General features: G+C 55.5%; 7 protein-coding genes across 21 annotated transcripts; 5 read left to right on the forward strand and 2 right to left on the reverse strand.

Moving 5' to 3' along the window:
- The first annotated feature begins 616 nt into the window (after nt 1-616).
- On the forward strand, nt 617-23,558 carry PHLDB1 (pleckstrin homology like domain family B member 1). 11 transcript variants are annotated; one of them, XM_090123617.1, is made up of 26 exons: nt 617-747; nt 2,588-2,686; nt 3,438-3,561; nt 3,675-3,845; nt 6,561-6,686; nt 8,397-9,640; nt 11,281-11,514; nt 11,583-11,720; nt 11,804-11,941; nt 14,323-14,451; nt 15,768-15,923; nt 16,070-16,180; nt 16,444-16,533; nt 17,070-17,192; nt 17,912-18,049; nt 18,644-18,799; nt 19,220-19,384; nt 19,719-19,835; nt 19,939-20,041; nt 20,365-20,409; nt 21,472-21,763; nt 22,300-22,390; nt 22,493-22,639; nt 22,790-23,009; nt 23,112-23,197; nt 23,300-23,558. In XM_090123617.1, the coding sequence occupies exons 2-26, from the start codon at nt 2,627-2,629 to the stop codon at nt 23,438-23,440; spliced, it is 4,545 nt and encodes a 1,514-aa protein (XP_089979743.1). In that variant the 5' UTR covers nt 617-747; nt 2,588-2,626; the 3' UTR covers nt 23,441-23,558. The 11 variants fall into 11 exon arrangements, with proteins under 11 accessions (XP_089979743.1, XP_089979744.1, XP_089979742.1 ...); XM_090123618.1 differs by having other exon boundaries at nt 654-795; XM_090123616.1 differs by lacking the exon at nt 617-747 and adding an exon at nt 997-1,260.
- A 316-nt stretch (nt 23,559-23,874) lies between these two features.
- Nucleotides 23,875-38,293, forward strand: HYOU1 (hypoxia up-regulated 1). The gene is made up of 24 exons (XM_090123621.1): nt 23,875-24,033; nt 24,269-24,362; nt 25,597-25,675; nt 25,811-25,965; nt 26,047-26,123; nt 26,252-26,433; nt 27,043-27,158; nt 27,906-28,089; nt 28,568-28,702; nt 29,581-29,663; nt 29,763-29,895; nt 30,230-30,417; nt 30,623-30,761; nt 30,854-30,914; nt 31,645-31,727; nt 32,351-32,545; nt 32,990-33,189; nt 33,819-33,906; nt 34,480-34,602; nt 34,911-35,044; nt 35,405-35,489; nt 35,912-36,164; nt 36,831-36,914; nt 37,418-38,293. The coding sequence occupies exons 1-24, from the start codon at nt 23,958-23,960 to the stop codon at nt 37,477-37,479; spliced, it is 3,009 nt and encodes a 1,002-aa protein (XP_089979747.1). The 5' UTR covers nt 23,875-23,957; the 3' UTR covers nt 37,480-38,293.
- Nucleotides 38,294-38,555: 262 nt separating this feature from the next.
- SLC37A4 (solute carrier family 37 member 4) lies at nt 38,556-46,293 on the forward strand. Of its 2 annotated transcripts, XM_031599948.2 has the most exons (9): nt 38,556-38,782; nt 38,852-39,084; nt 39,965-40,208; nt 41,300-41,458; nt 41,787-41,872; nt 42,613-42,726; nt 43,304-43,369; nt 44,382-44,520; nt 44,803-46,293. In XM_031599948.2, the coding sequence occupies exons 1-9, from the start codon at nt 38,635-38,637 to the stop codon at nt 44,967-44,969; spliced, it is 1,356 nt and encodes a 451-aa protein (XP_031455808.1). In that variant the 5' UTR covers nt 38,556-38,634; the 3' UTR covers nt 44,970-46,293. The 2 variants fall into 2 exon arrangements, with proteins under 2 accessions (XP_031455808.1, XP_031455807.1); XM_031599947.2 differs by lacking the exon at nt 43,304-43,369.
- An 89-nt stretch (nt 46,294-46,382) lies between these two features.
- Nucleotides 46,383-48,149, reverse strand: TRAPPC4 (trafficking protein particle complex subunit 4). Its single transcript, XM_031599950.2, has 5 exons — nt 47,975-48,149; nt 47,734-47,908; nt 47,549-47,652; nt 47,352-47,478; nt 46,383-46,873 (listed from the first exon to the last, which is right to left on the reverse strand). The coding sequence occupies exons 1-5, from the start codon at nt 48,147-48,149 to the stop codon at nt 46,795-46,797; spliced, it is 660 nt and encodes a 219-aa protein (XP_031455810.1). The 3' UTR covers nt 46,383-46,794.
- Nucleotides 48,150-48,154: 5 nt separating this feature from the next.
- On the forward strand, nt 48,155-49,967 carry RPS25 (ribosomal protein S25). Of its 3 annotated transcripts, none has more exons than XR_016459611.1 (5): nt 48,155-48,325; nt 48,423-48,518; nt 48,829-49,012; nt 49,441-49,605; nt 49,681-49,967. XR_016459611.1 is itself a non-coding variant. In XM_031599952.2 (5 exons), the coding sequence occupies exons 1-4, from the start codon at nt 48,170-48,172 to the stop codon at nt 49,533-49,535; spliced, it is 531 nt and encodes a 176-aa protein (XP_031455812.2). In that variant the 5' UTR covers nt 48,155-48,169; the 3' UTR covers nt 49,536-49,539; nt 49,681-49,967. The 3 variants fall into 3 exon arrangements, 2 of the variants coding, with proteins under 2 accessions (XP_031455812.2, XP_031455811.2); XM_031599952.2 differs by having other exon boundaries at nt 49,441-49,539; XM_031599951.2 differs by having other exon boundaries at nt 49,441-49,539; nt 49,905-49,967.
- A 471-nt stretch (nt 49,968-50,438) lies between these two features.
- CENATAC (centrosomal AT-AC splicing factor) lies at nt 50,439-54,246 on the reverse strand. The gene is made up of 9 exons (XM_031599949.2): nt 53,937-54,246; nt 53,687-53,852; nt 53,542-53,604; nt 53,338-53,402; nt 52,646-52,751; nt 52,261-52,291; nt 51,753-51,842; nt 51,520-51,652; nt 50,439-50,903 (listed from the first exon to the last, which is right to left on the reverse strand). The coding sequence occupies exons 1-9, from the start codon at nt 54,218-54,220 to the stop codon at nt 50,858-50,860; spliced, it is 984 nt and encodes a 327-aa protein (XP_031455809.1). The 5' UTR covers nt 54,221-54,246; the 3' UTR covers nt 50,439-50,857.
- A 12,778-nt stretch (nt 54,247-67,024) lies between these two features.
- On the forward strand, nt 67,025-109,107 carry BCL9L (BCL9 like). 2 transcript variants are annotated; one of them, XM_031599946.2, is made up of 8 exons: nt 67,025-67,123; nt 94,861-95,224; nt 97,526-97,648; nt 98,885-99,095; nt 99,597-99,681; nt 100,088-102,476; nt 103,264-103,530; nt 104,583-109,107. In XM_031599946.2, the coding sequence occupies exons 2-8, from the start codon at nt 94,924-94,926 to the stop codon at nt 105,740-105,742; spliced, it is 4,536 nt and encodes a 1,511-aa protein (XP_031455806.1). In that variant the 5' UTR covers nt 67,025-67,123; nt 94,861-94,923; the 3' UTR covers nt 105,743-109,107. The 2 variants fall into 2 exon arrangements, with proteins under 2 accessions (XP_031455806.1, XP_089979664.1); XM_090123538.1 differs by lacking the exon at nt 67,025-67,123 and adding an exon at nt 76,896-86,880.
- The last annotated feature ends 1,875 nt before the right edge of the window (nt 109,108-110,982 follow it).

Raw genomic sequence — 110,982 nt, forward strand, 5'->3', positions numbered from 1 at the left:
TGCAGGAGGGCTGCTCCGGGTTTCCCCAGGGTGGGGCAGAGCTGCCCGGTGCCTGTCCCCACGCTCAGAGCCCTCGGGCACCGCAGGAAGGAGACGGGGACCCGCAGGGTCGGTACTGCGGTGGACGGGGACAACGCGGAGTCCCCCGCTGTGCCCCATCCCGCAGCCGTCGGACCCCCGACGGCTGGCACCCTTCTGCGGCCGGGCCCTGCGTGCCCCCGGCCCCGTTTTCGTGCAGGCAGGGCTCGGCTCTGCTGTGCCTCCTCCCGTGCAGCCGTGGGCCGAGCTCCCCTGTAAGCAGCTGCGGTAGTGGGGTCACCCCGCAGCCCGCTGGGTGGGGACGGGCGGGAGGGGCCGCGGGGATCGGCGTCCTCCCAGGTGAGGCCCCGGCCCTGCACGGGGAAGAAAGGGACTTTTGTCTTCGTGCCGGGAGCCGCCAGCCCGAGGGCAGCCCTGCACGCAGGGGGCACGGGGACTGCTTGCTATTTGACGGTAACTGAGCCCGACCCTTTGGCATTTGCTGCCTCTGCCTCTTCCCACGGCGGGAACAAGCGGCGTGTTTAGCAGGCTGCGGCGGGAGAAGAAAGGCCGCCTTGTCCGCGCCAGAGGTGGGGCGCCGGCCGGGGCGGTCGCACTCCCGCCCCGCATTCCTCTGCCTGAGGCTGCGTGTGCGGGGCTGCGCGGGACGGGGGGCTGCGCTGCAGGCGGAGGGCCGGGGGCCGGCGGGCATCTCCTCTACGGGAACCGGTGAGGAGCGGGCAGAACTGCTGGGAGGAAGGAGCCGTCCTAAGCACGGTGGGCGACGGGGAGAGCTGGAGCCCATGATGGGGTCCAACAGGGGTGATGGAGTGGAGGGCAGCGGGGTCGAGTAGGGTCGTGAGGCACGTGACGGGCGGGAGTGGGGGCAGATCCTAACGGGGGCGGGGGGGCCGGGGCTGCCCCAGTCCTCCCCCGTGGAGCTGCACGCCGGTGCGGCGGGTCCCTCCTTGCTGGGAAGGGGTTAACACCCGCACAGGATCCCACCCTGGCTCCGCTCCCTTCCTATGCCGGAGCCCAGCCCCTCGCTGGCTTTTCCTCCGGACGTCGTACCGGGGCCTCGGCGCTGGCGAAGCTGCGGGCGGGCTGTGGGGTCTCACGATGTTGGGGAGCGTGGCTCCCCTGCCCATGGGCAGCGGTAGACAGACCCGCCAGCATGTCGGGGCCGTAGGGACTCTGCCGCAGAGACTCCCGCTCAGCGCCCGCACCAGGACCGGCTGGCAGGTAAGAGAAAGCGGAGGCTCTGTGTCTGCGTCCGACGGGGACCATGGAGCTGCTCCCGGGTACTGCCTGTCAGCTGGCACAGCCGTCCTGCGTGGTGCTATTGCAGCCCTGCTGAGCCCTCGCGTCGAGCGGAGAAGTCTGGGCTCCGTCCCAGCCCTGAATCTGACGCCTGCTGTTTTCCAATATTTCATTTTTTCCGTGGTGTGTAATAGCTGCCCGCTCGCCCCCGCAGCTGCGTTCAGGGCCAGCCGGGCTGGGAGTGCTGTCCCTCTCCTCGTGGGACACTGTGAGCGATGCCGGTGCTGCGGGAGCCGAGCCTGGGGCTCACACTGCACCCCACGTGCCTCAGCTGCTCTGCACAAGTCGTGGGGCCAGGAGGGAGAGGACCCTGTCACCGTGAACAGCAGCTGGCCCCGGGTTCCCCAGCAGAGTGAGCCCACTCCCATGGTGGGGCCAGCCTGCCCAGGAAGGGTTAAGCTGCGTGCAGCCAGGCTTGGGCGGAAGGGAGGGACGTGAGGAGCAGACCGTAAATTTAGTAACCCCAGAACGTCCCGGCACAACAAGCGGTGTGAGCGCCGGCTGAGGGAAATCGCTGCTCATGGGCCGGGTTCCTCCCGATGCAAGGGGAGGCCGTGGGTGGCTGCTGGCCTCGTGCCGTGTTTGTGCGTCATGTGGGCCAGGCCTGCTGCTGGGGGCTGCCCTTGGGGGACAGGAACGGGTCAGGGTTAGGGTGGGAGGCAGAGTGTGCGGCCAGAAAGCCCTGGGCTGCACGGAGGGGTGGGCAGTGACAGCCGTGTCCCTGCTGCCCCTCTGGCTCTGGGTGCTGGCGGTGGGAGGGGACGCGGCGCTGAGTTCATGCCCCCCCAAATCTGTCTGCTGCCGGCCTGTGCAGAGATGGGGATGAAGGCATGCAGCTGGGTGCTGGAGTCAGGTGTGTGTGGGTGTGCTGGGCTGCACTCTGAGCCGCTGCGCACGGAGGCAGATGTTGCTGCGAACAGCTGGATGCTGTTCTGCTGTGTCTGCCTGTGGCCATAAGGGCCCAGCTGCCGACCACTCCCAGTGTGTAGTGGGGTCTGTTTTCTGCAGCATATGTGGAGTTGTGCCAGCGTGGTGGCTGCTTCCTATGATTAGCATGCATGCAGGTATTCCAAGGTGCTGGAGCCTGTGCTTGCTGGGCAGGGATGTGCACCAGCTTTGGGCAGCTGCTGCAGGGCTGGAAACGGGATTTGAGCACCAGTTCTGCAGCACAGCCAGAGCCCTGCACAGTCGTGCAGCCATGCAGTCGTGCCCACACAGGCACTCATACCAACACTTCTGTCTCTCCCAGCCCGTGCCCGACATCACCAGGCGCCTCCGTGCAAACACAATGGAGGCTCCCAGCAGGACCACCACCAGTCCGATCCGCAGGGTGCAGACCATCATCCAGGTGAGGCTCAGGGCTGTGGCAGGCAGGGCGAGTCGTGCCCACCAGCACTGCCCACCAGCACTGTGTGGCAGGGTCCTGCCTTGGTGGTAGAGAATGCAAGGGAAGGGTGAAGAGTCCTGGCTGCAGCAGCAGTACTGAACCTCTGTGGGAGCATGGAAATGCAGCGAGGAGCCCTTCTCCTCTGCACCAGCCCTGCTGCAATGCTCTCCTCACCCACTCCTCACCCCGATCCTATTACAGGATCGGCAGTAAAGCCAATTGAGCTAAGTGGCTGCTGCCTCGGATCCTCTTAGAAAAAGCCCAAGCTTTGTGGATCTTCCCTGCAGGACCTGACCTGGGCACACTACTGCTGCAACTCCCCAGGGCTGGCAGCATGGGAGGGAAGGAGCTGTCTGCATCCTCCTGTTTGTCCTGCCTGGCCTCACCCCTCTGCATGGCCATCCAAACACAGGCAGGTTAGGGGGCACATAGGTGCTGGCAGGAGAGGTGTTGCAGAGAGCAGCCCAGAGCAGGCAGCACAAAGGAGCAGGCTGCTGCCACAGGTGCTATGTGCACCCCTCCCTTCTCATCCTTTGCCGTGGAAAGATAAGGAACCTGTAAATATTTATGACCTGTTACTGTAGGGCACGGCAGGAACAGAGGTGGCTTCTGTCATTGTTTGCTTCAGGAGAGGCCCAGCAGGACATGGGTGAGGGCTGCCCCTGCTCACAGTGCTGCACAGCCCTGACCCATCCTGCTCTGACCCTTGCAGAACAGCCCCCTGGACCTGATAGACACAGGCAAAGGGCTGAAGGTGCAGACAGAGAAGCCGCACTTGGTGAGCCTGGGCAGCGGCCGCCTCAGCACTGCTATCACACTGCTGCCACTGGAGGAAGGTGAGTGCTGGCTGCTGGAGCATCCCCACCTTCGGGTGCACCCCAACCCAGGTAGCTGCTTCTTGCCCATCTCACCGCAGGACAGCGGGGATGCTCAGCCTCTCTTTCTGCAGGGAGGACCACAATTGGCACAGCTGCGAAGGACATTGTCCTGCAGGGCCCTGGGCTGGCACCCGAGCACTGCTACATCGAGAACATGCGAGGGACGCTCACCCTGCACCCCTGCAACAATGCCTGCACCATCGACGGTGTGACGATCCAGCGGCCCACGCGCCTCACTCAAGGTAAGGCTGTGGATAGATCACTATTAGCAGCTCCTGGGCAGGATCCGGCCGTCCTGGGCACGGCCGTCAGATAGCACACATGTCTCCGGAGCCATTCTGCCACTGCCTGTCCCGCGTCCGCAGCTCCTGGCTGGAGGTGTGGCTCATTTCGGAGGTTGTCTTTACTCCGAAGAAAACCATCTCAAGACCTGTTGCTGATGTCTGCGAGGAGCAGAGGGCCCGGGTACCCAGACGGCCCTGTATGACTGGAGGGGCTCGGACCCCATCGTCCCACACATCGTCCCCCCACATCACCCCCATAAGAGTGGGGGGAGCTCAGGGCGGTCCCTGGGAGAGGAGCGGGGACCCCAAGCGGCCACGACCGCGGGCAGCGCCGAGACGCACAGCGCAGCGGGTGGCTTCCTCACGGCCGCTCTCACATTTTCCGTGCCTGCCCATTTTGTCCGTGAATCACTCTTTCTGGTCCCGGGGTCCCCACGCTGCCGCGCCGGGAGCGCCGTCCGTGCCCCGCGGAGCCGCCCCGCCCGTGCGGCTCCTCCCCGGGGCGGTCCGGTGCGCGGCTCCCGCTGCCCGGGCGGCGGCTGCGGCCAGCGGGCGGATCGGGCTCGGTGAGTGCGGCGCGGCGCGGCGGTGGGGGGGGGACGGCCACCCGTGTCCGTGCCCGGAGGGCTGGGGTTGCAGCGAGGAGGGCGCCGGGAGGGGCGGAGGGCACCACGCCGGTTCTGGGCTTTGTTTGGCGGCCCCGGGCTGCCGGCGCCCCGCGGAGCTGCTGTCCGTCGCCTCGCCGCCAGCGTCGTCGCGCTCGTTTATCGTCCTCCATCTGTCTGCACCGGTCTGTCGGGACCGGGCCGTGGGGCGGGGGCGATGCCGAGCTGTCACCGGGTCGGGCTTCGGGCACCGCGCCTCCGCGGGCAGCCGGGGCGGGGGCTCCGGATGGGGGTCGGCTCCGGGCAGCCCGGCCCCTCCGACAGCGGTGGCTGCTTTCAGCCTTTCTCCATCCGCCATTTCATTCATCGCCCGCGGTGTCGGGTTGCGCCGGAGTTAGAAATCCGGATCCTGCGCTCCTTTGACAGCCTCTCATTAGCGACGGTGATTTATCCGAGGCGCTCCCGGGGCGGGGAAGCCGCACAAAGGCCTGGGAGCCGCGGGCCGGGGGGCTCCCGCACTGCCGGGCGGGGAGGGGCGGCTGGCGGCGGGGCTCGGCCGGTGCGGAGCCCCCCGGAGCCGGGCCGGGGGCCGTTCGGTCCCGCTGCTGGTGCAGACAGAACGTGTTCCTCGCACCTTGCCTCGCTCCCCCCCGCAGGAGGCGGCTGGGTGGGGGGACAGGGTGCTGCAGCGGGTCACCCCAAGGGAACAATGAGAGCCACGTGAGTGAAGGAGAAAAGGACCCGATGGGTGATGGGTGCAGGCGCTGTTGGCATCCCCATGTCCACATTGTTTGGACAGCACACACAGCTCCTTCGGGATGGGCACAGGGGGGTCACGGAGCAGGAAGTTCCCACTGCTCTGGGAGGAGCAGCTCCTGGAAAAGCATGGGTGAGTTGGACCCATCTGCACGGGGACACATCGGTGTGCTGAGTGGCTCTGCCAGCTGAACCCAACACGTGCAGGACTTCTCTTAGCATGGTGCAATCTGTGTTGCTTGGAGCTGATCTGCGTGTTGGTGTCACACGGGGCACCGGGCTGCCCTTTGCCAGCTCCCTGGTGGGACCTGGTGTCAGCACGTGTTCTCCTGTTATTTCTGCTCCCCCATACCTGGCATAGGGTGATCTCTGTACATCACCCCCACTTCCCGCTGCCTGACTGGGGATTTCCCGGCCCAGCTCCCTCCATCCGGACCCACCTGCTCTGCTGGGGCTGAGGCTGGGGCTGCACTTGGACTGCACGCTGCCAGCTCAGCTGCTCCAAAAAATGCATCCCCTCCAGCAAGGGATTTTCAGCTGCGGCTGACAGCGAGCAGTGAGCCTCTCCCTGGGGCCCTGGAGGCGCTTCAAAGCGGGGTGTGTCGGCAGCACGGTTGCCAGGCAGGAGCCTCGCACCGCCGGCATGGTGCTGGCTGGCAGCAGCCCCAAGGGGAAGGCGGCTGGCTGTGTGCTGCCCGCTCCCAGCACCCTGCGCTTGCTGCACGTGTGGGACTTTGGCACCGTGGCTTCCGGATGCTGTTGTCTTCACACACCGGTGTGTGCCTCTGAGTCGCCTTTTACAGCCCTTCCAGGGCGGGTGCGGGCAGCACTTCCCACTGCTGCACATTGAGCTGCATCCAGGTGGTGACAGAGCAGTGAATGCAGCTCTCAATAGGGCTGCTGCCCTCTCTGTGCCACCCGGCCCTGCTGCCCTGCCAGTCCCCCAGCGTGCAGCCGTGCAGGGAGCGATGCACAGCGTCTGAGCCGCCTGCGCTCAGCAGGGACCATCTGCAGCCTCTGCTGCTGTTCCCTGGGGCTGGCGCAGCCTGGCTCCCGGCCCTGCATTCCTCCCCGATGGCGAATCGGCAGCCTTCCCTGCGAAGGCTCCGGGTTTGGGCCAAGAAGCAGCATTCTCCTACAGCGGACAGGAGCTGTCTTGTCTGCAGCTGGCGGCGGCACTGGAGTGCTGCCAGCCCTGCTCTGTGCGTGGCCCCAGCTGTGCGGGATGCACCCAGCTGTGGGGATGGCAGGCAGTGACCTGAATTCCAGCCGTGCCCCCCCCACCCCGGAGCTGAACCCTCTCTCTCCACAGGGTGCACCATCTGCCTGGGCCAGGCGACCTTCCTCCGCTTCAACCACCCTGCTGAAGCCAAGTGGATGAAGAGCATGATCCCGGCAGGAGGAAGGAGCCCCGCGGCTCTCTATGGATTGCCAGCAAGTAGGTGGCCCTTCTTCATCCTGGTGGGGCTGTGGGGATGTTAGGAGTCTCCAGAGTCCCACTAAAAGGCACCTGCAGCAAGCATCCCCCCAACCTTGTTTGGAGTTCTCCTGGGTACGAGTGGGAGTACAGGGCTGTGCAAGGTCATCACAGAGGGATCTGGATTCCTGTGATGCCCATCCATGGATGTTCCGTGGTGCCTTCATTGGCTGATGACTCAGCCTGGTGGCTGTGCTGATGTCTGTTAATAATTAATGGTGCCTGGGAAGAGTGTAACAGGTTTCTGCCCAATCCGAGCCCCCTACTGTGTGTGGATCTGGGGGCTGTGCTGCTGCTGGGCAGAGCTCTCAGTCCTCACTCAGCCCAGGAGCGTAGGGCTGTTGGGTGCACGCAGGCCCCCCTGCTGCCTGAAAGCTGCTGTTTACATGTAGGGCTGGCTACAAGGAGGCTGTGAAGGCCGTTTCCCTGGCTGCAGCACTTAATTGAAGCAGCTGCTTATCTCGCTGTGTCTGTCTGTGAGGCACGAGGTCCCTGCCTCCAGCCTGGCTCCAGGGAGGGGGATGAGACAGGCCCTGTGCTGATCCAGACTGGAAGCTCCCACGTGCCATCCCCACGCTGTCTCCATGGCTGTGCATCCCTGAGCAGGACACAGCTGGAGCTTTCAGCAGCACTGTTTGTTGCTGGCTGGCTCCCAGTGTGATCCCTCCCCACTAAGGAGGTGGCAGGGACCTGCTTGGTGCTGGGACAGCCCCCTGCCCTTCCCCAGTGGCAGCTGGTGCCAGGCACGGGATGCTGTGGGTGCTGGAAGTCACCAGGCACTGGTGCTTGTTGGGTCTGTGCAGCTGTGCCCTGCTTATTATCACTAGGGCAGGATGCTGTGAACTCGGTGTGATTTGTGCCATGTGCACAGTGCTGAGGGCTGGGAAGACATCAGGTCCTACAGCTGGGAACAGGGAGTAAGAACCTGAGGAGGCGCTGTGTCCCCTGAGCAACCTGCAGCTGCCTACAGCTGCTGCCCTCCTGGTCCCTGGTTGTATCTTTGTCCCCGTGACACCAGGCAGAACTGCATGTGCAGAGATGATGCCTGCTGCTCTGGGTCCCATCTGGGCCATGGGGCTGATGGTGTCCCTCTCAGCAGGGATGCACTCCTGGTGTGCATGAAGCAGGGGTCAGGTCAGTGTCAGGCCTTATGCTGGTGTTTGCCTGCTGCCTATCTGTTTTGCTGTGGCAGCTCAAGATCTACCAGTGTGGTGCTGCTCCATGCCAGCATGGTGAGGCTGTCCTGGCCAGGAGCAGCCACTGCTGTTATTAGCGTGTCCTTTGAGTGACAGGCACATCGGTGGCACGCAGAGCTGTGTCCAGATACACCACGGCCTCAGGCTGGGCTCAGGCAGGGAGGCTGCATGCCAGCATGCCTGTGCCCTCCTGGCTGGCTGTGCACAGTATGATTTTGCAGGAAGGAGCCTTGCACTGTGGGGAGGGAGAGTTTAAATGGAAGTGAACTGAGCTTTGGTCTGCCAGCTGGGTGCCAGCCTCCGTCGCCTGCCCCATCAGTGTGCCCTCTGCAAGCCCTGCAAGGCAGCGTGGAGCGGAGCTGGGCTGGGTGAGGGGCTGTCTGCAGGGCTGTGCTGCTCTGTGCTGAAGAGCTGCGGGAGCAGGGCTGCACGGTGCCTCTGCCCGCTCTGACTCCCGCTCCACATCTGCCCGCAGAGCCCGAGGCCCTGGTGAATGGCAGCCGCCAGCTGCCGGCACGGGAGCCCAGCCACAGCTCCCTGGTGAGCTCCATCGAGAAGGACTTGCAGGACATCATGGACTCGCTGGTGCTGGAGGATCCGGTGTCCCCCAGCAAGAAGCCGCCGTCCCGCGGGCAATCCCCGCTCTGCCCCATGGTGAACGGGGGTGGGCGCTGCCTCCTGTCCCCCCCGCTGAGCCCCGGTGCCGCCTCGGGAGGCTCCAGCTACGAGAACGCCTCGCCGCCCTTCTCCCCGCTCTCCTCGCCCGCCAGCAGCGGCGGCTACACCAGCCACTCGCCCAGCAGCCAGGAGCAGGGCCCGGCCGTGCCCCCCGTCGTGCCGCTCCGCTCCTCCAGCTACAACCACGCCGTGCAGCCCCCCCAGCAGCGCCCGCCGCCGCCACCCTACGGGGGCCCCAATGACACTCGGTCGGCGGAGAGCCCCCGCGCCTGGCGGGGTGCCCTGGACGGCCCGGCGGTTCCGCACCCCCTCCAGGAGCACAGGGCGGGCAGTCCCCGCGCCCAGCCGCCCGGCAGCCCCCGGCCAGCCCCCCGGACATTGGGTTCCTCGGTGCCGCGGGTTCGGGCAGCCCTGCAGGAGCGGCCGCCCAGCCCCTTCCGAGAGCCGAGGGACTCTCCCGCTCCCGGCCGGCAGCCCGCACCCAGGCTTCTCCCGGACGCCGTGGGACCGGCGCACGGCAGCCAGAGCGGCCGCGGGCTGCAGCCCCCCGAGAGCCCGCGGGCGGCCCGGAGGAACGTGGAGAGCATGCGAGAGCTGCCGCCCCTCAGCCCGTCCTTATCACGCCGAGCTGCCAGCCCTCGGGCGGCCCCGGATGCCCCGTCCCCGCAGCCCCGGCTGGGCAGGGAGGTCCCTGGAAGCCCCCGGACCAGGCGCAAGGGCCACGAGGAGCCGAGCCCCGCGGGCGGGAGGAGCAGCAGGGCCGGGAGCCCCTCGTCCCCGCTGTCGACGGAGCCGTCCACACGCCGGCCCAGCTTCGGCTCCTGCCTGAGCCCCGCACACAGCCTGGGCTCCCTGGCCGTGCCTTCGCCCCGGCAGAGCCCCCGCGCCCAGAGGAAGCTGTCGGGGGACGTGCGGCTGCAGGCGGGCGTGCGAGAGCGTAAGAACAGCATCACCGAGATCAGCGACAACGAGGACGATCTGCTGGAGTACCACCGGCGGCAGCGCGAGGAGCGGATGCGGGAGCAGGAGATGGAGCGCCTGGTGAGCCGAGGGGCGCGGGGGGCTGCTGGCTGTGGGAGGGGGTCCTGACCCGGATTTGGCAGCTGGAGCCGAGGGTTGGAGGGGCCGGGGGCTGCCCCGGCGAGTGCGAGGTGGCCTCTTTGCAAATGGCTTTGAGCTTCTGTTGTTTTCAAAATGTAGGCCTTTTCTCTCGGGGATTTTGCTGACGGCAGCTTATGAATGATGTGAACAGGCTCCTAGGCTCGAGCTTATCTGGGGAGATTATGGCCAGGAGTGGCAGTTGGTGCCCCCAGTGTGTGGGGAACTGCTGCCTCACATCAAGCCCCTCTGCTCGCAGCAGCCAGAGAAATCTACAGGCTCAGCCTGGGGCAGTGCTGTTCTGGTGTGCATGGCTGCCTTCGGTTGTGGACGTGTAATTTTTAGTGCCTCTGGGTTTGCAAAGTGAGGCGTGCCTTGCCAGGGCTGCGGCTCGGCAGGGACACGGCGGCTGCCTGTGCGTGGTGTGCAGATGCTGTTCCCGGCTGGCGACTGCTGGGAGGCTCTGTGGGCATTGCATCTCTATATTTAGGGATGGGGATAGAGTTTTTATAGAGCGAGCAGCTGCCTGGGTGGGGCTTGCCCTGTGCATCTGTCTCTCCCTGCTGCCCAGTGGATTGCTGGGAGCAGCCGGGGACTGCGGGGGCAGCGGGGCCAGGGGAATGCTCCTTGGGGCCAGAGCAGCACAGCTTGGCCCTGGCTCACCCAGATGGGCTGTGCAGTGCAGGTGATACGTGTGTGTCCCCACCAGCATTGCACCCAGTGCCGCCCATGGCTGGTGTGGGTTACCACCTGTGTTTCCCCAGGGAGGGCCCTGGGCTGATGGTTTGGCACGGCCCGCAGCCTCGAGGACTTGAGATGCCCTGCAGATGCCCCAGGTGCCATCCAGGACCCCGCTGGGAGCTTCCTGCGCTCTGCCCATCCCCATGTTGTGGCACGGGCAGCAGGAGCCCTGTTTACTCAGTCCTGAGTCACGGCAGGCACAGACAGCCTGAATCACCACCTACAAATAGCCCCTTGCAGAAGCAGCGCGGCGTTCAGCCGGGGCTGCTGTCTGTAATTAGCCTGTCTCCAGCCCTGGACACGCCACACACACTGCAGGCCGATGCTCTGATTGCTGCCCAGGGCTGGTTGAGTGCACTGGACTGCGGCATGGAGCAGCACAGCCCCCAGTGTGCAGAGTGCTGGAAGTCCATCAGGGCAGCTGGGACCTTCCAGACATGGGCGATGTGCCCAGAGCTGGAGGAAGCGCTTCCTGTGTGCAGAGGTGGTGATGACCCGGGGTGCGTGGGAGTGGGACACGCGGGGCAGGGTGACACACAGGGGATGCTGCTGGGAAACAGGGAAGTGCCCCGAGTCCTGCTGCTGTGACTGTGGTGAGCTGCTGGCAGCCAACGCTTCCCAAGAAACAGTTTTCCTTCCTCAATGTGGGGATGTTGGCCCTGGCACCGTCACGCTGTGGTCTGTGTGTATGTGCCCTGCTGCCAGATGGTCACTGTGTCCCCTCCCTGTGCACAGCAGTGAGCCCTGTGCCCCGCAGCAATGCAGGCAGCTGTGCTGGTGAGGGACATCGGTGGGCACTGGGATGGGTGCTGCAGGTCTGCACTGACCAAACCTCCCTGCAGGAGCGGCAACGCCTGGAGACCATCCTGAACCTCTGTGCTGAGTACACCAAGACAGACGGCTCTGAGCTGCTGCCTGGCCATACGGATGCCGGCCGGCGGGCACCAAGGGGCACAGCAGGGCTGGGCCGTGCTGCAGAGGAGCTGGGTGTGCTGCGGCAGAGAGAGAGCCTGGAGAGGTCGGATGAAGAGAACCTGAAGGAAGAGTGCAGCAGCACCGAGAGCACACACCACGAGGTGAGGGGATGGGGATGTCCGGGCTGAGCCGTTCCGTGCTGCGCTGTGCTGACCTGCTCCCTCTGCAGCATGAGGAGCTGGCGGGCCCACGTGCCAAGGAGGCACACCGGCTGGAAGAGGAGCGAGCCTGCGTGTTCAGCCGCCTGGATGAGCTGAAGGGCCGCGTCAAGGAGCTGGAGCAGCAGCTGCAGGAGACATCACGAGAGGTGAGGGTCTGGGCAGCACACAAGGTGCACTGGGTAGCGGGTTGGGCCGGAGCGGCCGTGCTGACACAGCTGTGTCACCCCAGGCAGAGATGGAGAGGGCACTGCTGCAGGGCGAGCGGGAGTCAGAGGTGGCACGGCTGCAGCAGGAGCAGGAGGTGGTGCAGCAGCTGCAGGAGAAGCTCTCCAGCCTGGACGCCAGCATCCAGAAGGAGCGGGACAAGGTGAGCCCCGAGGCAGGGCTGTCCCCTTGGGGCTGTGACATGCTGTCCCCTGCACTGGTGCCCACATGCAGGGCTGACGCTGGTGGGGTTCTCCCATGCTGGAACACGTGGCTGGATTCTGCAGAGGCATTCGGTGACAGCGGCTGTGTCAGCTCCAATGGGTCTTCCCTGGTGTCTTCATGTGCAGTGGGAGCACCAGTGTTTGTGCAGAGAGGGAGGAAGAAGAATGGGCAAGCGAGCTGGGCAGTGCCTTTCTCTCTCCTCACTCTGTGTTCACATTGTGCCGGGCTCTGTCTGTCTGTCTGCTTGGTATTGGCATGGTGTCCCCCAGCCCTGCTGGAGGAGGGCAGATGCAGATGCTGGGGGTGTGCTGTTGGTCTCGCTGTCAGGCTCGGTGCTGCAGGGCTGCCCCAGCACTGACCATGAGGCCTCAGCACTTCCCAGCTCACTGCCTTCCTGCAGGCTGATGTTTGCAGCAGGCCCACCGGCTCTGCTGCCCATGGGATGCTTTGATCACACACAGCGGTGATGACTGCTTGAGCATCTGTCTTGCTAGAGGTGGCCGGGTCGCTCTCTTCTGAGCATTTTGCAGCTTTGGCCAGGAACTCCCTGCAGGGTGCTGAGCAGCAGCTCGGGGCTGCAGGGTGCACTCCTGCTGTAAGCCTTGCTGGGCCTGGATTCTTTTTGCAGTCCTGGTGGGAGGGCAGGCCACGTCTCGCCTCCCTGCAATGGTCTCAGGCTGTGAGACCCCAACGTGCATTGCTTGGTGCCTGTGTGCAACCGGGGCCGTGTGGGGCTGAGCTGCCACCAGCACATCCCAGCAGCACTGCTGCAGCACTGGGGATTTGTGGTTTGTTTTTGATTTTCTGACCGTTTGCAGGCGTTTTCTCTAGTGAAAGACTGTGTTGTGCAGCGCTAGGAGAGGAGCAAAAAGAAACCCCATTCCCAGAGTCTCAGTTGACTTAACCACCTGCTTTCCTATTCAGTCTGCACTAACTGGCTCTAACAGTGGCTGCTCTGAGCGCTGTCACTAACCTCTGACACCAACCTCTGACACCTCTGCTCTCCCCACTCACAGCCAGGCCCGGAGCGTGGGGCACAGCACGTCCCATCCACCTCTGCATCCTCTGTCTGCTTTGCCCCACATCTGTGCTCAGGAGGGAGGGATGCCCTCGGCTCACCGTGCTCCTGTGCTGGAGGGAGCAGGAAGCAGCTCCCCGAGGGGGTGGGGGGATCCTGCACCACTCCAGGGATGTGTCTTCAGTGCATGGTGGGAGAAGGGCAGGGGCAGCTGTGGGACACATTGGTGCCACCTGAGCCATTGCCACTGAGGTGTGGCTGCTGTGGTGTGCGAGGACAGCCCTCAGAAGGGGATGGGGTAGGCACATACACAGACAACACAGTGCTCTTACCTGAGTGCTGAGCAGCAGTAGAAGCCAAGACAGCAAAGGCGCTTGTGAGACAAGACCTTGAGGCAAAATACTCATGGACAGGATTCCTTCCCAGGACTGCGGGAATTTTCAGGATTTCTAAGCAATGTCCCAGCAGGGATGGGGCTTTCCTTGTTTGAGCAATGCACAAAAATGCAGCAGTGCACAGTCTGATGTGCCAGGGGGTTGTCCTGGCAGAGAGCCTGCAGGCGGAGAGCTGGGACTCCCAATCCTTTTTGTGCTCTCTGCTCTCAGCAGCTCAAACTGGGGTTACGTGTTGTGCCCTGCCAGCCGGGTGTCTCTGGCTGCACGGACTGTGGACAGAAACAAGCATTTGTTGTGCATCTGCCCTGCCACTAACGTGCTGAAGAACAGCCCAAGCAGCTCCGCAAGGACAGCACGGACTTTGGTCTCCTGTTGTCCAGCAGGCTGCTGCAGAGATGCACAGCAGCCACATTGCCGGCGCATTGGAGCTGCTCTGGCTGTTAGCAGCACCCTGGGTTCTGGGCACGATAACAGAAGGCTCTGGTGGTGGTTGTGAAGATGGCTGTGTGGTAAAACAGGGGCTTCTGGCAGCTCCTGGAGCCCTTTGATAGCAGTGTGCAGGATTAGGATGACTTAACCCAAGTTGCAAAGCCAGGTCGACATTGATCTTTCCGCTACCCTTAAGTCTTTGGCACGGAAACATGAGACAGAGGTCCAGGGCTGGTCATAACCTCTGTAACGCTGCCCAGCCCAGGGTTCTCATGGCTTTTGCTCTCTCAGTCTCTCGGTAAATGCCCCCCTCTGGCTGACCCCTGTCTAATCCTGCAGCTTCTGCATGGCGCGGATTTGAGAAGTGTGTTTTCTCTCTTTTTTTTTTTTTTGTTTTGTTTCCCTTTTTTGTTTGTTTTTTTGTTTGTTTGTTTTGTTTTGTTTGTTTTTGTTCTGTTTTGTTCTCCCCTAATTCAGGAAAGGGCAAAGATTGATGCTGAAAGGAAGGAGCTAGAGAAACTCCGGGCGCTTTACAATGAGTCGAAGAGCCACCTTGATAACTGCCCTGAGTCAATGCGGGAGCAGTTGCGGGAGCAGATGCGAAGGGTCAGTGTCTCACCCCCACCCCTCCTGGACCATGGCCCACCTCCCTCCGCTCCAGCTTAGGCCAGCTCTTCCCTGGCAGCTGGGGCCGCACTGAGAGCATCGCAGCCGGGCCGGAGGAGGCTGGCACCGTGTTGGTAAGCTTGCTGCTCACCCGGCCCCATGGCACGGTGCTGGCTCCGGACCGGGCAGGGCACGAGCACGGATCTGCCCCAAGCATGCTGAGGAGGAGCCGTGTGCCCCGCAGCACAGCCCCATGTTGAGCGTGGTGTCCTCTCCTGGGGTCCTTCTTGACCCCGTGCAATGGGATCTGCCCCACACGTGGGCTCGGAGAGCCGGGCTGTGCCCTGCCCGCCTGCCCACGAGCTGCAGTGCTCTGCGTCCAGATGCTGAGCATCTCTGCGGTGTGGAAGTGTTGCTGTGTCCGTGTGTCCGGCTGGGCATTGCCTGTGGTGGTTGGACCCTGTCCTCCCAGGGTGCCGTCCCCAGGCTGCCTCTCGAGAGGGGAGACCCAGGGAGCTCCGTGTCCCTGTGTGTGTGTGCTTCCAGCTATTTCCTGCAAGCGTTTATTTACACAGCGCTGTCAGTTTATGTTAGCATCGGTCTGCAGCATTTTTTCCCATTATCTGGTATTTTCTGGTAGCTGCTGGCTCTTCCCAGTCTGTGGCCAGAGCAGCTCTCGCTGCACAACTCTAGCACACAGCTTCTTGTGTCCTCTTTCCAGGCTGGTGGTGGATGCTCCTGCATTTGACATGGGTCTGGGTGACAGCAGGTGCTGGCCGCAGAGCGCGATGGGATGCTCAGGGATGCTCAGTGGTCCTGGTGTGCAGGAGCCCTGGCAGTTGCCCTGCGTGCACTGCACTCTGTGTGCCATGGAATGGTGGTGGTCCCATTCCTGGGGCATGGGAAGTGTGGTCTTGCAGTGAGAGCACTGCCAGGATGGTGTTTGCAGACCCTGAGCTGAGTGCCAGCATCCCAGGATGCCACCGTTATTTAAAGGCTGCGGGGCCAAGGGCATTTGTCTGTTGTAGTTCTGGTCTGTGATGGATCTGCCATAAGCTCGGTGACGTGGGTGCTTGCCATGCTCCCTTCGTGCTGCTTGGCAATGGTGATGTTGCTAGCATGGGGCATTTTCTGGCTCTGCAGCCTGGGGCAGAGCGTGGCCCTGGGCTGGATGGGATCAGGTGGGAGCAGCTGATCTGGATGCAGCTCCCAGACATTGCGAGAAGCTCATTCCATGGGATCTGTGCCCAGTGCCTCCTTCACCACCTTTGCATTGAGGCAAGGGAGTGAGTGGCCACCCCATTGTGTGTCTGAAGGAAGCAGAGGCCCTGGAGACAGAAACAAAGCTCTTTGAGGACCTGGAGTTCCAGCAGCTGGAAAGGGAGAGCCGGCTGGAAGAGGAGCGCGAGACGCGGAGCCAGCAGCTCCTGCAGAGCAGGGCTGAGTACCACCGCAGCATCGCCCGCAGGAAGGTAGGGACACGGGGCAGCAGTCCCATGTGAGTTGCTCCTCAGCACCCCTTGTTCTCAGCACCCCGTGTCCCCAGCACCCCATGTCACCAGCCCAGCCACCTTGCTGAGCTTCCCCTGCGGCCAGCTCAGCCCTTGCCCATCCCCAGGAGCGGGTGGCTGCACTGGATGCTCAGGCTGCCCAGATCCGGCTGCAGAGCGCCCAGGAGGCTGAGCGCCTGGCCCAGGAGAGGAACGACGTCCTGCGGCTCCTTCAGAAGGTAAGGCTTACATCTAGGGCCAGAGGGTTGTCACACACTCCCTGGTCTTGCATGCTTGCACCACGCATGCAGGAGTGTGCAAAGTGCTCCCAAGGGGTCACAGGTCACTGCAGCATCCCAGCTTGCAGATGTTTGTGACTGGGCTGAGAGGGGATCTTGCCTCCTCTTGCAGCAGGGGTTGGCTGTTAGGATGTGAGATGGGGCCTGGCCACCATGTGATGATAACCTTCCTCCTCTCTTCACTCTTGTTGTTGTGTGCTCAGGAGAAGGAGAAGCTTGCATCTCTGGAGAGACGATACCAGCTTGTCACAGGTGGCAGGAGCTTCCCCAAGATGTCCTCAGCTCTCAAAGAGGTAACTGGGGAGATGGGGCACTATCCTGAAAGCTGCTCTCCTGCGTGCTGAGCTGCTCCCATCCCCAGGGACAAGCCTGGGGCACTGCGGTTTATGTCTGCAGCAGTTCCTCTGCTTCCCAGTGCCATCTGTCTGAAGCTGGGCACTCACACTACTCCAGGCTTGTCCGTGGGCTGCATGGACTGTCATCAAGTTGGGAGGGAGGGAAATGCAACAGAACCGGGCTTGGAAGCAGTAGCATCTCTCCTGTCAGACTGCTGGGATGCTGCAGGAGCCCTGTGCCAGCCCGTGTTGTTAGTGGGTGGCATGGTGGGGACAGAGTGCCTTCAGGAGAGGGGATAGCACAGCTGCAGAGCACCTCCCAGTCTGGCTCTGACCAAGTTGGGGCTGCAGCCTGCTGCTGCTGGGAAGGAGTACAGATGGCGGGGTGCCCTCGTGCCTCAACGTCCTGCTGCCCACCTGGGCATGTGGGCTGCTGCTGCTCTGACCCTTCTGCCTCTGCGTGCCTCGCCTATGTGACCTTTGCCTTCCCACAGGAAACCCTCCATATTTCAGAGCCTTATGAGCTGCTGGAGGGAACTAAGCCCCTGAGTCCCCCACTAGGAGCAGCTGCCTCCTTAGCTTCTCCTTCTGCCCACTCCTACCCCAAGATGCAAGAGGTAATGGCACTAACTGCATGTGCTTGCGTGCTTGCCCTGTGCAGGGTGGGCTGAGCCTGTGTATGGATATCCTTGCTGGCAGTGGGGTGGGTGCCAGACCCCTAATGATGCCTTGGGGCAGCATGTCACATCCTGTATCAGCAAGCTGAGGCGGTGCAGACAGGTTCTTCCCCATTTAGCTATCTGACACTTGAGCTTGGTAACACCAGCTGCCTGTCCCTGCCATGTTCCTCCTGCTCTGGGTTGTACCCAGCTCGGCTGGTGCTGAGCTGCTGCCATCTGCTTTAATCCTGGTGCAGTGTGGATGCCCTGCGTTTCGCCTTTGCTTAGCACTGCCTGAGGAACCGCCTTCCTGCAGTGGTGCTGGGGCAGCTTGAGGAGCTTCCTATTGCCATGGTGACATCTTGCCATGGATGGCTTGTGCCTGGGGGCCTTGGGGACTCCTGGCTGAGGCTGAGAGCTGTGGCAGTACAGGCTGGAGTCTTCTGTCCCTAGCACGTGGTGATGCTGCATGTAAAGCAGCAGAAAGGCATCGTGCTGGGACTCCCAGCCCTGCTTTCAGGTAGCTGCAGAAGGGGACAGGTAGCAGGCAGGGAAAGGTTTGACTGGCCGTGGTGGGTCACGTGTGTGCATGGGGAGGTTTGCTCCTGTTTTGAGGTCAATGCCATGAGACCAGCACATGGGTCTAACTCTCCTCCTTCTCCGCCGTGGATTTCTAGGAGTACATGAGGCTGTCTGACGTTTTCAGGTTCTACAGCAATGCATACGGCTCCAGCCTGGACACTAAAGCTTCTGCTGCTGCTCCCGCTGCTGCTCAACACTCTTTCTTGCTTGCTGTGCCCCCTGCAGCCAACGAGGTACCTGCCCCAGAGCATGCTCGGGTTGCCTGCCTGGGGCTGTGGTGGGCTGGCGATGTGGCCGCCTCCTGCACCCAGTGCTCAGAGCTCACCTCTTCCCTAGGCTGGGCAATTTCTCGTGCTGCATTTGAGCAGGGAGGAGCGGTGGGAGCAACCCAGCCTTGCTAGGGAGTGCTTCTTGTCTGCTCCGTGCAGGGTTCGCCCTCTGAGTGCTGGAGCAGGGCTCAGGAGCAGAGCAAGGAGCAGGTAGATCAGTGTGGCAGCCCTTTGCCTTTTGGCCCTGGGGATCTCTCAGGCTGTGCCACCGCTCCTATGCAGGGAGGATGTGGAGCGGGGGGGAGCAGAGCTTTGTCCATGCTGCATGCTGCCTGAGCTGGGGGCATGATGAGGGAATGGAGAAGGGACGTCTGAGGTCGATGCTCTGCGCTCTGCAGCATCAGCGTCACCACCTGCTGCCCTTTCTCCAGGGGATGCTGAGACCTTTTCTGAGGTCTTGTCCCCATTGCTGTTCGCTTGCTCCTCTGTACCTATCTCTGCCTGGCTGTCCTGGCCCACAGCCCTTCTTCACAGCTCACTTTGCTTCTCTCTGCCCAGTACGTGACCATTGAGCAGCTCTCGGGGATCCTGGGCAGTGTCAGTGCCCCTGCTGGTTCCCCACTGGGCCGTGCCCCTCCAGCTTCTTCATCCTCAGGCTGCACTCCTCTTCCTCCTTCTCTGCCGGCTCTCTCTTCTCCCTCCATCCCCCCAGAGGTTTGTGTCCCATTTTCCTCCCTATATCCCCAAGCATTCCCTGGGTAGAGAGGGGTGCTGGCAGGCTGAGGGGGACATACAGAAAAGGATGAGGTGCCCAGGGTGCTGCTGAAACAGCCCAAACAACGCCATAAGCTGCAGCCCCACTGCTGCCTTTGCTGTTCTGCTACCTGTGTGGCAGCAACCCGAGCTCTGCCTGGCACGTGCTGGGCTGCTGATGAGCAGGGGTGTCCTGGAGCTTCTAGGGCTCATCCAGTGGTCACCAGGGTCCCTGGGGTCTGCACCTCACCTGCCATGCCCCTGCTACCTGGGGCCAAGCACCACACAGGGCAGTGATGCTCTGACCTCTCACTCTCTTTATGTCTGTGTCTCTGTCTGTGTTTCTGTTTGTCCCTCCCATCTCATGCGGTGTCTCTTCAGATGGAGAAGCAGCTTCCAGGGGGCCCAGTATGGCTCCCGGCTCTTGATTTAGAGAAATGGTACCAGGAGGTCATGGCTGGCTTTGAGACCTCCTCCCCTGTCTCTCCTCCTTCTTCCCCTCCTCCACTTCCAGCTAAAGCTCACTCTTCTCAAAAGCCTCTCCAGGTAATGCCCTGCTCCCCCTGCAGCTGCATGGGGCTACAACTCAGGCCTTGGGGACCGCATGGTGCCACTGTGTTGGGAAGGCTTATAGGCCAGGGGAGCTGGCAGGTGCTCAGCTGAATACTGGAGCCTGCAGCAGTGTGGGACCACTCCCTCCAGCACCACTCTGTGCTGGTGCCTCAGCTGTCACCGTGGCAAGGGCATTGTCAGGGTGTGCAGCGTGCACAGGGCAGGAGTGGTGTGGGAGCTGGTACCGATGTTGGAGCTGAAGCTCTCAGCCCAGTGTGGGAATTTGCAGCCTCCCTTTCCTTTCTCACCTCTGCATCTTTGTGCCCAGGTCTATCGTGCCAAAATGGAGGGTGACACTGGTGCCCTCACCCCTCGGATGAAGAGCGGCACCCCGTCATCCTCACAGCTCAACATCTCCGTGCTGGGCCGCAGCCCCTCACCCAAGGTACGGCCATGGTGGGAGCTGTGCCCCATGCAGGGCTGCTGCTGCCCGACACCAGCCCCATGAGCGCACAGGGTGGTGCTCAACACACGCTGTATTGCCCCAGGGTCCCCTGCATGCCCCGAGCCACGCAGGCAGCCTGCCACGCAACCTGGCAGCCACACTGCAGGACATCGAGACCAAGCGCCAGCTGGCCCTGCAGCAGAAGGGTGAGTGCCAGCTCCACACTGCCGCAGCTCCACGGGGCTGTGCTCCCACTGGGCATGCCTTTCTTCCCAGACACACAGAGCAGCCCGGGCTGTTGTGCTGGTCCAGCTTCTCTGCACAGCTTGGCAGAGAGGGGAATCTGGCTATGTCCCTACCCACCCAGCCAAGGGCAGCAGGATCAGCCAGGGCTATGGCAGCCCTGCGGGCAGCATGGTTGGAGGCAGCAGCCAGGCTCCAGCAGGACACAGCGCCTTGCTCACGGTCTCTTGCTTTTCCCCTCTCTCTCCCCTTCCCTCAATCCCTCCGCCTGACGGTGCATCTCCAGCCGACCCGCTCCCAGCAGAGCCCTTGCAGCCAGGCGATGTACCAGGTAGAGACGTGGAGCGGCTCGGATTGCCTAGAGTAGCCCCAAGGCAGAAGCATGGCTGTTTGCTGATACCTTCTGCGTGGATGGGGAGGGGGCATGGCTAGCCAGGACCCCAGGGTGCCTGTCAGTGTCTGCTTATGGACAAACCCCGCAACCCCTGCAGGCATTCTGCACGACACAGGAGCTAAGAGAAGCTCAGTGCTCCCACATCCCCCAGGGACGTGGGAGCCCAGGTCCTGCCTCATCCTCCTGAATGCTGTGCTGCACGGACAGACAGCGCCTCTGGGACAAGAGGCAGAGCAGGCACGCTGCAGGGCTGCACCATGACCAGCACCTCTCTGCAGCGTTCTTTAGGCCAGAGCTGCTGCTCCCCGAGGCGGGGCTTTGGGCTTGGCAGGCACGATCCCAGGCTGTTCCCCTGCCAACGCTTTGCCAGCCTGCTCCCGCCAGCCTGACGCATGCGCCCCTTGGCTGCCACCACCGCGTGTGTCGGAGCGCAGGCAGGGCCCTGTGCCAACTGCTGACCTGAAACAGCGGCTGCTGCACGTCCGGGGAGGGCTGTGCTGCATGTCAGCCCTGCGCCTGGAGAGAGGCACCGGGGAGCTGCCGCAGCTCTGGCAGCTGTGAGCACAGCAGGGCCTGGCTGCTGGGCTGAACTTCCCAGCCCTTCCGTGGAGCCAGGGCCAGCATCAGGGCACTGTCTCTCACTGAGCCCTGGGCCCAGCACCTCCTGGGTGTTACTACTCACAAACCAGAGCCACAGCTGCAGCCCACCTCCAACTCCACCTGCCCCACCTCAACCCCTTTTGCTCCCAGGGATGCTGAGCCAGGAGTGCAGCTCCCACTGGGTACAGCCTGCACACCTGTTGCATGTGGGCTCAGCAAGGCATGGTGCTGCTGCAGAGCCAGGGCCGGGCTCTTGAGGACAGCCCTGAGCCGGGCTGTGGCAAATTCTGAGTGCAGCATTCCATTGCAGCAGCTCTGTGCCCTTCCACACCCAGGCAGCAGAGCCTGCAGGCCCACAGCTGCCTGCCAACCTGCTCTCTCCTTCTTCCCGGGGTGCAGGTCAGCAGGTGATTGAGGAGCAGAAGCGGCGCCTGGCAGAGCTGAAGCAGAAAGCAGCGGCCGAGGCTCAGTCGCAGTGGGAAGCCTTGCACGGGCAATCTCCCTTTCCCCCCTCCTACCCTCCGCTCATGCATCACTCCATCCTCCATCACCACCACTCCCACGGTGTGGGCCCGCGGGCCGAGGAGCTGGACCACGCATATGACACCCTCAGCCTGGAGAGCTCGGACAGCATGGAGACCAGCATCTCCACAGGCAACAACTCAGCCTGCTCACCTGATAACATGTCCAGGTAATCCTGGGGCTGGCTCTAGGCCCTAGGCTGAGCAGTGCAGAGTGCAGGCTGTGTGTCTTCTTTGGCCCAGAGTCCTTGCCGTAGGCATTGTAGCTACCTGCTGAGCTAGGATTCCCTTCCCACCTGAGGGGCACAGCCTGACTGCAGAGACAGCGGGGTGTAGAAGGGCTCTTTGTCACTGCTGCACTGTGCAAGGAGGGGCTTGAGTGCTGCATGAGAGCTGCCTGCTGCAAGCTGTCTGTTGTGACACCTTCATGGCACCATCCTCCATCCCATGCTCACCTGCAGCTTCTGCCAGCACCAGTTCTGCAGGCTGACCCTTGGGGCATCTGTTGGAGGGATGGGGCCCGGCCTTGTCCTTGCCCCAGCCAAGCACTGGGGCTTTGCTGCTGCATTCTGAGAACCTCCAGCAGCGTTGAGTTGTGCTGAGCCAAACCCTGGCACAGGCAGGGCAGCAGGAGTTATACTGTGGGTGTGTGTTGACCCAGTGGTGCTCAGTCGTCTGCAGGATGGCAGCTGTGCTTGTCTTACAGTGCAAGCGGGATGGACGCAGGGAAGATAGAGGAGATGGAAAAGATGCTGAAGGAGGCACATGCCGAGAAGTCCCGGCTCATGGAGTCCCGGGTGAGCATGTACCCCTGGGAGCGGGCTGGGAGCGGGACCGGGGCTGCGTCCCCGATCCATTGGGTCCCCAAGCCACTGGCCTGAGCACCTCTGCACCTGCAGGAGCGGGAGATGGAGCTGCGCCGGCAGGCACTGGAGGACGAGCGGCGGCGCCGGGAGCAGTTGGAGCGCCGGCTGCAGGATGAGACGGCCCGCCGGCAGAAGCTGGTCGAGAAGGAGGTCAAGCTGCGGGAGAAACATTTCTCGCAGGTGTGGGGCTTCGGACAGAGCTCTCAGCTCCTCCCGGGATGCCGGAGCTCCCTCCCCAGGCAGGGACCTGCCGCTGGGCTCGGTGGTGCCGATGGCTGCGCAGCGCCGTGCCCGCACAGCGGGGTTTGCAGCACGGTGTTCCTTTCCCAGGCTCGGCCTCTGACGCGGTACCTCCCCATCCGCAAGGAGGATTTTGACCTGCGGCTGCACATCGAGTCCTCGGGGCACAGCGTGGACACGTGCTATCACGTCATTCTGACGGAGAAGATGTGCAAGGGCTACCTGGTCAAGATGGGGGGCAAGATCAAGTCTTGGAAGAAGCGCTGGTTCGTCTTTGACCGCATGAAGCGCACCGTCTCCTACTACGTGGGTGAGTCCCCGCGCGTGCCAGGCTGCGCTCGGCCCCAGCACCGCGGCCAGGCGGCTGTCCCCCAGCCCGTCCCCGCTAACACTGCTTCCCTCCGCGGGGCAGATAAGCACGAGACGAAGCTGAAGGGCGTCATCTACTTCCAAGCCATCGAGGAGGTGTACTACGACCACCTCCGCAGCGCCGCTAAGGTGAGCCCGGGCTGCGGCTCCGCGTTGTGTCCCCGGGCTGCGGGTGGCTTGGAGGGGCCGGCGGAGCCCGCGGCCGCGCTGACCCTGCGCTCTCCTCCGCAGAGCCCCAACCCCGCGCTGACGTTCTGCGTGAAGACCCACGACCGCCTTTACTTCATGGTGGCCCCGTCGGCCGAGGCCATGCGCATCTGGATGGACGTCATCGTCACGGGGGCCGAGGGCTACACGCAGTTCATGAACTGAGGGCCGGGCTGGGCAAAGCCGGGCGGCACGGAGCTCTGCGGGCGCGGCCACGGGCGGGTTTTTTGTTTGTTTGTTTTTTTTATGTTAACTTTTTAAAAACAATTTACTGGAAACGCGTCAGAGCACTGAGATGTGAAACCGGGCAGCGCGGGGCCGGGGGGGGGCGGGGTCCTCCGGCCGCCAGGGGGCGCTCGCGGGCAACGGGCGGCCCGCGCCTGTGTCACGCGGAGGTGCTCCCGCACGCACGCGCGTCGCGCCGTCACGGTGCGTTTCTGCCCACCGCGGCGTGCCGGCCAATGGCGGCGCGGCTCCCGCCGTGCCGGCTTCCGGCTTTCCCCGACGTGGCCCAATGGGGGCGCGCGGGCCGGCCGGATTGGGCGTGTGGCGCCCGGCGTCGCCGTCCGCGCCAATGGGCTCGTGCCGCGTCCGGGCCGGGGGTTGCGCGAGCCGCGGAGCCGCGGACGCAGCGGCGGGCGGGAGGGGGGCGGCGCGGCGCCGCAGCGGGCCGGGAGCCGCGATGGCCGGGAGGATGGAGCGGGCGCCCCGCTGGATGCTGGGCTGGATGCTGCTCGCCTGCTGCGTGCCGCACGCGGGTACTCGGCCGGGCCGCCGCGGGGGCGGGGGGGACGCCGGGGGCTGCCGGGATGCCGGGGCTGCCGCTCCTCCGCGTGCCGCCGGGCCCGGCTCGGGAGGTGGCGGCCCCGAGGCCGCGTTGGGGCCGGCGCAGCCCTGGCCGCTCGGGGGCGGCTGGTGGCCGTGCGGTGCCGCGCGCCGAGCCGCCCCCGCCCTCGGGACGAGCGCTCACGTCTGTTTCCTGCCGTGCCGCAGAGCCGCTGGCTGTGATGTCCGTGGACATGGGCAGCGAGTCCATGAAGATTGCCATTGTGAAGCCTGGCGTGCCGATGGAAATTGTCCTGAACAAGTAAGCTGCCGTCCTCAGGGCTCGCCTACGTGCTGCTGTCGGCTGTGGAGGCGGTGGGCTGCTGCTCACGTGGGGGTTTTTAGGGGCTGGAACTTCGGGATCGTGGGGGGAGCCCGAATAATTCTGTTTCTGTGTCACGAGAGGAACATCCTCTCCCATCTAACATAGAGGTCTGACTGCAGCACTTGTGCTTCCTGACGCGGCTGTGGAGCACACAGCTGAGCAGCAGGGCAGCAGCTTGGCCTTTACCCTTATCTCGGGGTGCTCAGTCCCTCTTCGTGAGGGGGGGAGGTGTTAAAAGCAAGCAGCCCACAGTCTGAATAATATCTTGTGCTACAAGCACGAGAGGATGCGGTATCGTGTTTCTGCGTGTAGAGTTAAGGAGCTGGATTATCACTTCTCCATAAGGGAGCACGAAGGCTGGTTCATTTTCCAGCACCTGCCACAACCCGCAGCCACTTGTGAAGTGAATAAAACCCTCCTCTCCCTCGGGTGCTCTCACAACCTCCAGTCCTCAAGACAATGAATGGAGAAACTGCAGCTTGGAGAGGATGTGCGCTCAGGACCATCTTTGCTTCGTAGGAGTCTAGGCTCAGACAGAGAGCAAGTGCATGTTTTACTCTGAAACTTGACAGGCATTGGCAGAAGCTGGCTTGCTTTGCTCACCAATGGAAGAAAGCAAAAATAAAGCAAGTTTTGTCTAATTATGAAGTAGCACGTTCCAGAAAATGGCTTGCGAGTCTTTGCTCTTCAGAACAAGTTGTTCTCTTGTAGCTTTGTTAGAGGACTGCTGTTACGTTAGAAGGCATTCAGAAAGGGGTGGCATGCAGAGGTATTTGTGAGCTTAGCGGACAACTTTGAGCCGTTTGGTAGTTGTTGTAGTGAAACTCTTCCTAGAGCCTTTGTGCTGGATTTGTAGCAGAAAGGATGCATCGATTCTTAAGTTCTCTAGTGCTATGGGGAAAAAAAGTGGTCTGCTCCACAGCTTCAGTTATTAATTTGAAAGATTTCTGTCCATGTTTCAGTCAAGCTGGTCGTAAAAAACATTAGAAAGTATGAAAGTTTTCTAGAGAGGTGTTATTGCAGCGCTTCCAATTAACGGAGTTTGTCTTCCTCTCAGTAGGTGGTATCTGAGCATCTTGCTGTAGTCTTTCTGAACTGAAAACGCTGCCATCTGTCACAAGGATTTCTGTTTTGAATGTTGACATGCATTGCTTTTTTCCTTCTTGTACAGGGAATCACGGAGGAAAACACCTGTGGCTGTTGCTTTGAAGGAGAATGAGCGTCTCTTTGGTGATAGTGCACTAGGAATGGTAAGAATTCTTGTTACTTATTGTGCCAGCTGCAATTCACATACACAGAGTGTGTGTTCCTGCTCTTGAGAGAGGTTTGTTTGACAATAACAAGGCCAAAGTGATGCAGTTGGGTGATTTTCTTTCTTTCTGTAGTCTATAAAGACCCCCAAGGTGGCCTTCAGATATTTTCAAGACCTGCTGGGTAAACAAATGGATAACCCTCAAGTGGCACTGTACCAGTCCCGATTCCCAGAGCATGAGCTGGTGAAGGATGAGCAGAGACAGACAGTTATCTTCAAGCTGTCACAGTAAGTGACTGCTTCTGGGTTCCTGGTGGGTAGGACTTGCATAGCTGACTGTATTTGCAAACTTCTCTTTCTTTCTTCTAGAGCATTACAGTACTCTCCAGAGGAGATGCTTGGTATGGTCCTGAACTATTCACGTGGTCTGGCTGAGGAATTTGCAGGTTGGAAGGATTTATCTATTTCTTACAGTATCTGCATATGTTTACGTATTATAGGACTTAAATAGCCATTATTGTTTTCTAATGTATTTGCATGTGGTTGCTCTAATGGAACAACATGTCTGTTTCAGAGCAGCCCATCAAGGATGCAGTGATCACTGTTCCTGCCTACTTCAACCAGGCAGAGAGGAGAGCAGTGCTGCACGCTGCTCGCATGGCTGACTTGAAGGTTCTGCAGTTGATCAATGACAACACTGCTGTAGCTTTGAACTATGGAGTTTTCAGGAGGAAAGACATCAATGCCACTGCACAGGTAGGTGTAGCTGGAGATGCAGTGTGCCACACAAGTGCATGCATGCAGGGGGGAGAGTGCTACAGAGTGAAAAGTAAAAATACCATAACAGTGAGGAAATAGACCTGCTGTCCAGCTAGTTTCCTCAGTTTTCATGTGTTCATCAATGAGATGAAGAGATTAAACTCTCCGTGAATGGGGTAGAGCCTTAGAGGCCACAGAGCTTCTGTGGTGAAGGCCAAGTGGATAGGAGTTCACATCTTGTAAACCTGTTTGTTCCTTGCCCATCAGATGGTGGGGAATAACATCAGCAATTTTTTAAGGTTTTGGAGGGCTGACTCTGAACTAGTTGATCTTGCTGAGGTTTAAGAAACTTTGAAAGAGCAGAGCTTTATTTTCTGATCTGTAGAATGAGTGAAAAGGCTTTCTTGTCTGCTTGTGTCGGATATGCCAGATCCTGAACGTTTCCTTAGTTTGACTGAAGCACAAGTCCTGCATCGCTGTCATAAAGCCAGTAAAGGGAATGGATAAACTTAGTGTTATTTCAAGCTTGGAAAGCCATGGGTTCTTTCCTTGTTCATGGGGGCTATCGAGGTGTTTCTGCTTCACCGTCCCAGCTTCTCTTTTCAGAATATCATGTTTTACGACATGGGAGCAGGAAGCACCGTTTGTACTATTGTTACCTATCAGACAGTGAAAACTAAGGACTCGGGAACCCAACCTCAGTTGCAGATCCAGGGCATTGGGTAAGAATTCAACATGAGTCTCACAAAACCTGCAGGTCTCAGGAAAGAAATCTTCTGTTTCACAGTCTCTTCTACACAGAATTTCTCAGTGAGACTTCAGGATGATCATTTGGATAACAAAGCAAAAACACTTAGAGTGAGGTGGTTATGGTTATTAATAATTTTGACATCACTGTCTTGTGCAGAAGGTAGCTGAGAACTCTTGTCCAAGAGGTAACATTGATACTTAGTCTATTTCAGACTGCTGCTTTTTATTTTTCCTGTTTTTTACACAGCTTCAATCCATTTTTGTTCAGTTCCATTTCATACAACCTTACAGAAGTAGAACGTGTCAGTTTGGAGAAAGTGGAATATCCTTCTGGAGAGGAGTGAAAATGCACTGCAATTAAAAGTTGGGAGAGTTGCTTTACATGTTCAGCTCAGCAATTTGAACACAGTACTGTTTCTGAGAAGATACCTAGGACCTGACATAGTCATCGCTTGGCTTCTCAGCTGTTTGATGTGCTTAGCAATAAGGCCTTTACCATAAACATCATGATGCTTCTTGTTCAGTGGGTATTGTGGTGGTGAATCTTTATTTTTTTTGACATAGAATATGTTTTTGGGGGGTAGTTGTTACTCTTTTGCAGTCACAGCTGGTAGTACATCAGCTATCTTTGTCCGCTTTCTGCTCTGAAATTGTACATGAGGTTCCTTTGCTTTCAACCCGCCTTAGCTTATTATACCTTGGTTCTTTCTTTTGCTCAGGTTTGACCGTACTCTAGGAGGTTTAGAGATGGAGCTTCGTCTCCGAGATTATTTGGCAAAACTTTTTAATGATCAGCACCCCTCGAAAGATGTCCGAAAGAATCCCCGGGCCATGGCCAAACTGCTGAAGGAGGCCAACCGCCTGAAAACTGTGCTGAGTGCAAATGCTGACCACATGGCACAGGTAGGACAGGTTGCAGGATTCCAAGAGTTCTTAGGGCTGAGGGTGGGATAACGTTATTTAGATTAATATAGACAGAATTAACTAGTTATAGCGTAGATAATAATACAAGTTATTAGCTACCAGCTGTCCCTCTGCAGTGTCAGTATACTGAAAAGAGTCACCTGTAGTATTTCAGGGGTGGTGGCACTGGCAGTTCCTTTAGACCTGTGCCCACTTAATAGCTGTACTGATCAAATGAGTGCATTGGTTGTGTGGAGCTTGGTAACTAAACTTCCTTGGGGTTTGAGAGAAGCTGTCTGTTGTGCCTGTGTTACATCCTTTCGTAACAGTAATCACAGGGTTCAGGTGGGATGCTGTAAGGTCCCAGGTGCAACAACAACAGCGGAACTTTTTTGCATGTTAGGCAAATTAGGCAGAGATTCTGGTTGTAGAATGCTCTGTGAAAATTTAATATTTTTTTTTTTTTTTTACTGGGCAGATTGAGGGGCTGCTGGATGACATTGACTTCAAAGCCAAAGTCTCAAGGCAAGAATTTGAGGATTTGTGCTCTGACTTGTTCCAGCGAGTCCCAGGACCTGTGCAGCAGGCTTTGAGCAGCGCGGCGATGAACCTGGTACGTTTAGGAATGCATTAGGAAGTCAGAAGGTGTCTGTTGATAGAGCTGTTGTCTCATGATCAAAGCATCAGTGGCTGTGGCAAGGCATTAGCACTGCTGAGAGGTACAGATGCCTGCTGTTGTAAAAAGGAGTGGCGTTGGTGCTGCAGAAGTTACTTCTTGCACTGTCAAGCAGAAGTCTGTCATGGCTGTCTGCACTTTCCACCTGAAACAACTTTCTGTTACTCAATCTGTACTCTTAGGGTGTAGATTTTAAAGACTGCTCTTTCACTGTTTTGTCTGGGATGAGAGTTCTGGTCTCTCTTCTTCAATTTTATCTTAAAATTGCATGGAAGCTGAGTTTCTGCTGTCCAGGCTTCTCCTTTGGGCGCTCCCGTTAGAAGCTCTTTTGCTGACTGTTGAACCAAATGTGATGCAATCCTTTGGACAAACTTATGCTATTAAGTGTTCACATTTCAGCCAGGATGCTCTCAAGCATCATTTGGCTCTGATACTCAGAGCAACACACTGATTCCCCTCTTGAGAGGCTGTATATTCATCTCTTCTGATCCAGCTTGCCCTCTGAGTCATTGGTCCTCTGGTGTAAACTGTAGTCTGTTTAACTGATTCTGATCAAAGTCCCGTGTTTCAGGTGACTGAGCAGAGTCTGTATCAAACCTTTTTGATAGACCTGATTCCTGTTGCTGGCATGGCTTGTGTCAGTCTGTCTGGGACCTCTCAGGCACTGATCTGCACTGGGACTGCAGCATGTAGCGTGGTTACTCTCAAAGCACCACATTGCTGTGTGGTGTCTAGGGAAGGAGCGTAAGGAAACCCTGAACTTAGCTCTCCAAAATTGCTTTCTCAAAGACAAGGTGACTGTTTCCAATCCCTAGGATGGAATTGACCAGGTGATTCTAGTTGGCGGTGCCACACGGGTCCCCAAAGTGCAGGAAGTTTTGCTGAAAGCTGTGGGCAAGTGAGTATGTGAGGCCCCCTTCTAGTATGTCTCCTATTGACAAACTGCTGCACGTGGCAGTGGCTGCAAAGCTCATGTCTCTTGCTTTTCACTTCATAGAGAGGAACTGGGCAAGAATATCAATGCTGATGAGGCTGCTGCCATGGGTGCAGTCTACCAGGCAGCTGCTCTGAGCAAAGCCTTTAAGGTGAAGCCTTTCATGGTTCGAGATGCAGCCATGTTTCCTATCCAGGTAATCCTTTGTTCACCTTTTGTGCATGGGATAGGTAAATGGGCTGTGTTGGGAGGAACGTTTCGGGTGACCCACTGGATTTTTTAAGGGGTAAAGAAGTTAAGCAGATCTTTCTACCAATCATAAAAAGAAAACAGAAGAGGGTATTCAGGAATATAGAAAGGATTTATCCAGTAAGTCGAACATGCAAAAATGTTGAACATGGAAAATGTTGAAAAATGCTTATGTGTCCCCCAACATCTACATGAGGTAGAACATCCAAATGCTGTTGTAACGTAAGATGCTGTAAAGAAAGTTTGTAGTTGTGGTGTCTTACTTTATATTTGTGATGCAGGTGGAGTTTACTCGTGAAGTTGAGGAAGATGATAAATCCAAGAGTTTAAAGCACAACAAGAGGATTTTGTTCCAGCGCATGGCTCCTTATCCACAGCGTAAAGTGATCACCTTCAACCGCTACACAGATGACTTTGAGTTCTACGTCAACTATGGAGATCTGTCCTTCCTGAACCAGGAGGACTTGCGGTGAGTCCAGGCAGCTGAGCAGACAGCTCTGTGATGGTGCAGTGTGCACAGCCTGTGGATGGGACTGGCCACCAGTACGTACTTAGCACACCAGGCAGTGGTAGTTCCTTACTCTGTGCAGTTGTCCATCGCCGTGAGTGTGAGAAGTGATTGGCTGTTCTGCAGCTGATGTTCAATCATTTTCTCCTTTTGTCTCTATCATCAGAATTTTTGGATCTCTGAATCTCACTACCGTGAGGCTAAAAGGAGTCGGGGAGAGTTTTAAGAAGCACTCAGATTATGAGTCCAAAGGCATCAAAGCTCACTTCAATATGGATGAGAGTGGAGTGCTAAGCCTTGACCGGGTAAGCACTGCCTGTGTGTTTCCCCAGTTCTGTCCCTGTCTATGGCAGTGAAGGTCCCTGCTTAAAACTAATTCTCTGCTCGCTTCTCCAAGGTGGAATCTGTGTTTGAGACCTTGGTGGAAGACAAGCTGGAGGAGGAGTCAACATTGACAAGTAAATGCTGAACTTCGATATTCATGCTGTTGTTTTACCAGCAGTAGCTGGGTTTACTACAAGCATGCTGTTTATCTGAGCACAACAAGCACCATGTGTGGGAGGGGAAGGAGATTAAGGAGTTAACCATAGCCTCGGATTGTATGTACAGCTCCAGAAAACTTAAAAGCCCTTTGCAGGTGTCTTCTGCAAGGAAGTTTGAGATGTCATCTGCTCCTATGGTGACTGGCATGCGTTGCAACTTGAAAAATAGGTGTTCTCTCCTTATTCATCCACAGTTGATCATTTCAGAAAGCCTGTCCAGAAAGCAAGTCCTGCATTCACAGCCCTGCGTTGTTCTCCCTTCCATTTGTGATATTCTGATCTTTGCTTTGCACTGTTTGGATTTTAGAGCAAGCACATAAACTACCACGTAGAGAGAAGTTGGAAATGTGGATGTTTGGTGGTGAAGGAGAGATGCAGGGAGGGCTGATGCAGGCACAGGCTGAAACTTGGAGCTTTTTAGCTGAAGTTACAAATTTCAGGTCACATTCCTGCAGAGGTGGAGGCCAAACTTCTGTGAGCACACAAAATTAAGTCAGGAAAGAATGAGTTTCTGTAGTGTATGTAGCAAAGTAGTTAGGAAGCTCCATGGTGGTTATCACAACTGGAAGGAGAACTGAGTGCTGAAGATGGCTGTCATCCTCCTTTGGAATTACTATATTCTGCAATTTTTGTCTCCTATTGACAGAACTTGGTAACACCATCTCAAGCCTGTTTGGGGGTGGTGGCCATGCACCAGAGGCTGGAGAGAACCTGACAGATTCAGTTCAGGTGAGTCACCTGGGTTAAGTGCCCTGATGCTTAGGGGCTGGGGAGCCCCTAGGTCTTGCTGCAGCTGCTAAAGAGGCAGCAGCTCATGTGAGCAGGATTAAGGATGACTGGCAGAGCATCAGGACTTTAAATCTGTGTTTTTCAGGAAGTGCAGTACTCTTCCAAGTTTGACATGGTATGCATTTAAAGAAATTTGAGAGGTTTTTTTTTTTGCTGGCAAGTCTAGCAATGGTGGACTAACTTCAAATAATTTGTTTCTGAAGAAGTCTGTCATTTCTAAGTTGTTCTGGTGGCATACAAATAGGTTTCTGCCCGTGCATTGTTAGTGCAGGTCTACCAGGCTCCTTGCATCCTTGTGGGTAACATAGGCACAACTGCAGTTACTCTGGCAGTACTGATCCAATTTCCTTCCAGTGAAATGAAAGTTCTATGCCATGGATGCATGTCCTGCACTGAATTATCACTTAATCAATTATCTGGCTCTAGCCTTCCTAGAGCATTTCTTCACCAATGACTACAGTCACTGTGAATGCTTTGTTTATGCAGAGAATTTTCTGTTCTGTGAAAAATTTGCATGGAATTTCTACTTAAAAAATACTCTCTTGTTTTCCCATGCTGACCAGGAAGAAGAAGAAAGCCTAGCAGAAGCAGCTAAAGAAGAGCAGGGGGTGAAACAAGGCCAGAAGAGTAGTGCAGAAGATGCTGGTGAAGAGCAGGGAGAGGAGAAACAGCAGTCATCACCTCCAGATCAGGCAGAAGCTGTCCATCCTAAGGAAGAGTCTCAGAAAAACGAAGAAGGTGAAAAATCAGAGGCTCAGGTAAGCACTCTGTTGAAGGAATGGGACGGAGATTTTGGTGTTTGAGTAGTATGTAAAGTAGCAAATACAGTTCTTATAGTCTTGAAATGTTCAGTGGCATTCTTCTTTCTCTATAAATGCTCTGCCTTGGAAAAAGTTGTTTAGTTGGTCTTCAGTTGCAGTAAATGCACTTTCTTTCTTCTACGCAAGCATCTCTTAGAACACTCAGAAAGGATGAAGGACAGTGTCTTCTCTGCATACAGAATTCCACAACATTCCTGTAGAAATGTCAGTGCACTCTTCCAGTTTTGTCCTGCAGACGTGCCCAAGTTTTATTCTTGCTTCCTTGACCAATCTTGGGTTACCAGGTCCTTCAAATTCAGCTGCATTAAGATGTCCTTCAGACTATTTGGAATACAAAGCAAATCTGTCCCCTTGCCTGAAAATTCATTCTGTCTGTTATAGGATCCTAAAGAAGATAGAGAAACTGTGAAAGAGGAAGAACTTTCCAAAAGTTCTGGTGCAGGCACTGCTGCCAAAGCAGAGGAAGAGAAAAAAATCAAAGCACCCAAGAAGCAGAAGCTCGTCCATGAGATCACGATGGAACTGGATGTAAATGATGTGCCTGACCTGTTGGAGGATGAACTGAAGAGCTCAGTGAAAAAGTACGTTTTAAATGGCTCTCTTTGGTTAAAGTTCTAGAGGAAGGAAATGAGTTGCTTTGGGACCAAACAAAGAGAAGGCTTAAAAAAAATAGATTTTCCTGAATTCTGTTCCCTGTGCAAGAGTGATACCTTTTCTACTCCCTTAAACTGATGTGCTTTGAGTGAAAATTGAGCTTTGTTGCCTGAAGCAGCTGTCTGGTCTTGGATTAGCTTCCTGTCTTTGGCAACTGCTTGAAGTGAACCAGAGGAAAATATCTCTAAAGTAGATGTTGGCAACTTTGTTGTGTCAGTGTTCTGAGACTGCAGCAATCTGCCTAGAGGTGGCTCTCAATCTAACAGAAATCTGTTAGAGGTAGAAGAGGTAGCAGAAGCCAGAGAAGTGTTATGCAAATAGTAATACTTTCTGCTGTTTCAGATTTTAAATAGTCAATGCTCTGAGTTTGGTAAAAAATTGAACTTAGAGTTCTTTGCTCTTTATTTTTATTTTTCCGCCTGTCACCTTCTTAAAATGGAGGATTGAAGGAATGGTAATTGCTCACATGGTGCAGCTGTGCACAGGCACATGTGTATGATTTGGTACTCAGCTAAAGGCACTTCTGCCTTCAATTTCTATTCTGTTCACTTGCTAGGCTCCAAGATTTGACAATCAGAGATCTGGAGAAACAGGAAAGAGAAAAATCAGCCAACAGCTTGGAGTCATTCATCTTTGAGACCCAGGTAAGAGGAATATGTAGGAATAAGAATTCCTGGAATGTTGGTAGAAGTGACTTGTGTAGCTTGGCTGATTTTAATGTTCTCTGAACTGATTGGAAGAGCTCAGGTCTCTTCCTTTAGTCACTTTTTCTACTAACATTAGGCCTACGTGGATCTGAGAGGTTTCTTCAGCACAGAACAACTGCTTCACTTGAGTGTTTCCAACATGTTAAACTTGTGTTTCCAGTATTCCATATGTATGCCTGTAGGTGTGTTTTGGATCAGTTGCACTCAGGCTGGAAAGAAGCTACAGCTTCTCAAGGATTGTTGTACAGAAGAGGCAATTAGCAACAACCTTATTATCATTGTGTATCTGATGACTCCCACTGCCTGCCCACCTGTCCTGTACGTCCATCATGCACCTTGTAATGCTGTGAGCAGGAGCTCAGATTTGGGAGACTTGAAAGAGAATCTCTAGTCAGTGAATGTAGCACCCTTGGAGATCAGGGTCCAGTCCAATTAGAAGCAGGTGAACTGGCTGTTTTTCCTTACACATTCAGTGGTATTTGAAGGAAGTCCTTGCTTTGTTCTTTACAGGACAAGCTTTACCAAGAAGAGTACCTGTTTGTCTCAACAGAGGAGGAGAGAGAAGAAATTTCCAAAAAGCTTAGTGAAGCTTCAAACTGGATGGAGGAGGAGGGCTATGCAGCTGCAACTAAGGTATTGCAGTCAAGATGCCAGTCTGCTACAATTGACATGGACATAACCACATGGGCTGATAGATCCAACTTGGTCCTTTCTAATGTAGTTCTTGAGAATGTCTTGCTTCCTCACTGCATTTTGCGCAGACATAATGTGTATTAGTTCTCCCAGTCACAGCTTCATGAATGATCTTGAACAGCCTCATCAGTAACCTGTTGATTTTACTACATGGAAATAGTGTACTTGATAGAGAGCTACACAGCTGTAGTTATAACTTCTGGAGTTGGCACTGGGCAAGCTAATTTTCTGCTCTCCTCCATTTACAGGAGCTGAAAGACAAGCTTGCAGAGCTGAAGAAGCTTTGTAGGAACCTCTTCTTCCGTGTCGAGGAAAGGAGGAAATGGCCAGAACGGCTGGCTGCCCTAGAGAGTCTGCTTAACCACTCAAACATCTTCCTCAAGTAAGACAAGCTGCTAGGAAGAAGGGTTGTGCAGCTGATACTGTAAGAGATGCATACAAAACATGACCACATTAAATATTTTCTGAAAGTCACTAATGCCTGTGAGGAGAGGTGGCCAAAATTCAGCTTCCCTAGAGCTTAGTTCTGCAGAAGCTTGCAGACCCTGTTTAAAATGGAAGGAAGAGAAGCATCCAAAGCTATATGTACCATTTCCAAGCAGAGTTTTTTTTTTTTTTTCTTTGTCCTATGGCCTCACACTGTTGTGATGGCTCTGTCTGTTGGCCTTGCTTCCCATTCCTAGCACAGTCTGCACGTGGTCTGTTTGGCTAAACAAAATTAAACTTTCTTTTTAACTTTAAGGGGAGCCCGAATGATCCCGGAGTCTGACCAGATATTCACAGAAGTGGAACTGGGTACACTGGAAAAAGCAATCAATGAAACAATGGTAATGAGGGATGCAGTGCTGGGGCAGGTTGGGTTGTGCTGCTTGTTCTAAGTAACAGCGTGCTTTCACTCCGGGTCGGGGAATAGAGAGTGCATGTCTTGTTTCAGTGGCACCAGAAACCTTTTGTGTGTTCAGTGTCTTCTAATCCCCACTGTGACCTCAGAAAGCACTGGGGGATAACAGTTCTTGTCTTGCATGCAGACAGTTATCTCATAGCCCATCATCTGCCTGCGTGTAGTTCTCCGCTGGGTTTTGAGAGTTCTGTTTCTTTTCTGGGTAACTAAGAAACTAGGTGAAAGGAGCAGTGTTATCCTGAGCAGTATTAGAAGGCTCAGGAGCAGTGACTTTGAGATGGTTTGATGTAGAGTGATTCCTGGAACTAAGAAGTGTCCAAAAAGTATTTTTTCCCACCCATCCTACAGGCATGGAAAAATGAGACCCTGGCAGAACAGAATAAGCTGTCTCCTGCTGAGAAACCTGTCCTGCTGTCCAAAGATATAGAGCTGAAGATAGCAGGCCTGGACAGGGAAGTGCAATATCTTCTGAACAAGGCCAAGTTTGCAAAACCAAAACCCAAAAAGGAGAAGAATGCCACAAAAACTGATTCAGGCAAGAATGCTACAGCAACCTCTGAGAGTGAGAACACTATCCCTCCCACGGAGGGGAAGCAAGAAGGTAAGGAGCAGTTGGAGAGTATGGCCTTACTATTATACAATTACCATACAGTCACACTCATTAAAGGCAGCTAAATAATGTGAAAATGAGCTAGGTGAAGGATCAAATGATCCTCCTAGTTCCCCTCTGAAACCCTGTGTTTCCTAAGGTGTGTTGGCTGTATCCTTTATAAGAAAGGTAAGCTGTCAGTTGCCTTCTGGATGTCTAGAACAAGTATTCACAGTTGTGTTCTGTGTCAAGGATAGATGAGAGAAGTTTGTAGCTTAGGGGATACTCATTTAAAAAATGATGATCATCATCATTAAGACTTGGTGTTTTCCTAAGTTTTTTAAGATCCTCAAATTCTGAGTGCCATGTTACTCTTCAGTCTAGACTGCTGTTTGTCAGCACAGTTCCTCTTGCCTAAGACATTCTTGTAGTCACAGCCCCTAAGGCAGCTGGTGGGTGCAGTAAGTGAATCTCCAGGGCTTCTAGGGACTGAAAGCCCAGCAGACAGAGGCAGTGAGAAGATGCAGTTCTCTTTTCTTTTGAGTGTTGTAAAGAGATCCACTGTCAGAGTGAAGTACTGCAGTGTGCTGCTGAGATACCACTGCTGCTCACCTGATCTCCTTGCACCTAATCTCCATAATTTCATTTCTGTGCTGTTTCTTTCTGCTTGAAATACAGAGAAACCTGAGGATATCAGTCCAGCCAAGGAACCCCCTACGAATGAGAAAGTAGTGATAGATGATGAGCCTGGATCAGAGTCCAGTGAGTATGTTTGAATAATGGTGTGAAACTTGGGGGCTGTGAGTGCAGGCTTTTTGTCTTCATGTTTCAGATGTAGGAGGTGGTAATGTGGTAGAACTGCAGATTATGGAGTATTTCTTAGGATGAAAATCTTTGGTTTCTTACTGCTCCACGTTTTCAGTGTTCAGCACAAAGCTGATTTATGCCTTTGTGACAGTGGTTTATAGCAGTTTATAGCCAGACCCTTTGCTGTAAGCCTGTCTTTGTCAAAGCACTTAAGGAACTGATGTACAGATGTGTGTTTTTCTGCCATCTGTTTTGAAGACATCCAGTTTTCAACAGGTGGGGGGGGACCATGTGTTGAGCACTCTGCAGCTGAGTGAAAGTTCCGGGAGCATTCCCTTGCCTTATGTACCATAGATCAAAAGTTTAATTGAATAGTTAATGAATGTCAGTGACTTTTGATTCTGCAGTGTGCTGTTGAAGCTGTTACAGCGTGTCACAGTGTTTACTTCATTGCACAGGGTCCAAAAAAGAGAAGAAAGCAGAAGCTGGAGGAGAAAGCAGGAAAAACGATGAGTTGTAACAGCCCCTGAAACCCCTCTAGTGTCAACATCTATTTATTTCATCGTTACCTTCTTGTTTTTATAATGGACTGGGTTAGTTATGTAAATGGAACACGACAAACAGTCTGAAAACACAATGGGATAGAGATGTACATTTTCTTCTTTCCGGGGATTTTGCCGCTACTAACTTAGTGAATTTGGGATGTTTTTTGTTTTTCTTTCGTGTCTGAAGGTGGCAGGAAGGTGCCCAGCAGGAGGTGTTTCAGTACAGAAATCACCACCGTGACTCTGCTGTAGGGAGAAAGCGATTTAAGAAATGTTAGAAGCGAGTTGGAAGGTGGGCTGCGTGCCACGGCTCAGCTGGAGGGGAGCAGTGGGGTTCAGGGACGGATGATGCTGGGATGGTTGGTGTCTGCGCAGCCCAGACCTTAACTTACAGAGTGTGGGTTCAGCGAGGGGAGCTGTGTTCTCCTTTGGGTCTGTGGGAAAGGGGAACAGGAGCGGGGAGGCAGATGAGCACGAGCTGTGTCTATTTCCACAGACTGCAATTAAAACCATTTCTATCCACGCTCTGTAGCAGAGTCTGAAAGCTATTAATTGAGCATTTAGTTTCCTGAAGCCAGAAGTTCAGAGACTGCAAGCATGAATGACAGCAGCACGAAAGCATCTGTGCAGCAGGTTGTCAGACCGCCCCCTGCGACGGCTGCGGGCCGAACCCGGCGGTGTGAGCTCTGCTCCCGCGCTGCTCGCCGTGCCCCGCGTGTCGCTGTGCATCCCGTCTTGTCCTCCGTTGGCCTCCGCCCAAACAAATTAAAACGACGCTTCCTGCCCGTCTCTTTGAGGAGAAAAATAAGTTCTGTTTGCTTGGAGCGTTACAAGTTGGCGGCGGTTCCGTGCGCCGGAGCGGAGCCGCACCGCGACCTTCGGCAGCGCGGGCTGCCGCGCGCGGCGGAGCGGAACGGAGCGGGGGCGGGGCGTGGGGAGCGGCGCCCAATGGGAAAGGCGGAGGAGGGCGGGACGCGAGGAGCGGAGCCCAATGAGGAGGGCGGGGCGCAGGGCGCCGCGTCCAATGGGAAAGGCGCAAGGGGGCGGGACTTCCGCGCCGGGCGGGGCGGCTGGGGTCGCTCGCGGCCGCCGGTTGTCGGCCGGGCTCGGCGCTGCTGGAGCGCGGCGCGATGGCGGTCGGCGGGTACGGGCGGTACCGGGCGGTCATCTTCACGGCCATGTTCGTCGGGTACACGCTGTACTACTTCAACCGCAAAACCTTCTCGTTCGTCATGCCCGCCGTCATGGCCGAGGTGCCGCTGGACAAAGACGACCTGGGTGAGTGCGGCGGGCGGGGAGCCGCGGGCCGGGCTGGGGAAGCGCCGCGCTGACGCCGTGCCGCCGCAGGTCTGATCACCAGCAGCCAGTCCGCCGCGTACGCCGTCAGCAAGTTCGTGAGCGGCGTGCTGTCCGACCGCCTGTCCGCACGCTGGCTGTTCGCCGCCGGGCTGCTGCTCGTCGGGATCGTCAACGTGCTGTTCTCCTGGAGCGGCTCCGTCGGCGCCTTCGCCGCGCTGTGGTTCCTGAACGGGCTGGCGCAGGGGCTGGGCTGGCCGCCGTGCGGGAAGGTGCTGCGGAAGGTGAGCGTTCGGGATCCAGAAGCGCTGTGGGAAATGGGGCGAGCGGCCGCGGCGTCCGACTCCGAGCGGAGCAGCTTGGAGAGGAGCCGTCAGAGCGGGCTGTGCGCTGCTGAGCGCTGCCGTGAGCGCTGCCGTGAGCGCTGCCGTGAGCGCTAGCGCTGCAAGCCATCCGCGCCGTGCGCTCTGAAGGCGTTCGCGAGCGGAGCTTGCAGCCGTTCTTGCGTCGCCGGCAACCGAACGGCTCTGAGCGCAACTTTGGGTGAGAAGCTGACGGCGCCCAGTGCTTAATCACAGAATTGCTGGGGTTGGAGGAGATCGCCAAGCCCACCCCCTTGGCCAGCAGGTGCCCAGGTGAGCTTCCGGACAGGTCTTCAGGATCTCGGGAGTAGGAGACTCCCCCAGCTCTCTGGGCAGCCTGTTCCAGGGCTCTGTCGCTCTGACAGTAAAGTTCTTCCTCGTGTTAGCGTGGATCTTAATGCGGCAGCGAGTCCTAACGATCCCCCCAGCTCTCCCCTTACTGCTCACAGCGCAGTGCCAGCAGAGGAGGACGCTGCTCCTACCCAGTGAGTACACAGAACTGCACGCTCACAGATTTGCCTTTCCCATCCCATGGCTCAGTTTCATCGTCTGTAAATGGAAATAGTCCTGAGCTGGCTCACGGTACAAACACCTGTCAAGCTCCTGTGACTGACACTGGCGTAACATTTGGAGCTTCCTACATGACCAGGGTCGAGAGGAGAGGCTCCCACTTCGTTTGGGCTTGTAGAGCTGTGCTCGGGTTGCCCAGAACACTCAGACTGGACTTATATTGAGGTTTTTCAGGTACAACGTTGCATTCTTCTTTCACAGCCCTTACGCCATTTTTCTTGTTGTTGCACAGTGGTTTGAGCCTTCCCAGTTTGGGACTTGGTGGGCAATCCTGTCTACAAGCATGAACTTGGCTGGAGGCTTAGGCCCCATTGTCGCTGCTCTCGTGTCTCTGAACTACGATTGGCGCATGACTTTGTCCTTCTCTGGCTTCATCTGCGTGATTGTCTCTTTTGTCTGCCTTGTCCTCATTAAAAATGAGCCAGCGGATGTTGGGCTGCCCAACATTGACCAAGGAACCAAGAAGGGGAAGAAAGGTGAGCCACAGATTCAGCTGTAAGTGAGCAGCACGTGAGATGCTGCCGTGCCTTTTGTGTGTTCTGGTACACGTGTGTCAACCTCAGTGGACAGAGCTCTCAGTCCTTTCTTCTTCCTGAAACTGCTGCTCAGGAGGATACATTTAAAGGAATGCTTCCAGCAGCTTTCTAAGTGCCAAGCTGTTGTGTTTTACTTTAAAATCATACATATATGTGTATATATGTGTGTGTGCTTTATTTTATATGTATGTATATGAAATAATATAACTTATAGCTGAAATACACACACATATATATCATACACCAAGCTACATGCAAGTGGGGGCTGGTATTTCTCAGGCTGTGGAACCAACATGCAGAAGGAGGGCCTGGTCACCACTGCAGTTCTGTTCCTCAGTCCATCAGTCCATGCATGTTGTTGTTTCATCTCCCAGTCTGTATTATTTCCTCATACTGAGTACCACCCTGCTTTCACGGGACCTTGGTTTTTATAGACTGTGAGCTGAGCCTTCCAGGGGGTAATGAAGAGGAAATATGCAGCAGCAGGAAACGGCTCCTTAAGCTTTTCTCCCCTAGTGCAGAGGACAGGCAGCTCTCCCCTCACCCCTCCACAGTTCTCCTGACCCCTGCCTTGTGGTGGACTCTGCTCAGTGTTTTCTGTCCTAACTAGGACATCTGGTTAGTCAATGTTTGTTCAAACCACTGAGTGTGATGCTTCTCTGAAAGCAGGAGAGGTAGAGGAAAATTGCAACATAGGTTTGCTTCCGAATGTTAAAGGCTGGTGGAAACTCATCCATCACCTGCACTTTCCTGTAATGCACGTGCTGCTCGACTGCCTCTCAGTGCAACAAAGCAGTGTTGCTTCCCTGGGTTGTTCTTTGGGGAGAATAGGTCTGCAGGGTGTGTCTGTAAGATTGATGCAAAGACCAAGGTACAACCTGACAGTCAGCATCTCTGGATGAATATCTTCCCTCTGATGGTATCCTTGTGCACAAATCCTCCTCTGACAGCTTTTCGTGCTGCCCCTGAGTTGCTGTGGTTCTGTAGCAGTGCTCAAGCAGGAGTAACACTGGTCCTGATCTTTCTTACAGGTTCCCCCAGTGACAACAGCACTTTGGCAGAGCTGCTCCTCTCGCCGTACCTTTGGGTGCTCTCTACAGGCTACCTGGTGGTATTTGGTGTGAAAACCTGCTGTACTGACTGGGGACAGCTCTTCCTGATCCAGGAGAGGGGACAATCCATGCTTGTGGGTAAGATGCAAAGCTGCACTTTTAGATGTTGTGGCTGTAGTTTGAGAGGTGTTCAGAGAGCTCAGCTGGGAACAGCAAGAGAACTCAGGCACACCTGGCCGCTTTGATGCACACAGGTATTGAAATAAGTTGCTGATACAGTTACTGCATGTGCTGAGTGCCTCAGTGCTGTCCTGCGCCCTCCTGGCAGACTGTGGTGGTCCTGCACAGCTGGAGGATCTCATCCAGCAGTGCTGCTCAAAGCTCACACTAAGCTGGCAGTGCTGAGCTTTGTCTAAAGCACATCAACCACAGCTGATGGACTGTTGTTTGCTTGGCTCTGTTCTAGGTAGTTCCTACATGAGTGCCTTGGAGATCGGGGGCCTGGTGGGAAGCATTGCTGCTGGATACCTTTCTGACAGAGCAGTGGCAAAAGTAAGTATGCAGGTGTGCTGGGCAGCAAGCATAGCTTCAGTGTGAGCTGCTTCTGAATTTTGTTTTTGGCTTCTTTGGGGAGTGCTTAAAGATATATTTTTTTCCTCCTGTAATACCTGCATCAGTGCACACAGACCTGCACTTTCCTTATGCACACATTTATGTTCTGGAGATTCAAGATGCCCAGAATGCATAGGCAGAGCTGCTTTGTGCCAGAAAATGCTCAGTTTCACGTCTCCTTCTTCTGCCTTCCCAAGCTCTTCTGGATGCAGCTGTGTCTAAATGACCCTGCTTTGAAATGGGATTCCTAAAAACCAGACCATTCCTGGTTTAACCGCTCTCTTTCCCTTCACACAGAGGTAATTTGGAGGCACACAGCCCATCTCAACAGCATAACAGAGGTGCTAAATGGGTGCAGTCAGGCTGGTGTTGCCTCTGCAGGACACAGCTGCAAGAAATAGGCCTGTTCCCAGTTCTGCTTTGCACTTTCCAAATTTCCATGTTGAAAGAGATGTGATATGGTTGTCGATAATTATTATTTTTTCCAGCCAGAAGACAAATAAAACTCAGCTCACTGGGTTCTTCTTCAAACGAAGCCAGAAGTCTTGCTAAAAGATGTGCTTCTGATGCGCCACTCATGTTTCTGACAGGGCTGTGAGGATGGCATTCATCACTATGAATATAAACTGGAAGGAATCCTTGCAGGCTCTCACCCTTGTTTTTTCCTGGCTGTGTCACAGGTCGGTCTGTCGAACTACGGGAACCCTCGGCACGGGCTGCTCCTTTCCATGATGGCAGGGATGTGTGTCTCCATGTTCCTTTTCCGGGTAACGGTCACAGGCAACTCTCCCAAGGTAATCCATGCTCAAGCAGTTGGGCACAGGTTATGTTCAGGGTGTAGGTGTGGGAGTGGTGCCTCCGTGGCTTGAGGGGAACCATGCAAATGCAGTGGGATGGCAGGGTCAGATGGTGTGTGTTTGAAGGCTGACCAAGTGAAAATGTTCCCATTGGTGGTGGTAGAGGAGAGGTGTAAACCAAGAGAAAAGATAAAAATTCGTTTTGGCAGAGAGTAACTTTAAGCAATTTTTGTCAGTGTAATGTCATTATGTTATGCTATGAGAAGAACTGCCCGTGCAGAGAAATGTAGGGCACTTCTGCTGACAGTTGATCAGCAAGGAGTTTGGTACAGCCTTTGGTAAATGCAGCTCTGAAGATTCAGGTGAAAACTGACCTGAGCGTGTAGTCCTAGATGCAGGATTCTGCCTAGCAATGATGAATGTGTTGATGTTTTGCAATAGGTGTCTGTTCAGACATTCTCAGCATTAAAGATAGCTGGCAGTTTTTTCTAAGCATAGACCTGACTTGAATCTGACACTATGATTGCTAAATAACTGAAATGTATTTTCTCCATCTTACTCTTTTCTTCTTCAGGAAAATCACTTCTGGACTGTAGCCTTCCAACCTCTAGCTGAGCTTACAGGCCTAAAAGAACACGAGGTTTCTGCCTTGCATTTCTTTCTCCCTCTGCCTGTTTCTGCTTTCACTTATCTGCTTTTTTCCAATCCTGCAAGGTTGGTTAGCACTACAGACCTTAGAACCAGGGCATTGAGAAGATTACTGTAAGTTTTGTAACAGAAACCTTTTCTTATAACCATTTGATAACACTGACTGACTGTAAAAAGTCTGAATTCAAAACTCTCAAGTTTCATATAAGAAGTTCTGAGGATATTTGCTCATTGGGTGAAATTTAGTTACTTAAGGGGGTTTGAGTGTGCTCAGAAGGAATGATCCTTCTCCTGCAGGCGTTTTTCTGTGTAACTTTGGCAAGTTCTTTCCTAACTCTGTTTCTATTCCCCACCTGGAAAATACGATGGTACTTACTCCCTCCTGAGCATCTTGAAACAGCGTTTATTGTTCAGAAAGCATGCTGCAGTCTGGAGACTGGACAGTTACTTACCCTCAGTTGTCTTTCCATAAGCGATTAGAAAGAACTACCTGGTTCAGAATTTTTCAGAGTGTATGCTAACACTGAACTGAAAATGTTGAGCTTTTGTTGTTGTTTTGCTTCTGTTGTTTCTGTTTAGTGACAGCGAAGTGAGCAGATAGATTTTATCGCTATCTGATCCATTGCTTGCATCTGAACTGAGAATGGCTTTTTAAGTCAGGTGTCCCCGGAATCATTTTTAGAGATGATCTGAGTTGCAGCTCTCTGTCATTTCACAGATCTGTTGCCCATGCCCATCTGTGTTCTGGTTCTTCCTTACAGAATGGGGCATGTCATGTGCACACAGCTTAGGGGCTCACCTGCAGGACAGTGGGAAGCTCACTGTTGCTAACTGGTGTGTTGGAGATGCAGCTGGGTTGTGTGTCTCAGGCTTGAGCTCTTCTGTCTGCAGATTAAGGAATCAGTGTCAGCCAGAAAATGTTACAGCCTCTTCCTCATACAGTGCACCTATGTATCTGCTGACTTGGCAGTGGCAAAACAGAAAGATCTTGTTTGTTTTGACAGCTGTGGATCCTGACTTTGGGAGCTGTGTTTGGGTTTTCCTCGTATGGGCCCATCGCCCTGTTTGGGGTTATAGCCAACGAAAGTGCCCCTGCCAACCTGTGTGGCACCTCCCATGCTATTGTGGCTCTGATGGCCAATGGTGAGTAATGTCCATTTCCCCCTTCCCAGCAACTGACTGCTACTTGTGTTATTGGTGGGGTATGGCATGACCCCTCAGTGCCAAGTTAATGATCGTAGGAAGACATCTAACAGGCAGACATATGAGCTGGAAGTCCCAGAGACATTTTCGGGTGTATGTGACAGGTTTTTGTCATGTGCTTTAAGCTCAAACAACACCTAAAACAAAAAGTTAAAAAGCAGTATCAGCAAGTGAAAGTGAGAAGTTCGAGTGTTGCTAGCTTTCTGTTTGTTTTCATTACAGTTGGGGGATTTCTGGCTGGACTGCCCTTCAGTACCATTGCCAAGCACTACAGCTGGGCCACAGCCTTCTGGGTGGCTGAAATCACCTGTGCTGTTAGCACTGTGGCTTTCTTCTTACTGAGGAACATCCGCACCAAGATGGGGCGGATTCCCAAGAAAGCTGACTGAGGATAAACTGCTTGGTGAAAAGGATGCTCCTGCACTGACACGAATGAATGATACTTGTTTTTTATTTAACTGGCCTAAGAGTGAATTTACCTGTTGCTGCAACCTAGATAAAAATCTCAATTTCTCATTCATTTTCACGTGTCTGAAGACACAAGTTTCCTGCTACCAATGGCTTTGTCCCTTGAGATGTGATAATTCAGCTAGTTTACACGTGCAGTGATTTTACTGTACCTCCTTTTTACAGCACTACTGGTAAAGCAAGCAGGTCTCACAGCCTGAGGTACTGAGCTGAAAGTGCTGTAAAATAACTGGCTTCAGGTGCTGTCACATTTCGTTTTGTCCTCGTTGTTGTTCTCAGCCATTAACTGTCATTTTAGCCTCGTTGTTAGGAGCGCTGATTTGCACCTTTGCTGCATTCATTCATCTCTTGCAGCTGCTGTAAATGCAGCTGTCTTAGTTGACTTAGGCCAGAGCTCTCTGCTATCTCTGCCCTTGAACTGTGACAGAACAGTGAATAATGATTATTACAGTACAGCTCCACAACTGATTTGGGAGCGGTGTTGCTTTAGCTTTACCCTGGATTTGTTTTTATAAAGTAGCATTATGTTCTGGACAAGTGGAACACTGATGTAGTGCTGTGATGTGGCTCTCCACAGCCACTTAGAAATAGGCAGGTTTCCAAGAAAACTCTCAGTACTTCAGGGAAAAGCATTTAGAGGAGCTCCTTCTGTTAACTGATTGTGCCCAGTGTGATTCCTGTTTACGATGTTAATGATTTGCAAGGTAGGCAGCTGCTGCCAGCTCAGCTTGCAGTGCACACTCTGCAGATCAGCTAGGATAACTGAGCAGCAGGTATTGCAGCAGCAGTTGCCACGGGCACACATCTTCTGCAGCTAGGTTTTATGTAAGCTAGTATTTCTAGCATTGGGTTGCATTTTGTCATTAAAGGATGTATAATCTAGAATGTTTTCAGCCCCAAACTGCATTTCTTACAGCTCTGGTCTATCTCACAGAAAACCTGAGCGGGGCTACTGCTGACTGTGGGCAGCACTGATCACTCTAACCCAACACTCTTGGCAATAACTAGACTCAGGTTTTTGGTCATGATTTTGTTGAATATCCTCACACTGTCCCCAGAGGGATTTATTGCTTTTGGGTCCTGGAAGAGGAGAGTTCAACTCATGAAGAATCACAGGTACTTAACTGAGCAGCTTGGTTGCAAGAGCAGATGGTCAGCCTTAATTAAAATAATGGAAGTAAATGACATTTTGTACTTAATTATATCTTGTACTATCTGTGAAATAAAAATGGAGCAGTGTCTTTAGGGTTCTGGTTGTCTTGAGGAGAATGGTGAAAGCAGAACTGTCCAAAGCCCTTATCCTCGTGAGGTGGTATTGGTGTAAACAGACCTTTCCAACAGAAAACAAGAGGCCATCCACCTCTCTAAGGAATGTTTATTATTTCTATATAGAAACCCTTTGTAAAATTATAAATTAGAGCTATACAGAAACAAATCATATATACAGCTGTGAAAGGAAACAATTGCAGTAGAGCTACGCTGTGTCTTCCACTGTTCACTCACAAGGTCTAGGAGCTGCAAAACCAGAAAAAGCTTCTGTGGCCCAGAAGTAAAGAGCAGTAATAAATCTGTTTAAGGTCAGTTTTACATGAGAGGAGCAGAACACGGTATCCTAGGAGATAGGAAGCATGTTTTCAGATTGTGAAGTCTCTGCTGTGGTGAAGAGAGCTCTGGGCCACAGCTGCCAGGGAAGAAAAAGGCCCTGTTCTTCATGGAGAGGAGTCCACGCAACAGGCAATTCATTTTTTATGATCCAGGTCCAAATGGTCCAGCTTTCTCAGCCACCTCCAAAGCAAGCTTCAAGTTCTGATCAAACAATTCACATCTGAAATTGAGAAAATCAGAAGAGGATGAATAGCTTTAGTTATAGAAAGGCCAAGGCAGTCAGCATCTCTACAACGCCTGGCTGTGCATCCTTCAAGGAGAGATTCTGTAACTTAAGAGACAGCAATCTGACTGCTGTCAACCTTGGGCTGGCTGTCAGCTAAGAAGAAAGCTTCTCAGATGGGCTTTAACACTATCTTAGGACTGCAGGGATCATACCAAGGAGAAGCAACTCCCATTTCTTTAGTAGTGCAGCACTGCCATTGTCATATAGAATCAGAAATGTTATGAGTTGGAAGGGACTTCTAAAGGTCACGTGGTCCAACTCCCCTGCATACATGCAGCAGTCACTGTTTTCCCTCTTCTGTCATCTCTGTATCTGCTTTGTGGCTTCAGGGCTGCGCCAGCATTTGTTACTGCACAGGCACAAAGCAAAGCAGGGCTGAGGCCGCTTTATTAGCAGTAGGCTAATACCTTACCTGATGGGCATCTCCAGTGAGTAGAAAGGATTCTTCAGAGCAAAGTCAGAGTAAATCTCATAGATCTTGCGGAGCAGGGCATCTATCCCTGCCTGCCTGGGGTCAGCGAGCACCACAAATTTAATCCCTGGAACCACAAAGAGGAGCGTGAGGAGGGCCGAGCCCAGAGCAGCCCTGCAGAGCAGGCCGGGCAGTACCTGTCAGCGTCTGGAAGCAGTGCAGCTTGAAGGTGTCGGTCTCCAGCATCTCGATGCCCGAGCTGCCCACCTCCGGGGAGAGCTGCGAGCCGATAGCAAACAGCCTGCAAGGAAACGGCCCTGAGCCCCCGGCCCCGCCGCCCCCATCGCCCCTGAAGCCCCGCTGCCCGCCGCCCCCGGCTCACGAGTGGAACATGGAGGCCAACATCAGCTTCTCGTTGGAGGAGAGGCGGTGGCGGCCGAAGCGGATGGACACGGGGTAGTTGGCGGGGTTGCTCAGGAACTCCAGCACATCCTTGCCGTCGGCCGTCAGACGCCCGTTGACCTCGGCGCCGTTGATGGCGAGCACGGCGTGGCCGACTGCGGGGACAGCGCGGCGTCAGCGGGGCCCGGCGCGGCCCGGCGCCCCCCCCGCCCGGCGCGCACCGCGGATGCCGTCGCGCTGCCCGAAGGCCACAACGACGCGTTCGTCGCGCGGGCGCAGGACCAGGTCCAGCGGGAAGCTGAACGTCTTCTCGGTGTCGCTGCGCGGCGCGTAGTGATCCAGCTGGTAGATGAGGCCGCCCGCCTTGTTCACCACGTACACGCTGAAGATCGCCATGGCGCCGCCCGCCCGCGGAAATGACGTCGTGGCGTCTGACGGCGGAAGTGACGTCGTCGCGCCTGGCGGCGGAAGTGACGTCACGGCGCCCGCCCTCCCCCGCGGGGTCTTCCGGCTGCCGCGCGTGCGGAGCTTCCTTTCTCGGCGGACATCTTGGGAGCAGCAGCCGCAGCATGGTGAGCGCGGGGCCGGGTACGGGCGGCAGGGGGTTGGAGCGAGCAGTGGGGCACCGCCGCCTTCCCTCATCGTCCCGTTCCTTCTCCCGTCTCGCAGCCGCCCAAAGACGATAAGAAGAAGAAGGACGCGGGCAAGTCCGCCAAGAAGGACAAGGATCCGGTCAACAAGTCGGGCGGCAAGGCCAAGAAAAAGGTGGGAGCCCGCGGGGGGTGCGGGGCCGCCGGCCTTATGCACACACACGGCCCGAGCCGGGCTCTGGCTGCGGGGTGCGGGTGCCGTCGGGCTGCGGGAGCCGCTGTACGGGGGGTGAATCGCAGAACGCAGCGTTCGGTCCGAGTAACGCCGCGCCGTGCTCCTATTTGTGGGCCTTGTTTGTTCTGTTTGAGGGGCGAGACGGAGCCAGCTGAGGGCGTGGTGCATAGGACCTGCCGAAAGACCAAAGCTGGTCTTGACAGATTGGTTAAAAGATGGATTAATGGTTGGTTTCTTTCTTTTTGAGTAGAAGTGGTCCAAGGGAAAAGTGAGAGACAAGTTGAACAACCTTGTCCTGTTTGACAAGGCCACCTACGACAAGCTGTGCAAAGAGGTGCCCAACTACAAGCTCATCACACCAGCAGTGGTCTCAGAGAGACTGAAGATTCGAGGCTCTCTGGCCAGGGCTGCTCTGCAGGAACTGCTCGGTAAAGGTAAGCCTGCAGAACTCTGGAAGAACACCAGGCTGCTGGAATTGGGGATTTTCATCACTGTTTTACACCATTTCATGCTGCACCTGAAGTACACAATCTGGCATGTTTTCAAAATCTGCTGCCTTCGTCTATATTTCAAACGCTTTGCATTTAGTGGTAATGCTGTGCTAAGAAAATAGTGTTAAAATAGGCTGTAACGCAGCCATACCTGGTCTTGAACAAAAGCCTACACATGTATGTGTGCTCAGTCATTATCCCTCTTAACACTGATTCCATTCTTTCTGTGGAAACAGTCTTTAATCTGTAATGTTAAGCATCGTGAACCTTAGGGTATTTTCTATTAGACATCTTTTGGCTGGCATTAAAATGACAGCACAACATCCCTGGTATCGTGCAGTAGGCATGCACTCAAACCACCTCTTTTACAGGTTTGATCAAACTGGTTTCTAAGCACCGAGCCCAGGTGATCTACACCAGAAACACAAAAGGTGGAGATGCTCCTGCTGCAGGGGAGGACGCGTAGGAAGGTGAGACAGCAGAATGTTTATATACTGGGTTTTTCCACGTCCAAGGCTAGCAAACAGCTGCACACGGTACGTGGTGTGTGACGCTATGCTGCTTAGGGTTGGTCACTTCTCCAATCTGTTCAGAGAGAGAGACTTTTTAAGGTGGAATTTCTGGGAACATCAGCCCTCAGGATTAGAAGAATTTGCTGTTTTGTCTGCATTGCCCTTTGGATGGGGAAAGCAGCATGATCTTTCCCACCATTGTGGACTGTAGATCATAGATCCTTGCTGCCAAAGCATGCCATGACTGATGCTGCTCTTTAAGGAGAGACTCTCAGTAATTTTCTGTGAACTGCTGGTCTGATTTGGGACTTCTTGCTTTGCAGGTTTTCCAGCAACCTCCTCAGCAATGTCTTATACAGATGCATACAATAAAATTATTGAAATAATTACTTTGCTTCTTTTCCAAAAATGTGTATGTTTCATTATTTGTGCATCACTCAGCGTAGATTCTGGTATAGATCGGGGTTTATCTTGTCAGCATAACAGATTTTGTGTGTTTATAAAGCATTGCAAATGCATCATAAAAAAGTTTCTTTTCTAGTGGGAATGTTTAACATCACTAGCTGCTCTAGTGATGTGAGACACATTCAGTTTTAGTAAGTGGAAAAGAGAAGCTTGTTTCTTGCATAGGGTAGGATATTTTGATTATTTGTTTCAACTGCTTCTAACCAGCCATGGCCCTTCATTTCTTTACAAGGAAACAAGATTGATCAGGGCAGGGTAAAGGGAGATAAAAGATCTGAGTGTTCTTCTGCTTTATTCTGAGGGATAACTAACTGTCCATACAAAAAAAAAAATCTGAGCTTTCCCTTGCTCCTGCTAAAGGTTAATTAGTTACCCTTCAGGTGAGGCAGAACTGGATTTTTTAACAAGTTTAATTTATTTAAGGAGATACTTTGCTAAAATACAACGTAGGACACTGGCACGACCTGCTGTGTAAGGTGGAATTTCTGTCTGTGAAGGCACTGCCTAGGCACTGGGCTATTCCTGCTGGCAGGATCTGTCTTTGTATTGTCTATGACTTCAGAAATTAATGCTTAGATGGTACACATCCTTTAGAGGGAGAGTGAATCTGCTGCAGCATCCCCTTGCCACATAGCTTTCAATAATAATAGTGCTCAACTCATCACTTCTGTACTAATATGACCTTTCAAGAGACTGAATGCATCTAGATGTGTACATATATACACGAGTACTGAAAACCCTGGCCCTAATAGAAGGTACAACTATCTCTAGTCCACCTTTTCAGAGCCTGGTTTGTTCTGTGTTCTTCTGATCACCTTTTTTTCTTCTTTCCTCCTGATTCGGCTCTAAACTGATGCCTGAAAAAGAGTACAGATGTCAGCATTCAACAACCTTTATAAAGAGGTAATGAAAACTGCCTCATCTCATAAAATAGTGCTATGTGTGATAATTTAAAACAGGAGCTCCCCTCAGTTTGTTCAGTTATTTCTGTGAACCAATGCTTCAGCTACTTAGCCATCACAGAAGGGGTTATAGGGCACAGCACTGCAGGTGGGGCCTTCCAGGGGCAGAGCAGAGGGGCACAACCCCCTCCCTCTCCTCTCCCTGCTGCCACCCCTCTGTTGCTGCAGCCCAGGGGACTGTCGGCCTTCCGGGCTGCAGGCGCACACTGCTGCCTCATGTCCCCTTCTGTCCAGCAGGACCCCAAGTCCTTCTCCGCAGGGCTGCTCTCAGCGAGTTCTTCTCCAGTCTGGGCTCATGTCTGGCACTGCCCCGACCCAACAGCAGCACCTGGCCTTGTTAAACCTCATCAGGTTCTCATGTGCCCCCTTTCTGAGCCCGTCCAGCTCACTCTGGATGACGTCCCTTCCTGCTGCTGTCTCAGTTTCCACTGCACATTTCTTCCACTGCACCACTCAGTTTGTTCTCTGCTCACCCTCAATTCAGCATCAGTCCTGTGCTATTCAGGCTCACCTGGACTGCCACCTCCTGCCATGATTCCAAACCCGGCCAAAGGAAGGAAGCCAGCTGTCCCCTGTCTGGGAGGTATGGTCAAAATTGGCACCAACACGCTCTGCTGGGAGCTTTTTGAGCTTCTGCTTCTCCACTAAAAGGCAATTTGGGGAGAATTTTTCAATCAAATTCCTTTTGATTCTGAAGTGCAGTACTGGAGCGTATTTAAAGGTAAAGGTATACAAGCTGCTTACTTTGCTTGAGAAATTCCTCATACGAAGGTCCAATTTGTTGTTTGCTTCCATCCTCCTCTTCTTCATCTGTTAGCCAGGGAGGTTTTGCTCCTGGAAGGCACAGAGAAAATGCATTCAATCTCTGCAGCGAAATTAATGGCTCAGCTGAGGGAGAGAATATTTCCTCTTCCCCTGTACCAACACCTTGTAAGCAGTAAAGAAAAAGTGAACTTTATGTTCTGTAAATAAGGTTTGTAAAAAAAAAAAAGGCCTCTGGCCTGCCTTGGTTAAGGCCATGACAGATCACACCTAAAGCCTTTGCAGAGCAGTAGCACAGAGGTTTGTAGCACTGTCACATTTCTCACAATATGAAAGTGTTCTATGTTAGCATATCAATATTGCAGCAAAGAGAGAGAGAACCTTTGGGTATGCTGTAACCATTCCAAAACTACTTTAAGTTACCGCTGTTGCAACCCTTGTGTTTTTCCAGGGGTAGCTGGAAAAGGAGCTGAGAAGCAAGCAAGATTACCTGTATGAACGTTTCCTTTCCCTTCTGTTTCCTGTTAAGCAGAAGATAAAACATTAATTAGCAAGTGATGCTTTTAAGTGCCTCTGTGAGCAGGGGGTGGCACTGTGTGTGCTGTACACAAGGAACACCTGAGAAATTCCCTTCCAGTTCTGCTACAGAAAGGGCATCTATTCCCCTGTCCCTAAGGAGAGCTCTCTTAAAGTGCATTTTAAAAACAGTTTGCTTCAATGTAAGTGTGACCCAGTGGTACATCTCAGCTTGTTGTCTGCATGACTGCAAAGATGCCTTTTTCAGCATGAGGTTCACTGGGGTGACTGTAACTTGTTTTGTAACACGTAATTTGTAGCTACTTAAATTGAATTCATTAGCAACACTGTGCTCCCACCTGGTGGCCAATGAAGGTCAAAGCCTGGCCTGATTCCATCCAGCTTAAATCTGGTCCTGCCTGCATCACGCTTGGGCCGGGCAGCTCAGCACAACCAGAGGTGTCCCTGGAACACAGGAACCACAAAGCAGGCTGAGAGATGAGTCTGAAACAGCACTGAAGTGGTGTCCAGTGAGTTTTGCAATAAGAAGAAAAGGAGAATTGCTCTTGGGGTATCATAGAGTGGCCTGGGCTGAAAAGGACCACAGTGCTCATCTGGTTCCAACCCCCTGCTGTGTGCAGGTCGCCAGCCAGCAGCCCAGGCTGCCCAGAGCCACATCCAGCCTGGCCTTGAATGCCTGCAGGGATGGGGCATCCACAGCCTCCTTGGGCAACCTGTTCCAGTGCCTCACCACCCTCTGGGTGAAAAACTTCCTCCTAATATCCAACCTAAACCTCCCCATCTCAGTTTAAAACCATTCCTGTGTAAATAGTCGTTCCCCCTCCTGTTTACACACTGCCTTAAGGTACTGGAAGGCCATGATGAGTACACAGTGCGTTTATGAGGGTTACTGATCACATGCTTCTTTGTGGAGGGGAGAATAATTTGCCTGGGCATTTGTTGCCCGCTGTACTTCAGGTAAAAGTTGGTTAAGGACTTGCATGAACAGAGGGTGCTGAGGGCCGGGACTGGGGTGGGGAAACGCTCTTACCGGGCGGATCCCACAGCGGAGCTGCAGCCGGGAGGTCCAACACAACGCTCTGTCTCTGCTGGAGGCTGAGTTCGATTCAGGAAAAAGCAACGACATTTCTGGTACTCAGCGGTGCCCGCCAACCCCCCCCACCCCCCCCGTCGCGTCCAACCCCCGTCGCTCGGCGCAGCAGCGCTGGATACGGCTCAGCTCCGCGGCACCAACCTCCAGGGCCGCCCGCACGGTGTCCCGCTGCCTCCGTTCCGCCTCCCGGATGCGGGCCGCCATCTGCGGGGACGGAGCGGCGTGAGGGGCTGCCCGTTAACGAGCAGAGGGCGGAGGGCTGCTCGTGGGGTTCCACATCCCTCACCTGCCGGATGTTTTCCTCCTCGCGCTCCTCGTGCGCTCCCACCGCCTTCCGCAACGCCGCGGCGAACCGCTCGTATTCCTCAGCCGGCACCACGAACCGCTCCCGCAGCGCCGCATCCGCGCGGTTCTCCCTCCAGAACCGCACCGTCTCCCGTCGGTGTTCAGCCCTGGGACGGGAGGAGCGCGGAGGGGCGGCGGTCACGGCCGGCACCGCTGTCGCGGCCGGCACCGCGCCCAGCGCCCGCTCCTACCCGGCCAGGTGCTGCAGGAGCCCGGCGTGGGGCAGAGCCAACGCTCCGCTCCTCCCGTCCCTCCGCACGCCTCGCCCGCAGCACAGGCACCACACGCGCCGCTCGTGCTCCGCCGGGTCGTAGCGCCGCACCGCAGCGCCGTCCAGCGCCGCCCGCGCCGCCGCCACCTCCTCCTCCAAGCGGCCCAGCGCCTCTTGCAGCCGCCGCCGGTGCGCGGTGCTGTACAGATGGCGGCGGCCGGTGAAGAACGTGCGGCGGCACAGCGAGCAGCGGTACACCGCCATGGCCGCCGGGCGCCGCGGGGAGGAGCCTCGGTTAAGCCGCGAACGCGGCTGTGGGCGGGGTTTAACCGAGGCTCCTCCCGCCGCTTTCGGGCTCCCCCTGGCGGCAGAGAGTTGTACAACCATGGGAATGGAAGGGAGCTCGAAGGCCGCCTGGTGCCTCCCTGCAGTGCACAGGGACACCCACAGCTCCAGCAGTGCTCACAGCCCCTCCAGCCTGACCTTGGCTGTCTGCAGGGACGGGGCACCACCGCCTCTCTGGGCAAGCTGTTCCTAATTTCAGTCTTCCTAACGGAAAATAGCCTTGCATGTGGACGCAGCGTGCTGCCCTTCAGCCTGCGTGGCCCTACAGCACAGCATGTGGGGCTGAACTGTGAGAAAAAGAAGGGGCTGCGAAGGAGGTTTGGCTGCTCAGCATCGCTCCTGCTCACATCACGCTCCGGCTCTGTGCTCTGCCTGCACAGAGGTGTTTTTTCTGGCACGGGCAGGGCTCGCTCATACCCCCCGCATCTCTCAGTTCTGTGAAGCTGCAGTGAAAGAGCAGAACTCGGATCCCTGCCCCTCCTCTCAGATTTCTGCTCCGCTTCAAAGCAGGGCTGGGGCCGATTGAAGCAGTGCCGGGCTGTGCTGCTGCTCACCTCCATCTCCGCTCCCCCACGGAACAAAGCGCAGCGCTCCGCTTTGATTTCCTCGTTTGAAAGCGATAGGGGACGGAGTTTGAAATGTTCTGTGGCTGTTTCGGTGCGTGCCGGGCCTCAGATCAGGGCGGTGGGGGGCAGGCTGGCCCTGGGGACACCTGGGCTGTGGGCAGTGGGGAGCGGAGCGGTTCCAGTGGTTGTCACAGCCTTCATGGCTGGAGCTGGACACTGCCAGGCCTCTGGAAACCATTGAGCCCAATCCCCTGCTAAAACATTTCCCTATAGCAGGTTGCTCAGGTGGGCGTCCAGATGGGTCTTCAGTATCTCCAGAGGAGACTCTTCCACCTCTCTGGGCAGCCTCTTGCAGTTCTGTCACTCCCACAGTAAAGAAATCCCTCCTTGTGTTCATATGCAACTCTCTGGGTTCCAGTTTCTGCCTGTTGCCCCATGTCCTATTACTAAACACCAGCAAAAAAAGCCCAGTCCCAGCGACTTGACTCCCTGTATATATCTACAAAGTGCTGAGATGCCCTCTCAGCCCTCTCTTCCCCAGACTGAACAACCCCAGGGCTCTCAGCCTTCCCTTGAACAGGAGATGCTCCAGGCCCTTTGTCACCTTTGGCCCTCTGCTCCACTCTTTCTAGGAAAACTCTGTCTTCTTTGAACTGGGGAGCCCAGAACTGGACACAATGCTCCAGATGTGGCCTCAAAGAGGCAGAGCAGAGGGGAGGATCACCTTCCTCACCCTGCTGGCTATGCTCTGTGCAATGCACCCCAGGGTACCACTGGCCCTCTTGGCCACCAGGGCACACTGCTGCTCATAGCCAACCTGTTGGCCACCAAGACACACAGGTCCTCCTTTGTGCTGCTGGTCACAGCCCTCTGAGCTCTGCCAGTCACCAGTCCCCAGCTCACCTCACTGTCCACTCATCTATTTTCTAAGTTTTATTACAAAGAGACAATGTCAGAGGCCTTGCTGAAGTCAACAATGTGCACTGCAGGCAGGGACAGAGGACAGAGAAACAGTTCTTTACCCAGCAAAGAATGCACTTGTCCAAGCCACAGGCTGCAGCTTCTCCAGAAGAATGCTACTGGAGACAGTGTCAAAAGCTTTGCTGAAATGTAGGCTACATCTACAGCCCTTCCCTCATCCACCAGGTGGTTGACTCACTCACAGAAGATGAGGTTGGTCATGCAGGATCTGGCTTTCATGAAGCCATTCTGGCTGTGCCCGATCCCCTGGTTGTCCCGCACACGCCATGTGATCGCACTGAAGATGATCTGTCACTGTGCTGGTGTGCTGCCTGTGGTACCACTGGGACTTGAGGTGTTTGGAAATCTGCAGCCATAAGAATGTCCCTGCAAGCAGGCAGCAATGTGGTCCCTCCCACACTGTGCGTTTGTTATGCTTAGTGATGCCAACGTACAGGTCTGGCCACATGCTACGGGATTCTGGGCTCAGGGAAGACTACCTGGTGCTGAACCAAAAGCTCCACCATGCTCTGCCCAGAGATCTCATCAGAACGCAGACAGAGGTTGAATCACAGAATCACAGAATGGCTCAGCTCGGAGGGGAGCTCAGAGCCCACCCAGAGCCACCCCCAGCCGTGGGCAGGGCTGCCCCCCACCAGCTCAGGCTGCCCAGGGCCCCATCCCACTGGCCTTGAGTGCCTGCAGGGATGGGGCACCCACAGCTCTGGGCAGCAGTGCCAGCGCCTCGCCGCCCTCTGACAAAGGATTGCTTCCTCACAGCTAACCCACATCTCCCCTCTTGTCGTTTCAAGCCATTCTCCTTATCCTGTCACTACTGGACTGTGTAAGAAATTGCTCCTCCTCCTGCTTGTAAGCTTTCAAGTCCTGGAAGGCTGCAATGAGGTCTCCCCACAGAGAGGAGGAGGTAGATGACATCAGTTGTCCTTCCTTTGCCCACCAGTGCCATCACTCCAGCACAGAAGGCCACTGGATGGATCAGGCACGCTCTGCCCTTGGTGAAGCCGTGCTGGCTGACTCAGATCACCCCCTCATCTCAGTGTGCCTTAACATCTCTTCCAGGAGAATCTGCTCCATGATCTTCCCAGGCACAGAGGTGAGGCTCCCTGGCCTGTAGTTCCCAGGTCTTCCTTTCTCCCTTTCTTAGAAACAGGAGAGATGTTTCCCCTTTTCCCATCACCAGGGACTTTGACAGCCATGACTTTTCAAATATGATGGAGAGCAGCTTGGCAGCCAAGGTTGTCTCTGCTCAGCTGAAGCTGTGGCCATGCCACTGCACAGCAGTGAGCCGTGCTGCCAACACGTGCAGTGCTGGGTTGGAAGAGATGCAGCCCATGGCTGTCGTGCCTGACAGCAGTGGGATGCTGACAGTCTGTGTGTTTGGGCACAAGGCAGTGCTGTGTAATTCAGCCTCACTGTTCATGTCAGTTCAGAGTCAGGAGGACCATCTCACTACGTTTCATCTAAAAAACCCCAAACAAATCACCTTTTCCTTGCAGCTTGCAAGAGGAATGTTGTGACTTTAAGGCACCCCCTTCCCGTTCCCCTAATACCTCAAGGCCTCTGAGTGATTCTGGAGGAGAGGATCAGTGCAGGAGTTTCAGGCATCTTTCCCTGCCCTGCTGCACTGCTCACTTACCGCTCTGAAGGCTGTGCTTTGCCATTTCCATGGAAACCATTAGTTGCTAAGCAACTGGAGCATCATCTGTGCTGAGCCCTCGCATCTAATTATCCCATCACAGTGGCTGAGAGGGGCTGGGGGGGGATTAACTCTTCTACCATGGCAGATCCATTGACAACACTTTAGTAACATTTAAAGGGACATCATCACCCTTCCCTAGCATTTACTGGCAGCGTTGCTCAAACAGTGACTTGGTTTTCTTGCATTATTTGAGTATAAGGAGAAATAGAGGTTTCTGCAAGCAGCGGAGAAGCTGGCACTGCTTGTGGCTTGCTGGCTGCCCATGCAAGGAGCTCTGCTGAGAGCTGTTGGGTCTTCTTCCTGGCCGAGGTGTGCACTTAGCTGTGTGCTTGGATAGTGCACGCCGTGTCCCATGGACTGGGGGCCACACTTGTTGTCCTCGTATCTCTTCTTTGCATCATGTGCCTAGCAGAGATTCCTGTGGTGTGAAGCGGAGAGAACGGTGCAAAGCAAAAGCTTTTTTTTTTCAGCTGTGCTTGGGAAACAGAAAAAAGGAGCAGTGCTCACAGCCTTTTGCTTTTGTTTCTTTGGTGTAAGTGGGCTCAGTACCTGCTCACAAGGTGAGGACTCGGTGAGAAGGTGGTGAGCCGTGTGAGCACAGGGGGCAGAGGATGACTCCGCTTCTTAGCAAAAGTGAGAAGGTTGTGCACGTGCAGAAATGAAAGGAACTGTTCAGAACAACGTTTGCCATGCGCTGGGGGCTTGCAGAGATTAGGGAAAGCAAATGTGCAAACCTATGACTCACGCATGAGGTCCCAGAGTCAGGAAGGAGTAATGTAAAAGCTGCTCGAGCCATGTGCTGAATGCTAATGAGGCAAGCAATGCTCACAGGAGTGCTGCAACCCGCCGTCGCTGTGCTTTGCCACCAGTGTGGCCGATTCCCTGCAAAGAGCAGCTCGTGCTGCAGGGCATGCTGGATAACTGCAACTTCTGTGGCTTGCATAGCAGGGCAGTCGGGACTGCAGGGCTGTGTGGCTCCCTGTGAAACAGACGTTTCCAGAGTTTGCAGTCCATGCTGAGCCCAGGGCAATCTCTGAGGAGGAAGCAGGCCTGCCCCTGGGCACGGGATCTGTCTGCAGAAGCAGACCCAGTGCTTGCTTCAGCCCTTGGTAGCGGCCGTGGGAGGCGGGACAGAAATGCAGGGTGTTTTTCTGATGTTGTTTTAAAGTAAAAAAAACATAAACAACTTTATATGTGAGAGAAGAGCACTTTATATTTTCAAGAACATTTGGTTTCTAAGAGCCAATCTCAACAGATGCACTGTCAGTTCTGAGCAGTACAGCCTCATATGGAAGAACTGTGTATGAGGAAAAACGTATCGGCTGTACCAAATGCCTCCCACCCAGATTGACATCCCAGAAAAGTGGAGCAGCTTTGTCTCAATTAATGTCCAGAACTGTGGTCCTCAATGAAGTCCCTTAGTAGGAATCCAGTTCCTTCCTTCTCTTGCGAGCCCTTTTGTGCAGGGGGGACGTCACGACAGGACTCTGCAGTGCATGCAGGCACGAAGCTGGAGAGGGAACCAGATACCTGTCGGATACACACACAGGTGCTATTCGGCCTGGTTGATGCACGTGGTTCATCCCTCCCTGTTCATCCCCTCTGTAATCCAATTTGCATTCCCTTTTCTTCCTCTGGATCCGGCTGTTACCATGGGAACTATGTTCACAGTTGCATTTCATTGGCTTCTGGAAAAACTCCTTTTTCCTTTTCCCCTTTTCCACCTTGGGCACAGAGCTGTGGCTGTCAGGGGGTGGGGAAACCCATAAGGATTCCGGTAACCAGCAGGAAGGCAGCAGTCAGAAGGAAGAACAGGGAATTACGGCAAGGCCTGAAGGGGCTGGAGGAAGTAATTGCACTTATGTGGCCTGGAGCTCGGGCACTGGTGTGGCACTGATGTATGGGTGAGAGAAAAAAAGGGAGGAGATGCTGCTCCAGGCTCCTGTGCCGTTTGTATGCTACCTCTTGCTCTGCCCAAGGAGGAAGGGCATGCTTTGAGGGCCTTTTCAAGAGCATGCACAGAAGGTTGCAAGCAGCTGAGATACTGCATCTTAATGAATTAACACTTGTTGGCTTCTCTGCTTTTCTTGCTCCTCACGCAGCTGTGTGATGTGCCCCAGTGTTTCCAAGTGCAACATCTCTCCTTAAACTGGGAGAGAAAGAGAGAGAGAGCAGCAGGGCTGTGCCCCACCACCTTTGGCCCTGTCTTTCCCCATCTAAACAGATCGTGTCTCAGTTTTTGTGCTGGCAAAGCACCTCAGCCTTCAGTGCACCTGGGCACCTGCTGCCAGATGCACAGCTCCCCTGCACCGCCTTCCACCTGAGAGAGGATTTTAATGATCAGTTCTGAGTATTCACAGCTGTGATCTGCTTTAAGGTACCTGTTAGGCAGCGATTAAAGCAGGGCACGCAGGAAGGGATGATTCAGTGGTTCCAGCACCAGCTTTCAGTCACTGCTGCTCCTGGAAGGGGGTGTTTGCTTGGCAGGAGCGAGGACACGCCGCAGCCATTCGCTTCCTCTTTGCGTGGCTGGAGGTAAAATCTCCTCTCGGCATTTTTTCATTGGAGCTGCAGTTCCTCCTTCTCTTCCCTCAGTCCCCCCCGCACACACACACACACGCACACACACACGCACACACACACACGCACACACACACGCACACACACACGCACACCGTTATCCGCTCTCGCGGAGCCGCCGCCCGGGGCGCCCGCGGCCGCAAGGGGGCGCCATAACACCCGCTCGGGCCTCCGCCGCCGCGGCGCCTCCCCTGCGCTCAGCCGGCGGCTCTGCGGGGCCCCGCGCGGTTCGGGGGCGGCTCCCGCTGCCCCCCGGCGTCCCGCACCGTGAGCGGCTCCGCCCTGATGAGAAGCCGCCCCGGGGCACGGGAAATGTCAGAATCCCGGGCCGTCCCGGAGAGTCGGAGGCCGGTGTTTGGCTGCCTCGGAAGCCTTGCGCACAGAGCGCGTTTCTTTGCGAAGAAGGGAATCTTTCTTTCTTCTTGTGTTTCTGCCAGCGAAACAGAGGGATACGCACGTATTCCTGAGGCCGGAGGAGCCGGCCGCCTGTGTGCCGTTCTGTGCAGCCGTGTGAGTGGCGGTTAATAAGGTGAATGTTTCATAATACCGATATTGTGGAGAGCTGCTGCCAGACGCGCTGATGCCGCGCCTTTGGGCGACGAGCCCGGGCTGCCGGGGGCCTGGGGCAAAGGTCTGCGGTGCCTCTGCTCCTGCTGCGAGCTGCCTGATCCTCCAGGGGTCAGCCTGGGCGAGGCTGGGCGCTGCTGGCACGTCTTTCTCATCCTGCCCGTGCTGTGGGATGCGCTCCCAAACCTTACTATTGCCGGAAGAGCGCTAAGGCTGTGAGCTCTGCTTCTGCGATGCTGCGTGCTGGGAAGACAGCGTGCATCCAGCACTGAGCTGCTGCACTGCAGAGATGGTGCCCTGGGGTACGGCGGTGCCCACGCATCTGGAGGAGAGCATGGAGCAAGATGGGGGAGCTGGGATTGAGAAGCAGCTGACAGGTGGCTGGGCAGGAGGACCTTTACCTTGTACCAATTCCCAGAGGCAGCTGGCTGAGGTGCTGAGCACCTCTACCAGGGAAGCACCATCAGGGACGCGTGTCTTGGGGGCCTGGGATATGGATGGACAAGGGCTGAGTGAGAGCCGAAGGAGCAGCGACCCCAAACACTAATAGAGATATTGAATAAAATTGTATGTGTGTCGGGTTTGTGGCCTCTCTCGGAGCAATCCTGATCTCCGCTCCAGGGCTCGCTGACAAAGGGCTCCCGTATCCGCAGCGACAGAGCTCCCAGCGTTCCTCGGGAGATGCAGGGACTGAGTAAATAACCACAGGGAGGGATTGCTCCATGCCTGCTTCTGCTTCGCCACGAGACTGCAGCAACGGGGACAACAAAACCCGTTCTTACGCCTCGCTCCCCGCTACAACGCACCGTGCCGTAACTTCGGGGCGGGCACCCACAGCTCCGTGCACCGCTGCTACTCGTGGCCGTGCACGCACACAGAGCGGCCGTGCGCCCGGACGGCCCCACGCGTGCACGCCGTGCGGAGCGCTGCCGGGGAGCGGCGGGCACCTGCGGGCGGCGGAGCGGAGCTCAGGAATGCGATCGCGGGCAGGCAGACAGCGCCGGAGCCGCCTCTGTTTGTTCAACCCCGAGATCCCCCGCAGCCCGCGCAGGGCCTGCCGGTGCCTGCGCAGCCAGCCAGGAATGTCACACGGAAATCTCGGAGCTGCGGGGGGAGCCGCATTCCTCCTCGCCCCGCGGGTTCGTCCCGCGGCACCCCGGGCCGAGAGCCTCGGCCCACCCGGCTGCCGGCCTCCCTCTGCCTCGCGGGGGGAATCTGGCTGGCTTTGTGTCACTGAGGCGCTGTGATTTCAGAGCCAACCCTGCCTGCTCAGTTTTTCCAAACCCTCACTTGGAAGGAAGGAGCCGTATCAGGATAAGAGTCCTCCCCACCCACCCCGTTCCCTGCCACCTTCCCGGCTCCCCAGCCAGCCCAGGCCCTGGGTCGCAGTGGGAGGCGCCGGCTGTGCTGATTGCTGCATTTATTACACCGGTGGCCTCGCTAAACGGCTTAACCCTTTGCTCCCTGCAGATGCTGCCGGCGTTGCTTTGCTGGCGGCGGGCTCGGCTCCGTCCCGCTGGCGGCTGCCCCGGCGGTGCAGGCTGCCCTGGGGGCTCCCGTTCCTGTGTCCCTGCCGGGGTGACAGGCAGCCCCCCGCCCCGCTGGGCGGCAGAAGCTCCCCCGAGCTCCAGCGCCGGCAGCCCTGAGCTCCTGCTGCCGTTGTCACCGGAGACCAGGCTGCTGCAGTGGGAGTTAAACTCATCGGCTGTGCCAGAAGTCCAGTGGCACCAAGGCTTTGTGCACACCACAGCGGGCAGGGATGAATTCTGAGCTGCAGGGATCATCTGAGACTGTGGGAAGATGAGTCTGGCACGGCCATGGGAGTAACAGTGAAGGGAGAAGGCTTGGAGAGCTGCGCCGTGCCAGGAGCCGTGCGTGCATTAGGAGTGCATCTGATGTTGTAAGATATCCCGAGCCTCTGTGCCTTTGTGATCCTGAATTGTGTCAGCAGTTTAAGTCTTTGCAAGAAGGTGGTTTGTCAGCAGTGTATTTTCATGTGGGGAACTGCTTAGCCTGATTAAATTCTCCTCTGGTCCTTCAGCACAGGTGGCATTTTGGCTTTGTGAGTGCAGCAAAGAAATCACAGACTCGCAGAATGGCCCAGGTTGGAGGGGAGCTCAAAGCCCACCCAGTGCCACCCCCGGCCATGGGCAGGGCTGCCCCCCACCAGCTCAGGCTGCCCAGGGCCCCATCCCACCTGGCCTGGAGTGCCTGCAGGGATGGGGCACCCACACTGCCAAGAATATTCCACAGGGTGTGGAGGGAGCTGCAGGACCCATCCAGTCAGACAGTGCAGGTCTCAGCCCCAGCATGAAAACTCTGAGCTGGAGACCAAGGCTGAATGCATCCCTTCACGTGTTGTCTTCGTGCTCCCGTTTCTTCCGGCAGCAGTGGCTGGATGGCCTTGGCCTGTTGGATAGGGGGCGGTTAATAAGTTAGCATGAACACAACGGCCTGGAATCCTCCTTTGAAAAGAGTATAGACGCCAAGCTGGATGCTCCTGATCCTTTCCAGATCCATCTGGCCGATGGCACACTGTGCCTAGGCAGCTGCAGGAGCGCAAGAGGGATCGCGGGCTTCTCACAGCTGCCTGCTGCTGGCTGCAGCACTGCTCAGACTGTAATGAGCATGTAATGAGGGAGCCCATTCTTCCCCGTTGGCCACAAGGCTGGGCGCAGACCTGGGGCCTTGCCTGGGCTGGCTTTTTTCCCCTTTCCTTGAGCAACAGCTCGTGGTGCCGTCGAAACAGAAGTGGGATTGAGGGCTCACCATGCAGCCTGGGAGAGACGGGGGCATGGCAGGGACCTGCAGGACTGTGGGACAGGATCTGTGCCAGCGTCTGAGGGAACTGAGACGTGGTGGCCAGGAGTCTGCATAGAAAAAGGTTGGAGGACAGGACCGAGGGCAGCATCAGGAGAAGGGAGATGTTTTTAGGCTGGATTACCTCTGCGGCTGAAATGTCACCTCTTCCTTCTCCTCTCCTGGGGATCAGGATGAGTCCAAGCCTCCACATGCCAGGTCTGCAGATTAGTGCTGGAGCTGCCATGATCTCCCTGCTCTCCCTGCCCAGGCCCGTTTCCTTCATCCCAGGTGATGTGTGCTCTTCCATCCCCTGGGCCTCAGTGAGGGGTTGGTCGGGGACTGGAATGAGCCACCAGGGAAACCTTTCACAAAGAGCTCCAGCTAACTGTGAATCACATTGTTAATTCCAGTGTAGTTAATTGGACCTAATTAATCATATTCATAAGTGTAACGAGAGCCTTGCCCACAGGGGTCTTATGGAGGTCTGAGCTTGGGGATGGTGTTCTAGAGAGGCAATAGTAATGAACACATTCCAGGGTATTGGGACCTGGATTCCAAATGTTCTCATCAGCAAAAATGTGACAGGACAAGGCTGTGGCCCTGCAGCCTGGTGTCTCCTGTGCTCCACCTTTAGCTCCCTCTTCTCCTGGCTACTGCTTTCCACTCTCATGCTTTTTGCCTAAGCAAGTTACTGAACAGCACCTCAGCAGGGACCTGCTCAAGCTCCTTAAGAAAACAGCCACCTCTTTGCATGGACTGATCTGAGCCAAACTGTGACCTCGACAGCGTGTGCTCTTGGTCTTTGGCCCAGGGAGCACTAGTTTGGAAAGGAGACTCTGGGCTTCCTAGGTGTGTGTTTTTCTTGTTGTAACTTTCCCTTTGAGCAGGGCTCGTCGTCTGGGACAGCCAAGGAGACGACGGCTGCTGCCATTGGAAGAATGAATGTGACAGCAGAAGGAAGGACTGGCGTACTTGTTGGAAATGCCCAGCACAGGTTGTAACCTGGAACAGTTCCTTCCCCTCCTGTCTCTGCTGGTGTGGGTGTAATGAGAGAGAAGGGAAGGGGAGACTGGGGATGCTAATTAAAAGCAGAGCAGAGCACAGAGCCCACAGGGCCGGGCCTCCCACTGCCCCTTCCCAGTCTCACTCAGCCACTTTTGTGCGTGCAGAGATGCGAGGGGCTGTGATGTCAGAAGCCTGGGAGCAAAGGGGAAGGGGAGAGAGGGAGAGGTGGCGAGCAGGTGGCTCCCCAGATCCTCTGTCCTCTCTGCGTTGGGCTGAGATGGAGAGAAGCAGCCCTCAGCCTTCTCAGGTCACACTGTGCCCACTGCCCAGCCTGCCCACCGAGACTGGGTGCTGAGAGAAGCCTGGGTGAGCAAAGGCACATCTGTACGTCGTCCCTTTCGTCTGCTCCAGCCTCAGACGTTTTCCCCAGGCATTGCTTTGGATGTGCCTGGGGGAAAACGCCTTCGAAGGGGAATTACCGATCCTTTCTGTTTTTCACTTTAGGAGCAGCGAGCTCTCGCCTGCCTTTCGTTCCTCGGCTGTCACTCGGCTGCGGCAGCCAAAGTTCGCTTTGCCGCGCTGTGCGTTAGGCGCTCACGTGGCTCGCGTTTGCTCGCACCACCGCTCGGGCTGAGGACGGGGCGCGGTGGGGGCGGCCGCGCTGCGCGTCCCCCGCGGGGGTCCTCCGCCGCCGCTCGCCGCCAGGGGGCGCTGCCGCCGCGTCCCCGACCGCCCCCCGCGCTGCGGTTCCCGCGGGGCCGCCCCGGTGCGGGCAGCGCGGTGCTGGGGTGCGGGACGGCGCTGCGCCCGATCCGGGAGCTCCGTGCCGGGGCTCCTTGCTGGGGGTCCTCTCTGGATGCCGCGGTCGCTTTCTTGCTGTGTCATTCCTCGCCCCGAGCTAAGTCGGTAACCGAGGCTCTGTCTCCGGCCGCTGACTTGCGGTCACGCCGGGCAGGAGGGAGAGAGGTGTATCTTGTCAGTTAGGGCCGCTGCTTCCCGACAGCTGCGATGCATTGCTTGTCCCTGGGTCCCTTCTAGCTCTGCAACGCTTTAAGATGCTGCCGAGCGGTCCGTGCCGCCAGCCCACCCCTGGGCGATCCGGGCACTGCAGGCACGAAGGTGACGCGGCCCTCGGGGACGCTCCCAGGGAAGCTGAACTGCCGTGCCAAGGAGGCTGCGGGGCTTCATCTGAAGCTCACCGGGGGATGGGAGCGGGGCGACGAACCAGGCCCGGGTGACAGCACTGAGACAGGGCCGGGCGCTGTCGGGGGGAAGCCTGGGCCGTGTGTATCCCACGGGTGACGTTGCCCCTTGCAGGCAGCACAGAACCGCAGACCATCGCATTTGTGCGAGATAACCGGGCGTGTAATGTTGCACAGGCGGACGTACATCTGTGCAGCCGCTCGCAGGCAGGCAGCCACCTCTGCTGCAGGCGGCTTCAGACCGAGCACCGCGCGCCCGGCGCTGCCTTTCCTCGCCGTCGGGTCGGAAATCTTCCCGTGCCTCAGCGGCGGGCGCTTCCTCGCTGCTCCGCGCGCTGTGTGGCCGTGCCCGGCCCAGCTCCACCGGGTGCCCGGCCCAGCTCCACCGGGTGCCCGGCTCCGTCCGGACGCGCCCTGCGAGTTCGCACCGCGCTCTGCGAGGACGAGCCCCGACGTTCCGCGAGGTTCCCCCTCCGCCGCTTTGCACTCAGCAGCCGCTCCGCCCGGGGAGCTGCCTCGCCCGCCGCAGGGTGCGACGGGCAGAACCGCCGTCCTGCAGCCCGTTTTATTTTTGGTGCTGCAGGGTTTCTCCGTTGCAGGCTGCTGGCAGAAATGAGGCCATTTTGTCCGCGTCCCTCGCCAGGCGACGGCGTCTCCTTCCTCGCAGTAATCGCAGAGCCGAGGCCCGCGGCTCGCAGACCCGCCCGGGCTCCCAGGGGCCGCGGGGCCGGCGCTCCCCGTTCCGAGCCGGGCGGCGGTGCGCGGGGAGGCGGTCGGGCTGCGCGCCCCGTCCCGGCGGCCGTGCGCCTCCAGCGCCGCCCTCGCAAGGTGCGCGTCCCCGGCAGGCCGCTGGGAGGCCGGCGGAAAGCCCGAGATTAGGAAGCAGTTAATCAGCGCCGGAGCGAGCGGGGCTTTTATTTTGACAGGGCAGCGCTTGGCTCCTTGCACGGAGGAAAGTGAATGATCCTGTTTCTCCAAATGATTATTCAGGCTCCGGCGGAGAAAGGAGCACTCGGCACGCAGCGCTTCGCCCCTCGCCACGGCGCCCCCGCCCGCCCCCGGGCTGCCGCGGCCGCCGGCACCGGAGCCGCCCGCCCGGCGGGGAGAGCGCCCGCAACTCGCGGCCGGGAGGGAAGTTGGTGCTCGCCGCGGCCGGACGCCGAGCTCCGCCGGCGGGCGCGGGCTGGAGCCGCCGGCGGCGAAAGCGAAAGGAGCGGGGCGGCGGGGCGCCGGGCTCGGAGCGCCGCCCGCCCGCGGCCCGGCCCCGCGGCGAACGGCGGTGGCACGGCCCGCTCCGCGCCATGAGCCCGGCCTGCGGGGCCGGCCCCGCGCCGCCGGCCCGCGCTGAGCAGCCCGCGGAGCAGCGCCTCGCCGCCGCGGGGAGCTCGCCCGGCCTGCCCTGAGCCGCGCCGCCGCCGAGGTGAGTGAGCGAGCCGAGCCCGGCCGAGCCCAGCGCTCCGCGGCCGCGCCGGCAGCGCCCCATTGTTCCGCCGCGGGAGGCAGACGGCACCGCGGCTGTCAGCGGCGCCGGGGCGGGACGGGACCCGCGGGCCGAGCCGCGCTGCGGGAACGGCGGAGCGCCGGGCGGCGACGAGCCGCGCCGCCCCGAGGAGCCGCGCTGCCGCGGTGCTGCCGCGGTGGAAGTTGCCGCCGACGGCCCGGCGGGCTGCAGCAGGTGGTGGTCCCGCACCGCTCCGTCCCCTCCCGGCGCTCAGCCCCGCTCCCGCCCGGCCGTGCGCGTTGTTCGCTGTCAGCGCGCTCTGGGCACGTCCAGGGCATCGCCCGCCTCTGCGTGGCCCTTCCGACTTCGCTTTTACGTTTTAGAGACTGCTTTCCTCGCGTCCTCGCCGTCCGTCGCGTTGTTGCTGGCAGCTGCACGGGGAGCAGGCGGCCTGAGCCGGGCTCCAGGTGTGAGGAAGTTCTTATTCGCGGTTCGCCCGATTTTCCCCGGGCTGCTCCAAATGTCCGGCGTTGTTAAAGCCCCGGGGAGGACCGGAATGGGGATTCCTGCGTTTGGTGTCACTGCGTTTCACGTGGGGTTGAAAGAAGCGCTCCCGGAAGGCTGAGCCCGCAGGAGGTGTCAGGGCACAGCTCTGCCCTTTCTCTGGCCGTGCTGCTGCTCTTTCCCGAGAAAGAACGAATCGATGCAACAAAACCTTGGCAGTGCCGTGTTAGGGACATGTCTTCAGCAGGTGGTGAACTTGTCCCGGCCCTGCGCTGCTAGCAACCACTTGCTGGAGTAGAAATGTGAGAAGGATGCATATCTGAACACATAAGTAATGCTGCATGACGGGGCACGCTGTTGTGTTGTTGTGTGCAACGTCTGCGAGCCTCGGGGGCAGCGCTGTCAGAGCACAGGGCTGTGCTGTCACCTGGCTGCGTCCTGCACAAGCAGAAGGGCTGCTGCCCGCACGGGGTGACGGCTGCACACCTTGGGGTTCGGCTCTGCTCCCCATCCGAGCGCGGCTCTGCGGCTCCTCCCGCCCGCCAGCTCCCTGCTGAGAGGTGCACACGCTGCTCTGCTGCTTTCACACAGAAAACTGAGTCACAGAGGAAGTGATTTGCACAAGGTCGTGTTGTGAGGAGTGTCGGTGCTGAGCAGCGTGGCAGTGCCTGTGATAAGGCCGGCTGTGGCACACATGGGTGTGTAACACGCCCGGGGTGGTACCGACACAAAGATCACCCACGTCCACGTTGCTCTGTGGTTCTCCTTCTCCGTGATTTCTTTCTTTGCAGACTCCTCACGCCCTAAATGCTGTAGAGCCTTTTTGTTGTTGTTGTGTTGTTGTTTTGACGTGCATTTTGTCATTTCAGCTGTGCAAACAGTGTGACCAGTGCTTCCCTGCCACCCTGAGCCCTGCCTTTGATACCCGCTGGCTGCTGTGGTGCTGCTGTGTGATGGGACAGTGTGCAGTGCTGTGGTGCAGCTGGACGTGTGAGCTCCTGCTCCATAGGAGCTGCCTCTGGAATGAAACCACTGCACAGCTCTGGTAGAACTCAGGTCCATGGAGCTGTGCACCTTGCTGGTGCGTGATTGGAACCTGTGTGGTCCATGTGCAGCTTGGCTCTTCAACACAGCTAGAAGGAAATGTTGCTGGTTTGGGGGGAGAAGACTCTGGTTTTCCTTCTCTTTGCTGTTCCATCCTGCTGAGATGCTTTGGGTGCTCTCCCTCCCCGCAGTGCTTGCTTTGGGAGGAGGTGCAGAAAGGAGCACCTGGGTGCACCAGCTGCATCCCTACAGGTGGCTCTTGGCTGTTGTTGTAGTGCTCTTTATGGCTTAACTTTGTCTGTTCACTTCAACAGAAAATGTGGTGCTTTAAGATATGTGGATGTATGGGTGGACAGAGATACTACAGAGATGTGATGTACAGATAGAAGGGTGCTTTGGCAGTGTTGTTCAAGCTGCAGGAGGATTGCTAGCATGAATCAAGCCCTAATATAAGTCCGACCTCAGCTCTGCCGGGCTCTGTTTCATTCCTCCCAGCATGAAGCTGTCTGACAAACAGGCACTCTGTGGATCTCAAGCATGGTTCATTGTTTTTAGGGGGTGCTGGAGCTTTGCTGCTGGCTTGATGTGGTTTGTTGGTCTCCATGAGATTACAGCTGCCCCAGGAGTTTGTGTGGTGATGAAGAGAGGGCAAAATGCACGCCTTGGAGCAGAGAGGCTGGGAAGCATTGCAGCTCCTTCGCTTCTCAGTTCTGCATTTCCATCGGTTCTGAGATTGGGGTGAGGGAGTGAGAATGGCAGAAGAAGCATTCCCAGGTTTTTCCTGCTTGTGAACTTGTGTACACGCTGGAGCTGCACACGCTGGCTCTGCCTGCGCTGGGGACCACGATGCTCTCTGCCCTTCCAGCATCCGATTTCCTGAGGGGAACAGACAGCCCCACACTTTACCTTTCAAGTTGTGAGTCTGTTTTTCCAGCGTTCTGCTCAAAGATTGATCAACAGCTGCTCTCCGCGTGCTTTGCAGACTTTCATCCTTCAGGACCGTGGTGCAGAAGCTGCAGACTTCACCTTTCAGTATGTGCCCTGTTCTGCTCCAGCCAAAGGCTGGGATTGCTCCGTCCCCATCTGCTGGGTCTCTGTTACCTCCAGGAATCCTGGAGCTGCTCGGCTGCGGGCTTTGCTCCTCTGAGAGCAGGAGTTAGGTTGGTTGGTTTGTCTTTTCTTTCCAGTTTGGCACACGAGACCTTGAATCCCAGCTAAGGAATGGCGGGAGCAAGATATCCTCAGCATGGCTGTAAGGCTGCGCGCTGTTCCCAGAGGTGGGGCGGCACCCTGTTTGGTGAGGAGCTGCGCCGGAGCCAAGACCTGGGCCAGGAGCCAGGTTTGTGCTCCGTGCCAGAGAGGGAGAGACTTGGAAAGCGAAGCAGAGCTCCTCCTGTGCGAGAGATGGCCTGAAATACCGAGAGAAACCACAGAGTGCTCCTTGTTCCTGCTGTGCCTACTGGTCTTCCCTCTGCCCCAGTGCGTGGGAGGCCACGGGCCGCGATCTGCCAGGAGCAGGAGGGCTGCGCCGCGCCAGGATATGGTTTGTGTGAGAGATGCTCCACCACGTTGGCTGTTTACAGACTCTGAGCCCCTTGAAACGTAAGCACAGGAAATGCCAGGCTGCGGCGGGGCGCTGTGCGGCTCTGCGCCCTGTGCCGCTCGGCCTCCGGCGTAGCAGAGTTTTGCACCATCACAGGCTGGAGGAGCTGCAGAAGCAGGGACTTGGTTATTTTACCTCCGAGTGAGGAGGAAAAGTGAAAGGAAGTGACTTAACTGAAGGCAGGAAGTGAATATGGGGCAGAGCTGGGGATGGAAGCCAGGAATCCTGATTCTTGCTCATCGTTCAGCTCCTCTGTAGCTGCTGTGTTGGGTCTCAGCCTCCTGTTTGAGCCCAGGTGTAAGCAGGCTGTTCCAGAAGTTGGCAAAATAGTTTTTCTTGTGAAGCATCCTCAGCACTTGCTGCATTCATGAATTTTCCAGTCCCTGAGCATCTGGGATCTCAAGGATGCGCCCAGCTGTAGTTCAGAAAGCTGCGGTTGGTGTGGTTGGAGCTGCAGGCTGGTTGGTGCCTGGTGCCCAGTTGTGCAGGGAGAGCTGTGCTCCATGAAGGGACCGCTGTGGCTCTGGTAGAATGGACAGGGAAATGGCTGTTGTGACTCAGGAGTCAGGGCTCTCTGGTGAGGACAGAAATGAGCAGCAGAGGAGGAGGACTGCAGGCGGTGAGTTCACCCTGCTGCTGCCCCTGCTCTGTGCATGGGAACGCAGGGCTCTGGCTCAGCAGGCGTGTATCAGCTGCCCAGTTCTGCAGAAAGGGACTCTATTTGAATCACAGAATCCTTGGAGTTGGAAGGGAGCTCGAAGGCCGCCTGGTGCCTCCCTGCAGTGCACAGGGACACCCGCAGCTCCAGCAGTGCTCACAGCCCCTCCAGCCTGACCTTGGCTGTCTGCAGGGACGGGGCACCACCGCCTCTCTGGGCAAGCTGTTCCTAATTTCAGTCTTTCTAACAAAATATAGTCTTCTTTAGGAAAGAAGTTGGGTAGCTGTGTATCAGTGTTCTCATACACCTTCAGCAGTGTCACAGCAGGGAAGGGATGGCTGCGTTGTGTTGTGTGCCTGCAGTGCTGGGCTCTGGGCTTCCTCGAAGAGTCACGGTGAGGCTGCAGGTAGAGGAGGGTGCTTGCTCACAAAGCATGTTTGCAGGGGTCCCAGGAAGCCGTGCTGTAGGTTTCCCGCAGCCCTGGCAGCTTGTGGGCACAGGACAGTGAGGGGTTGGCTGGGAGGCTCCGAAGGGCATTGACTTAACAACAAGGGATGAGTCTCTGGGCGACTGTTCTCCACAGCAAGCTGGCCGGGGCTGTGGAAACCCCTCCAGCACTGGAGCTTTCACCACTTCCTCGGTAGGATGTGTTCCAGCACTGGGTTGCAATGGGAGATTGGGCCAGACGGGGCCTGAACGAAGCTGCTCCGGCCACAGCCGGGCCTCGAGCGCAGCAGTCAGGCTGGGCTGAAAGCTGCTTGTGTCCTGTGTCTGTGCAGCCTCGATTGAACTTTTCCCTGGCAAGGAGCAAAAGGAACTGGGGAGACCTAGGGCTGGTCCAGGCAAGTTTCCTCTGCTCTCCCCGCCTCCAGATGCAAGTGGGGGAACGGCAGCAGCTCCAGACTGCAGTCCGGGAGCTGAGCAGTTTGGGGGCTCTGGTCCCGACTGCTTTTAGAGCAAACAATTTTCGCCTGTGATGTTCTCTGCCTCTTGGGCTGCGATGCGGGGAGAAGGCGGGGGGGGGGAAAGTGAAACTGTGGTTCAGAACAAGCCCTTTGGATGGCAAGAAAATTGCTGAGTAGCTGGTTTCCAGGTTGCCGAGGTCCTAGCCAGGGCCTGGTGCGGCTGCCAGAAGCAACAGGCTTGGAATTTCCTCTGCTTGGTGCCAGCTCTGCTCGGGCTGCCGCAGCACCTCTGTGGGGCCGGGGCTCCTCGCGGGCCCTGCAGACGGGGTTACGCTCAGAGCTGAGCGCTGCCCCCTCGTCCTCGGTGCCTGGTTTCTATTTTCTTTTCCAGGGTCCAAGCTGTTTTGAATTATGCAGCCTGCGCCTCCCGCGGGGCTCCTTGAGCAGCCGCCTAATGAGCTGAGCTCCTGACAAACTTTGCTCTGGCTCTGGCTATGCTTGGAAAATTTTACAGCCTTTTCAGAAAAAGGAAATGCCAGGAAAGGCCTGTCTCTTCTTATTTTTATGAGGGGGTCCCAGTTGAATGAGGACCGAGATGGGCTTGGAAGAGAAGACAGGAACGATTTGGAATACTGTGCTGGGTGCTCCCCCTCCCTGCCGCATGCTTTCTAGTGATGGGTGTGAGACTGGTGTGGTCCTTCCTTGGCTGTGCACAGCGTGGGGTGAGACCTGCCGGCTGCACTGCGAGCACGGGGAGGTGGCAAAGAGGTGGCATGCGTGAATGGTGATGGATGGAGGCCAGCTCTCTGCAGCACCGAGCCTCTCCTTACCCTGCTGCCGGCTGCCTGCTCCCAGCACTGTCCCCATCCCCAGGCTCAACAGCAGAACCTGGCACTGAGTGCCAATTTCTGCCCTTCCGGCTCTGGTTAAAGGATTCTGCTGGTGGAGAGTGTGTGGGGACCAGATCTGAGGCACCTGGGAGGGCCAATGCATCTGAGCTGGTATGCCAGTATCTATCAGTACTCCATCTGCAAGGAAGTGCTGGGCTACATCTTTCCTCCCAGCTGCCAGCGTAGTTACCGGCCGTTTAATATTTGCTAATTGTATTTTTCTGAATGTCACTGTCTGTTTCTACTGTGGGAGCAGGCAGAGGCTCCTCCTGCACAGGGATGTGCTGCACGTCAGTGCACGAGGCTTTGCAGGAAGGGCAGCAGCATGGCAACATCTGAGCAGGACCTGGAGGAACAAGGAAGCAGGAATGAAGGTGCTGCTAGCTCCTGTAATCTGCAAGGGGCAGCCCTGCTGAATTCACCCCCTTTGGCTGAGGAACTGCATTACAGTAGGAGAAACTGGGGCACAGCACACAGTGTGACTTTGCCCACCCCCATCATAACCTGTCTCTTAAGATCAGCGGAACCTTGTGGCCAAAGCATAGGGTCATTGTGAATCCTCTGATCTGGAATCTATCTGTGGCCCTTGGCCAAAGCATTTTGTGTGGTTCTGTGTTGGTGGGGCAGGGGCTCGCCCTCCTCTCAGCCACGGGATTGCTTCTTAGCCTGCCTCCTCAGTGTGTGCTCTGATCTGAATGCTGCTTCAGTGTCCCTAATGGTCAAAGACATCCATCTTTACAGACAGAGCTGGGAGTGTTGGTTGGAAAACGTGAAATTGCAGCTTGCCTGGGGAGCCGGAGAACTTCTCCAGTGGGAGGGACTGAGATTTCTGTGTGATCCGTAGGCATCAGCTGCTGCCAGTCATAGTCAATGAGCATCAGATGTGGGCAGTGATTGCCCTGGGTAGAAGGAGCCCAGCGCCAGCCCTGCTTTGAGGGCTTGTCCTGCTCTGTCTGTCAGGAGGGTAGCTCTGGATTGCTATTTGATTTGGCAGCCTGCGCAGGCCTGGCAGCCCTAAGAGTGGGATGCGGGCACCAGAACCGTGCACTCCTCTCCCTTTTCTTTGTCACTCCTCCCATCGCCTGCTTTCTGCTGCATTGGGCAGGAGAAAGCACCTCCCTGGGGCTGCATCCCCTCCTCCACCTGGAAAATGAGTGATAAGTCCTGCTTCGTTTCTCAGGGCTTACGGGCAGAAGTGGAGATTGTATGTGACAATAGAGGCCAAGCTCCCTTGCTTTGCTGCTCAGAGGTATATTCATAGCTCTCCTGTTGATTTTCTTGCAGAGTGAGGCACTGGGTCTTCTCTTAAAGTGTGTCTGCTTTTACTTTTCAGGCATGGCTGGGGCACTGCTGCCCTTCAAGGTGCTGGAGGTTGCTGAGGGTTGTGGCCTTTGGCGATGCTTAGGGACCTCTGAGCTTCAACTCAGAGAAATTTCCACTTCCAACACTGCATACACAGGCAAAGGTCTTCAGCTGTGCATCTAGTCTTAGAATCATCATTGAGCCCAGCTCCCTCAGCCTGTCTTCACACAGAGGTGCTCCAGCCCTCTGACATCCTTGTGCCCTCCTCTGGACCCGCTCCAGCAGCTCCGCATCCCTCCTGTCCTGGGCACAGCACTGCAGGTGGGGCCTTCCAGGGGCAGAGCAGAGGGGCACAACCCCCTCCCTCTCCTCTCCCTGCTGCCACCCCTCTGTTGCTGCAGCCCAGGGGACTGTCGGCCTTCCGGGCTGCAGGCGCACACTGCTGCCTCATGTCCAGCAGGACCCCAAGTCCTTCTCCGCAGGGCTGCTCTCAGCGAGTTCTTCTCCAGTCTGGGCTCATGTCTGGCACTGCCCCGACCCAACAGCAGCACCTGGCCTTGTTAAACCTCATCAGGTTCTCATGTGCCCCCTTTCTGAGCCCGTCCAGCTCCCTTGGATGGCGTCCCTTCCTGCTGCTGTGTCCACTGCACCACTCAGCTCGGTGCCATCAGCAAACTGCTGAGGCTGCACTGCATCCTATCATCTGTCACTGATAGAGATGCTGAAGAGCACCGGTCCCAAGATGGACCCCTGGGGGACACCACTCATCACCGGCCTCCACCTGGACACGGAGCCATGGACAACAGCCCTCTGGCTGCGACCATCCAACCAATTCCTTATCCACCAAATGGTCCAGCCTTCAAATCCATCTCTGCAATTTGGAGATAAGGATGTGGTGCAGGACTGTGCAAAGGCACAACTCCAGGTAGATGACATCAGTTGTCCTTCCTTTGCCCCACCAGTGCCATCACTCCATACAGATCAGGCACGCTCTACTGTTGGTGAAGCCGTGCTGGCTGTCTTGGATCACCCCCTCATCTCAATGTGCCTTAACATCTTTCCCAGAAGAATCTGCTCCATGATCTCCCCAGGCACAGAGGTGAGGCTCCCCAGCCTGCAGTTCCCAGGTCTTCCTTTCTCCCTTTCTCAAAAAATGGGAGTGACATTTGCTGCAGTCCTTCAGTCAGCCTGGCTCTGAAACACCCAGGGCAACTCTAGACACCATTAAGCAACTTACTGGGTGAGACTGCTGTGAGAACAAAACATCGTGCTGGATCAGCTGTTGTGGTGCCTCCTACAAGGTGACAGACTCTGTGATATCTTTCAGACATGTCTTGTTTGCCATGCTTCCACTAGGCATTTTTTTCATCAGATCTAAACATTTTGTTGGTTATAAAGGAGTTACTTTGCCTCGATCCAGAACTTCAGCAAAGCATTCTGATTTTGCAGGTGCTTGCCCAATCATTTGCACGGTCAGGACTTGAAGCAACTGTTCCCAACCCCACAGAGTGATTTTGAAGTATGAAGAGAGGCTCAGGAGCCAGTGGCAAATGTTTCTCGTTTAGTTTATTATGCTATTTAATCCAAATGATTTCAGCCATCCTAGGATGTTGTGCCACCCAGGCTCCCTTGTGCACGTGGCATACGTTGTTGGGACCCCCTGCTCTTGAGAACTGCTGTTGAGGGTTGACTCCAGGCATGGGAAGGATGCAGCAATGCTGGGATTGTAGCTTGGAATGGTGGGGAAGCTGTGCATTGCCCTCGGCCAGTAGACTAATCTAATGCCTCATCTTATTTGCATATCAATTAATTTTTATTTTAAGAGGACTCAAGTGGACCCAAGTGCCAGACTGTGTCTCAGTATGCTGTGGGAGGGAACCAGGAGCTGCTCGAATTGATCTGAACAACAAGCCCTAGGGTGGTTTTGCTTAATGAGCCAAAGGCCCCTCTGGCTTAAATCAGTTCCTTTCCATCCAAATGGGTGATGGCTGATGTTTCTGGGTGTCCCAGGGCCTTTTTGGGCAGGTAGGAGCATGGTGTGCTTGGTTCCTGCTGCCCTCCATGTGCTGGTGGCACAGGACACAGTTGCTGAGGTGCAGCTCCCACCACCGTCTCTGCAGAGCATCCTGGATGCAGAACAAAACCTATGGGAGAAGCCTGGCTCCAGGCAGCCCACATTACTGCGTGGCTGGTGGCAGAGCTCCTCTGATCGGCCTCATTTATTGCGGGGAGGAAGCAAACCTCCTCTGCCCAGAGACAGGAAACTGGAGCCACGTGGGCCGTCCGAGAGCCCAGCTGACACCTCACGCCTGCACAGAGCAGTGCTGCTGGGTCTGGGCTTGCTGGCTGCCTGCCACAGCAGCGGCGGTTGTGTTCTTCATCATCCACTTTTACAATGAAGGGGAAACACAGAGCCTCGCTCTGCACGGGGCTGTTGCAAACCTGAGCACTCCCTGCCAGCTGCTGCTGAGGGGAAGCAGCTGCGAGCCAGGGCACCTGGGTGCTGGGAGAGCTGGTGCTCGAAGGGGGAGGCTGGTGGGCTGAGCCCTGCGTTCTGCTTCCTGCTGTGCATCCTTGGATGCTTACTGCCTCTCCTTCCTGCACTCTGCTGTGTGTGCCAGGAGGAGGGAGAACTCGTGGCTGCAGCAGGACCTTCCCAGTGGTTCCTGCAGGCAGACACAGCCCCGGCGGCTGCGCTCGGCTGCAGAGGGGTGTGCAGCTTGGGGAAGGGCCACGCAGCATTCCCTGCAGCACCATCCTGACCCCAAGTCACTGTCCCAGGACTCCCGCTTCCCATCTCTTAAGCTCGCAGTTATTGGAGGGAAAGGCAGCGTAAGCTTTCTCAGCAGACTCTGTCATGTTTGTCCTGTTCAATTACAATGCAGCAGCAGTGGCACCAGCCGCCGCCTTCCTCCCCTCCCTGGGCTGGAGTGCTGCAGGCTCTCAGCAAATGCTGTCTGCGGACATCTGCTGCCTCCTCCCCCCACCGCCTCCTGGCAAGCAGCAGCAGCTTCCAGCGAACAGCCTGCTCTGTGCATCATTTCCCCCCCCAGCCCCCCCACGCCTAGCCAAAGCTCCCTTCTGCTCTTACAGGCTCCTTCACAGGACCTTGAAATGGTGGTTTCCCTGGTGCTGGCTCAGCTCCAAGCAGCCTTCCGTCTCACAAGACCGTAGCTGGAAAAAAAAAAAAAAGAAAAGAAAAGAAAAAAAACAAAACAGGGTGCCTGACGGAGGGAAAAGGCTTAAATGCGATGCTTACCCTGCTCTGGCTCGTGATTCAGGCAGGCAGCCCTCTGCTTGGCAGGGCTCCAGCTTGCGGCTGGGGCCAGAGACATGCACCGAGTGTGGGCAGAGAGCTCGGAGCCATTTGGCTGGAGGTGCTGCAGCCAGGTCAGCTGGGAGCTGCAGCCCCGGTGCCAGGAGAGGATGCTTTGGTCTGATGTCTGCCTCGCTCCGTCCTGTGCAGCTGCAAAGGGCAAAGTTTGCTGTTCCAGGTACTCCTCTGGGCCCTTCTGGAAGAAGGGAAATGTGTTTCTTTCTGCTGCGGCCGAGTAGTCGGAGGATTTGGTCATAGACCCAGCAAAGCAGCGTTTTGGTGGTTCAGTGATTGCAGTGTGAGGAGATGTGTTTGGTACAATAAAGGATGGAGAGAGCCTGCGAGGACATCCTCATCCCGCAGCCAGCTGCTCCCCTGGCTCCCACATCCCTGTGAGGAGCTTCTGGCATCGGGTGTCCGTGGAGATGGGGGTGAAGGAGCCGGGGGTGAAGGAACGGATGGATTGATGGAAGGGGGCACGGCAGGCTCCCTTTCCTGAAGGTGGTGAAGCGGTGGCTGTGAGCGCGAAGGCAGCGCTGGGCTGTGATTGCAGGGAGAGCCCAGAAGGAGGGCTGGGGTGTGTGGGCTGGGGAGGAGTGAGAGGAGGGGGAGGATGAAAGAGGGTTCGGTAGCTCTGAGTGTAAAGGCAGGTCAGGAAGCAGGAGCTGGAGGGACTGCAGGTGGGACGTGAGAACGGCAGCTTGGGAAGACGGGATAAACAGAGCCCGTGGGGAAATGTTGCCATTTTGTACCCGCGTGGAAAGCTGCGAGAGCAATTCAAAGGGATTTAGACAAGAAGGCACAAGTCTTTGTTTGGAGGGAGATGGATCATCTTCAGTGTGACAGTCTTTGTGGTGGAGGAGTGCAGAGGCACAGCCACACCCCCTGCCAGCTCGCAGGAAGCGGTGCTGTGCACAGCGTGGCTCCCACGCGGCTGCTGCTGGTGGGCTCTGCTCGGGGTTCTGCTGGCCGCGGCTGTGCCAGGCAGGAGGCCGAGCTGTGTGGCCTTCAGGGTGCGAAGAGGGAGAGAAGAGCATCAGCAGGGCATGGCACGGCTGCGGGAGGAAAGCATTGCTGTGCCCCAGTGCCAGGGATGGGGAGGGAGGGAGGGCATCCTTCCCTTTGCCCTGCCTGTGGGAGAGCTGCCTTCTAGAGGTGCCCTGGCATGTGGTCAGTGCTGTGCTTTTGCCTTGGTGCCCGCTGCTGCTCAGCAGTGCTGTGGTGGGGTGAGGTGAGCATCTGGGCTGAAGGAAGCTCAGAGACGGTGCATCTGGACAGTTATTCTCTCTTCTGAAACAGAGCAGGTGATGCTAAGGCTGCATCCCGGGCACAAGGCTCTCGTTCTGCTTGTTCTCCCTCTGCTCAGTCTGACTCCCTGCACCCAACCTGCAGCAGGGCTCAGACACAGCACCTGGGCCGTGCTGGGAGGCGCACCCCTGGAGGACCACCACCCCGTGTCCCCTCTCCTCCAGTGCCCACATGGCGGCCCGGCAGGGCAGGGGCAGCGGAGCGGTCGCCCTGCAAAGGGTTAAGCAGGCGCTGCAGTCGCTGGGTCGGCTCCTCGGGCAGCCTGCTCCGTGCTGCAGGAGCGCTGTTTCGCAGCTTGCTCCAGTTGGCGTGTTTCCCAGAATGCTTTGGAAAAGCACTGACCCCTGACCCCCAGTACAAACTGAGCCCAGCACGTGGGAGGGAGAAATTACTCCCAGACCTTCAGGCTCCAGGGTTTACAAGCTGCCTGCAATAAAGCAGCCATTTTTTCCGACAGTTACTAAATCTCCCTTTTAGCTCCACGGTGAACCTCTACTGTCACTCCTCTCCCCAGCCCCCAGTCTCCTTCTTTCTCTGCTATTTCAAACCAGGACCACTGCTGAAGGAGCAGACGGGTGGTCAGCACAGGGCGCAGCGCGGGGCGGTGCTGGGATCCCATCCTTGGCAGCTCTCATCTGCCTGCCCCATTCCTGCTGATCCCACACTCTCTGCTGGCCTCCTGCAGCCCCTCAGAGCAGCCCTGCACCTGCTGCCCTGTGGATCTGTGGGTCGAGGAAGGTGATTCCTCGTGCAGAGCGACTCACAGGTGACCACATTCCGGTGTGAAGAAGTGATGTTGTCTCCGTGCTGAGGAGCCAAAGTGCAAAGGCTCTCATGGAGCCTCGATGTTGACACCTTGATAAGAGCCCGGGTCTGAGCTCTACGTGCCATCGGCTCCTTAGGTAACTCACACCAGGGATTGGTCTCCAGGGAGGCCAGCCAGTTTCTAGGGGAGATGGCTGCGTGGGAGGCTCACGAGGCTTCGCCAGATCATGCTTGTAATGCCTGCTGCGATGTGAAGTGCCAAGTGCTGCTTGTTCACACGGGGTTTCACGGCGATCCGGTTGTGCTGGGGCTCGGAGCCGCGTGCTGTGCGTGTCAGCGTGCTGCTCTGCAAAGGGACTGGGGAGTGTGCAAGTGTTTGCACAGCGCTTCGGGAACGGCGAGCGCTCGCTGCGAGTGGCTGCTGTGCCACAGGCACTGTGGGATCCAGATAAATAACATCGCAGTTAGTGTTTCAAAACAACCTTTTCCCTGCTCCTCCCAGCCCTGTGCACATTCCTCCAGCAGGGAGCAGGCGGAGGTGGGGAAGTGCCTGCAGACAGCAGCTGCCCTGAGCTGGGGATGGTGCTGGTGGCGGCTGGCACCTGCTGCAGGCACGGGCAGCACAAGTCCTGAGCTACGCCTCGCTGTGTGCTGAGCTGTTGGCCAAAGTGACAGAGGAGCCATTTTCTTAAATACGCTCCAGGCTGCTGTAGGATCACGCATCAGAAGAACGCGTTCGTCTGAATCCCCTTCTCTCCCCTCTCGGAGAGCTCGGTTTTGTTTTTACATCTCTATGGCAGGCGACCAAGCTGGCTGAGTCAGTCAGCTGGCTGGCCACCAGGAGCAGAGATGTGGTTTTGTCCCCTCCCTCACCCCCCTCACCCCCCCGTATTTTTTTTTCCTGCACTTAGTGACAGTTTCATGTATTGACAACAAACCTCTCATTCTGTCTCAGGGCTGGGCCCAGTGGAAGCTGGTTTTTATTTTCTGCCCTAAGTGTGGGGCTGGGTTCAGGCTTGGGGACAGGAGCACCTTGTGTGCCCGAGGGAGAGCTGAGCAGGGTGCAGGAAACATTGGTGCTGAGGGTTAACGTGTGTCCCTGCAGCAGGGGACGTTGCATTGCTGTGCTGAGCACGTGGGGGAAGCGAGGACTTCGTATGTTGATTTTTATTCTTTCCAAATGCATAAATCCCAGTAAATGCTTCGGCTCTGCTCCGGCTCCTGTGTGCTTCAGTGAGAATGCTGCATGAGGGTGAGCAGCTGCCTGGCTGCTGTGAGGCATGCGGTTATCTGAGGATACCTGCACTGCTCTGAACTGGTTTGCTGCTTCCTCAGTCATCTAGCAGCACTCAGCTGCAAGCCATGCTTCCAGGGTCGCAAAGGCAAGGATGGGGTGCAGCTGGTTCACTGAGAAGGGCTAGGAGATGTAAAAGGCAAAATCAGTCCTCCTGAAGGAGGCTGGGCTCCAGTTTACTGGGCTCCATTGAAACAAAGAGAATTTTCCTCACTCTTCTTCCCGTCTCTTAAGTGCTTGTGCCTGTGTGTGTGAGGAGGTGTGGGCAGAGGAGTGCTCTGTAGCAATGTGTGAGTGCCTCTGGGATGGAATCATGGAGCACAATGTAGCCACACTTCTTTCTCACCAAATGCAGAGCCCACCTGAGCTGCTGGAGGAGATACTCGTGTGCTGCACTTTTGGAAGCTGTTCTTAGCAGATACCTATTTGACCTGAATCCATGCAAACCCCAAACTCCTCAGTCCTATGCTGACAGTGCATTTGCAGTTTGATCGTAACTGATGCTGGCAGGAAACCTGGGGATGGTTTCTAAAACCCCGTTTTGGCCCCAGCTGCTCACCTGTTTGCTTTTGTTTTTACTGGAGAGTAGAAAGCAAGGCTTGTCAGTTCCACACTGTCCTGGTTTGTGCTGTTAGCACAGTTTCTTTCTAACCTAATCACCAGGAAAGCTGCTTGTAACAAGGTCTGACCTGTGGGCAAACTTTTAAACAAGCACCAACTCCTGCATCAAATCAATACCCCGATCAATTCTCCCCCCCACCCATCAGAAATACGGTATAGCTGAGTTGGCGTTACCTGCTGAGGCTGTTTCCCAGCATATCCCCATGCAAAATCATAGAATCTTGGAACAGCTTAGCTTGGGGGGGAGCTCAGAGCCCACCCAGTGCCACCCCCGGCCATGGGCAGGGCTGCCCCCCACCAGCTCAGGCTGCCCACCTGGCCTTGATGGGGATGGGGAGCTCCACGAAGAGCACGCATGAAGAACTGCAATTTAAAGCTCTCTCCACAAATTTTGTCACCGGGGTTTCAGAGGTGCCTGCCCTTAGAACCTCATCCCAGATCTTCGTGGGGAAATCCTGCAAGCCCCAGCTGGATGCGAGCAGAGATCAGGCTTTACTTGCTTTTGCAGCGAGGCTCTGGTGCCCGGAGGTGGGGTTGGCTGAATCGCTCTTCCATGAGCCAAGCATTGAAGAAGAGAACCCGCACCGTCCCTGCCCTGCTGGCGGCTGGGCGGGCCGCACACGGCCGCAGGTTGGTGCTGGTGTGAACATGCTCCCACCGCGCCGCGGTCAGGCAGGCACACCCACGCCGACATGGATGCAGGCGGCTCGGTGCCGGTGCGGGCCTGCCTGCCGTCACACACAGACTTGTTCCTATCTGCTCAGCTCCGGGGCTGTGCTGACACACACGGCCCCGCGCACGCTGCTGTGCTCACAGCCACGGCGACGGCGCAGCCACGGCGCTGGGCTATTTTTGGGAGCGCTCCGAAGAATTCTGAGCGTGGTTCAGATGTTAGAGACTTAGATGGGGGAAAGCTAGAACAGATGGCTGGAGGGTTCGGAGCAGCAGCCCTGCTGAGAACAGATATTTATAGGCAGGTTTAACCCTTGTGTGGTCTTCAGAGCCATGCTGAAAGGAACAGCAGCTGAAGGGAACGCGGCCGTGACCTCGGAGCGTGTGCTGTCCTGCCTGTGAGCTGCGTGTCGCGGCAGTCTGGAAATCCTGCCGGTGCACTTTCTCAAGCCTGGGGTCAGCGCTTTCCCTGGGCCATGAGGTCCGGCCCCACTGCTGGCAGTGCCTGAGGCCGCCGCCCGCAGCATCCCTGCAGCTGCTGGCCCACAGCAGGGCTTGCAGCTGGGTGGTCCTTCAGGTCCCTTCCAACCAACCATTCTGAGGTTCTGTGACATTTTTTTCTTCTTGCGGAGATTGCACAGATCCTTCCTTTTCCTAGTTGAAAAGAACAAGTGTGTTGTTTCGTGCCTGCTGCCCTGTGCAGATGCAGAGATTAGACCCTGCCCTATGAGACTCACCTGCTCTCGTCTTGGGCTCTCTTGCTTGAATATTTAGAGCACACCAAAATCCGTGGGCTGTTCTGAACAGTGCTGGCTGCAAAGTAAAGAGCACGCTGTGTTTGTGCTGACAGATCTGTCTGTAGCCCTTCCTTTGGAGCAGCCAGCCTCCTGTTTGGGACCTGAAGTAGTCTTGTGTTTAACTTGCATAGTGCAGCTCCAAGTGGGGTTGGCTGAGATGAGCAGCAGCAGTAAGGGGAGAGCGATGCGGAGGCTGGGAAGAAAATGATGCCCTCAGGTGGGAAATGTAAAGCTCCAGTGCTGGGCTGGCAGTCAGTCCTGCAGGGATCACACACAGCAGCATGTGTGGAACACTGTGCTCAGTCCTGTCTGCATTTTGAGTCTTTGCTGAGCTGCACCTTCCCCCATCGAGGCTTAGAGTAATGCAGGTGCTGGGAGCTGAAATCTGCAGCATCACCTCCAGCTCCCTGGGCTCATTCATCCCAATTCCAGACCGCTGCTGTTGCCCTTCACCCGTTCAGACCCTCCCTGAACTTGATTCTTTTTTCGCTGCTCATGTGTGAGTTGAGTTGAAGAGAATCACAGAATCACAGAGCTCTCAGGTTTCCCAGAAGTTCTGATAGCCAAAAGTTCATGTTCTCCTGTCATCTTCCTGGCATCTCAGGATTGTTTTACAGTTCCTGAGCTGGAAAGAACAGAGAAAGAATACATTTAGACTGTTCTCTACCCTAAGAAATGCAACCTTGCCCATGGCAGGGTAGTTGAAACTAGATGATCTTTAAGCTCCCCTCCAACCTAAGCCATTCGGTGTTCCTACGACATGCACTGTACTTGTATATTACAATGGGTGTCTTCCTTTCCATCCTCACTTCGTCCTTTCCAGCTCTGTTCGCTGCAGATACAATGTGTGCCTGTGCATTTTGCACCCAGGTAGACTGGGGGAGCTGCGTGCCATGCTGATGTCTGGGCCGGCTGCTTTCCTCCAAGGCTTGCAGGAAAGACCAGCAGCCACCTCTCCCCTTCTACCTGCTTCTCCTGTGGAGGAGGAGAGCATGCGGTGCACCAGGGCTGGTAACTGCCAGTCCCAGGGAGCTGCCCACACTTGCCCGGCCTCCACAACAGCCCCATTGTTCTGAGCAGCAAGGAGGAGGCTTCCTGCAGCTCCCCGGGCAGTTTTAACCCTCTGTCTGCCAGCATCAGTCCGTGGGGCACGTGTGGAGCAGGAGGGACAGGGGGTGGGTTGGAAGGCACCCGGCACCTGTGAGTGTGCACAGGAGCAATGGCTGGGGGAAGCGAGGCTCTGATCTCAAGAAGGTGTAAATGGGGAGCCAGAGCTGTGCTGAGCCTCTGTTTCATAGAATCACAGAATGGTTTGGGTTGGAAGGGAGCTCGAAGGCCGCCTGGTGCCTCCCTGCAGTGCACAGGGACACCCACAGCTCCAGCAGTGCTCACAGCCCCTCCAGCCTGACCTTGGCTGTCTGCAGGGACGGGGCACCACCGCCTCTCTGGGCAACCTGTGCCAGTGCCTCACCGCCCTCAGTGCCAAACCTTCTTCCTCAGCTCCAGCCTCAACCTCCCCTCCTGTAGTCTGAAGCCATTTCCCCTTGTCTATCAAACAGAGGCTGCTGAAGAGTCTGTCCCTGTCTTTCTTACAGCCCCTTCAGGTACTCCTCCTTACCTCTGGGCATTGTGACCTTGGTTTGGAAGCATCCTGCATCCACCCTGGCACAGCAGCTGCGCTGCTCCGGCCCAGCACACATGCTGGAGCAGGAAGTGTCTTTAGGAATGGGATGTTTGGGGTGTTGGGATGCTAATTCCAGTGGCTGAGATATCAGCATGGAAGCTGTGTAAAGCGATTCCAGCCTGATCAAAGTGCCTTCTTCCTTCCTGTCCTGTAACGTGATCATGGGCCAGAGAGCTGCTCCCGATCCTGCTTCTAATTCCTGTTGTAAATGCGCAGCCTTGGAAGGAGCAATCGTGCCTTACCAGTGTGATCATACAACCATAGAAGGGCTTAGGTTGGAGGGGACCTTAAAGATCACTCCGTCCCAACCCCTGGCTGTGGGCAGGGCTGCTCCCCAGCAAATCACACTGCCGGCACGCAGGCTCAGGTCCAGGGGTCACAGACAGCCAGAGATGCACTGTCTGTGGTCAGGAGAGCACGAGTAACCCATGGCTGGAAAAGGACCGGACATCTCTGTGCTGCTTTTTGTTGGCTGGGTCTGTGCTGCCTGTCTGCTGAAGGACCTGCAGCACGTGCTGGTTTGCAGCACAGGCTGTACAGAACTGCCATCTCCATCCCTGCTGTCCATGATGCTGGTCAGTCCCCTGTAAGATGACCCTGAGGGATTTTAGGGCTGCCTCAAGCATCCCTGCCTTGTCCCAGATTTCCTCTCCTGAATCTGTGGGATGAGGGAGAGGAAGAAACATTTGGCTGGAATGCCAAGGCTGTGCATGGGAATCTTCTGGCTGTCAGTCTTCAAATATGTCGACCACAGCCTGTTTTGTGCTAGCTCAGAGGCTGCTGAATCGCCTTACCAGTCAGTGTTACTGGAAACCCTGTATCCCATTTGCCTGTATGAAAATGTAAACAGCTATCCCAGTTCCAAGAGTGCTGTTGTTTCCAGTTCTCCCACTAGATAACCTCTGTGCTCTTTCTCCTTACTTGTACCCAACTCTTCGTCAACACCATCACTCTTCTCGTTGGTGCATTCTGAGTTTTATAATTGACAGAATGACTGGAGCTGAGCATCTGGGCTGAACTGGGAGTGCTTAATGCCCTCAGTTACTGTACCAAGTGTAAGTGAAACTGCTCAGGAGCTTTATCTGGCTGCAGAGAACAGGGCTCTGGCCACAGAGAGCACTGTAAACCTCAGAACTTGTGCCTCCTGTGAGCCTCAGACGTGAGGGGCTGGAGGAGTTTTGGAAGCCCTTGCCAACTCTATGCACCATAAATCAATGAGGCATCTCTCTCCTGTTGGAGAAGAGGGGCTGGCTGGGGGCAGCCACAAGGAAAGGTTGCTGCTTGGCCCCTCCTTGCGGTGTCTGTGTTTGGCTGCTGTTAAACATTCATCCTGCAGCCCTTCCAGAGGGCTGCAATTAGTGAGATGGGCTGATTTCTGGCACTTTCTGCCTGTTTCTGCTGTAAGTTGGCAGCATGGGTCAGGGTTAGATAATTATGTCTCTGCAAGAGCTTGGCGAACTGTGGGAGGGTTTGTACAAGGGCACAGCAACCCCTGGGACCTTGGGCTGCTTCTGCGGGACAGGCCATGCCTTTCTGCAACCCCGACGTGGGAGAAGTGGGAAATTTCAACTTAGGATGTGGAGGAGGCTTCTGAGACGTGGTGAGGAGGTGGAGCAGCTGCCCTTGCAGGGTGCTTGGAGGGGAAACCCCTGTGCAATGCCCCCAGCCCATGTAAAACCCTGTGCTGCTCAGCAGCGGATCCTCACTGCCCACCCCATCAGTGCAGGGGAAAGCGAAGGGTTTCCCAGGGTGGAATTTCCTGCAGGGCAGATGCACGGCTGCTTCCCCTTTGACCTTAAACCCCAATGTGCCTGAGTCATGATGGCATGCAAATAAGAGCGAGCGGGAGTGGGGGTTGAGGGAGCTGCTGGGAAAAGGAAGTGACCTCAGCCAAGGTTTAAATATAGAGCCAAAGCTCTGCTGTGTGCTGGGGCTGTTATTTATAATCACGGAGGAGCGCTTGCTGACTTTTTGCATCCCTTCTGCAAGGCAATACAGATGGATAACGATTTCTGTGCAAGGTGCTGGGACAGCCAGCCTTGCTCTCCCATTCCTTTGCTGCCTTTCTGTCCCAGGTGAGGCAGTGCACACGTGAGGTGTGCACACAGATGCAGTGATTTGGGCAGTTTGCTTCCCAGCATGCGCTCCAGCTCTGCTTTTGTTACCTCACAAAGTCCCAATGTGCCCTTTGCTCGTTGCACTTAATGCAGGGACAGGTCACAGGAAAGGAGCCCAGTTCTGCCTCACAATGGGGCTGTTTTCAGAGCAGGCCACGAACTTAGGACACCAGAAGATATAAGCAGTACAAGCGAGCTCCTTTCCAAACCTTCCTGCCTGTGGCAGATGTTTCTTCGTTATGGTGCATCTTTGAAGGTAGCCGTGCTTGTTGCACACTTGCACCACAGGTCCTGCTGTGCAGTGCAGTGGGGTGCAAGGCATTGAGGGGTGGTGGAGGTGCTCTTGTTCAGGCTGGGATTTGCATCGTAGACCTCAAAGGGTCATCACCTGGCCAAGGGCTGCTGTTTTGGAAGAGCTTTTCTGCAAGGTGCAGTAGGATTGCCAACCCTTGCTTGCAGTGTGGAACAGCCACCTCCGGGCTGTTTCTCTGAGGAAGAAGAACAAACATCTGCCAGGAATGCGTGGCTGTGGCCTTTAGGACGGCTGTCTGCATCCCGGTTTGAGGGCTGGGATGCAGGAGGAGGGCTTGGTGTGGACATGGGACCGGCTGGGCAGCGTTGGGCTGAGGTTGCCCTGGGTGAGGGTGACACCTAGTGGCTTCACCCCACAGTTCGTGGGGCAGCCGGTGGGTTGGGGCGCTCGGTCTGCTCCACGGTGGCTGGGAACCATGCTGGGTTCTGCTGGGTTGAAGGTGAAGGGGTGCCAGGAGTTAACTTCTGTCCTGCACATGTGGCATAGCAGAAACCCTGACTTTGGCAGTGTGTGGGAAGGGACTTGGTATGATTTTTTAAGAAAGGAAGACCTGGAAACTGCAGGCTGGGGAGCCTCACCTCTGTGCCTGGGGAGATCATGGAGCAGATTCTTCTGGGAAAGATGTTAAGGCACATTGAGATGAAGGGATGATCCAAGACAGCCAGCACGGCTTCACCAACAGCAGAGCGTGCCTGATCCATCCAGTGGCCTTCTGTGATGGAGTGATGGCACTGGGGGGGCAAAGGAAGGACAACTGATGTCATCTACCTGGAGTTGTGCCTTTGCACAGTCCTGCACCACATCCTTATCTCCAAATTGCAGAGAGATGGATTTGAAGGCTGGACCATTTGGTGGATAAGGAATTGGTTGGATGGTCGCAGCCAGAGGGCTGTTGTCCATGGCTCCATGTCCAGGTGGAGGCCGGTGATGAGTGGTGTCCCCCAGGGGTCCATCTTGGGACCGGTGCTCTTCAGCATCTCTATCAGTGACAGATGATAGGATGGAGTGCAGCCTCAGCAGTTTGCTGATGGCACCGAGCTGAGTGGTGCAGTGGACACAGCAGCAGGAAGGGACGCCATCCGTGGGAGCTGGACGGGCTCAGAAAGGGGGCACATGAGAACCTGATGAGGTTTAACAAGGCCAGGTGCTGCTGTTGGGTCGGGGCAGTGCCAGACATGAGCCCAGACTGGAGAAGAACTCGCTGAGAGCAGCCCTGCGGAGAAGGACTTGGGGTCCTGCTGGACAGAAGGGGACATGAGGCAGCAGTGTGCGCCTGCAGCCCGGAAGGCCGACAGTCCCCTGGGCTGCAGCAACAGAGGGGTGGCAGCAGGGAGAGGAGAGGGAGGGGGTTGTGCCCCTCTGCTCTGCCCCTGGAAGGCCCCAGCTGCAGTGCTGTGCCCAGATCCCTTCCATCTGAGGCCATTCTATGATGCTTTCGTTGGAATACAGACTAGCTTACCCACCAATGTCCCAGGGCTACTTTGCAGATTACTTGCTCTTAAGGATCATCCTGCAGGGCAGGGTTCCAAGTACTCCCTGCATCTTAGCACTGCTTTTGGCAGCAGAATTTAAGTATGGGTGGAGGTATATGAATCTGCATTTGTAAGAGCTCAGAATGGCATGGGTGTTGGCTCTAAAAACATGAATTGTCCTAGAGAAAGTGGTGAAAACCAGGGCCATCTGTGAAAGGGCTGAAGAAATGTAGGAGACTTTTTTTCAGGTCGGGGACAGAAAAAGGACTTGAAACATCATTGCATGATGATTTGGGGATGGTTGTCTGGACAGGGTACTGGATAATCTCATTTAGGCACCATTTTCCATGCAAGTTTGGATTAGATGATCTTTTAAGGTCCTTTCCAATCAAGAGTGCTTTATGATTCAGTGATTTTATGGTATACACATCACGCCTTACCTGACTTGCATGGCTTTAGGCAAGACTTGACTCCGTTGTGAGACTTGTGGGAAAGTTGAGTATTCAGGATCTTACCTCCAAGCCTGCTGCTCGTGAGTGTCAGTGTATTAGGGGGCAGTGTGAGGCACAGCTCCAAGTGGATTTCTGAGCGTTATGTACATGGGGATGTCTCTCCATAGGTGGAAGGGAAGGTGAAGCTGAGATTTTATCCTCCTTTGAGACCAAGCAGCCCTACCGAAATGTATTATTTCCAAGGCAGCTCCAAATGACAGGAGAGCAGTAGGATCCACCAAATGACTCTGAGAACCGCTAGGATTTGACAGAGCATTAGGTTTTCTCTGCAGGTCTTTTTCAATCCTCCTATAGAAGCTGTGAGGCTGTCACCTCTTCTGCCATTGAAAAAGGCATGTAAAGGATACAAGAAGTGAATGGGCTTCTCCAGGCTGTCCATCTGACTCTATCAGAGCAAGATAATTTCCTGATGCTTGATAACGATGAGGCACTCCTGTAGCTGCACGGTTGCTGCATGGCATGCTGGTGCTGAGCTGTGCTTGTTGGGCTCGGGTGGCTTTCAGGGCACCTCTGGCTGCTGATGCTCATCGTGGACTCTTGGCTGGAGATGGCAGGATGACAGTTATATAGTTCTCCTACTGTTTGGGGGGGGGGGTTTGTTTCTCACTGGAACAGAATCAAAGTCCGCTGGATGGTCTCGCAAAACAGATTGGTTTGGAACAATCATTTTTGCACCGAAAAAGGCAGATTTCTGAAACTGGTTTTGTTCTCAAATCAGAAATGATCCAGGAATCTTAGACATCAGAAATCTTGCTTCTGGAAAGCTTGTCATAGCCCGTGCCTAGGTGAAATGCTTTGACTTCAATGAAGTAGTGTGATATCTCTTTGAAAGTGTGCTGTCCCTTTCTGCTGCTAACCCTGGGACAGCTGCTGCTCTTAGGGCTGTTAGGCAGTGTTAGGCAGCGTGCCGTGGTCTCATCCAGGCTGGGGGTAAGAGAGACTTTTAGGAGATGGCAGCAGCTCTTTGGGGTGTCGCTTGCTGACCCATGAACACTTAATTCATGAAGCCTCTGAGCTTGCCAAGGATCTAACATTGCCAAGGATCTCATCGTGGCTCTGTGTCCAGGTGGAGGCTGGCAATGAGTGTGTATGTGGCAGGGGGGTTGGAGATTCACGATCCTTGAGGTCTCTCTCTTCCAACCCTGGCCATTCTGTGATTCTGTGATGAGTCTCCCTGCAGTGCTGTGCCCAGGCCTGGGGCCCCAGGACAGGAGGGATGCGGAGCTGCTGGAGCGGGTCCAGAGGAGGGCACGAGGATGCTCAGAGGGCTGGAGCACCTCTGTGTGAAGACAGGCTGAGGGAGCTGGGCTTGTTCGGCTTGGAGAAGACAAAGCTGCAGGGAGACCTTGTTGTGTCTGCACTGGATGGTCTTTAAGGTCCCCTCCAACCTAAACCATCCTATGACTGAGATTGTGGTGATATCCGTGGGACATTCTGGATCAGGGCTGTCTCAGGATCAGTGCTAAAAGGCTGAGCAGCTGTGCTGCCAGCGTAGGTGATGTGCTCAGCACAGTGCAGCAGCAGCCTGCCCTTGTTACTCCCTGAGCTGGCTGGCAGAGCAGGGCCTGGTTGCTCTCTGCTTGTTGCATCACTTCATCACAAAGCATCTCGTCTTTGCTGTTGGTGGGGCATGTCGGTGCAGCTCAGGAGGCTGATATCCACCGTGTGCAAGTCTGCAGTTATCCAGGTTTCATTGCTGGGCTGGCAGAGTGCTGCGAGGAGCTCTCCTGCCCTGCACCACGCGCTGCACACTCTGCATACTTGTGGTGGTGTTGGGAATCTGTGTTGCTGTTCAGAGAGAGTGGGAGCATGATTCACCAGAAAGTCCTCTGGGAAGGCATTGGGGTTTCAGGTTTCCTGAACTATCAGCTATCAATTCCAGGACGGGGAGTTTGTCAGCTCAGTCTCTCCTCGCTCAGTTTCCTCCTCCCCTGCTGTTGTTCAGAGTGTAGTGAAGCTTTGCTGAAAGCAGTTTTCGTTGTTTCCATGTGAGGTTTATCTTCTGCCCAAGTCTTTGATTTAAAGCTTTTCAGACGTACAAGACACAAATATTCTCCCTCTGCATTTAGATACAGCACATCTTTCAGCAGAGCTATCGATTGAGCTTTGTGTGCTCCTTCCCCTCATCAGGTAGGTTGGCTGCCTGTTTTCTGATGGGGAAATCAAGGCAACCAGACAAAACCCATCATGCTCAGGATCACTCACGGATCTGGTGGCAGCAGGGCTAGGACCCAGGAGTCTTGGCTCCTCGCTGTAGCCACTGGGAATTAGATTTTCTATTGTCTTTAAAACTGCTGGGCTGGAGCGTGTGTGTTGCTAAATTGCAGAGGGAGCCACATTTCTATGCAATCTCCTTTTTCTCGTGTTCTTTTCAAGATGTTTTGGATCATTTGTCTGCCTGTGTCAGTGTATCTTCTTTCTAATTAATTCTCTTCTGTGGCCCAGATGCGTGGCATGCCTGCTGGAATCTGGTTGGAAGGGGTGTGTGCAAGGAGCTCGCAGCAATCAAGATGTCTATCAGCATGCTGCAGCCAGACAGATGGGAGGCTGGGGTGGAGTCCCGCCATGCCTCTTCAGCAAGATCCAACTGTTGCTGCTTCTGAGAGCACAGTAGAATCTGCAGGCAGTTGCTTCTGGCCTTTCTCCTGCTAGGATTTGCGAGTGTGGTGTGGCTGGGCTCAGTTAAGAACGGAATAGGATGGAATAGGAGAATTTCCCCGGGTCACAGTCAGTTCTGCGTGGCTTTCTGTGCTGTCATCAGCTGAGGCAAGGTATGGGATGTCCTCCATGGAGCACCCAAAATAAAAGGAGGAGGAGCGCTAATTAGATGCCCTTAGAACACAGTGTTCTGTAGGGGACCTCACAGTGAGCGAGGCTGCTCTGCACCTGGAGGTTTCATTGGAATGGCTGCTGGGCCCTGTAGGGCCGTCCTCCCTCGTGGCATTTTGAGGGATGTCTGTCTTCCTGAATGGGGTGAGGTTATCCAGGCTGTGTGAGGTGGGTGGCTGTGTGCTGTCTGTGAGTGAAGCACCTTTCATGGTGAACTTCCATGATTAGCTGCAAAGAGAGTTTGTATGATGGGGGTGTAGCGTGGTAGGCATGTCTGTAGGAAAGAATCTGCTTTTACATGATAGGACAAGGGGGAACGGTCATAGGACAAGGGGGAATGATCATAGGACAAGGAGGAATGGCTTTAAGCTAAAAGAGGGGAGATGTGGGTTAGCTGTGAGGAAGCAATCCTTTGTCAGAGGGCGGTGAGGCGCTGGCACTGCTGCCCAGAGCTGTGGGTGCCCCATCCCTGCAGGCACTCAAGGCCAGGTGGGATGGGGCCCTGGGCAGCCTGAGCTGGTGGGGGGCAGCCCTGCCCATGGCCGGGGGCGGCACTGGGTGGGCTTTGAGCTCCAATCCAAGCTGAGCCATTCTGTGGCTCCCTGACTGCTGAAAAGTCTGGGTTGCTACTGGGCCTTTTGGAAGGGACCTTCCAGCTTCTGACTCGTTGATGAATGAGTTTGACCTGAGGGACAGTGGGTGCATCTTGACCGTCAGTCTGGAGCCTGTGGGCACGGCCTTAGCAGGGACCTGGCTTTCTCTTTCCTTCCTCAGCACGCTCACGTCTGCGCTGTGCTCCAGCTCGTGTTGTGCTGCAGTGCTGCTGAGCGTGTTTGGTGAAGCACTTTGGGATCTGTTTTGAATGAAATACTGCGTTCATGCAGATGTGCCGCAGGCGGCCTCGCGTCTCCTCGCTGATAGCAGCAGCGGCGGTAGCTCCTCTCTGCTCATCTAGCGGCGTCTGGGCGTGCATCAGATTGTGACCCTCAGGACGGCCCTGCGATGTGTTGCACGAATGGCGTGGTGTGGAGCTGGTGGAGCAGCAGGCAGGGCTGGGGGCCGTCGGTGGCACGGGCTGCTGCGGGGCTCGCTCTCTGGAATCTGTCTGGCAGCAGCCTCTTGCAGCGGGGTGAAGGCTCCCCGAGGCTGGCCAGCCTGTGATTGCAGGCAGCATGTGTGCTTAATGCCGCAGTCTGTGCCATATGGACCTTCTCCTCCTCCCTGCTTGCCCTCTCTGTGTCTCCCTTCCCACTCCGCTCCCCTCCCCCTGCAAACGCTTTGACAGAGCAATTGGGCAGGCACTGGGACCGCGGCTCTGACATAAATCTCTCCTGGTGTGGAATGAGGGGTATAAATATCCAGAGAGTGATGTGATCTTTCCAGCTGCTATTAATAGGTCCCCAGAGAACGAGAGCGCGCGAGCAAGGCTGGCTGATGCTTAAAGGGCTAGCAACTCCCTTATGTGCTGTGAAAATTAATCAGCACTGTGGCTCACCATCTTCCTCCGGGCTACAGCGGAGCCCTCAGAGAGGTGTGCGGGGAGGAGGAGGGAGCAGCTAACGAGTCGCTAGTTAGGGAGCAGTGATAGGGCAAGCTGTGCGCAAATGATGCTGCTAACTAGGCAGGAACGCCTGGGCGGGCTGTGCAGCATGGCTGTGTGCTGTAGGGCTGTGCAGTAGGGATGTGCAGAAGGGATGTGTGCAATAGGGATGTGTGCAGTAGGGCTGTGCAATAGGGCTGTGTGCTGTAGGGCTGTCCTGTAGGGCTGTGCAGTAGGGCCGTATGCAGTGGGGCTGTGCAGTAGGGCTATGTGCTGTAGGGCTGTGCAGTAGGGATGTGTGCAATAGAGATGTGTGCAGTAGGGCTGTGCAATAGGGCTGTGCAATAGGGCTGTGAGTAGGGCCATATGCAGTGGGGCTGTGCAGTAGGGCTGTGTGCTGTAGGGCTGTCCTGTAGGGCTGTGAGTAGGGCTGTATGCAGTGGGGCTGTGCAGTAGGGCTATGTGCTGTAGGGCTGTGCAGTAGGGCTGTATGCAGTGGGGCTGTGCAGTAGGGATGTGTGCAATAGGGATGTGTGCAGTAGGGATGTGTGCAGTAGGGCTGTGCAATAGGACTGTGCATTAGGGCCGTATGCAGTGGGGCTGTGCAGTAGGGCTGTGTGCTGTAGGGCTGTGCAGTAGGGCTGTGTGCTGTAAGGCTGTCCTGTAGGGCTGTGCATTAGGGCTGTATGCAGTGGGGCTGTGCAATAGGGCTTTGTGCTGTAGGGCTGTGCAGTAGAGCTCCTGCCGCATGCTGCTCTGCCAGGCACTGCTGCACACTGCTGCACACTAACCAGCCCTGGTGCAGGGAGCAGGTGTGGAGAAGTCCATTTTACAGGCAGGGAACTCCCTGGCAGTCTGTTGCTACATGCAGCCTGTGCCTCGCAGCCATCAGCAGAGTTGGAGGTGGTGTGCACGGTGCTGCTGGGCACTGTGTTCTATTTAGAGCCACAGAGTTTGGTGCTGCGTGTCCCAGGGTGGCAGAAAAAATCTGTGCTCAGCCTCTGGGCTGCTCAGTCCAGATGGGAGGAGCGTGGTCCCAGTAACCCCTGCGTGCTGGGAAATGCGTCTGCCTATACAAGGGAAAGGTTCTCGCCTGTGTGGAGGGGGTGTCATGCAAACAACATAGAAGTATGCAAGCAGACAGGGATACCTCAGCTTCCCCAAACACGTGGTTTGCTTTCCTTCCCCAAACTCGCCTGTGGCAGGGAGAAGAGTAATGACAGGGCTGTGGCAGGGCAGTGTGAGGCCCTGATGCAGGAGAGCTGAGGAGCGGTTCTCACTGGGATGCTCTTTGTTCTGCACAGCACTGTCAGAGTCTTTAGCAATGAGTATACTACAGGTCTTTGTTCAAGAGCTGCATCCCTAAAGTTGGAGATGGGCACCCTAAGCAGCCCATTCTGGTGCTCCCACAGTGCCTGTCCCATGCGGGAAGTCGAAGGTAGTTGTAAGCTGTGAGGGATGCACACAGCAGTGCCCAGGGCTGCAGGTTGAGCGATGTCGTATGAGCAGCTCTGGGTTCTCCCTTGCTGTGTGGGGCACCGTGCTCACCCTCTGCCTTCTTCTCTTGCAGGTTTGTGACAGAAGGGCCTGGGAGCTCCCTCCACTGGTGCTGTGGGACGCTTCAGCCAATCCAATGCACCCTGACAACAAACTGCCCAGCCATGGCAAGGCAGGCAGCAGCGGTGCCCCGGCCCAGCACCACAACGTGAGCCAAGCACCCACCTGCAACCTGGGCTCGAAGGGTGTGGGTGCAGGCAGCCATGGCGGCAAGGCCACCCAGATCTCCCCTGGCAACTCTGGACTGAAAAACAGCCAGAACACTGTCCCGAACTTCAGCTCCTTGAAAGGCAAGGTGAAACGGGAACGAAGCATCTCAGTGGACTCAGGAGAGCAGAGAGAAGCTGGCACCCCGTCGCTGGACACAGAATCAAAAGGTAATGTGCTTCTAAACTGTGCTTCAAAAGTCCTTCTCTCGGTTGCTCCAAGCATTCGGGCAGGAGCGGGGATGGGAGCAGCTGTAAGCAGCTTGTGTTTCAATGCTGCCCTTCTGTTTGGACCTACCCCAGCAGCCTGTGCATCACCACTTGTCTCATCTGCAGCTCTGGGACCAGAGTGGCTGAGCATTGTCATTTCTTAAACTGCTGGTTACATCGAGAGTCTGGAACTGTGGGTTGAATGGGCTTCTGAGGCCTGCTGAACAAGAGCTTGCTTCACCTACGCTGTTCTGAGCAGCTCTGCTTTGCAACGTACAGACTTTCAGCTCAGGACAGAGGTAGTTGTTTTGTGTCTTCTCACTGCTGGCAAAGAGCTGCCGTTGGTGGTGTTCTGCAGCTGCCCAGCTCCTCGCCTGGTTAGTGAGGAGCTGCTGCAAGGGTCGCTGCCTGAGCAGCTCTGTGGTTTCCTTAGCTGTGGATGACTCCTGTGTAGAAACACTTGACTTCTAAAGAAGGGCTGAGTCACTACTTCCAAATCCTTTGACTCCCCTGTCCCAGCCAGCCTTCCCTGTGCTGTCCTGCATCTCACAGAGCGTGGTACCCACTGGTTCCATGTGACACAGGAAATCTACTGAAATAACATGATCAGGAATGCCTGAATCCTCCTGTAGTTTGCTGACACGTTGCATTAATATGGCCCATAAACCTCTAGATTATATACAGAGAGTGATCAGACAGTGTTACGTTGGAGTTAACACAGAGCTAGAAGTTATCAATCATAGAATCCTTAGAGCTGGAAGGGATCTTTGAAGGTCATCTGGCCCTGTTCCTAACCCTAACCCTGGGACAAGGGGAAATGGTTCGAAGTTGAAGGAGGGAAGATTTAGGTTGGATGTCAGGGGGAGTGGTGAGGTGAGTGGTGAGGTGCTGGAACAGCTTCCCAGAGAGGCTGTGGATGCCCTGTCCATCCCTGGAGGTGTTCAAGGCCAGATTGGATGGGGCCCTGGGCAGCCTGGGCTGGTATTAAATGGGGAGGCTGGTGGCCCTGCATGTGGTGGGGGTTGGAGATTCAAGATCCTTGAGGTCCCTTCCTACCCAAGCTATTCTATGATTCTATGATTCCTGGGTGCCTTCAGGCAAGCTGCTTCCTTTCCAAGCTGCCCCAACCTGAGCTATGAAATCAAGGGAACGTCTGAGTTTAGAGAGGGTGTAAAGGCCCCTGCCTGATGAATGGCTTCGAAAAGCAGAGTCTGTGTCTCTTGTTCCTACCAAGGATGTGAACATCTTCAGGTTTTACTTGTCTTTTAATGACATTTCTCACCATTGATTACTCTTTGAAGCCCTTGTCCAGGCAGAAAAACAACAAAAAACACACAAAAGTACTTGCTCAGTACTTCGTCAGGAGAGCCATGCAGCCCTGTGTCTGGGAGGACGGATGGCTGTGCATGTGGGAATGCAGACCTGTGGAGGAGCAGAGCCAGTGCACGTGTGGAGAAAGGGAGGAGGACAGGGATGAGGCAGTGATGTTGAGCACTGACTGCCAGCCTGGTGGGGAGATGCAGGATTTGGTGCTCTGCTGGTGCCAGGCAAGACGAGTAGCTGGGAGGTCTCCTCGCAGGATGTGTCCTGTGGGAGTTGGCGAGGGAGGGGGGAGGAACCTAGCAGGCCTCTAACAAGCTCCCTGTCTGTCTCTTGTGCCAGACTGAGTTTTTCTGAATGGCAGACATCTAGCACTGACTGTGCTTTCCCTTCAGCCAGTGCTGTGCCTCTCTCAATGAGCGAGCATCTGGGCTGTGCCCACAGGATAATCCTTGGGTCCAGCGAGCTGCCAGCATCCTCAGCCAAAGGGTAACAGCTTGGGCCCAGCGTGGGCTGCAGAGATGTTCTGTGAGCGGTGCCTCAGGCCAGGCAGTGCTGCTGCTGAAGGGCTTTCATCCCGGGCCTCTCACAAGGTCTTGCTGGAAGGAATTGTGTTGCAGCTCTGGCACAGTGCTCAGAGTACAGGAGGCCATGTCTGGCAGCACGGCCAAGTCCTGCGTGGGTCCCACTGCCACCTGGGGTCTTGGCTCGCCATCCCCAGGCTGCCCCTTGACCACTGCTCAGGGGATGATGTCTCAGTGCCAGCCCAGATACCTGCAGGACATGGTTGGCAAGCCTGGGCTTCGGTGAGCTCCAAGCTAAAGAGCCTGGCCTTGCACACCATGCCTCCCCAACTTCCTTCACTGCAGCCAGGCAGAGCCCCAGCCTTCTCAGCCCCTTGGCAGCTCTCCTCAGCTCCTCTGACTCTTGTGTCCTTTGCAGGCGAGGTGGCTCCCCGCAGCAAGCGGCGGTGTGTGCTGGAAAGGAAGCAGCCGTACAGTGGGGACGAATGGTGCTCTGGGCCAGACAGCGAGGAAGACGACAAGCCCATCAGCAGTGCACACAGTGAGTGCCTACCTCCGTACCTGCCCAGAATCTTGAATAAAGCCAGATCTCTCCTGGGAGTGTGGCTGATCATTGTGCTCTGAGAGTATCTGCAGCCACACAGCGAGGTGTGGGATTTGTTCTGTGGAGATGCACTGAGATGCTGGAGGGGGAAAGTGTTGAGGTTGGATGCCCATGCTGCCCAGATACCTTCATCTGTGCAAATGAGGCTAAAGGTGCTCTTGGTGTCTTGACAGTGGTTCAGGCAGAGCTGAGCAGGCCATTGTGAGCAGGGAGTTCTTCCAGCCACGGCCTTTAGTGAAGCCCAGCTAGCTATTCCTAAAGTTCAGACTGATGTTTTGAGGTTGTATAGGTGTAAAAATTTTGTGAACTTTCAGATCTGGTTGCTTTAATTTCCATCTCTTCCTGTCCACCGGAGTGCAGGATGTTAGAAAAAATACGGCTGTTTCTTTCTCTTTGGAAGAAGTGCTCTGCCTTGCGTGGCAGTTCAGTATCACTGTGAGTCAGCAAACGTGCACATAAAGCTGTGTGACGTGTGGCCTTAATGCCTGCCAGTGCACAGCAGCCGTCTTCCCTGAGATGTTTATCTCTGTGTGGTTCACAAGGGCCGGGATGGCAGGCAGGACTGCGAGACTTTCCTGCCAGCTGGTTAGAATGATAGGATCATTGAGGTTGGAAAAGACCTCCAAGATCATCCAGTCCAACTGCCCACCTACCACCAGTGCTGCCCACTGACCACATCCCTCAGTGCCACTGCTTTGCCCCAGCCTGCTGGTAAAAGAGCAGGCCTGGCTCAGTGGCTGTAGTGTGTGTATGGAGCTGAGCAAGAGGAAAGCAATGAATGCTGCTGTTAATTACAATGCTTATTAATATTAATTAGGAATATTACTCAATAATTAATGATGATTAATAATTATCGCTGGTGCAAAGCATCTCCTCTTTCCCCTGCTACCCGGGTCCCTGTTGTTAGCACCATGGGAAGGGAGATGAGATGAGCCTGGGGCCACCCTGAGATGAAGGAGAGACCAAAGGAGGAGCTGGGCCGCTTGGGCGCCTGGGGACATTGGCCACCAAGATTGCAGGCACTGCTGGTCGGGTGCTGCCATCTGGTGGTGCCGGGATCCTTCCTGCTTCCCTCCATCTCATTCTGCTCCAGACAGCAGTGCCGTTCAGCAAAGGCTGCTCTGCTTCCCTTGCAGCGCTGGCTTCAGTAACTCCTGTCCTGTGCTCCCACAGATTGTAATGTAGCAGATCCTGCAATGTCCACGGCCTCGCAGCTTGGCCCAGGGTCCAACCCGCTGCCAAACCTGAATGAGACCAGTTCTGCCAGCACACCTCATGGTACTGCCCCAGGCTTACGGTCGGATGGTGCGGGAGGTGGAGGTGGTGGAACAGGAAAGCAGCCTTCTCAGTTCGTCTACGTCTTTACAACGCACCTTGCTAACACGTAAGCAGTAGATCTTGTCCATTCACCCAGAGCAGTGTGGATTGCTGATCTGGGGGCATCTGTGGGGTTGGGTTGTCACAGGGAATGCCATGTAATGCTTGGTGCTCTCCACTCAGTTCCTCACTTCTGTTCTGCATTGTCTCAGCCATAGAGTCTAGCAAGACTGAGTTTTAGGGCTTTTTGCTAGATCGTGTATTGTGTGTGGCAGAGCATCTTGGAAACAGCTACCTATAGGGCAGCATGGAGCAGCAGGCACAAAGCAGAGCAGAAGGCCCAGCACAGGCCATGGGAAGAGGGAAATTCCAAGGCAGGTGATCTTCAGTTGGAAAACCTCACTGTGGCCTGTGCAGGACAGGTGGGAGGACTCTGAGAATATCCCCCCCGTTCCTATTGACCTCCTAAGAATTCCCTGTTCCCATAGGACTGAAGAGAGGAGGTGGTGCCTGGGGCCCGGGATGGGGCACATTGTCTGATCTTGAGTGGTTGATTCTCTCTCCCCAGAGCTGCGGAAGCTGTCTTGCAGGGCCGAGCTGACTCCATTCTGGCCTATCATCAGCAAAACGTCCCACGGGCAAAGCTAGACCAGGTATACTGGCCATGGACCAAATGCTCCTGTTGGCAAGTGCTGCTGCTGACCATTCCGTTCTGACATGGCTGTTTCCCCCAGCTCCTGGCTTAGCTGTGGAGGAACAGGGAATCAGAATTCCCTTTCAGCAGTGTGGGAAGTGCTTTCTTTGAAGCCACTTCAGAATGAGTCTTGGTTGTTGTAAACTGTGAAGAATTTGGGCTGGGGCATGTTATGTGGCCCCACAGATATGTGGGCAGAATACATGACTGTGTGTTTCCAGGCCATGTGATGGGGCCTGCTTCTTCCCCACGAGGAATGAAGGCAGAGCTGCCATGTGGCGTGTTTCAGATTGTTTTCCTATAGGTTATGGGAAGAATAGCTAGAGTATTTTCATCCTTACTTTGTCTTCCTTTTTCTCTACCAGGCGCCAGCTCCTAAAGTGCTGGGAGTTGCTGAACAGGTTCCAATTAACCCTCCTTCTGCCAACACTCCCCAGTCGCAGCCACCAGCACCTCAAGCAAGTCAGCCACAGCCGCAGCCTCCCCCACCACAGCCTCCTCCTCCACCTCAGGCCATCAGTCAGACAGCCCTACCTGCACCCAACAACCTGCCCCAGGAGGGGACAAGTGAAGATGTCCGAAGAGAACTGACTCCCAACTCTCTAGGAAACAACAGCGGCAGCAACCAGCCTGGAAGTAACCACCCCAATACACCCACTGCATCTACCACCACCATGCAGCCTGGGCAGGTGGACTCTGCCACGTCCAGCTCCAACCTCCTCGGGGAGGGCCCGGGTTCAGGGATGCAGGGGAATGGGCAGGCAGGGCTGGGCTCCAGGAACTCCATGAACTCAGAAGGGCTCTCGAAGGAGCAGCTGGAGCACCGAGAGCGCTCTCTGCAGACCCTGCGGGACATTGAGCGTCTGCTGCTGCGCAGCGGGGAGGCTGAGCCGTTCATGAAGTCCAGCCAAAGCACGGGTGAGGGTGGGACTGCCCCTCAGCCACAGGCTGCCCCTGCCCAGCCCCCCGCTCCCCCTGCCAGCATGAAGAAGTACGAGGAGCCTCTGCAGTCCATGATTTCCCAGACCCAGAGCCTCGGCGGCCCCAGCCTGGAACACGAGGTGCCCCACCACCCCGGCACTGACATGGGGCAGCAGATGAACATGATGATGCAGCGGCTGAACCAGGACAGCCTGACGCCAGAGCAAGTGGCCTGGAGGAAGTTGCAGGAAGAGTACTATGAGGAGAAGCGCCGGAAAGAGGAGCAGATCAGCATCCATGGCCGACCCATGCAGGAAATCATGATTCCACAATCTATGGGCAGCATGATGATGCGTGGCCCCCCCCCACCCTACCACAGTAAGCCTGGGGAGCAGTGGCCGCCAGGCATGGGCAGCCAGCTGCGGGGACCCATGGACGTGCAGGACCCTATGCAGCTAAGGGGAGGGCCACCCTTCCCAGGGCCACGATTCCCTGGAAATCAAATACAGAGAGTCTCTGGCTTTGGAGGGATGCAGAACATGCCCTTGGATGCTCTTGGTCCCATGAATGCCATGCAGAGGCCAGTCAGGCCTGGCATGGGGTGGAGTGATGATCTGCCCCCGATGGGAGGTCCCGGGAACTTCCCACAGGGCTCCCTGCCCTACCCATCAGGGCAGGGGGACCCTGAAAGGTTCATGAATCCACGTGCCAGGGAGGAGATTCTGCGGCACCAGCTGATGGAGAAACGCCCGGTGGCGATGCAGAGGCCCATGGGGATGTCCAGCAACTCCATGAGCCAGGGTATGGAAATGGAGAGGATGATACAGGCTCACAGACAGATGGATCCATCCATGTTTGCTGGGCAGATAGCAGGGGACAACCTCAGCAGCAACCCAATGGGAATGGATTTTGCAGGAAGTCGTGGGATACTGAGTCCCCCCATGAGCCAGTCAGGCCTTCGGGACATGGACGCACCCATGGGCCCTGGCAACCTCAACATGAACATGAATGTCAACATGAACATGAACATGAACCTTAATGTCCAGATGACCCCCCAGCAGCAGATGATGATGTCGCAGAAGATGAGGGGCCCTGACATGATGGCCCATCAGGGTATGAGCCCTGAGGAGCTGGCCAGGGCAAGGGCTCAGAATGGCAATGGCAGTGCAATGCTGGGGGGACCGCAGAAAATGATGATTCCCTCTCAGTTCCCCAGCCAGGGACAACAAGGTTTCTCCAGTGGGCAAGGACCTTACCCCAACATGCCTCAGGAGATGGGCAATGCCTCAGACATGTTCAGCCCTGAGCAGGGCACCATGCCTGTCGGAAGCATCAGTGGTACCACTAGACTCAGCCACATCCCTCTGCCTCCAGCCTCCAATCCTGCTCCTGCACAAGGGGGAAACCTGGCCAATATGCACCCAGCACCTTCCCGGGGGTTGGGCCGCCGACCCTCCGACCTCACCATCAACATCAGCCAGATGAACTCCCCCAGCATGGGTCACCTCAAGTCCCCCACCCTCAGCCAGGTGCACTCTCCACTGGTCACTTCGCCTTCTGCCAACCTCAAGTCCCCGCAGACGCCCTCGCAGATGGTCAGCATGCCACCTTCTAACCAGTCTGGGCCCCTAAAGTCTCCCCAGGTGATGAGCTCCTCACTTAACGTCCGCTCTCCTACTGGCTCACCAAGCCGCCTGAAGTCCCCTTCCATGGCTGTTCCTTCCCCGGGTTGGGTGCCATCTCCCAAACCCACAATGCCCAGCCCAGGAGTCAACCAGAGCAAGCAGACACTCAGCATGAACTCCTCCACGTCCATGGCAGGACTGGATCAGGGTATGTTGGTATCTTGTGTGCTAGTGTGCCTGCGTGTGTTTTGGTGAGTGTGTGAGCATCCAGAACCCTGGAACAAGCACCCTGTGATCAGAGCTCCATAGGATCAGCACTGGTCCCAAATCCAACCTGCCTGGATTGGCTGTAGTCTCATTCTTCCTGTACCTGGTGAAGCAGATCTTGGCTCTCCTTCCTGCTCTGCTCACATGGCTGCTTGTTGCAGGCAGCCCAGAGTGCATTTGCAGCCCCTTCCTACTGGCACAGCAGAGCAGTTTCTACCCTGACAGTCAGCAGAGATGTCAGGCACAAGCCTGGATAAGTGCTGTCTGCAGGACTTGGGGTGGATGCCATGGAAGTGGTGTACTGGAATGATGCAAGAGTTATATTTGTTGTGGTCTGTGTTTGCATTCGCCACCCTTTTGCTAGGCCATTTTTCCCCATGTCTGCATGCTCTCACAGGAGTGGAGAGACACTCGTGTCTAATTTTTGAGTACTTTTTTTTCCCTAGGGGTTCCAATAAGGGCCTTTCTGAGTAATCTGTAAGGCAAATGGTGCAGCCATTGTAGTTTAGCTCGTGCTCTGTGATACAGGTAGAAAAAGATGTGTCTGAGTTGGGAAGGCATGGGCAGTTTGAAGTGGAACTCCATCACAGTTCTGGAGTGTGAGCCTCCTCAGAGTCCTGAGGACTTGCCAGCTGTTTGGCAGCCATCGTTTGGGAACAGGGCTGCTGTCTGACAGGAAAAGCTGCTATGTGTGTGCAGTGCTAAGCTGTGCTCTCTCTTGCTTGCAGGTTCTCTCCCTTCTGGGCCCAGGAGTAGTTCTTCTGCACCAGCCAGCAACCAACCAGCCTCTAGCACCATGAACCCCAACATGCCTTTTACTTCCTCTCCAGATCCATCCCCCTCCCAGAACCCCCTTTCTCTGATGATGTCTCAGATGTCCAAGTACGCCATGCCCAGCTCCACACCACTCTACCACAATGCCATCAAAACCATTGCCACCTCTGATGACGAGCTGCTGCCAGACAGGCCTATGCTTCCACCTGGAAGTATGGCAGGTATGTGCCTGTAGGGCTGGGCTGCTGTGTTGGTGTGTTCTCTCATCAGCTTCCTTCTCAAACAGGTGAAATTTGCCCTCATTTGTTAAGTTGGCTCACTTGTCCACACTGTGTCCATCTGCTTTTGGCTTGTCTGTGCTGCCTGGGTGGACATCACCCAGTCTGCCATACTTATCCCATGAGCTCTGGAAGCTTTCAAAACATCTTTGACCCAGTGTGGATGTGTTGGCCCTGGGTTTTCACTGCAGGTGAAGATATCTCAGGTCCAGGATGAGGCAGAAGGCTGGTGCTTGGAACCTGCAGCAGGAGAGGGATGCTCAGAGCAGGGCTTGGGAGCCTGCTGGCTTTCAGTGGAGCCCAGGTGCCTGCACAGGCAAGGCTGTATCTTAGCACAGTTGTGATTTCAGTAAGCGACAGCCAGATACGCTTCGCTAGCTGGTGGCACTGATGAGGACAGCTAGGCAAATGATTGCCTTTCATCATTCTGTGCTCAGTATGAAGGAGAAGGGGAATTCCAGCAGGCTGTGCCACTTGATGCTGGGGTTTAAAGCTATTTGATAAATATTTTCGGTGGTTTTCAAAGTGAAAAATCAACTTGTTGACTCTTTGATTGCTAAGAAGTCATTTGGTTTGGCCATGAGCATGCAAATGCACGTACTGCCTCTCAAACGGAGCCTTTTTGTGAGCAGTTTGCATCTGCTGTACTGATGAGCCTGTTTGTCCCTCCTGGATAGCACTTGTGTTGAGATGCTGGCACTTCTGTCTTGTTCCTCCTTGCCACTCAGCAGTGTGTGATCACAGGAGGAGCTGGAAGGCTGTGCTAAAGGGTCAGTCCTCTGTGCGGAATTGCAGTGAGCAAAACTGGAATCGTTCTGTGCTGTCTGTGGGCTTGGGGAGCTGAAGTTCGGAGCACTTCTTCTGGATGCTTTGCAAGTCCTTCTTGCATCCCCTTCCTTGGAGCTCAGGGCTTTCTGGGCAGTAGATCCCAGCAGGCTCCACAGGATGGAGGTCTGTGGGCAGAGTTAACCTTTCTCTCTTTTTCCTCTCCTTAGGTGTGACAGGGAATCAAACGAATCAGCTGCACTTAAACTCCGTGGGACCTGGATCCTCCCAGAGCCCCATGGGAATCAACTTGCCTGGTCAGCAGCCTCTTTCCCACGAACCACCCCCTACTTCTATGATGTCCTCCCCAAACCCGCTAGGCTCCAACATTCCTATGCACCCGAGTGCGCCGGGGCCGGGTGTGCCCCCCCAGAACCCCATGATGCTGCCCCCGGGGCCCCAGGACTCGCTGAACCAGCAGTGCGGCCCCGTGCCCAACAGTTCACAGATGATTCCTTCCAACCAGCTCGTGTTCCCCCGCATGCAGCAGCCCCACAACGCCATGCAGTCTCCTGCAGGAAGCATGCCCATGGCCCCTGGTGGGGCAGGTGGCCCTGGCATGCAGCAGCATTTTCCACCGGGAATGTCATTGCCACCTGAGGACCTTCCTACCCAGCAGCCTGGCCAGATGCCTCCTCAGCAGCACATGATGGGCAAGAACATCCCTCCTCGGATCGGCGAGCCCTACCCAGCTGTGCTTCCCGGGGTGGCATCGGTACTGAACGATCCTGAGCTCAGTGAGGTCATCCGGCCCACGCCCACGGGCATCCCCGAGTTTGACCTGTCCAGGATCATCCCGTCGGAGAAGCCAAGCAGCACCTTGCAGTATTTCCCCAAGAGTGACAGCCAAGCACCCAAATCACAGCCTTCCAACCTCCACCTCATGAACCTGCAGAACATGATGGCTGATCAGCCCCCCGTGAGGCCAGGTATGAATGCCCCCAGCCTTCCGGGGCAGCAGGGCGTGCAGAGGGGACTCGGCATGCCCATGTGCCATCCTGGACAAGTGCCCATGCTGGGCAGGACAGGCATACCGCCCCAGCAGGGCATGATGGGCAACAGCATGCATCAGGGCATGATGTCTCCGCAGCAGAGCCTGATGGCCCAGCAGAATTTCATGCTGATGCAGGCCAAGCAGAGGAGCATGTCTGTGTCGGGGGAGATGTATGCCCAGACAGGACACATCATGTCACCTCAGGGCTCTCTCATGGGACCCCCACCGCAGCAGAACCTAATGGTCACACACCAGATGAGGCAGAGGAGCGTCTCCCTGGACAGCCAAATGAGTTACATCCCCGGGCCGGGGAACATGGCTAACCTGCCTTTCTAAAGCATGGGCCTGATTGTACAGATGTTTTTAAACCTTTCGTTGGGGGCGGGTTGGGGGCCGACGCCAGTGGAGGACAGCAAGTGGGATGCTTTTCATATCGGATTTGCCTCTATACAGAAAACCAGATGTGCAGTAAACTTGATGTGAATTGGGTTTGGTTTTTTTTTTTTCTTTTTTTTCTTTTTTTCTTTCTTTTTTCAGGGGGAAGGAGAGGGTGGAGGGACTGGGAGTGGGGCTGTTAATTTTGAACCCTGTGTGGTGACCAGGGACTTCCAGACCCTGTGGCAGTTTATTATTTTCCTCCTTCAAATGTTTTTCTTTCCTTGTTTTTGTTTAGTTCTTTGTTTGTTTGTTTTGTCATTTTGTTTCCTTCTCTCTCCCTTGTTTTCCTTTTAAGCAACCAAACTGTGTAAGAGGGTTTTGGGAACTAGCTGTAAATAGGTCGCTGAGAAAGGCAAAACTTGTGCTGGTTTTTAATTGTTCTGTATTTCTGTGTTTTAATAGAAGCCTCAAACCATGTTTAAGAAAAAAAAAAAAAAGAAAAAGAAAAAAAAATGCTAAAGGCAACAGTGTACAAGGATTGAAAGCTTTCCTTGGTGGGCCAGGAGGATCCTCCAGGGTGTGCAGGGCATTGGGAGATCCCATTGTAGAGCGACTCTTTGTGTTGGAATGGTTTGCTCGTGCAGGGCGTTCGGCTCCATGCTGATCTCAGGCCCCTGTGGAGGCTGTACTGAGCACGAGAACACAGCCAGTGGCTGAGGACCATTGGGCAGGTCAGAGCTGTGGCCCCGGCCACTGGAACGGTGCTCATTTGGCCAGGCAGGGCTGCAGCTCCTTAGGATACAGCTGTCACTGCTGCTTTGGCTGTGAAAGGGAGGATGCCAGCCAGCTGACACAGGCAGCAATGATCCAGGTTCTGCTGGTAATCACATGCTGGGGCTGAAGGTCTCCATCAGTCGTGTTGTCTCTGGGCCTTTCCTTTCCCTTCATGCAGGATGGTGTGTAGGGATGGAGGGACTCTGAGCTGAGCTGGATCTTTCATTCTTGTGCTTCCAGGAGAGGCTAGCTGGGAATCCCGCTCTTTTGCAGCCTTCCTACACCAGTCCTTTACCACCCATCACCCACCAGGACCATGCCACATCCCCTCTCCCTCTGCTGTCAGTTGGTCTCCCAGGTCTTCCTTTCTCACACTGCCCTCCTCCAGGCTTTCACAAGGGTCTCCTGCTCCTCCTTGCCCTGAGCTCTGTGCAGCAGCCCTGTCCTACTGCACTGGGAGGCACTGCTGTTGAAGATCATGGAATGGCTCAGGTTGGAGGGGAGCTCAAAGCCCACCCAGTGCCACCCCTGGCTACGAGCAGGGCTGCCCCCCACCAGCTCAGGCTGCCCAGGGCCCCATCCCACCTGGCCTTGAGTGCCTGCAGGGTGCTCCCCCTGCGTGCACTACTGCATTTCTGACTCAGAGTTGTGTTGTGCGATGCCAGCTGTGTGCCATGAGCTGCCCACAGGTTGCCCTAAGTTTCTGATAGAAGAGGCTGAGGTTCTTATTCCCAGGCTGGTGGAAGCTGTTTGAACAACTCAGGCTTTTCTGGATGTGCTTCACCCTCCCCATCCTCCATTTTGTAAGGTCTTCCTGCACGCAGCACTGGTGTTCTTTCCTGTGTTTGTCCACTGAAGGGGCTGTAGGATTAAGCATGTGCCCTTCTGCACTCATAGGGTCTCTGGATCTCTGCAGGACCCCATTCCAGCATGGTGTACCCCATGGGTATCCCACTGTGAACTCAGGGCATTTGATTGCCACATGAACACCAGTTGGAGGATTATCTCTGCAAAGCCAGACTTTGCTTACTACCTCTCTTGTAGCAGCACTCACTTTTCCCTGTTAGATACCACAGAAGGAAAGGGAGATTGTCAAGTGGGGAGGGAATGGCAGAGCTTTTTGTTATCTTGTAAGCTGCTAGAAAAAGCTGTTGGATGCTGAAATGTCAACCCAGTGGCTGTGTTGATCAGATCTGTAACGAGATGAAGCCACATGATCTAACCTAATGAGGAATACCTTGAACCAATGGGATATTTTGTAGAGAGCAGTACGAGGTTGGAAGTGCAGCTCTGGATTTGAGAAAGGACTTCACTCTGCTCTCGTGCTTTGTGGTGTTTGCAATCTGATTGAGCATCGTTTTCAAAGGAACAAAGTGCTCATCCCTGCCTTGGCATTTACAGCAAAGAGGAATAGTCTTTAACCCAGGGCTAAGTCAGCGTGCTTTGGACCTGATGTAGCTGTTTGAGTTCCCCATCCTTTCAGAGTGTGCATTTCACATGGGAGGATGTGGCTTGAACGTATGCAGCTTTTTCTCAACTTGAGTGGCCCGAATGGCTGTGGCTTCTCTTGGCTGCACCTCGGGGCGTTGGCTGCCAGTATTTGCTTGTAGACATCCAAATACCACTGCCAGCCCCCTGCCCTGCTCATCACCCACCAGCTAGTCTCAGTTAATTTTAAGCCATACTATTTTCTATACAAGGAAAGTTTTTTGTTGGTCTGTTCTGTTGGCCCCGTTGAGATCTCTGCCTGCCGGTACGTTCCCTGCAGACCCTGGGCAGCCTGACAGCAGGAGGGAGACCTGTCCTCCAGTGATAAATAACTAAGAAGTAAAGCCTTTCAACTCAGCAGGCCTGTATACAAAAGGGAAATCCTGGCATTATTTCAGAGCTGCGGACTTGCAGAGCAGCAGTCGGGGCTCTTCTGCAAAATCGTGCCACCCTAAAGCCAGCCAGCCAGCCCTACCCTGACTGCTGTGATGGGTGAACTGTGGGGAGAGGAGGTGCTGTGGAGCACCTCTGCCTGGACGTTGCTCCCAGCTGTGCCCAGGAGCAGCACTAACCCTATCAGGCTGGGGCGGATTGCCTTCAGCTGGTTGCCCGCTGCTGTGAGCTGTGTCTGTTCTCATGTCTTGTAGTTTTTTGCTCAGCATCTCAGCTTGAGTTCTGTGTACTGACTCCACCTAATCACAGTAAAAGGTTTGCCCATGTTTTAACCATGACGTTGCAATGTTTTTTCAGCTCCAAAAAGTAATCATTGGGAAAGAGCATCTTTCAGTCGAATAATCAAGCACCTGGAATTAGCTTTCACATTGAGGTAATGGTGACTGACCTGTTCTCTATCATCCCATGGAGAAACTTCCCCAGTCATTTTGTACCATTATATAAATATATATATAAATATAAATATATAAATACAATATGTGAAGACATCTTATTGGTTTTTATTTGAAACAATTTTTAGGCTTGTTTTTGGGTATCTGTGCTGCCTGTAATGTATTGACCTGTTTTATAGGTGCCTTTTTATTAAAAAGACAAATTTCAAAACCTGACCTCGTGCCTCTCGTCCGTGGTCTGTGTGATGTCCTGCAGGGTTGTTCACCGCAGCTGCAGCTTCTGGGAAATTCTGCTCTCAGCACTCAGCCAGGTGGTGCTTCCATAGTCTGCATGGAGTGGGTGGCCCGACCAGGCAGCTCCGTGTGGTTCCTTGTCCTAAGGAGGATTTTGCTGTCTCAGGATTTTGCTGTGCTGTTGTTCTGTCCCCTCCTCTGCTGTGCCAGCCCATCCTGTAGCCCGTGGGTGTCCAACCTTTTGGCTTCCCTGGGCTGCATGTACATAAGTCGCTCTGAAAGTAATGCCTCCTATATATTTTTATTAAACTACAGTTGATACAGTGAGTACAGTAACTCTGCTTGACAGAGCAAATGCTCAGCTACAACATGCTATTTTTTCAACATAAGTCCCTACCATGAGCTATGCATTCTGTTTGGTCTCCAGAAACATTTACCAAGCATCAGTGGATATCAGTGGGTGCCATTTTTTCTGTGTGGAGGAATTCAGTGACAAACCTTTGCTTTATCTGCACTTCCATGTCAGACACCATTATGTCAGACTGCCCCTCTGCTGCCATCTGTCACACAGCAACAACATGGGATGGATATTGGTGGGAAGGTTCCACCTCTACTGCTGTACCACCAGCATCTGCCTCTGATGTGGTGGGCTGCCATCATAAAACAGGAGGCATTACTTTCAGAACAGCCCTTGTAAAATACAGGATGTAGTCAATGCATGTAAGTAACAAAACTTATTTTAATCTTTAATGTTTTTATTAAAATGGTAAAAAGAGCAACAAAGCCATCGAACTGGTGGGATCTGTGACTGTGCTGTGAGGCTGAGGCATCACTGTGGTTTGGTGGCAGTGGTCTCACAGTGCTGGTCAGAGATTTTCGATGAAATATTACTCTTCTTTCTGTGCCTCATCCCTGAACGTGGTCGCTCACAAACGTCTGTGCTGCCACAGCCCCACGGCCTGGTCTCAGCCCACAGTGGAGCAGCGTGGGGCAGAGCTGCCACCGTGATGCGGGGCTGTGGGTCGGACATGGCTGCTCTCGCCTCTGTGGCTTGAAGCAGTTCTTCTTCAACTGCTGTCAGTGAGAAACAGCCTCATTTCCCTGCGTTCCCTGCTGCTGCAGATCCTGTCCCAGCGCTGTTTGAGCACACCTGCTCCCAGCCACCCCTCCTGGGCAGCAGTGGGTGACGGAGCGGGGCCCAGCTGCAAGCGCTGGGGGATCGGGGTGAGGACGCAGGTCCTCTTCTTGATAAGGAAAATGAAACCCTGCGTGAGTCACAGCGAGCTGCACGAGGGCGTGTGGGGAGCCCCGGTTCTGCAGCACTCCCAGGCACACGTTCATTCATGCATTCACTGGCTCGCGCTTTGTGCACGCTCTGCTGCCTTCACGGCCCCACGGCCCCGTGTGGGGCAGGGTGCTCTGCTAAAACACCCCTGTGACGTCCCCTGGGCCTCAGGGGGAGTAGGAAGCAGCGTGCTGCTGCAGGAGATGCTCTGCAGGGCTGGGCTGCGCCCTGGAGGATTGTTCATGCTGTGAATGCCTCACATTTCAGGAGTTTCCTTGTCATGTCAGAATCTGCAAGCAGCTCATTCAAAACCTCTGCCTGAGCTGGGACAGTCTGACGTGACCCACTCTGTGATGACTGCTGTCTGCAGAGTGACTCTGGATATGGTGAGGATATGGTGATTTAGACACAAAAATCCCTCCTGCGGTGGCAAAACTGGTATTGTGCCAGCTAAGCATAAGCAGTGAGGTGAGTAGAACAGCAGATCTTACCGTGTTCCAGGGGTTGGGGTCATTCTCGTATGACGGTGTGTGTGTGACTGTCATTAAGTGGAGGCCAAAGCAATGCTTGGC

Source organism: Phasianus colchicus, chromosome 23, assembly GCF_987193195.1.
Source record: "Phasianus colchicus chromosome 23, bPhaCol1.hap1.1, whole genome shotgun sequence".
NCBI classification, from domain to species: domain Eukaryota; kingdom Metazoa; phylum Chordata; class Aves; order Galliformes; family Phasianidae; genus Phasianus; species Phasianus colchicus.

Excerpts from the sequence above, each read along its gene's own strand:
- PHLDB1 (XM_090123612.1), top strand. The coding sequence starts at position 2,243 with ATGTTGCTGCGAACAGCTGGATGCTGTTCTGCTGTGTCTGCCTGTGGC. Across the intron at positions 2,687-3,437 it reads GGGTGCAGACCATCATCCAG|AACAGCCCCCTGGACCTGAT; the intron begins GTGAGGCTCAGG and ends TGACCCTTGCAG. Across the intron at positions 22,640-22,789 it reads GGGAGAAACATTTCTCGCAG|GCTCGGCCTCTGACGCGGTA; the intron begins GTGTGGGGCTTC and ends TTCCTTTCCCAG.
- HYOU1 (XM_090123621.1), top strand. The coding sequence starts at position 23,958 with ATGGCCGGGAGGATGGAGCGGGCGCCCCGCTGGATGCTGGGCTGGATG. Across the intron at positions 32,546-32,989 it reads GTGAAAAATCAGAGGCTCAG|GATCCTAAAGAAGATAGAGA; the intron begins GTAAGCACTCTG and ends TGTCTGTTATAG. Across the intron at positions 35,490-35,911 it reads AAGCAATCAATGAAACAATG|GCATGGAAAAATGAGACCCT; the intron begins GTAATGAGGGAT and ends CCCATCCTACAG.
- SLC37A4 (XM_031599948.2), top strand. The coding sequence starts at position 38,635 with ATGGCGGTCGGCGGGTACGGGCGGTACCGGGCGGTCATCTTCACGGCC. Across the intron at positions 39,085-39,964 it reads GCGGGAAGGTGCTGCGGAAG|TGGTTTGAGCCTTCCCAGTT; the intron begins GTGAGCGTTCGG and ends GTTGTTGCACAG. Across the intron at positions 42,727-43,303 it reads TCACAGGCAACTCTCCCAAG|GAAAATCACTTCTGGACTGT; the intron begins GTAATCCATGCT and ends TTTCTTCTTCAG.
- TRAPPC4 (XM_031599950.2), bottom strand. The coding sequence starts at position 48,149 with ATGGCGATCTTCAGCGTGTACGTGGTGAACAAGGCGGGCGGCCTCATC. Across the intron at positions 47,909-47,974 it reads GCAGCGCGACGGCATCCGCG|TCGGCCACGCCGTGCTCGCC; the intron begins GTGCGCGCCGGG and ends CTGTCCCCGCAG. Across the intron at positions 46,874-47,351 it reads TCACTGGAGATGCCCATCAG|ATGTGAATTGTTTGATCAGA; the intron begins GTAAGGTATTAG and ends TCTCAATTTCAG.
- RPS25 (XM_031599952.2), top strand. The coding sequence starts at position 48,170 with ATGACGTCGTGGCGTCTGACGGCGGAAGTGACGTCGTCGCGCCTGGCG. Across the intron at positions 48,326-48,422 it reads GGAGCAGCAGCCGCAGCATG|CCGCCCAAAGACGATAAGAA; the intron begins GTGAGCGCGGGG and ends CCCGTCTCGCAG. Across the intron at positions 49,013-49,440 it reads GCAGGAACTGCTCGGTAAAG|GTTTGATCAAACTGGTTTCT; the intron begins GTAAGCCTGCAG and ends CCTCTTTTACAG.
- CENATAC (XM_031599949.2), bottom strand. The coding sequence starts at position 54,220 with ATGGCGGTGTACCGCTGCTCGCTGTGCCGCCGCACGTTCTTCACCGGC. Across the intron at positions 53,605-53,686 it reads AGGAGGAAAACATCCGGCAG|ATGGCGGCCCGCATCCGGGA; the intron begins GTGAGGGATGTG and ends CCGTCCCCGCAG. Across the intron at positions 51,653-51,752 it reads TGAGGAATTTCTCAAGCAAA|TGGAGAAGCAGAAGCTCAAA; the intron begins GTAAGCAGCTTG and ends ATTGCCTTTTAG.
- BCL9L (XM_090123538.1), top strand. The coding sequence starts at position 86,851 with ATGTTTCTTCGTTATGGTGCATCTTTGAAG. Across the intron at positions 86,881-94,860 it reads GTTATGGTGCATCTTTGAAG|GTTTGTGACAGAAGGGCCTG; the intron begins GTAGCCGTGCTT and ends CTTCTCTTGCAG. Across the intron at positions 99,096-99,596 it reads ACAACGCACCTTGCTAACAC|AGCTGCGGAAGCTGTCTTGC; the intron begins GTAAGCAGTAGA and ends CTCTCTCCCCAG.